This window comes from Pipistrellus hanaki (genome assembly GCF_964339955.1).
Source record: "Pipistrellus hanaki genome assembly, chromosome: 18".
In the NCBI taxonomy this organism is placed as follows: Eukaryota; Metazoa; Chordata; class Mammalia; order Chiroptera; family Vespertilionidae; genus Pipistrellus; species Pipistrellus hanaki.
The window spans coordinates 8,926,554-9,047,854 of NC_140520.1; the positions used below are offsets into that span (position 1 = coordinate 8,926,554).

At 45.8% G+C, this 121,301-nt stretch overlaps 1 protein-coding gene across 5 annotated transcripts; it reads right to left on the reverse strand.

Moving 5' to 3' along the window:
- Nucleotides 1-1,275: 1,275 nt before the first annotated feature.
- TBX15 (T-box transcription factor 15) lies at nucleotides 1,276-103,300 on the reverse strand. 5 transcript variants are annotated; one of them, XM_084866093.1, is made up of 8 exons: nucleotides 103,136-103,300; nucleotides 40,654-40,867; nucleotides 36,239-36,340; nucleotides 34,424-34,595; nucleotides 33,166-33,333; nucleotides 25,061-25,125; nucleotides 12,012-12,109; nucleotides 1,276-3,700 (listed from the first exon to the last, which is right to left on the reverse strand). In XM_084866093.1, the coding sequence occupies exons 2-8, from the start codon at nucleotides 40,752-40,754 to the stop codon at nucleotides 2,916-2,918; spliced, it is 1,491 nt and encodes a 496-aa protein (XP_084722219.1). In that variant the 5' UTR covers nucleotides 40,755-40,867; nucleotides 103,136-103,300; the 3' UTR covers nucleotides 1,276-2,915. The 5 variants fall into 5 exon arrangements, with proteins under 5 accessions (XP_084722219.1, XP_084722220.1, XP_084722218.1 ...); XM_084866094.1 differs by lacking the exon at nucleotides 103,136-103,300 and adding an exon at nucleotides 92,330-92,352; XM_084866092.1 differs by lacking the exon at nucleotides 103,136-103,300 and adding an exon at nucleotides 91,819-91,991.
- Between the last annotated feature and the right edge of the window lie 18,001 nt (nucleotides 103,301-121,301).

Here is a 121,301-nt window from a genome sequence, read left to right on the forward strand (position 1 = left end):
TAAATCAGAAATAACAATAAGCTTCATGGGCAGTTGTTTTAGATTATGAAGCTGAGGATTGACCCAAAGATTTCCAAATAGAAGAGTCTTTTTAATTTTTGAAACATGTCATGCCCAAAGAGCCTACAAACCATGAGGCCCTCAGTCAGCCACTGTACCTGCTGTTCTGGCAGTGGTCTGGTGGCTAATAGAATTAACCAGAATGCCACTCTTTGGAGCTATTTATAAAACCAAAACGATGATTAAGGTTTTTGCTGCCCCAATCCAAGCTTCATCTCTAGTTAATGAGTGTGATGGTCAGCAACCTGCCACCACCCCCCAATCAAGCCCTGGTGAAACCGTCAGTGGGTTCCTAGTGTAACTGTCCACCAGGGAACATTGGGGCAGGAGATTTCACGTCCTGGCTCTGCTGCTTCCCATCCCCATTTACATATAGGCATGTCACAACCTTTATCATCCTGGTCTCCCATTTACAAAACAGTACTTCCTGCCTTTCCACATCTCCTGGCTCTTGCAGAGTTCAAATGAGATATGGGGAAGTGTGGGAGAGCCCTAGGCACATTATTAGCATCTTAGAAGTCATCATTTGGTGCAGGACAACACAAAATCACCCCTCCATGCTGTGGTGGTACATTCAAAGGAGAACATATATATTTACAATTAAACATTCCAAGTAAATCTAGCCACAGGGGCAGTCTTCCTTCAACCCCTTAGGCTCTGTCTCCTTCCTAATTGTTCCTCACAGGACTGCTGAAGCTCCAGGGGAATGACTTAGTGTTAATTGCACAGACCGACCTTACAGTCAAAATTCCACCAGCTCAACCACTTAACCACCTGAGGGCCTTGGTCAAGTCCTTAAACTTTTTAAAGCTTATTTCCAGATATATAAAATGATGCTAAAAATAATAGCTAGCTCGAAGAATTGTGGAAGGGTTCCGTGATAGTTAGGTAATGTCTAGCACATGACGATGATGAGGGAAGCGCTTAGACCCATGAAGGCTTCTAGGGCTAATCTGAAAGTGCACGTCCCACTGAAAGCAGAGCTGGTTTCAGTTCTGCCTCCCTCTCTGACGGACTCTCTGATTTGGTTGGCATAATTTGCTCACTTTCTCTGGAGCTCACCTACTAACATAAAATGAGGACAGTAATATTTTCCTCTTGGGATCTGAATAAAGGAGATGCAAGTAGTGGAGCTGAGAGTGCCGTGTTCATTGTAAAGCACGGGGCATGTGCATAAGCTGCTATTCACATTTTCCATAGAAACAAACACACAGAGAACAATGGCAAAGATTTTATTTAGCGGCTTTCTGTGCTTGGCACTTAGAAACAAGAGTTCCGTGCATAAGGGCAAATTTTTATACACCTTTTCTTCATACATATTTTACATACCATTTTATTGCCCCCTTTTTTAATATTCATAATATTGAATTCCCCACTAGGCACATAAATACACTTATCTACAACACCTCAAAACCAAAAAATCTTAATAATATCTGTATTATTTTACTTGGTATTATTTGCATTTCCACACCATTTAAAAAGTTTAGCTTGCACCAAACTCCACTTGTTTTTCTTATCATTAAAGGATTTGAAGGGGAAGGGAAAGATGAAGGCAAAAACCCAAAACATCAAAATGCAATGAACTATTTGATAAAAATGGAGATCTAAGGGCAGGTGGAAGGATGTAGACGGCCCATCTGCAATTCCCTGGGACACGACAGGATCTCTCCTGCCAGGTGTCTGGATCTGACTTGCCAAGGCCAGGCCTCTTTTGTTGCCTCTGCGCTTGGTTTCATCACTCTTCCATCTTCACACTCCCCCTACGTCCCTTCCCACGCCAGGCTACATGCTCCAGAATCCACACTTCCCACGTGGTGCACCCTCTTCTGGATCACAATGGTCAGAGCTGTGGGATCAAGACTCATTCCTTGCACAGTCCCTCTCACCACTGCCCTTGACCAGGCACAGAGTCCCAGAGACACTCACTCCTCAACACCAGAATTCCTTCTATAACCTGTAGGGGGAATGGGGAAAACAAACCCAAACCAATTCCTTGGTGAATTGAAACTCTCATCACAGCTCACACTTCCTCTGTCAGTCTTGCTCTCAGCCTCTCTCTTGCCCTCTATTCTTTCTCTTTCTCTCTCTCTCTTCATCTTTTCACGGCACCACTGGGAACGTCACACTGAGTGAAGACAACCAAAGTTTAAAAACAATTTTCTTCAAGAAGCCAAGTCCAGCTGTATAGTTCTGATGTCTTCCCACCTTCATTGATGGGAAGGGGTTCCAGGATACACGGTTCATTCCAGAATCAGGGACAGCCACAGGGGAGAAAGGTGAACAGTACTGCCAGCTGGGTCCATCTAGTGTTGTACACAGACAATTCTCGGTGGAAATACCCATGGCAGGCCTCCCTCCACAGAGTTCGCCCAGTTCTGAGTCTGTGTGCATGTACATGTATGTGTGTATGAGTCTGTGTGAACATGTGTGTGTGTGCATTTGTGTGTGTATGTATGTATGGGTCATTCTGTATGTGTGTGTGGCTAACTTCATGGATGCTAAACATCTCCATTAACATTATTATAAAATGGTTATTCAGTTTCTTCAAAGAACACTCTGGAGTAGACGATGCTTTATAAAACTAAGCTTTGGGAAGACAGGAGCATGGCCACTGTGTTGAAGATGATTCCATCACGAGTATACTTCAGTGGCTTCAATGTCTCTTGTCCTTGGGCTTTGCTTTCCTCCTCCAGAAAAAAAAAAAATATATATATATATATATATATATATATATATATATATATATATATATATATGCATATATGCAGTTCCTGTGTTTCAAGGGCCTTGGGCTCCCAAGGAGGAGGAGGTGCCCATGGAGACTCTGGGACCTTGGCTGGTGTTCGGACTGGCCTTTAAACCATGTGTACAGACATCTGGGAGGAGGAGCCTGGGACCGCCCCATACTGCCGGCCATCACAGGGGTTAGCCCCCTGCTGGTTGTTGGGCGAAGGGCTGATCATGTGCATGCTGTGCTCCATCCCCGTGGGCAGGTACTGCCTCTCTCCGAAGGCCCCGTTGGAAGGCGAAGAACAGAGTAAAGTGCTTTGCGAGGCGCTCAGTTTCTCTGGGCTGGCAGCCAGCCTCGGGGAAGCGGGGAAGTTGTATCCGTACAGGTTGTAAGGGTTGTGGAGAGAGAAGGCATTGTAGGAGCTCTGCTGCATGTGGCCACCCCCGAACATGTGTGGCGAGGAGGAGGTGGAGGCTGCATTGCCTGCCTGCATGACATACTGAAACTGGGAAGTGGGGAAGGACCCCAGCTGGCCACCATAGGCTTCCATCTTGCTGTTGCTAGGCAGCGAGGGAGGAGTTGGTATTCCTGAGATCAGGGATGGAGTCCTCTGAGGCATGAAGGTTTCGGAGGGCTGAGTGGCTGCAGCAGCGCCACTCTGCAGCCTGTTGTAGCCACTGTCACTCAGCCCCGGGTAGCTCTGCAAGGCAGCCATGTTGCTTCGGGCACAGGGTGGGTAATCGGAGAGGTTCAGATTGCACAGCTGGCTCTCTCGGCAGCCCACGTTGAAAGTGTTGGGGGCCAGGTGAAAAGTTGGAGGAGAACAGGATGGAGATAAAATATGAGAAGAAGCTGAAGGGGATGGCGTGCCAGTGCTGGAGGTGGTTGGGGAAGTGCCTGTGCTGCCCCCTGAAAAATAAAACATGAATTCCATTAAGATAGAGGCCTTTTAAGTTGAGTCTGTCTAGGCCAGATGCAAGCCATGCAGGAGGTGCCCTCAAACGTCCAAGATGGGCTGATTTTTAGAGAACCACTGTTTTCTCTTAGCTCAGCAAACTTGTGGTAAGTGATTCCACATGTGTGTGTGTCCCCTCCAAAAGAGAGGACACACAGGGTAACAGAAAAGAATACCAAACTCTTGTTTCTCTGTGAAGTAAGTCTTGCTTTTTAGAAAAATAATAACTTCTAATATTCACTTTGCCATTTCTTACCATCAACTTCACTTTCCAGTAAGACCTCTGGTAATCAGCACTGAAATCAACTAGCTCAACTTTTTCCATTCTCAATGGAAATGTATTACATATGTATTTTAATTGGGCACTGTTGCTTGCTTCGCCATATTTAATCTTCCAGCTGAAAATATAGGATAACAAATCTCAGGATCTTAAGCTCAGAGGAAATGGAGTACCTGGCATAAGATGGGCCAAGTCAAGGTTGAGGCCTGGTAGGGCTGAGCTTAGGGGCCCAAATAGTGGGAACTGAGGTATGGGACTGCAGTTCTGTCATATGAAATACACATGAGTATAATTGCAAGAGCTAGATTAAGCATAAAGCAAAAGTCACCAAAATGAAATCTCCTTTTATAAAAGCCTGCCCGGTTTCAGAGCCTGAAACAAATACTGCAAATGCCACCTTTGGGTTTGGGTATTTACCAGGACAAGAGCCAATCAGGTAATAAAGTCTAGAGATCTCTGTTCTACTCCTAGCTTCACAGCTTGGTTACACCCTCTTCCTCTCCCCCCACCCCTCATCTGACCCTAGGCATGTCACTTTCCCCTCTAGGTTTCAATTTCATTCTCTAGAAGATAACTTGAGTTAGGTCAGTGGTTCTCAAGGTAGGAGGAGCTTTAAAAATGTCTTAAGTTCCAGAATCCCACCTCAAACCAACTAAATGAGAATTTCTAAGCATGGGACTTCCATATCCATATGGATAAAAGCTTCCCAATTGATTCTGATGGGCAGCCCCAGTTGAGAACCAATGATACAAACCAAATTTCTTATTTCAAAGTACCCGAATAGTGATTACTAAACTTGAGTATGCTTGAGAATCATGGAGGGCTTGAAACCCAAATCACTGATACACTCACTCCTCCCCCTACTCCCACCCCTCTCAGGGTTCCTGATTCTCTAGGTCTGAGGCTGACCTGAGGATTTGCATTTCCACTAAGTTCTCAGGTGATATTGATGCTGCTGGTCTAGGGAGCACATATTGGGTTAGAAGGCCTCTTGGTCCCTTTCAACTCATAAAGTCCCTGGATCTGGATCTGAAGGGGCCCTTATGACAGATGGATATTAGAACTGGACTGGTGGCAGGTGCACCAACAGGCGAAAGGCTAGTCCAACACAACCTACTTTGGCCTTCAGATAGTTTAAGAAAACCAAAAGGGACCTTCTGGAGCCTCCTCTTTCCCAGGCCAGGAAGCAACAGTGCAGCATCCACTTCCTGTCTCCCCATTGGAAATTCAAAACAGTGGTTTATTTCTGGGGCTGTTGGACCTTAACTTTGAATTCTCTAGAATGAGTGGCTGCTTTGTCTTCCATAGGGAAGCTCCGATGGTGAAGCTCCTCCTTCAAGGCAAGGTTGGGAGTTTACCAGAATGATAGAGAGCTATGCTTCCCCAAGGTCACCCACAACTCATGTCAGGGACTCTTAGAATCTGGGCAGCTATCAAAGGATCAAGGACATTTTAAGTGGAAAGAAGCAAGAATAAGTTTTTTTATCAGTGAGAGAAATGTGAAGAAAACCGGCAAGATTCCAGATATTCAGATGCAAAGAAAGCACCCATAGGGTGCCAGAGAGGAACAGTCCAGATTTGCACATAGAGAGGCAGATACCTCAAAAGAAGCCAAAAGTTCATTTTTAACAGGAAACGAAAAGCCTCAGCCTACATATACAGAAATAGTAGTAGTATTGGGTTTAAAAATACAAATTTAGCTCTTAATAGTTCTTTTCAGTTTCAGATTTTTACAGAGCCCACATAATATCTCTTCCTTGGTCAAAATACTAGTAATTTCCCCAATGAGCTTCTGAGGTAGAATTGGATTCGGTTATAAATAGCTGCTGATATTAAAGTCATTTCAGGAAATTCACCTTCCTAAATTCTTGTTTATGCCTTAAATTCCTTTATGAGATGTCACAAAGACTTTTATTCCATAAATTGAGATAAGGCCAATATTGTAACTACTTCTGGAAGACATCAGCCAGCAGCTGACCATAGTAGGAAGAGCACCAAGTCTGATTCCATCCACCCAGCTCATGACCACGGGCGAGGCGGGCTGCCTGTTCATTCCTCTCACCTGTGAAATGAGGGGCTTGAACTGACTTCAGTTTGTTTTTCTCAAAATTATATTTGTGTCTGGGGATTCACTTGATGGCAAAGTGCAAATAGCCAACAACAAATCCTTTCCAGGAATCCTTTTAATAGAATGAAGGCATTCTGGAAGGGAAGACTGGGCAGATTAGAAAAAATCTCTGGTGCATCTTGTGTTTGTTCCTCTGGATGCCTAGCCTGCAGGGCCTTACAGGAAGCTTGGGAATTCATTTTCTGTAAGCCTAGAGTTCCTCTCGGAGGCATTTTCCTTATCTTTCACCCTAAATGCTGTGAGCTTCCGTGAAACAATCGCTATGGCACAAATGGAGAAACTCGACTCCAGCTGTAAAAAGAGTTGTGTTTTATGGGCTCTGTATCTGGTCTCCTCTCTTTGAAAGCCTGTCCTGGCTCTCCCAGATCTGATGTTTATGCAGTCCCCCCGGAGAGCCCCCTGTGCAGGACACTGCACTGTCCTGGTACAGGTAGGCTTCATCAGGCGCTGGCCCTCACCCTGCAGCAGGAAGTGCAGGATGGAGCAGATGACTTTTTACAACTCTAATGGTTTGTTTTTTTTAAGGTGACCCGAGATGGAACGAATGGTACTGATTTAAGCCCTCAATTGGTTTCATTACAAAAAAAAAAAAAAGACAGGAACTATTAACAAGTTACAGGGATTTCTGCTGAGCAGATGAGAGGCACATGTTAAAAAGTTTGTAGTCAGCTTGCTTTGGCTTTTAAACGACACTCACTGGAAATGAGACTTGGTGGCCTGCTGAGCTTCAGGGGTGGGAACCCCCATATGAACTAGTGTTTGAAGGGGGGAGGGCAAACCTGTCCAAGAGGTCACGATGCTTCCATTGGCTTTGAAGAAATATCCTAACGCACTTAACGTACTTGATACAGATAGTAGCGAGTTTACAAAGTCTAATAAAGAAGACTGTGGTAAGCATTTTGCAGAGAACCAAACCAAGATACTGAGAAGCCTTTACTGTTATGATCTAACAACTTGTCAGCTGTTAAACAAGATTGGGAGTGCCAGCCAAGTGCTAAGTAAGCATAGGGAGGCAGGCCACCCTCCCTGTGCATTTCAACACTTGGCTGCCTAAGGCCTCTCATCACAGAGAAGCTTGGGCAGAGTGGGAGGCCAGGTTACGCTGATACAGAGGGGTCAGAACTGCCTCTCAGAGAAAAGCGTGCCTCCCTTCCTGCACCCTCATCCCCTCTCTACCTGCCAGGTCCAACTGCTCTAGGGTCTTGATTTAAACTTTACTTAATGATGAACATGGTCTATGAAGTCAAACAAACTCAGATGTTTTTCTGGCTTAGCAAGTTAGCCACTCCACATAAATGGAATTACAAATCTCTACCTGGTTAGGATGTTTTACAAAATAGATGGAATAATATATATTACAAAGTACATATAGGCATTAAATATTTGTCTCCTTTCTTATACGAGTGAAGGAAAGAGAAGGGAATCTTGGTGCATTTGGATTCTGTTGAGATGGCTCACAGATGTTGGCCTCTGTCCGTAGAGCTGAGCATCTTGGCCTCTCCACTGGTGAGCACTGTGTCATAGGTAGATGCTCCAGTGTAACAGGCTAGAAGACACAGCACTGGGCACATGACAGCTATGGACTCACCAGGGCCATATTCCCAACTCTGCTTCCTCTCTGAATATTGGCCCCTCCCCAATCTCCTCTGCCTCTGTGGACACTAAATGTCCTATGTCTCCATCTCTTTTCAGATCAAGCAAAGCATAATTGAACACAAATAGATAGAGAGATAGATAGATAGATAGATAGATAGATACTTTCCCCAATGGATGACGACCACTCAGTTAACTCAAAGGACTTAATCTACTTCTAGAGGTGATTCAAATATAATGACCATGACATTTACTTTATAGCTGGAAGTCTGTACCTCTTAATCCCCTTCACCTTTTTAACCCATCCTCCCATCCCTTTCCCCTCTGACAACCATCAGTTTGTTCTCTGTCTCTGTGAGTCTGTTTTGTTTTGTTAGTTCGGTTTCTTAGATTCCACATACAAGTGGATAGGCTTGTACAGCATAGGGAATATAGTCAGTAATGTTGTAATAACTGTATACAGGGACAGATATTGACTAGATTTGTCATGGTGATCACATTGTAAAGCATATAAATGTCGAATCACTATTTTGTACATATGAAACTAATATAATGTTTTTAAAAACATAATGCCCTGAGTAACTAAAAACCCTCTGGCATTCCAAGACCAATCCTCCACCCACTCCGCCTCCCTGCACCCTCGTTTGCTGACCAACGTGAGGAGGTGTTCATTAACATTCAAACTCGCCTCTAATTTGCTCCAATATTCAAGGCGAACAGCCAACATAACAAAAAAAAGAATCCATGTGTAGCAGGATTCCATATGAAGACAATAGCCCAGAATATACTTGTGCACTATATGAAGACAGTTAAATTTGACCGTGAAAATCCCAAATAGCAAACCTGCTGACTTTTGCATCTTTAAATTGATAACTTCCAGACTGTGATAGGGAGGCTTTCACATACAGCTTCTTTTGGGTTCAATTTGTTGTGCTTCCCCACCCCACCCCCCAAAAAAACAAACAAACAAACAAAAACTTTAAAATGGTCAAAGAAAACCCCATCTGAGCTAGTAGAGAATAAATTTCCATGTAATTACTTGGTTCCATGAGCCAGGCACCCCTCTCGTAGAGCTTGATGGCGTCTGCCCCTGAGGAGTGCTGATTCACTGTGTGTCCTTGAGTGGCTTTCAAACAGGTAAGAGGTAAAATGTCAGCACCCTATGGACTGATTCCAGGGAATCAACCCAGGAGCCAAAAAGTTTAATGATCACATCCCTGCTCATCCCAACCGAGGAATTGCCCTTAGTGGAAATCAGTACCTCTCTCCACGTGCAAAGGTGAAACATTGAAGCACTAATGGGAATTGTGTGGTTTCAGTTTAGAAAGACTCCGAGCGCATCCTTCTCTATAACGTTTAAAGATATGCCCAGACCCAAACCTCTTACCCTAAAAGCAGCATTTTATATAGCTGCCCAATTCTCATTCTTCATCTTGGTCCCTCTGATTCTTAGATGGCCTATTTTATGCCTTCACACTCCCTAGGTGGACTGTCCCTATTTTTTTCACCTTCCATAAACTTGTTTGTTTCTCTGCTACTTGATGTACTGCCTTCCTTGCTGCAGTGTACATCCGTTGTTATTGTAATTTAGAACTAATCTGCTGCTCCCCTGGCAACAGTACCTGGTTTCCCACTGAGAAACACCCCTCCTTCCACTCTCACCCATTTGCCTGGCCTCCTGGAAAAGCCTAAGACTCGGAAAAGCACATGACTTGCACCTGGACAATCCAGACATCATGTTCCCCACCCCACCCCACCCCACCCCCACACCTCCCTGCTCAGTAATTGGTTCAGGTGACTCAATTAGAGTCCATGAGACTCGGTGGAATTTTGTCTAGAAACTTTAGGAGAGGCACATGACCTTTCCCAACAGATTCAAACCTTAAAAAATGTAGATCCAGGCACCCTGGGGGGCCTGAGAATAAAGTCAAGTGAGAAAGGATGACCCCTGGGAGTAGGGTAGTAGCAAGGAAATTAAGATGTGGATGGATCTAAGAACTTGGTAATGTTTGGATTCGGTGGGGGATTAATGGATGGAGGTGTCCTTCTTCCAGGAGAGGGCGCCAAATCTGTGAGGTAAATCATAGAATCAGTTTTGGACACGCTGAGATTAAGGGGCTTTTGAAACAAAATAGAAAATGTAACCAATAACTTTATTTTAGTGATAATTAAAATGTTCTCTAATCCCTGTCATGATGCTCCTCATGGGCATCATTCCTTATCTCAGTGATAAATGAGATCTCCTCATGGGCATTGTCCCCTATCTCAGCGATAAGTAAAATCTGCTATTTTTGAATCATTACAGTGATCACGCAGTAGTTCAAAGGCTGCCACCCATTCAGCTGTTCTCCTTTCCCAATCTCTTACTAGTTATAAATTTATGCCGAAACCGGTTTGGCTCAGTGGATAGAGCACTTGCCTGCGGACTGAAAGGTCCCAGGTTCAATTCCGGTCAAGGGCATGTACCTGGGTTGCAGGCACATCCCCAGTAGCAGGTGTGCAAGAGGCAGCTGGTCGATGTTTCTCTCTCATCGAAGTTTCTAGCTCTCTAGCTCTCTCCCTTCCTCTCTATAAAATCAATAAAATATATTTAAAAAAACAAATAAATAAATAAATAAATTTACTCAGTAACTGATTCCTCTCACTGATCAACCTCTAATTAAAATAAATGCCCAAAACCAACAGAGACCTTCATAATCCTAACTTCAACTACCTGACAAACATTCAAACACCCAATGGTGCTGAGATCTCCCTAGTGGTGTCTGCTACCAGTTGAGGAGAGGGAGGGCTTCTGTCAACGGCAGGTCTCCTCACTTCCACAGACGGAGACATATTGCTGCTCTGGTGTCACTGATCCGGGAGGGTGCCTTTTAGCATAACAGTTGTCAGATGTACCTGGAGACCCTTCTCACAAAGGTACTCTCAGTTTGGGCCATACCAATAGCTCCATCATATATGTCATTATAACATCATTAACAGAACAACATCGGAACGTCATCAGTTTGTAAAGCTAGGAAGGAACAGTGAGAAGAGCCTACCCCACACTGTCTGACTGCAGACCCTATATTTTTAATTTCTGTATTCATCATAAAACCTGAGACATTTCAGTGTTTTATGTCACAAACTCTTTTTAGTATATAAGCTGCCAGGAGCTCCGCTGAGAGGGAATGTAATATAATGAACTGTCAAGTCCTGGAATGGCCTCCCATATCGCAGAGCCACCAGTTCAAAGATAGGATTCTGTGAACAGTGGCCTGTTGATGGGACAGAATAGGCTTGATCTGTCACTTTGATAGGTCACTTTTGAGCAAGAAAAGACTGGACAGGGAGACTCATAAGGCATCTGACACGTGGAAAGCTTTCATTCCAGTACCCAGGTGAATGGGTGTTGCTCTGGAGAGTCACTGACTAGATGGAGAAAAGGAGGTGAAATCAGCCCAAGAGCCATCTGTACACATGGCCACAGGTTTATGAACCTGAGCTCTGAGGGAAGGGATATTTGAAACAGGGTGAAAAGCACAAAGCAGTGGTGAAGAGAACTCTACCTACCACATCAACTTGAGAGGCATGTCCCACATAAGCCAAGGAGAGAGCACAAGCTACAAATTTGGGCAACCCTCTCCTCACTTTCAAACCTGGAGTGATTTATTCCCATTGTCCAAAGCTAAGTTTGGGAGGTTTTATAAAATATATTTTTATTGATTTTAGAGAAAGGGAAGAAGAGTGAGAAAGAGATAGAAACATCAATGATGAGAGAGAATTATTGATAGGCTACCTCCTCTTCTGGGGACTGAGCCTACAACCCAGGCATGTGCTCTAACCAGGAATCAAACTGTGACCTCCTGGTTCCTAGTTCAATGCTGAACCACTGAGCTACACCAGCCAAAGCTAAGTGTTTTCTCATCCACAAAACTAGAACAAGAGAACTGATAAGGCTGCCATGAGGAATAAGCGAAGTAATTATGAAGATCTCTTCCAATGCCAAGGGCTTTGTGAATGCTTAGTGATAGAAATTATTTCACCACCATCATCATCATGAATGTATAACTTTGCTTTGGGAAGGAGAGAAAATTTGGGGTGCTAGGTGAAATACTGGAACTGGCCTGTTTGTTCAGGTGTTGCTGCTCTAGTTTTTACAGAGCTACCAAATTATCTTCGTTCAGAGAAAATCGGGCTGGGCTTGGGGCCAGATGTGCTATATTAATTCAGCTCCCACCCCCTCTCTGTCCCTACCTCTGAGCAGAGGCCGTGCCCAGGGCTTTACCTTGCTGTTTTTGCATGGTGGTGAAATCCTCAAAGGTGAGTGTGCGCACAGGGGGTCTCCAAAACGCATAAGTCTCCATGATGGCTTCCAGTCCGGTTCTGCAGAGAGAAAAGTCAGCAAAGGAAGTCGTAAATAATCCCAAGAAACACACTGCCTTTTTACAGGTCCTGGGCGATTTATCTGGCAGGTGGTATATAGAGAAGCTCTGAGAGACAGCAGCACCAGTAAACTAATCAGGAAGAACACAAGGCACAAATGACAGTGGATAGCCAGAAGAAGAAGAAGATAATTTGCAAGCAAGTCATAACTATAATGGAATTTCACACAGACCTACCTTCAAAGGAAGTTTGGTCTGCATGAGAAAAACAAGTTAAGGTCAGGGTCATGAATATCATGACCAGAGTAGCTAATTTTTTAGTTGAGCAGAGAGTAGCTATTTTTTTTAAAATATATTTTATTGATTTTTTTACAGAGAGGAAGGGAAAGGGATAGAGAGTTAGAAACATCGAGAGAGAAACATTGACCAGCTGCCTCCTGCACACCCCCTACTGGGGATGTGCCCACAACCAAGGTACATGCCCTTGACAGGAATCGAACCTGGGACCTTGCAGTCCACAGACCGATGCTCTATCCACTGAGCCAAACCGGTTTCGGCAAGAGTAGCTATTTTACCCTTCAGTAAATTCTATATCATTTATATGAGGTGTTGACGGACATCATTTTAATATAACTATCCAGGTTTTCTCAGACTTTTTTTTTTGCTGATATTATCATCAAAACAGAGTATTAAATGGGGTTTCATTTAAAGCTTTGAACACAGTTTCTGATTATTGACTTTTCTTTAGAATTAATTGCTTCTATCAAGTGGAGGAAGCGAAGTTCAAGGACTGTGGAGGAGGGTAGAGAAATGGCATAAGTCACTGACATATAACATGGTGTTTCTTCCTAAAATAGACAGCTTTTCCCTCTTGAGATGAAACTTATCTCCCCAGGTAATACACATTCTCTTCTGTCTTGCATCTCAAGAGGAAAGTGAGAAGTATTATTTTAAATGAGAACAAACACCCTTTTCTTATGAATCACTATAAAATACCCTGTGGTTCTCAGATGAGCTGCTGATAAACTGATTGGCTTTTTGGATTGGAACTTCCTCTCTGAACACGCCTTACTTGCACAGTTAACTTTCTCAAGTCTTCTCTGGAATCTTGGAGGCTTTAAATACACCAATGTTGGCAAATCAAACTCTGTATTTTTAGAAGAGGTGGGGAGGAGAGGGTGTTGCATGGTGTTTATTAGCTGTTAATCTGCTAAAAGTAGGAATAGAAGACATCTCTACATAGTCACCCTACATTAATACTGAATACAGTACATGCGACTATTTGTGGAGAGAAAGAGTCCAAGCAATTAGGACATTCAGAATACTAAGGGGATAAGCAGGAAAAGCCACATTGAGCCTTGATGAATTTAAGAAACAGGACAGGCTGGGTCTTACTGCCTTGCTTTGCAATGTTGTGGCCCATCATGATATCTTAGGATTCCCTTTGGTGGCATGGGAGGCTTACTGTAAATGGCGAGCTATTTATTGTTTGATCTCCTATTTCATTCTTCATAAGAACATGTATCAATGATGGTAACAAAATATTAGCTCAAGAACAATGAATGGTCCCTTTTCGTTTCACAATAAGTTGATAGAAGACTGTGAAGTACCAATACCACTCTGATGTATTTCCAATATTATTAAAGAAATAGAAAATTAACTAGTATTTTCATAACAGGCAAAAACCTGTGGCAAATTTATTAATATTGTTATTTAAAGCAGTCAACTGTATATAAGATAGTGACCATTTAGCATTTACCCAAATCAAAATCCAACTGAAAGACTGAGTTACACAATCTCAGATTTTAAAATGGGAGGGATGTTGGGTGTCACCATATGATACCATTTGGGTGGTTATCCAGCCTCTGTTGGAGTATTTTCCCCAGTGAAATATTCAATTTTTTATCAGATCTACTAGGATCTATTTATGTACTCAAAGTGTATCTCTTAGAAAAATTAACCATATTTGTTTACAATATGCCACATCTTATTTGTCCTTAAACCCCATTAAGCTTCGTTGGCTAAACCTAATTGTTAGAAAATATAGCTCTATATATCAGGATTTGGTGAAGTGCCAGGGCAAGATAAGTATTAAATAATTCACCCCTCCCACTACTAGCATGTTTACTTGGGGATCCCATGGGTGTTTTTTTTTATATCCCGGTGCTTAGCGCAATGCCTGTTACTTGGCAAGATCTCAATGGTATGAGTCATTATTTCATGAACTTTAACGCACATTCATTTTCAAAGCCTAAAACTGAGGAAAACAACTTGATGTAAAATCAAGACTAAAGACAGAAAGAATCCTCCTAGTACTGGAGACTTGGGAGTCATTTCTACAACTGATTGTGCCTTTCTTGACTAAAGGGTTCCTTTGGTTTCTTCCGTTCTGGTCATGGGATTTCTGACCTTCAACAGAGTCTGAATCCCCTTAGGCCAAGGCCAATAGTTTCCCTCCTCATCTTTTCCTACAAGAGTCCTTGCCAACCACTTATTTACATCTTTAGCCATTTGGATGTCTTTTCAAAGTTTATCCCGTGTAACTCATTGTTTACTTATTCATCATCAGTAAACCCTATTTTTTGCAAAATTTTATCTCAAGGTTCTTAAATGTGAATTCATTGTCTAACAATTTTTTTTAAAGTGGTCTTAGGTAACCACATATTACTAACATGTTCCACATGGCGAGACACACTGAGTTTGTTGCACACCAAAGACTGATGTCATCTCTGAGGTTTCCAATCAGAGATGATCAACTTGGCAAGTGTCTCCCTCTTGCTTACTTTTTCCTGTTTGCTACAGTGACAACAGAGGCCATACCCAAACCCTCTTGGTTTAGTCCTTTGGCTGTAATCGCCTCTTTGATTTCCAGGCCTTGTCTCTTTAGACTTTTCAGTCTGCTCCTTGGCCAAACCAACAGAATGTGCTGAAGAGGAGAGAGAAGAGGAAAGAGAGGAAGCAAGCCAAAGAGCTCTTTTACAAATTGATTATGCCTTGAGATAACTGATTTGGACAAATATCCAGGCTGTAAAGAAATATTCTTCCAACCTTCTCATTTAAAAAAAAAAAATGCTGGGTCCATCCCTTTGGAGTTCAGCAAATATTTGACAGTTATAACAATTACAACTACATTCATGAGCCTATTAGGTAGCACACCGATGCATGGTTTCTGCTTCTTGTCTTGAGATAGCTTTTTATGTTTCTTCTATTTATTTTCTCTGTAGTTCTGCCTTCTGACTCTTCCCCCAACCTATTTGCTGGTAACAAAGGGAACATATGCTAGGAGTTGATAAAATCATTAGTTATTTCAATAGAAGACAGTCAAGAGCTAAGGGAAGTCTATTGATCAGTATCTTGAAGTCATAAACAAGCTATCCAAGCAGGAAACAATTATTCTAAGATTAGAAGATATTAAAGGTAGAAAAGAGACTAGATCTTTCACCCTTTAGATGTTTTCTTTTCAACAAAAAGAGCACACATAAATGACTATTTCTGAACTGTGATAAATGCTATCTACACCAGAATTATATAGATGCCATGGAGCACCGAGCAAGAAGTACTTAATATGCCTGAAAACTCAAGGAAGAATCCATAAAAGGCCAGTTATTTAAGCTTCATGTTAAAGGATACTCAACTGTTTTCTCCCCAAACAAGAGGCAGAAAGAGCTTTCCTAGTAGAGTTAACAGTATATGCAAAGACTTGGGAGTATGAAAGAGAAGGAATCTTCTGGGAATTGAAAATAGTTCAGGATGACTGGGTGCAAGATGGGGGTCAGGGGATGTGGGGACCATAGATATTTATTCCATATTAAGTGCTTGGATTTTATCTAATGGGTAGTACTGTGTCTTTGAGCTCCTTTTTCTTCCTTTTCCAACATTTGAAAATACACAAAACAAGATCATACTATTCTTTCAGATCTCATTACTGAATCTCAACTTTCTAATCTTCCCTTGATCCACCGAGGTGAGGTCAAACCTTCCATACACCCTCAACCTTTGCTGTATCTGGAATCAGCTCTAACACCTAGATAGATTCCTCAGAGTGTTTGTTGTGTGGGGATAGTCTTAATAGACCTCACAACTAGAGGTCTGCAAATTGACAAAACAAAACAGGCCAAAATTCAGAACTAGGCTTTAGATGCTACAAAAAGTATATCTACATGGTGAATTGGTTGTCACTGATGTGCCTTATAATGATTTGGAAAAGCAGGTAGATGTTCAATGGACAAATGCTTGGAGTTGAGTTAAAAGGGTTTCTTACACAGTGATTCCAACTTGGGAACCTTGTCCCCTTTGAGTCTGAATAGGTAGCAATAGCAGTCCATAGGGAGTTTTCATAGCCTCAAGAAGTATAATAAAAAGTAATGAAAACACAAAGCAAGCTAACTAAAATATTAAGTTTCTTTGCATTTGACTGGAATGGTCTAACTTTACTTTGGTAATACCGACCCTGGACTCCAAGATGGTGTCAATCATACAATTGAAGGAGAAGAAACTAATGGATATCAAAATACAGGAACTGCCAAGCTGGATATTGATGCGGGATTCCACCCCTGAAGGCATTGCTGAAGTGTTTCAAAGAGGTTACTACAGGTATTACAACAGCTATGTCAATATGAAGAAAGGGAGCATTGCTGAGCTTTCTATGGCACTGGCAGTTTATGTATTTTTGAACTACTACCATTCTTTTAGGGAACTCAAATTCGAGCACTGAGCAAGTGCCACTGCAGAGGGCCCAGGGTGGACTCCACATTCCTGATCATGCCCTTCGCCCAGCACCTCTGAATCCTTTCATATTGTAATGAACACCTAATAAAAGATGACTGGTTAAAATAAAAATTGGTAATACTAAATCACACGAGGGGCCGATTAGCATCGTGATTAAGAGCACTCACTTTGGAGCCAGACTGCCTGGGTTCAGATTGCAGCCCTGCTGCTTATTAATGCCAATGTGGCCACGTGACATAACCTCTTCATGCCTAAGTCTCCCATCTGTAAAATGGAGGTCATGATATTACTCTCTCCTAATTGCTAACTAATAAATGCAGATTGACATGGACAAAATGTATCAAAAGGAGAGAAAACAATGAAAGCTTGAGCACCATTGGTCTAACTCAAGAAAAAAAAATCACTCCAACTGCTTAGGTTACAACCTGAAACAAGAGAAAACCTTCTTACTTCACTGGAACTCAAAACTGTGTCCGCCCTCTGGCTCTGGACTGAATGTGGAGGGATCTGTGTGTTACTTAATCCCATTTCTTATTCTCTCCTCCAAGAACCAAAAACGTGTCCCTAAAGCCTCTGTAGGCTTCATTATCTTGCAGATATTTCAGACTCCAATATGTTAGCCATTAAAAAGACGTCACTCTGTTAGATGACACCATTGCTGGGCAAGAGCCATAGATAATAAAACAGCTGCCAACCTTCCTTGGCAAACCCACATGGCCAAGAGGACAATGGTGGAAAAGGTTCATGATGGAGGAGGGGGAACAAATAACAAGGCAGAGAAGATTGTTAAATACCGTAAGCCCGGGGACATGATGAAGAGCTCTGGCCCTGGTGACTAGGAGGAGTCTGGCAGGAGGCAGCTGCCAGAGTCCAGTGCTGGGCCAGCTACCTTGAACTGTAGATGCAACCAGGCTGGCCAGAGAGGGAGTCCAGTACTGATTACTCCCATAGCTCAGCTAAATGTTACCCATGCCAGGGATAACAAAAGAGTATGCAAAATCTACGGAGGCTAGAAAGATTGCCAAGAAAGAGCAGGAGGAGATTGGCTGGAAAAAAAAAAATACAGCCAATGGCTCTAGGGACAACAAATGAAAATACAGAAATTGAAAGTGAGACACTTGGAAAGTCATGCTGTCGAAAGTAGGCAAGTGGTTAGCTCATTGGCTCTGTGCTGGCTACGTGAGCCTTCGGGAGCGACAGGGGACTGGAGGTGGACAAGGGCGAAGTTGTCTGCTGACTGGCAAGCAGTGCCTAGCGAGGAGGGTAACATCATTCTCTGGACGCCGTCCCTGCTGGATTTGCAAATTCTAAAAGCTACTGTCTTACTGTACTCAGTTTTACCATCAGTAAAATAGGTAATACTGTACCAATACTGATCAACTCAGGGATAAAAGTAGATGACTTGGACCACAGATACTACATGAAATGATTACTATTCGTTGTATATTTACAATTTGAATGACTATAAATACAGTAGGTCCTCGGGTTATGTCAGATATCCATTCCTATGGTGCGACGTAACATGATTTTTGCTGTAAGTCGGAACCCACCTACTTAAGCACCTACATCACTCACATGGAGCACATACGCAGTAGTAAGGAAGTGAAACAGTAAAAAAAAAAAAATGTAAAAGAAATATAACAATTCCTGACCTTTATTTGTGGTAAATAAATAATAATAAAAAAACATAAAGCACATATGTACATATGTCGAAATGATGGAACTTTTTTTTAATAAATAAATGGGAGTTGGTGAGGTAACCATGAAATGAGTCCAATGTAACCCAAGGGCTGCCTGTAAATGCATGAGATCGAACTGTATAAAATTGCTGATATTTTACCATAGCAAGTTCATATGTTCAGTTTAGTAGGTAAGAGTGTAGACAAGATTTGAGATGCTTGATTATAATAAGAGAACTCTACTAATCAGTTGTAACTCTACTCATCAGGAGATTCACTCTGCACCCTTCCTCCCCTGACTCCCAAAGAAAAGCTGTTTCTTGTGGGATCTAAGCAAAGATGAACCAGCCCAGGACTCATTTCTAGCTGACTTTTTCTCTTCCTGTCTGTGCGCTTCAGCCACTCTGATTCCTCCTGTAACAGATCTCTTTCTAGCTGCACACTCAACCTTGAGTGGGTGTTCCGAAGAGGGGGTAGGCCTTGCCAGGGGTTCCTGTCTGTGCTCAGGGAGATGGTTTCTCCCTCTATGAACATGGCCTTAGGATGCTGAAGAGCAGGGCACGGGGAATTCTTCACTCCCAAATATTTCCCTAACCACCAGTAGAGATTCCTTTCTTTGGCTTAAGTATGAGCCTCCTTAAGCATCCTCGTCCAGCAAACAAATACATCCACCCCTGTAAAGAATTTAATGGCTCCATTTTTAGATCACCATCCCCTGAAACAATATGTGAAGGGACATTAGGCACCCAGATGGACCGCCACCAGCCAGTCACATTCACAGCAAACAACAGTACCGGCCACTAATGAGCTCGGATTCAAATTGCTTCCTATACCTCCTTGTGCAGACCCTGTCACTTTTCAGTGATGGGCAACCTATTAAAACTATTTGCCCATATAAACCAACCTCCCCATCATTCAGGGCCTGCCACCAGCTCCTTTCTGATGTGGAACTTGAGTGTCCTGGTTCAAGCCTCCAAGAGTGGACCCCTTAGAAAAAAAGATACCCTCCTAAAGTATTCCAACTCCCTGAACTGCAGAGGGGCCACTCCACCTGGGACCTCTCATGGTCCCAACAGCAAGCTGGGGCGCCAGGCCAGCTGGGAGCACGTGGAAGAAACCATGTCACATGAGAGAGCCCCCCTCTGCAGTTGTCATAGACGCAGTGAGCCTGGAAGTCAGGGTAAAGCACAAGGTCAGAGGCAGGATGGAGGCTGTTGACAGAGTCGTGGACTTTATGGCACTTTTAAAGCAAGTTCATAGAACCTCTCAGTCCCCAGACAGATCAAAATTTCAATCTCCTCCTTTTTTTATGCATGTGTTTGCTTTGGAGGAAGTCCCTGGGAATTACATGAAATTTCCCAAGCCGACTTGGGCTTTCTGGAAAATCTTGGCAGCCACCCTAACAACAACGAGGCTGTCACATCAGATTTGTGCCGAGAGCCCCAGGAGCCCTCTCTCCTCGGCTCCTCCAGCTGCCCCTTCCCAGCACAAGGTCTGTGGTTGCAATGCTCCCCCTAGCTGAGCGGAGTGCACTGTCCAGGCATGTGAACGGGCGTACCTCCTGCGGCTGCTTCTGGACTGTGACACTCACACAAAGCCTCTTGCTTCTCTACAGCTTTATGACCTTTGTCTTCTCTTTGGAACAGGCTTCCCACTGGGGTGGCAAACCCCCAAGGATGTCATTTTTACCTCTCAGTTTGCTACTGACCTTTCTCAACCAAACCTTACTGTGCTTGGGCTCAGCCCCTGGGATCCCTGCTTCCCTGAGGCTCACAGACTCTGAAACCTACAGGCTGTCCTTCTTTTCCAAGGAGCCAGGCAGCGCACACAGGTTCCCACTGTCCAGAGCCAGTTCAGCTGGCCTGAAGGGCAGGGGCTGGGAAGGGTGGCTAACCCACAATTAGGATGAATCAGTGTCTCACAGCAGTGCTCCATCGCAAATTGGAACCAAAATTGCTTTTACTCTTTCAAAATAAGCCTATTTATAAATTCATTCTCTCTTCCCTTCTTATTTGGTGTTCAAGGCTAGCTCCCCGTCAGCCTTGGTTGGGGTAAGGCTTTCTAGCTCCAGAGTTCCTGGTTTTTCATTTCTCTGCCACTCCCTAGCTCTGTTTACTGTTTTGTACTAAACAAACAAGTATTATTTTACTCTGTATACCTGGCGCTATAGGAAGAAAATCTAAAAATAGAGAGCTGGAAAAGGTAGTCCTATTACAAGGAGCTTACATTCCAGCAGGGGGCAGAGTCCTAGAACCCAGGGCACAAGACAACAGTCATCTCAGGCTGAAGGAATCTACCCCCCAAACCCCAAACAGGAGGTATTACTGTCTCCTCCCAGGAGGAGTTACCTCCCAGAGGGAATGCTGGAAATTGTGTCCTGGGGCTAGGTCTGATTCAAGGTAAACATGTATCGACCCACTCCCCACCCAAAGCCAGATCTAGACCACATTATTTCTGAGAAATCTGGAAGGAGGATCAATAAAAGTAAGTAAAATCTCCCACCCATGGCAAAGACCACGTCTGGAAGTAAAATCAAGTAAAAACGTGAACACACACACATACACACTCACACATGTACTCACATACATGCACCCACACGAACACACACACACACGTCTTTCTGGTGGAGACTTCTCATCAGGGACCTGGTTATGTGCAAATGAAAAAAAGGTGGAGCTTCATAAGTAGAGTTTGAAGGGTGATAACCTTCTCACACCAGAGTGTGAATGATGATTCCTAAAGAAACAGGAGAACCATGACAGGCTCCAATGATGGTGACAGCACAGGGCTGACACTGGACTCACTGAGTCTCTTGTTGGGGTTCTGGAAGGCCCCATGACTATCCCCTCTTATCCTTATTTGAACTCAGAATAATTTCCAAGGAAGACCTAGGAGCCTGATGAAATGGAGATCAAAATACCAGTTTGATGTTGGCAAAGGGGTCTGGAGACTATGGCATAGGCATAAAGGCTGAATGAGTGGGCTAGAACTTCACCGAAATAAGCTACTCCCCCAAACTGTGGGCCTCTTCTGCTGGGCTTACCATCCAGTGGAAAGAGCCCAGAAGGCCAGCTGTCTGCAGGCAAGCAGGTCCTGCAGGGTTCCTCCTCCCAGACTCAGCAATCAGATCAGTTACCTTGGTTCCCCATCGAGGGGAAGGAGGAAGCAATGGGGCGAGAAGCCAGAAGTATTTCTCCATGGATATCTCTTTTCATTGAAAAAGGAAGAATGAGAAATAAGTATCCTCACCCTGGCTACCCTCAGCGGGCACTGCTATCAGCCCAGCCGCAGGACGATGTGCTGCAATGAGAGGCTTACTGGCCTAGAGACTGGCAGGAGGCATCATAAGATATTATCAGGCTGTTGTGTCCTCCTCATCCTTCCTCTGACACTTCTCCCTTCCTGGGCCTCTGCGTTGCACTAGGAAGGATTGAGATCAACAAACCTGAACATGTTTTGGTTTGAGGTTTGGCAAATTCTGGGACTCCAAAGTATTCCACAAATGTTTTGTGTTCTGCAAAACCAAAAAACATTGGCTGAGCGCTTTTCCCCCTAATTTTTAAGCCCATGTGTTTTGAAAGGAAATGTAATCCGTATGTTTAGGGTACATTTATATGCAACTCGTCAAACCATGCTTGTCTGTATGAGCCACTCAATGTCTAAAAGGCCTGGGGAGGATCATGGATTCATAAGAACTCTGTTAGCAAGAGAAAGGCAACAGATGAGGCACAGGCTGGAAGGTGACAAGCTGGGCTCTGATATTGGCACAAATCACCAGAAGATTTACAGATAATCCTCTAGATCCTCGCCCATCAATCCGGCCCATCTGCACAAAGGCATCAATCATTCTCGCCCTCATCAGATCCTGCAGGCAGCTAATGATAATTAAATTGGGATAATCAAATAATTTGAAGCTTTTCAAAGAGAAGATACAAGGGCCACAACAGTTGTATTTTAGTCCAGCTTCCCAGAGTGCTGGGAGACAAAAATGGTTTCTACCTTTAATGACCATCCTGGCCCCATCATGACACAGGTTTGCAGTGTCATTGTATCACAGTTTCACCTGCCAGCAAAGTTCAGCCTGACTTCGTACACCTTGTTTACAGGGGTGCAGGAAGCAGATGACAAAGTCCTTGGGAAATAGACAAAGAAGGGCAGAGTACTAGTATATACAGGTTGTTTTATTTAGAAAGTAGGAGGTCCTTTATCTTTAAATAGGCTTTTTGGGGGAAAATCTATTCTCCATACCTGTTGACATAAAATAAGTTCAGTTTCAATCATTAGCCTCATAGAGCATAGAAAATGCATGGGTTTGGAAGTCAAGCAGACTTGGGTTTTAGCCCCTCTTTAGCTTTACTGTGTGACATTCACCAGCCATAAGAGCAGGCAGAGGCCGGGGCCCCATGATGAGTCAAGGTCCCTTCCAGCCCACTGAAGAAGCAGAGGGACTTCAGGACTTGAACTGAGATGTCATCACAACTTCATAACCAGAGGCAAATGCTTCAAGATGCATGACCTTATTCTTAAGTACATTAAAATGTGGTTCCAACCCCACAGCCCAGCTCTAACGCTGGTCAGTACAGCCTATCTATTCAGATTCTCTGCCCAGGTCACGCCTCTGACAAATGAGGATTCCACTAGGAAAGTGTAGCAAAGAAAAAGAAAAAAAAAGAAAAGAAGAAAAGCTCCAAGAAGAAAATAAACACAACAAATGCCACTGGTGAGACAAAGTAAAAAAAAAAAAAAAAAAAGGAAAGTACTTGAATAACTAAAGACAATAGGGTTGGTTGGGCCCTGGGCAAATACAGTTGCGTCTAGAGCAGAAATTTTTAACTGCTGTTCACAGACCTTTTCGAGAATCTGAAGGAAGCTGTAGACCTCTCCCTGGAAAAATGCATACCTGCTCATCCGCACACGATATTACTTACAATATCTGGAAACACACAAAACCCATGATGTCCATCCCTGGACTCCGAGTTAAAGATCTCCAATACCCTAGGCTTCTTTCTGAAGGGCCAGCTTCTATTTTGAGCTTTAATCACTAACAAGGTCCTCAATATGCCCAGAGAGCCAGCCCAGGAAGAGAGGCAACAGGAAACAGCTCCCGGCACCTTCTGTAACCTGAACGTGGACTAGAAACTCATTGTGAGGAAGAGGACCGTCTCTCTGAACTGAAAGGAATAGGGATTCGTTCTCCATTTTGAAAACAAAGGCTTTTGTCTAATTTTAAACAAAGAGCCCTTGAGCGGGAAGGCATCTGGCCTGGAGTCCATATGCCTGAGTTCTCACATAGCTGTGTCACTAACTAGTTGCCTGACCTAAAACATATTACTCAATTTTGGCATCTGCAAACTGGAAATTTTAAGTGGCTTTTACTTTATTCAATAGATGGGACCTTAAAAAATTCTGAGGTAAATAAAATTATATAGAAATCTAAAAGCTTTTACCTATATGATAAGTATCTCATAAAAAAGAACTTCCATAAATCATTTTGTAAAGGAAATAATCACTGATTTTTAGCATAAATCTGTTTTCTAATATGTGCTAGCTATGTAGTTCATGAATGATTAAATATAAAACTAGTTCATCTGAAAACTCTTGCAGAGAAAATAGCAAAGATAACTCCTAACAATTTATGTCATTCCAATGTAAAGAAATGCCCCCAATTTGGAAAATGTCTTAACACTAAAGTGAATAGTGTCACAAAGCCTACACACTTTATGAGACATGCATGTCACATTTGCTGTTTCAGTGTGGTTTGTGTAAAGTGAAATTTTCTGATCGAATAACCTTAGATCAATCTGGTTTCCCTGGCAATTTTAGTTCTCTCTTAACTCTGTGGATAACAGATTTTCATTTTAGAAAGGAGGTATTTAGAGAGAAGACAGAATTAACTAGAAAAATACCATAGTCTCCAAGGCCATTTACAATAGGAGCAAATAGTTCTATAAACGTCAACAGTTCCTTAGAGTTTCACTATATAACCACCTAGTCAATGGTGATGTTAGCGCACCCAGAGAGGTGCTGCTCTATAAACTCTCTTTATTAAAACAGAAACATCTCATGTTTTCATATTAATCATTTCAGAAAAATGGTTAATTTTTTAACAACGTTTTACCTCTTAAAAGTAATAATTATGTGAAAAATTTTATTTGTCCACAATTCCTTATTTCCTGATAATGAAAAATAGATGAGATATCACTGAAGGTTCTCCAGCCACATATAAATGCTTAACAGAAAACATAATCTTTTGATGATAACAAATCACCATAAAATTTGTTTTAAGTGCCTGGATTACAAAGTATGATCTAGAGGAGGAAACACCATGAGGGACTTGATCTGGTAATTTAATTTAGAGTGTTTTACCAACCAATCTGGATAATTCAGCCTTTAGAGGGCAGCTTTTTCACTCCTGGATCAGCTGTCTATTTGTCTTTGCACAGAGATATGGAAGTGTTTTCCAAAAAAGCAGGAGCCACTGGGTTGTGGTTGGAATAATGTCACATATAAAATAAGTGTCAATGAGACTCTTTCCTAATTCTTACCTGTTTCTTCCAGAATCTCTGAATCCTTTAGCAAAAGGGTTCCGGTCAATTTTTAATCTGGTGATCTGGAAACAGACAAAGAAGCATGAATTATATTTTCATTAATGAACTTCCTTTTTGGCTGCTCCTAGAAAAATAACAAAAGTCATTCTGTTAATAACAGCTAGTGTTTTTATTTCATTTCCTTTTAGTTGGAGCTTTAAATGAAGTTGATATAGAACTAGGGCCTGGCACACAGATGTCTGACCCACCTGACCCTCTTCTCCCTAAAAAACAAGGTTTTCCCAGTATGACTCCATAAACTCTTTTCCATTCACCTTTGTTGCCCCAAAATGGTGATAAAGGTATTGAAATGGAAAACTGGGTCCATGGTACATGATACACAGAAGGCCCCTAAAAAGTGGTTATTGAATGAGTGAGTAAATGAATAAGTGAGCAAGTGAATGAATAATGAATGAATGCATTCAGCCAAGCCAATCAGGAGGAATCACCAAGACAACCTGCCTCATGTGAAGGATCCAAATAATTGGCTGCATTACCCATTTTACTTAAGTTGTGTCTTCCAGCCACTAGGGATTGTTCCTTTGATGACCTGAAATAGTCTCATAAAAGACACAAGAAGTAGCTATTCTTTTGTCAGGCTGCACCCAAAGGAAAATTTAAAAACACGTGACTTCAGGGGGCAGAATACAACATATATTATTCAATCTCCAAGGCTTACAAGAGAATCGGAAGAAATAGATTCATAAGGCTGAGCACACCCAACAAAACAACCATCTGACCCAGCTTGAACATGTCCTTAGGAGCTATCTGGTCAACCTCCACTCAGTGCATAAGCTCCTCTCTATTGTATCCTATCCTAGTTCTATAGGTTTATGTGGTGGTTGTATGTGTTATCCCCATGCCTCTAGACTAGAACAAGCCTGACCAAAAAATCCCATATGTGCTCTAGTGTTTCTGCTTTTAGCCTTGGTCATGGGACGTATTTCGATACCTTCATGTCTGAACTGGATGTGAATGACTCTCTACATTCAAACAATAGAGACTAAGGAGTGAGGGAGGAACTCAGGAAAGGAGGGAAGGCATGCTCAATGGAAAGTCATTCTAGAAATAAGAGAGTCTCATTATTTGATATCAACTTTTTCTGATAATTGCAGAACTTATCACTGGGATGGTTCAAATTCTTTCCAATGTTGCAAATCTATTCAAGACCCCTTCCATCAGAGCAGAATTTCTCAAAGCCACAGTCTTTAAAGGTCTTTAAAATGCAATATGAGACTCTGATGAAAAAAACTTTAAAGTACCTGTTATTTTCCCCCCTCAACGTTCCTTGCCTCTAGAATGACATACTAATAATGTAGCACTAAAAATACAGCAAAGGCAATTTTACATGCATTTTAAAGACCAGAGCAGGAGCCTGGCGCTTCGGCTTTCCAACGTCCACTGTCTGCCCTGTGAATGCTGAATTGAGTTTAAAGACTGTCACTGCATTCTGCTCTTGACTTAAAATCAGTTATTTCTTCCTCCATAATCCACAGCCATAAACCACACACCATATTTTCTTTTCAAGTCAGGGTTATAATATTTTATTTTCTCTTTCAAGTTGGCTTATCCTGTTCGGCCCATTTATGATAGGGGTTTATGATATATGATTGTGCTGCTGTGTTTCGGGGACCTCCACAGACCTTTGTAAATATAACGACATTCTATTTCATGGGCCTGGTAGAAAACCTGTTTCCCAAAATTCACTGGATCTCAGGCCACGGGGCCTGTATAGAAGTTTAATAGACAAACGCCACCAAATGTTAGGGAAAACAACATATCTGTACTTGTTTCAAAGTTTTTAATGAGAACTTCATGGAGAGTGTGGCTGTGCCACTTATTACTGATTTATTACCAAGTGCCTTTTGTGTGCAAAGCACCATGACAGGTAGCACAGGTGGCAGAATGGTGGACAGTCAGTACATGGCTGTTACTGCCTTTCCTTCCAACCGAAGGAGCTTATAATCTAGGAAAGAAGACATGTGCACTAACAATTACAATGTAAAACAGAAAGTGATTAGGTTTGCCGTAAAGCTAGAGTGCTGTGCGTGCTTAGAGAATGTAGGGATTATTCCAAGTTGAAATGCTCTGAGGTCTTAGGAGATAGCATGTGGGAATGCATTTGAGTAGTTCATTTTCAACCCTATTCCATCATAACATGTATCAATTAGACCCTAATATGGTTGTCTGTATCACCCCACCTTAGACCAGATCACCATCATCTATTGACTAAACTGCTCTAACCTTCAGATTGATCTTCCTTCTTTCCCTCTTGTCCCTGTCCAATCTCTTCTCTAAATAGCAAAAAAAAAAAAAAAAAGTGATCGTTGTTAGCATGTCACTGGGTCATGTAATTCTCTTCAGTGACTCCCACTGTACTCCATACCTGGCCCCATCCACACTCCTCTATCCCTGGTTCATGGGCTCGAGCCCACTGAGCTACTCTCAGTGTTGGAATGTGCCAAACATTTCCTGCTCAGACCCCTCACACTCTATCTTCAGACAAAATGTGCTCCTTTCTGTATTCTTCACATAAGCTACTTCCTCCTCCTCCTAAGTCTCACTCTACTGTCATCTCATGAGAGAGGTCTTCCTTGATCACTCCTACAAAATAGCATCCTTCCTCTCTCTTTTTAAAAATATATTTTTATTGATTTTGGAGAGGAAGGGAGAGGGAGAAACATCAATGATGAGAGAGAATCATTGATTGGCTGCCTCTATGCCCCCACTGAGGATTGAGCCCACCATTTGGATATGTGCCCTTGACCAGAATCAATGCTCTACAAGGAGATGCTCTATCCACTGAGCCAAATTGGCTAGGGCCTGCTATTCTCTTTAACTGCACCCTCTTTAATTCAGTCTTTAGTCTTAACCTAGTTGGCAGTTACTAGTATACATTTATTTATTTTTCACATGTTTCTCCCCCTGCTCTATGGGTAAGAACCCTATCTATTTTACATACCATTTTCTTAAGCAGGATCTAATATGACATGCTATTCATGCTCAGTAAAAAATTTGTTCAATGAGTGAATATGAGAGGGAGGAAGTGGGGAGGGAATGAGGGAGGAAGGGGAAGAGTGAGGGAGGGTAGTGATGGTGTGGGAAACAGAGATCACCAGTCCCAAAGCCATAACAAGCCTTAAAAACTACAAAGCAAACAGTTCCCTCAATCCTATTTGCTTTCACTGTAGGCATTACAGACAAAAGTCTTAAATGTTCTTCCAGTGAGAACAAGATCCATTAGTAGCTTCCCAGGCAGCCAAAGCTACTCTATAGGAGTTATATGCAAACTCGGTCCAATGATAATGAGGAGACATGGAAAATACAGAGGTTATGGAAGCATTTTTGTTCACTGATTTTATTTCCATAACCTTACACTGATTGGTGCAGTCTGAGCTATTGAAGGCTGAGGCACATGAGGGAGTGGTTGCTGGCCTGCCACCACTCATTTTAATCATTTTCACTGACTTTTTTTTTTTTTGCCTAGTAACATAGAGGCTAGTAATAAATGAGATATACCTCACAACGCACAGTGCAAACATAAATAACACAACCTACAATGTAAACTAAGTCTTGAGTATGGTTTTTACAGGATTGGGCCTGCCCTTATTAACACTCTCTTAGTTTTGCTTATTTTTATCATACTGCTTGAAGGGTATTCCATTAGGATTTTTTTTAAAAACCTTAGTCTGTAGGAAATAGAAAGTTCTACACTTATTTGATTGGAAAGTTACGGTAAAACTGGTTCACTAGTTTAATATATAATGAGTGACTCAGAAATCCTATTGGATTTGCTTACACAAACCTGGCTGTGGTTGCAGACTTCCTGGTTCCTGTAGCCAATTCTCATCAAGAAATAAGACTGTGTTACCTGAGGAGAATGGGGCTGTATCTTTTTGGAAATCTAGTTTCCTGTTTGGGAAAAATTAAAAAAAAACCCTCAAGATTCAGCAGGCCTTTTCCCCTAGAGAAGACAGATTCTGTAATGGAAATTTCCTGCTAATTTCATGAGGACATGTTGGCATCAGCCTCTTCCAAGAAAACACATAAAGTGTAGAGTCACCTTTATTCCAACCTCTACCACCTTATTCTTCACGATGAGATTCTGGGCATGGGGTACCTTCATCTCTGCCACAGGCTGGCCAAGTTGGCACACTGAGAGCAAATAGCAGTAATAATAACTTTAGTATGCTAGCAGCCCCGGGAGTCTATGGGTCAGTCCGAAGGGGGGTGGGGGGGAGAAATGGGAAAAGGGGAAAGAAAAGCTTAAGATATTTCATGAAATAAACTCTTTCTTCACACTTTACTACTATTTATATCCAAAGGAAAAAAAAAAAAAAAAAAAAAAACAGAAATACAGATATATAAAGAAACTGGTAGTAGAATGGTGTTAACTAAACATTCAGCAATTTTCCAAGGAAATATTCAGAGCTCTGCACTATGGGATAGACACAGATGTCTTATAATTATGGAGATGGAATTGTCCATCTTAATTAGTGGTTTTAGGGCTTTAAAATTCCATAGGCCAATTCTAATTCCCCCTTCCAATATTTGAGATATCAACATTGATAGTCCAATTTTTTATTCTACCAAGTGAAGGGACTTAATGACTACTATCTCTTGCCATCATTATTTAAAAAAAAAAATCAATGACATTCTAGCATCAAAAAAGTTAAAAGGACAAAATAAAAATTGTAGGGTCTATTAAAATGAATGTTTACATGTATGAAAAGTCTCTATAACTGTCTCTTATTTTTCTCACCTTTCAATGGACCATAAAAACCTTCTCCATTGGCTGAGTACATAGAAGCACTGATTCAGACCAAACCACCAATTTGCAAATGAGAATACCGAGGTGGAGGGATTCGTCAAAAGCAGTGCAATCCACAGCTGGGTCTAGTACCATACTCAAGTCTCTTAACTACCAACCTTGTGTTTTCTACCATGTCGCACAGTTTTTTGTAAAACGTTCAACCTTTGTTTTTAAAATGCTTAAAATATTGAGAGGAAGACTGAACAAGCACACCCAGGTTAGCAAGTGAGGTACACTCACTAACAGTTCCATGAGGGAAAGCTCATTTGCAGCTGAAAACGTAAGGAAGGTGATGGGGAATAGTACTGGACCAAACTTGAAGAACAGAAGGACTCTAGACAGATAAAGATGAAGGGGGTGCACATTTCTGCAAAGACAAGATAGGCAAAAGTAAGGAGGCTACAAAGTACAAATAGTAAAATTCTAATTAGATTGCTGAACTCCTGTGGCTGCTTATTGAGGATTAATTAAAAATAAGCTTAGAAATGTAGTTGATAATTGGCCACAGAGGACCTTAATTGAAAGACTTGGACTCCTGGACTTTGTTCACAAGGCACTGAGGAGTCATTGGCAATTTCTGACACAGAAATTATGCAGTGAGAGCTGTGCTTTTGGAGATCCATCCGGCAATGAGACATTGAGCTTGCAGTCCAGGTGACTCTGCCAGATGCTATCACAACACCCCAAGGTTGGAGGGAAAGGGGCAGGTCCAGAACAAGGGCAGAAGCAGTGAGATTAAAAAGAAAATATTGCATCCATAGAAGCATCAGAGTTTAATGGTAGGTTGGATGTGGGAGTCAGGTGTCCAGCCTGGATGACGAGATGGAAGTCGATAGAAAGCATTGTTAACAAATGAATAGTGCAGTTACAGTGTTTTGTTTACCAGGAACAAAACATGTTCCCGTCTCTCAAGGACAGACTTGCTAAAACTACACTGGCCTAGAATATTGTGAGGGTTTAAACAAGTTTACAAACGTGAACATTCATAATTTTTAATACTTGAAAATCACGTCTATTGCTTCTGTCTGATAACGATAAATTGTTCCCAATCCTCATTAAAAGCATACAGGGGAAAAGGAGGGAGAAGTTATAAATTCAGAGCTAACAGAAACCTTAGAAAGCATAGGCCAACCGCTCATTTTCTTGAAGAAGAAATTGAAGCCCAGAAAGACACAGAGCCCAGTGACACAGGTCACTAGCGGGAAATTTAGGACTAAAGACCAGGTCTCAAATGTCCAGCCCATCGTTTTCTGTGGACAAGTATCCTCCCTTGGGAAACTGGGTAACATTTCATTTGAATTCTGTTCTCTCTTCTGCTTTCCTCACTGTGTTACTGCAAACATGCTCCTGAGAACAATGAACCTACCACTGTTTTTTTTTTCTTCTTCTTCTTCTTTACTCTGATAGGCTTCCTAACCATTCCCTTAAAAAAATATATAAGGACTAAACAATTTGGCCATTAAATATTAATTGTTCTCATTCTGGAAGGTTGAGGGCAATAAAAACACAGTAATAGGTACATATAGCTCACAAAAGAGAGCAGGTTATGCTACCCAGCATCTTCAAGACAGGTCTGAAAATTATTGTTCGCTCACAGCTCTGACTTACAGGATGCAGACCTCAAGATTCCTGGGGGAAAGAGCTGAGGTTAGTTTGCTTTATTGTAAGTCGCTGCATTATATTAAATCATATCTATGAAGCCGACGGGAAAGTTAAACAATCGTGCTTGTTGATTTATCCAGGGACTGGAGGCTTGTTAAACAGGCAAAAGCTGTTATCTTGACTTCAAAATAGGCAGAATTGAGTGTGACTCATCTGTTTTGAATGTCAGCACATCATGAATTCACCAACATGACACGAGAACAGAGAGATCAAAGTAGTTACCTATTGATTATAATACCTTCAAGAGCCAAGGCAGCTCTTCCAATTCCCAACAATCCCCTTTCTCCCTAATGATCAATTTATTCCTTTTAAATTCTCATTCGATAATATGTTTTTTATTGATTGTAGAAAGAGAGGAAGAGTAGAGGAGAGAGGGGGGGACCAGAACATGCCCCAAGTGGAAATCAAACCTGAAACCTGAGCATGTACCTTGACCAGGAATTGAGCTGCTGTCTTTCAGTGCATGAGATGATGCCCCAAATTACTGAGCCACACTGGTCAGGGCTGAGCAATTTATTCTTTAAAATGGCCTCTATTTTCCCATGTTCCTTTATGTCTATGGACCCAGTCATTTAGCAATATCTGACTTCCATTAATTGGACACTAGATTTGTGTCAGTGATTTTAGACATGTTACCTCTCTAGTCCAGGTAGCACTGTGACGCTAGAACATCTTCAGACCAGGAAACACAGGTTAAAAGGGGGTAAGAAAGGTGTTCAAGGCCATACAGTTCATCAGTAGAAAAGTCATAAATCAAATCAGATATGTCTGCTGTCAAACCTCATTATCTTAATCATGGTTTCCCACCCCTTCCAAAACACTACAGCCCCTACTCCAGTCCTGATATAAACAAAATATGTATGCAGTGAGAATGTACTCAGACACAGGACAATGCCTATGAGAGAAGTTTGAGGAAGAGAAAGGGATTTCAGGTCCCGTGTTCAATTTCCTTTCATTGTCACAGTGATCTGTCTTTCTAAGTTCAGCCTGAGTTACAATAGTGACCCTCCTGGTCTCCAGAACTGATCTTAATGAGTTCATTCATCAGTGTCCACTAAATATTTACAGAATGAAAGGACATACTACTGACATGAAAACATACAGATCTTGGGGTGTAGCTGTAATCACAGGTAAGTAAATTTCCTCTGAAAGTGTAAGTGAAGCCGTGGGTCTTAAATGGAATTTCAGACACCTGTTGCCTCTAGTGTAGCCAGGTGCTGGGATATGTGGAAAAGTGCAGATAAGAGGAAAGGAATGGATCAAACCTCAGAACTTGCAAATGAGAAACACTTGCCAGGCTGTGGTAGAGATTATGAACATGGGTTACACGCACAGAGAGACATGAAGATGACTTAGGTTTGCTCCTCCTGGGCAAAGATCTGGTCTCTGATCTAAATCGAGACCATGCCAGCTGCTCCTAGGCATTCCTGCCTTGTCATCACGGGTGCCTTATGTGCCCTGCAAGCCTGCTGTCTCTCATTCCATGCTCCTCAGTGCCATGTGGAAGGACGAAGCCTTTCTTACCAAAAGCCTGAATAAGCTCCTTTAAAAGGAGATGCCGCCAGAAACTCTCAAGGCAGCCTCTTACCTGCTGGTTCTGATAGGCTGTGACCGTGGTGAACACGGTCTCAGGAAAGTTGAACGTTTTCACTCCGTCCCCAACAGGAACAGGCTTGGTGGGTGAAAGGTCGCTGCTGAAATCCTTGCGAATCACATGAACTCGAGGCTGGTATTTGTGCATGGAGTGCAGAATGATCTGGAATGAGAAAAAAAAAAAAACATTAAGACAAGGTTGGCTTTAAAGTCCCTACGTCTTTTCAAGCTCTCATCAAGTAAAATCATAAAGTAGAAGCATTTTAGAAAGAGTATATATTGGGAGTGGGATGTATAGGAAACCAGAAATCAGGGGCAGGATGTACAAGAAACCAGAAGTCAGTATACTTGCCCACCACAGGCAGGACTAAGTGATTAGAGAGCATCATATGGAACCATATAGCAAATCATCCCAATCATGGGCGGTGGATGCGATACGTTTGCTTTAACTGGGCAAATGCTGAATGATGTTCTGGTACCAGTAGACATCACTCCACTAAAAGGTCCCAGACCTCTGCCACATGACGGTGGTTCCCTCCTGCTTCAAATTTTCAACATGGGCTCATGCTGTCTTTATATTCTACAAGCTATTATTTGCACTTTGTTGCTGAATTTATAGACCTCTTATGTCATGTGAGAGTGAGTAGTGTGCAAGTACATTCTCCCTTCCTCAGAAAATTGTCACTTCCTGCAAGATGTGAGCCATGGTTTTAGCTTCTCCAATCTTCTCATAGCACCCAATCTGGATCATGGCCTTCAGTGAAAATTCAGTATATGTTTTACTGCAGAAAGTAAATTGATAGCATCAGGTGATCTAATTATACTCGGAAAGCTTTAGTGCCTATTTCTTCCCTTAGAAATTCAGCCAGAATTTATAAATTCTTCCCTCAACAATCAGCCAAAACGATAGTTGTTATGAATGTTGTGATTTTATTTCACCATTTTTTTTTATTTGTCCTGTGTTTCTGTGTCAGAATTCTCCCCTGACTAGACTGTGAGTCCTGGAGCACAAGACTTCTGTCTGATAAACACAACCTGATGCATAGCAGACATTTGCTAAATGTTAGATTTGTAATAAATGAAATGTCACAGGAATAAAATAAAAAAACTTTATGCTTATTTTCTTAAGATTACTTACAGGGGCATGGAGATTCTTATTTAACCTGTTTGTAAAAGCCTGGGGCTGGTTGACTCTAAAGCAAAAAGGGGAACTGCAGGGAGAAGGAAGAGGGAGATGGGGTTCTTTGACTCACATGTCCTTGATCATCCAGTTCATTGTTGGTCAGCTTGAGTTTGTCAAAACTGACCACCTGTCTCATCCAAGTGTCTCCGGAAGCTAGAGAATCAGGGTGTATATAAACTCTTGGTGGCACAGGGGAATCAGCGTTTCCAGCCACCATCCACTTGGAGCTATGATACACGTATCTGAGAGAGCGAGAGAGGAGAATTCAGAGACGTATGCAGAGAGGGAATAGAAGGTTCAGAAAGCAAAGAGATGCCAAGAATGGAGTAGTGCACAAAGGAGAAAAAGAGAAGGAATGATAAGGGGAAAAGGAGAATGAGATGGGGTGGGGTGGGGGAGAGCAAAAAGGTGTTGTGGTTAATGATCAAAGCTGCAGCTCTCACAAGAAAAACATTCTCACAGCCCTTTTTCTTTCTTCTTCCTCTCCTGGCTTTGCACCCCTGTGTGCACACAGGCATCCTGAACCCACGTGCCTAGCTATGGAAAAGGTATTTTACTGCAACCTTTCACCTTCCAAATGCAAACCATATAATCTGTTGGCCACTTGTTCAGGATTTGGTTCCTTATTAAAAACATCTTCCATATCGTCCTATAAAACACAGCCATGTGCAGAGACCCTCCAAGCAGCTCACTTGTTAACCATTTCCTTGCCAGAGATCTCTATTTTGAGGCATTTCTAGGAAAATGGAGGGCCTTTGCCTTAGTGCAACCACCCCCAGAAACAACACCAAGTCTTCCCAGTGTTTTCTTTGATGAACTCCATCTTGAACGTCATCATCTCCCACATTATTTTCCCACAAAGCCACTGGAAACGAGATGCTGTTGGTAGCAAAGGAGGTCAGTTTTCCAGACTTTGCCAATTGCCCTATAGTTCTGAAGGCTGCTCTCCATGGATCTGACACTTCCTGTTTCTTAGTAAAGGAGCTGTGGGCCCTGGGTCCTGGCAAACAGAAGCGCTGAGTCCAAATCTCTACTCCCAAGATCCTCTAAAAAGATCAGAAACCTTTCCCTTCTTAAGCCCTGCACTCAAGACCTCTTCTCTCTGGGCCAGCTCTCTCACCCACCACACTAGTCCTGGTCTTCACCACTCACCTCTCTCCTCCAAATTCATGGATTTAGTGCCAATTTCTCAGTCATTTCAAAAATCAGCCATGATTCACTGATTGGATTGAGATCTCAAGAGATCTATTAAGCCCCAACTTGTTTCAGACAAGAACTCCATGTGAGCCACCCAAGAGCCATGGAGACTATGTTGGCTTTTCATGATTTTGAAGGAAAAATATTTAGCAAACTCATTCACAATCCATATCAATGAATTATAACTCTAAATGTTCTTCTTAAGGTCTCACCTAATTCTCCTATTTTTTTCCTTCACCATCCACAGGGTGACCTATCAAATATATGATTGAATGTACTGTACAGGTCTACTTCTCTTTCTTCTCTTCAAAATCAATCATTTTACCTCAGCATTTCATAAACCAAATCATTCAATATGTTAATTACTTTCAATGTTAACAGGAGTAATTTTAGACTTAATTTCATTGGATTTTTGCTACCCTGGCAGACTATATACAATCCTATTCTCTCCAGAGATGCAGTGGGGATGAATTCCAGACCCAGCCATTACTGAGTCCTGATTTCCTGCCTCTAGTGACTCCTTCCTGCCTGGTGCTCTGCCAAAGGCCATTGGCATATTCTCCATCCTTATTCCCTGTATAGAGCATTATACAGTACACTATTAAAATGCTTCATCAAATGAGTTTAAAGAATAGTTCTGGAATTTTAGTGATACCCAAAATTCCACATTTCAGAGTCATTCATTTACCTGTATCTCTTATTGTCCACAGGCACAATGTCCATTGCTATGTAGTACTGCTGGTGTGGATCCAGACCAGTGATTTTCACTCTCATGGCAGGAAACATCCTCCTATGAAGGGGAATAAAGTAGGAAGCCGAGCAATCAAAGAGGAAGAAGCAGCAGAAGTAAAAGATCAGAAAGTCTCTTCTCATTAAGCACTTTAAGAATGCCAAAATTCAGTGTCCTCTAATTCTCAAAGTTAGCTTATTTTTTTTCACTTTGAGAATTATCACTATAAAATATGCTGAAGACTTATATTGTTGAAATAGTGCCTCTTCTTAACTTACACTGACCTATTTGATGATTCATATACACAAAGGGCGTATACATAATTGTAATTAGATAAATGGATGTTGTGTATGAATCCACACATACGTTTCTTATTAGGGTATAACATTCTGAATATACTTATACTCATATGCTTACCATACTTGAATAATTTATAATCATCTTACTCTCCAAGTAGCTTATCACAACTGTTTGTTGCTGATCATAAAATATTTCTGATTGGTTGAGTCTATTTGAAAGTGACCACTCTAAAAATAATGTCTTAAGAAAACAAAAACAAAAAAGGAAGGTGCTACCATTCCCAAACAAAGGGCCACCAAAGTGTTTTTTTAATGGGTAAAATGTAGAAAATTTTCTGCAAGTTCTCAGGCTGTCAACATGTGTGTCATGAGAAAGACCCTGTGGAATAGGGAGCAAATACCAAATGAATTCTAGTGGCCTCTGGGCAATACCTCGTTTCTACCACAATGGCTTGTTAAACTTGCCAAAGCAAGCGAGGTCAGGATATGGCACTTTACAACTACTCTCATAATTGAAGAGGGAGCAACCCAAAGAGGTATTGTGTTTCAAGGAGTCTAGAATAAAATTCACCATTCTTCCTTAACCATAAGAAAGAAGAAAAACATCAAGCTCTTTTTGTATGTCATTCATTTAGGAGCCAGACATAAAAAGTGCTCGGTTCAAAAAGTTGAATTGCCTGAATGTTCTGTAGGGTACTTGTACACAAAATGCTACATTAAGTTTAACCATCTGGGGCTATTTAGTCGAGCTGGGCAGAGCACAGTGCTAATGAGGTCAAGGTCACAGGTTTGATCCACATACAGCCTAATTGGCTTTGCTTCATTTCACGGCCATAGACCATACTTTGGCCCCAGACAGCCATCTTGCAAATGTGCACTGGTTGATTATATGAGGGGCTTTCTAGTTACACAGTCCAACAAAAGCAACTCAAAAAGTAAATGTCTTCTGTATGAGGTCAGTGACATCATAATCATATTTGGGGAAAGCAGAAGAGAGACCATAGTCTTTATAACAGGGATGACGGCTAATTCTTAAGTATTTTCAAAGAATATGTATATAACTGTTCCTTCTTTCCCACTTGATAATTTTTCAGAAGCTTCTATTGGTATATTTAGATTTTCTCCCTCTGCCCTCACAAGTTTAATTAAGAAGCCCTATGTTTTAGTATTATAGTGCACTAATGAATTTTGATGGTGGGCTACTCATAATGACTAAATGTAACATTTGTTAGGCACCTTGATCCACACTAATTCCAAAAATTTGAGAACCTTGGTTATATAATTAAATATAGATTAGTAATTTCTTTTTTTAATAACAATGACTTAGAACTGTCCTATATATATAAGTGCTGGAGAGCATCTTGCCAGAGATAGAGAGGAAGTCCTCTCACTTGCTAATAACTGTGATAAGAAAATATGGTTTCTTTCAGCCACCTATAGAGATTTGTTACATTGAAAAAGATTACCTTATTTTCTGGTTATTTCAAGAAAAGGGATAAATTGTTTTTAAACTGATTAACTATTTATCAGGAACATTTTATATGACCTAAAGTAGAAAAGCTACCTGTAACTCTAGCTGGTTTGGCTCTGTGGATAGAGCACCTGCCTGCAGACTGAAGGGTACTGGGTTTTATTCCAGTCAAGGGCACATGCCCAGGTTGCAGGTTCAATCCCCAGTAAGGAGCCTGCAGAAGGCAGCCAGTCAATGTTGAATGAGCTGGGTGCCTTTGGATAAATTCTTTAACCCCATACCTTCTTACACAAATGAAAGAAACTATATCATCTCCAAAGTGCCCTCTTGCTTCAAAACTCTATGACTATATTTTAATTATCTTCTTTAAAATGTATCAAAGGTTGCTTTTTCTTTTTGTCAGCATTTTAGCACAGAATACCAAGTGAAGTCATAACACCCTAGAGAAAAAATAATCTTTCAGGTTTACAAAGTAAAAAGTGTTGGTTTGATTTTTAAGACAAAATTTAGGCCAATTCTTTTGTCTTCTAAAGCCATTAATCCCTACACGCACCTCTGTCCATGGTGCTGATTACACAGATTATGTTGCTATATTCAAAGTACGAGAGCTTTGTAGACAACAGTGGTTCTAAATGACAGGATTACAGTTTGGGTATGAGGAGTAGATGGTAACTAAGTCCTCCTGAGCAGGAAAAATAAAAGAGGGTTATACATAACTAACATTAAGTAAGAAAATGGAAATTGAAATGAAAATTGAAAAGGAGGCTACACAGGAAGAAAAAGGAAGTGAAAAGGAAGAAAACAACTGTGGGAATGGGGAGGGAGGGAGGGAACAAAGTTCACGGAAGAGAAAGCCTTCTTTGCAACTCCTGAGGCAGTGTGATACAGAAGCAATGAATGTAATTTCTAACCCTAAATAACGGGGTACGACTAAAGAGCAAGCTGTATGTCTGTCCTGTGGTTATCCACATAGATTCAAGAATCAAAGTCAATCTGTGAAGGTAGAAGAAATCACAAAAGGAGGTCACAGAGGAGTTGTCAATGAGCTCTGCAGATGAACTGAATTCAATGAAGTGCATGGAACAAGGGTATGATATTGAGAACAAAAATAGTCAAAATACACAGACCCAATAGTAGAAAGTGAAAATCTAAGACAAAAACTAGAAAATCGTATAGACAAAAAAAAAAAAAAAGTAATTTCCATCTCTCTCCAAACCAAGCCTCTTGCTCAAAACTAAGAAAAAGAATAAACACTTTTTCCTGGAATTGTTCTATTTTTTTCCACGCCATAACATCTCAAAATGTAGAACTGAAACCCAAGCAACAAAATGGAGATGGTATGGAAAGTAATTCTCCTTCAAAGTTGTGCCTCCTAAGAAGCGTTTTAATAGTTTTATTCACTGCTAAAACTTAAAGAAGGAAAACTTAGTTCTAGAAGAGAAAGAAAATGAACAATATTTCAGGTTTGTTTTAACCTCATGTTTTTGTGGTGTTTTATTATACTTGGAGGTTTCTCTATATTCATTTAAGTTAACTGAACCCAATCAAAGTTCTTTTGCTTTAAATGTCCATGTTGATAAAGACAGCTTTTGGTCTCCAGGATGTGAGATCGTATAGAATGGCTTGGAAAATATGAAAGCAGCAGTGAAGTATCACTATGTACTCAATAAGTGTAGCCCCAATTTATCTTTATTTAAATCATTTTCATTTTTAATCCAAGGGGTAAGAACTACAACCATTTCTTAACAGTGCAGAGTTATAAATAGTTGAGACCATTGTTTTAGAGACAGGCAGAGTTGTGTAGAATTCTGCAGCTGTCCATTATTGCCCATGTGGCTATAGTCAAGTTAATTAATCTCTTTCGGCCTTCACATCCTCATCCATATTTGGAATTATCATATCTGACCTCATAGAATTCCTTTGAATTTTAAATAATGTGGTGTACATTGAGTATCCAGCACAATTTGATAACTAACAAAACAGTGTCCTTCAAGAAAACTGAAAGATACCAATGAAGGAGTAGCTTAGTGTGTTTTTCAAGAGAAGTTGTGTCTTAAAAACTTTTATTATCCTACATAAATATTTGCAAGAGTTTCCACCAGGATGCATGAAAGTTTTGTAATACTTTCAATAAATACAATGGATTGACAGCAGGGTTCAGAAGATAAACCAAACCCAATTCGTACTAAAGCCAAAATTCTTACAAAAACATCTGGCTGCTTTCAAGGACTTAGAAGATGCAAGCTGTTGCTTGCAGAGCAAACTTGTTCTGTTGAGAACGATGGATGGTGAAGAAACACTTGCTTTGGCAATCGGTTTGACTGTTATGTACCATGGGTCTCCAATATTAACTGAAACGTGTAGGCAGAAATGTTTGTGAGGCTAGAGGTGATTTAGGTTTCTGTGGCCCTTGGAGAAAAATGGCAAAGTCACAGAAAACACATGATCACTTCACCAAGATGTCCAGATGCAAAAACATGAGTGCACATGACTTTGGCTTCACTGGTGCTACCTACCACCAATAAGTGAAAAAGAAGGAATGGAATAGCTCCTCCTTTGACCTCATTCTTTAGATGTGGCCATTCAAAGGAACACGTCCTTACCTGCCCGCTTTGGTGATGATCATCTCAGTCCCAATGTCATGGAACCGCTTCCAAAGGTCAGCACACTGCAGCTCTACCTGGATCTCCTCCATGGAGGCCATGGCAGCAGGCACAGGGCCTGCAGCACCCGGGCCCAGGTCAGCGTGCGTGTCAAAGGAGCAGGAAGTCCGCTCAGCCAGCACCTCCGAGTCTGAACCAGTGCTCTGCTCAGAATCTGCAAAACACACCATCAAGCCTGGGGTGAGAAAGGCTGGACACCCTCAACACCCCGACCCTGAAAGATGGAGGCGGGGAGAGCGGCAGAGTGGGGAGGGGGAGAGGTGAACAAAGGGAGACTTGAAGCTGGGAAGCTCCAGAGCACAGCACTCAGGGTATTTTATTATTTTTTTTATGGTTTGTTTTTGTGATTTACAGCCTTCTTTCAGGTTTCATGTTTCCAACATGACATCTGGCATTTTAGTAAGTTTTAGCAACAGCTGAAGAAAATTGGTCCACAACAGGCAATATAAAGAATACTAACGTCACCATGTTGAAGGGCTTGAAGCCAAGCTGGGGCACAGAGTACATAAAGGCCACATTTTAATAATAGTAATAACAACAACAATAACAACAGACTCTAGCTCCAAACCTAGTTTGGTCTCGTGCACTTCAGGGGGGGCGAGGGGGGTGGGGAGTTTCAATGCTAACAGCAACATGTTCTTGAATTCCAACCTACTTGGCATCACTGCCCATCAGTCAATAACCAATAACTTTTAAACACAGCAATTCTCTCCTCCCCACCTTGTATATATCCTGGCCATCAAAAGTAATGAAACGTTGTTGGGGATATTTAGAAGCACTTTGTCCTATATCCAAGTATTATATATGGCCTTTTCTAAGAGTTCAATCAGGCCATTTTGGATGAGAAAGGAAAAAAAAAAAAAATCCGTTGTGAGGCAAGGATGTAAGCATATGGAAAAAGTTACCCAAGAAGGCGGCTGAAACAAAGGGAACAAATGAGCTCAGGAGACACCTTGATTGGTTTCTGAAGTATGGGCAGAGGAGAGTGGTGAGCCAAACAGGAAGGTGGGATTGAGAGCAACCAAATAAAAAACTGGCATGCTGAGCCAGATGGTCCTTTCCTTGTGTGTCTTCCATACCCATGGGGGAGGAGGGGGTGGCAAGTAGACTGATGGAGAAGGCCAGTGTCAGATTTACAAGAGAATTTTCTCTAAATTTTTTTAACTTTTACTTTCGGGGGCCCAGTGCCAAGAACTGTATCTCTTAAGAATTTTTAAGCTCAGATTAGCTAGGACAATTTTCTTAGGCCAAATGATACTTCAAGCCAAATCTAAGAAGCTATTTCTCTAAGCCAACCTTAACATCTGATGGCTTCCCCTGGAAATAGGTACTACATAAAGGTTGGAAACAGCAGTGTGTTACCCTGGCACCTGACTTTGCAATGCTGTCAGAGGTTGTGATCTTTTGAGCATCAGTCCTTGACACCAGCAGGGTGGGGGAAGGATGGCACAGAATGCCAGGCCACCTTCCTGCCATGTTCACTTACCTGTAGCGGGTTCTATGCTTGGGAACAACCCAGCCCATGATACCTTTGATTTCCATTTCCTGTACCCTGGTGTGTTCCTCTCTCAAACCCAGGCAGCATTTCTGGCAGGAATATCCCACAGCTTTGCCAAAGGCCACATGGAACAAAGTGCCTTCTCTCTGCGTCCTCCTCAGTTCCTCACCCTTCATTGCTGAAGGCATTTGGGGGGCTGCAGAACTGAACCAAATTCCTAAATCACACAGAAGTCTCTGCCCATGATCTTTAGTGTATCCACAATCACAAGTCCAGTCACCATCTTTACAAAAAAAAAATTATGACTTAGTTTTACATGGCTAAGCATATAATTTTATTCCCTGGACTTAACAGGAGCTACTAATTTTTGTCTTCTTTAAGCACAGAAAAGTGAAGCTACTTATCTAAGACAAGAGTTGCTGTGGAGTGACAAATCTCTTTCCTAGCCCGGTCCTATATGCCTTCCTATAGCAGAGCCCTTAGGTCATCTCCTACTCGGCCGAGCACAGTCATTCTGATCCTCTGAGACATGGATCCCCAAATCCCATTTTGTTTCTGTAATTTGCCAAGAGTTCCTCACTTATTATACCATGAACATTGTAAGTTTTTTTCAAAAGCTTCTTGGCGAGATTTAATAGAAAAATAGCCTTGTCTTACTTTTGTTATGAAATCTCCTTGCCATAAGGGCTATCATTATGAAAAAGTTGGAAATAGACATCTTAAGTAGGGCCCAGTAGAAATCTTGGACATTTGATTTCTCTAATGTGTGTTTAGGAGAGGGGAGAGGAAGGAACAATATCGCTGCACTAAGTGATAAATATTTAATGGTAGCCAAATTGAGGTTGGGATTGAAACAGGGACTATGGCTGGAGAGTTAGGAAATAAGAGGCTCTACTCTTAACTCACCGTGTCATCTGGAATAAAATGGGTACTCAAATGTGACATTAAATGGATGAGCGGATAATCTTGGACAAGTTACTTAGCCACAACGGACCTATTTCCTCATCATGCCGTTAGAAGGATTGAAGTGAAAACTTTTCTAACCTCTTCTACCTCTGATGACTTTAAGAATTAAGAATCTTCTCTACTGTAACTTTTAGAGGCAATCTCAGATAGAAGCATCAAATTTAAAACTGTTGGGCCAGATAAGTTAAATGAGGAAAAAGACTGGGGGCCCAAGTGTGCATCATCACAGAATTAAAGACTTGAATGGGTATTCTGTTTATAGTTTCAATCAAATCAATCAATAAGCACCTATCAGCATGTGGCCTTATATGAGGTACCATATAGATAATTTGAAACAGAATTCCAGACCTTGAGAAGTTTCCCAGTTAATGTTGATTAACTATGTGTTTATTGAGTGCTTACTATGTGCCCAGGACTGTGCTAGATTCTGGGAAATATCGAAGTATATAATGGGGCTTCTCTTAAAGGTACTTACTGTACAAGTGGAAACTGAGCACGTCCACAAATAATTACAGACAAAGCCAAATGCTATCACACAGTTTTCCACACCATTATATACAGTCTCGTGTGTGATAGGGATCCAGAAAAGAGAGGGGTCTGAGAACAGTCCTGGGGAGCCCATGGTTACTGGAAAGAAATGGAAAGGTCTACGGAGGCATAGGTCATATTTGCCCATGAAGAGGATTTCCAGAGACATTCATTTGTTTCCTGGGAAATATTTGGTGCTCCTAGATTCTCCATCCCCCAAAATAGAACCCAAGTGACTATTATATACAGAATACAGAAACTGGCCCACACTTGCAAGAACATGAAGGCACCATGTAATTTTTCATTTTCAACTGTTTCTTACATGTCATAATTTGTAAATAAAGTTAATGTCATATTTTATATATATACACAGGGTATCCCCCTAAAAAGTATACATACTTTATCAGCCGATAGCTCAATTTTGAAAATAAAATGTATTTTAATAATACATTCCTACTTCCTTTATAATTATTTAATGTGTATATATAGAATTTTTGGGACACTATATATATAAATTTCTAGAGTAGTTAGGGCTATCTGTGATATAAGCTACCTATAATACCCTTAAAATAGTAATCTCAGAGTCAAGATCTACAGCTTAGGTAAAAATAAAACTTACTTCTTTTTAAAATACATTTCTAAATCATAGTTATGTGAAATAAGCTAATCAGATCAATTATTTCAGCTATTAATCAAAATGTATACTCAAGTTACCTAAGTCATGAACATAGGAAATGCACAACAGGTTATTTCAATCAAATCAGGCCTTCCATTCAGAAATATAATCAGTCCCTTGAAGATCAGAAAACACCTCTGTGTTTTCAAGTTCTTTTATTCTTGGCAATTTGTAACTTCCTGCCTTCAAAAAATAACCATTAGAAACTCATTTGAATGACCTGGAAAGACTTCTTGGCTATGAGATGTCTCCTGTGCATAGTACTTTAACAAGGGGAATTTCAGTAAACCAGGAGCATAAATGATAACATCGCACGTAACTAAGGAAGTTAGAGGAGGAAACTTAGGGGACCTGCACTGAGTCAGTTAAAAGTCATTGAAGAACACTCTGTGACTCATAGGGTCAAATGAACATATCTATTCCATAAAAAAAAAATCCTTATAGAGATTCTATCAGTTCATAGTATTACTCACTTTCTATCTCTACCTATCTCGAGTGGATAAAATGGATACCCAATTCCCACAGAAAGTGGAGGTTAGCTTAGAGCAAGTTCAATTCTCAGTTTATGCAAAATACTGGCAATTATGAAATGGTTTCTTAATTTATATATTGTACATTATCTAATATGCCTTTCCATGTGATGAGGTAGCCATGGCATATATTTTTATGTCCATTTGTAAATGAGAACATTGAATCTAAGAAAAATAGAAAACAATATGACTTAGAAGCTAGGTCTCTCCTGAAGGAATGATGTATGATATGATACCCTGGTGTCATTGTTGGAGATGGATGTTGGAAAACTACTATAGTCAGATAAGAGAAGTAAGAGCGCTGGCTGGTTTGGCTCAGTAGATAGAACGTTGGCCTTGGGTCTGAAGGGTCCCAGGTTTGATTCTGGTCAGGGGCACATGCCTGGGTTGTGGGCTCGATTCCCAGTAGGGGGTGTGCAAGAGGCAACCAATCAATAATTCTTTCTCGTCGTTGACGTTTCTATACTTTTCCCTCTCTGAAATCAATAAAAAATATATTTAGAAAAAAAGAGATGTAGATAAGAGATGCATATCTGAGATTAGGTGCAGAGTGCCACTTCCATAATACTGCACCCCACCTGTCATATTTTACCCCGAGGAAGAAAATAGTTAGAAACAAAGGAGAAAGACACCCCCACTCATATGATAAACAATCGTGGTGGTTTTGTTTGGGGTGTTTTCCTGCCAATAACTGGAACACGACTGTATTGAGTGGTAATTCCTATCTGATATTGGTAGGGCAACCATTCCTTGGTCTACTTCCCTAAGCCCCGAAGCTTCTAAAACCAACACTCTCACAGCCATCTCTGGGCTTCCCTTCACACCAGGGCAGACATCAGAAGCTTATACCCTGGGCAGTACTCTCTGTACCAGGCTCAAGTAAACTATTTCCAGAGGACCTCTGCAGTGGAAACTGGTTCTGGGATGTCAGATTTTATCAGGGAGCTTAGAGAAATCTGGTGATGAAAATTTTCAGAGTAATTCTAAATAGGGCAGAAGCAGAGCATTTGGCATTGACCTGAGTACGGGCTGAGCCCAAATTTGATACCCAGTCCAGAGTTTCAAGCGAATGAACTGTAACCCAGGTTGGATTAAAATAAAATTATGATGATAGCAAACACTCAAATGAGCCCATTAGATGATTAGTAATGGAATGAAGCCTCTAAGCAATCCATGTCCTCCGAGTTCTATTTGGGAGAAAGGGGGAGGTAACCTGAAGCCTGCAGTTTTCATGCCAATAAGCCAATTAAGGAGAGTAAGGGCACATATCTCTCCACCCAACAACCAGCACCTCTCTCTGCGGTACACAGAACCAGAGGTGAGGACCCAGTCATCCCTGAGATCTAAGCCTCTTAAAGAGGTTTTGCAAAGAAATGGCAGCAGTAATTTTTATATTGATATCTATTTCTTATTGATCAAAGGTCCAAAGTCCATCAGAGGTTCAGCTTGAAAGGGCTCCAGCATGCTTTGCAGGTGGAAGGAAAAAAGGGTTAGAAGTAGCAGGTATTATACTAGACAGTTATCTCTATCATCTTACACAATTTTTCACAGAAAACCCTAGAAAGTAGGCATGATTGCTGCTATGGAGACATGGAGGCTTGACAAGATGAAGGGGCTTTTCTCACATTACATAACTGGGAGGAGTCAGAGCGGGACCTAAGTTAATCTGACATTAGAGATGATGCTCTGGCCACCAGACACTGTTGCCCATTTTTCAGAACCAGGCATGAAAAACTGTGTGCTTCCCAATATGAATGTGGCAATGCAGACCTCATATTCAGGCTCAGTCAGAAGGTAGCTCTATGGAAACTAAAATATTGTCAGTTCTTTTGGGAGAGGAGACTATTCAAACCAAGGTCATATGGGACTTAGTCTTTCTCAGTAGTATGGTAGTTATCTCATGAATCTTTTAGGTATCATCTCAAACGTAACATTATTTAATAAGTAGGTACATTGGTAAAGGTCCTCTTTGTTGTATTTTATTTCCTGTCCCCGTACCCTCTGGGTAAAGCATCCAAATGTGACAGGCCACTGAAGGTCTCAGTCAATGTTAGTCACTCTTTTGCTTTATCCTAGACCAGTGGTTCTCAACCTTCCTAATGCTGTGACCCTATAATACAGTTCCTCATGTTGTGGTGACCCCCCCAACCATAAAATTATTTTCATTGCTACTTCATAACTATAACTTTGCTCCTGTTATGAATCATAATGTAAATATCTCTGTGTTTTCCAATGGTCTTAGGTGACCCTGCTAGTGGTTCTCAACCTGCCACCTAAGACCAATGGAAAACACTGATATTTATATTATGATTCATAACAGTAGCAAAACTATAGTTACGAAGTAGCAACGAAAATAATTTTATGGTTGGGATGTCACCACAACATGAGGAATTGTATTAAAGGGTCGTGGCATTAGAAAGGTTGAGAACCACTGTCCTAGACCATAAGCAACATAACATTACAAGGTACAAATTAACATTGGAAGACGTCTGGACTTGAAGAAATGTGTAATGACAACATTGAAAGACATAGAAGACAGCTGAAATAGTTCATGTGCAAAATTTGGTTTATTTACGCCGAAACCGGTTTGGCTCAGTGGATAGAGCGTCGGCTTGCGGACTGAAAGGTCCCGGGTTCGATTCCGGTCAAGGGCATGTACCTTGGTTGCGGGCACATCCCCACTAGGGGGTGTGCAAGAGGCAGCTGACCGATGACTTTCTCTCATCGATGTTTCTAGCTCTCTATCCCTCTCTCTGTAAAAAATCAATAAAATAAAAATAAAAATAAATTTGGTTTATTTAGGCTTAACTCAAGTCAGAATTCAGGCCCCAAAGTTGTTTTGGATATGTGTTCTTGAAGAGAATTCATCTGATAATAATGTATCTGTAAGCACTTTATAAATAGTAATATATCAAATTAACATATAAGATTATATGCCAATAACCAAGTTAATCGGGAAGACCAAGAAAAAATAAGGATACTTACATGTACTGGGTTTTCTAGAATGGTCCTAATTCAAATATTATATGTCATTCTCCCGTGAAATTAAAATTCTTCTTTTGTTTGTTTTTTTGTTAATCCTCACCCGAGGATATTTTTCCATTGATTTTTAGGGAGAGTGGAAGTGATAGGGAAAGGCATGGAGAAACATCAAGGTGAGAGAAACACGACGATTGTTTGCCTCCTGCTTGAGCCTTGACCAGGGCCCAGGCCAGGGAGGTGGACCCTGCAACCAAGGTACATGCCCTTGACCAGGATTAAACCCAGGACCTTTTAGTCCACAGGCCGACACTCTATCCACTGAACCAATTCTGCTACAGCTAAAATACTTGAGACCAACTTATGGTTCAGAAAATGTCCCTGATGAAAGCACAGACAATGCACAGATAAAATAATCAATAATTGGTCACAATCCATATGGCAATATCCAGTCTAAATACTTCTTGCATCAGAGGTCCTCCAAAAGTTGATCCTGATTGGGTGGTCTTCAAAATTTACCAGTCAATGTTAGGCCAGAAGCTGTCAACATAGGCCCCTCCTGAGGCTCTTGGCATTTTTTTTCTGGGAAAAGCTCTTGTTTGCTCTTTGCAACCACAACTACTTGCAATCTCCCAACACCGCCACCAACAGACATGTGCCATGTTGGTTGTTCTTTAAATGTCCATGAAGTGAAAGGAAGCCTTCCCCCAAAGGCCACAGAAGAACTTGCCTTATACCTTGTTAGGATATTCTCACTATGCACCGATAGATAAACAAGTTCATGCTAATAACCTGCAAGGGAAGAACTAAGCCGCCAATTTCTAAGCAACAAGTGTAATCTAACAATGACTTCTGGAGACAGTCCCTTTTGGAGGTGGCAATTATAAATATGTAAGTAGAACATTTGAGTATAGCCAGGAATATACAATGCCTTTTAAATTATGCTTGGGAGGCCACCAGCTACTCAAGGTTTAAAATCCACTCAAATCTGACTGAACAAAAAAGAAAGAACTCATGGACACAGAAAACTGTGGTGAGTGCAGAGGGGAAAGGGGGAGATGGAAGAGGATAGATGGAGGATAAATGGTGAGAGGAAATTAATAATAATAGTAAAAAAATTAAGTCCACCCAACCTATCAAGCCAAACCCAGAGAAATCATTCAGGAGACAGGATAGGTCAATAAATAAGCTAATAAAATTAAAAGTCGAAATCCAGCATGCCACATAGCATGTTGAGAACTGAGTTCTAAAGCTCATCTCCTTTTTTTACAACTGTCTAAACCTAACCTTTTTAAGCCTTAGTTTTATCATTTGTAAAAAAAAAAAAAAAATTATTATTTCCACTTGGTGAAATTTTTATGAATTGCTAACATATTGTGTGCATGTAAACATTTATCAATAGTAAAATGAATATATAAATGCTAATTCCCATGTATTTTATTAGCTAAGAGCAATATCAACAAAATGCTATGGGAAAAGCACCTCTTCCAGCCCATGGGTCTTGTCTGGGCCTAATGAGGAGATGTCTGCAAGATGAAAAGGCAGAGCTGGGGAAAGGAGAAGGATCTTCTGAGAAAAGGTAATTTTATGGAAAAGGCATGACAGTAAAGTCTAGCAGATTAGAGAAAAGCAAGCACACTTTGTTATTCCTCTTGTATCCTCAGCACCAGTGACAAGGTCTGGTACCTATTATGCACTCAATAAAATGTTGTTTTAGTTGAATGAATGAATGAATGAATGAATGAGTGAGTGAGTGAATGAATTGCTGAATATGTAACCAAGTAAGAGAAGAGATGTGTCCAGAGAAGGGCTGGGAGGAAGGGTAAGCTGAGCCAGACGTAGAACCTGGAATGCTAGTCTTCTGATCTTCTTTAGGAGGCCAGTATATCCCTAATAACAAGGTGTCTTGATTGAATGCCATGTTCCCAATGAAATCTCAGAAATGCCATCTCTACACACAATCTGAACTATTGGAAACTAGCTTCTCCTTCCACAACTATGAGTTGTGTTAAAACTTTCAGGGGCATCAAATGAGTTCAATGGTATCAAATCTTTCAGGGGCATCAAATGAATTCCGTGAATTTAGTCACTTATATGAGTAGGAGTCAAGGTCAATCACCTAGAAAATTCTCAGTAACTCAGATAGATGTTTATGGTCCTGAGGATAAAATAGGGGAAGAAACGACCTCTTTCCCCAAGTGCTGGAGCTAGTCAAGCTGTTGGGGGTGGCCGGAAGGATGGCGGAGATGTCCGTCCCTTCGAGAACAGAATGACTCTTACACAGACAGCTGCTGCACTCTCTATACCCCTGGTGTTCCTATTGCCTGCAGTGAAGTGGGGTTTCCAGAGAAGCCACCTGGAAGGGGAAAGAGCACAGTCCTCTAGAACCGCACACATCCAGCCATGACCTTGGGCAAGCAATTTAACCTATCTGAGCCAATCTCATCATCAAAATAGTAGAGATGCTTATGGCTCACACATAGTAGAAGTATTTTAAATGTTAGTTCCTTCTATCATTTGGAAAAGGAGATGACCACAAGGGTTAGATCTTTCCTGGTCATTTCTCTGACCATATCTGAGAGGGAAAAAGAAGGTTTGTGTTCTTTCAAATGAAGAAAAGCAAATCCTAATAAAGAAAAATTTTAATGTAGAACAGGAAGCGATCAATCGCTTGGTGAAGGAAAGATTCCAGGGCCTCAAGCAAAAACTATCAAAATTAAATGGTGTTAGAAGGAGAAATTTCAGAAAGGCAGGAGGTAAAGCAAAGAAACAGCAAGCATGCAGCTGAGAGAGCCTGTTTCTGTGTGGGTCTACTTCTCCTGGCCCAAGTTGACTGCTACCCTATTTGAGAAGGAACATGACTAGAATCTGAAAGAAGAGAAAACAGGATGGTCCATTGAAAATTTATATATGTTGGACCTTCAGTAAGGAAATGGGGACTGGAACAGAGAAGCAGAGAGATCAACCTTAGCAGAAGAAGCAGCCCTAGACTCCATGAGAGGTGGGAATCTGGAAAGATAGCTGGGAGACAGCATGGTCCCCTGACTCCAAATTGGCAATCTTGTCAAGAGCACTCACCTTGTGGCTCCGGATGAGAAAAGTACACACTGAGGAGACAGAAAAGGTCTACTGCCCAAGGGAGTCTCCAGAGTAATGAGAGAGAGGCTGACCGAGACCTGGGCATTATAACCTTTTTGACAGGTGAGGTCGTAACGAACGTGCCCAGCAGCACCCACCCAGAAGCATCAGAGAGAAGAACCATGCATGGTCTTACTCCAAGGCTTGAACTCACTCACCACCCCACACTACCTACAGAAACCTTAAAATCAAATGCCTTGACAACAGAAAGGGATTCACTTTGGCAGGGTCAAGCATTGAGAGTGAAACAAATACCCTGGATTGATTATAATTGTAGTAGTGTCTTTATATTTACATCTCACCAACTCCAGCTTGGGGCGCCTGCAAAACTTAGAACCCACCCCCCCTCACATCCCATGTCATAGACACACACACATACACCAGCAAAATCCTGTCTCTCGAGTCTCTCCGGTCTCCTTTTTTCCTCTAAAGCCCTCCCCACAAGAGAATGAGTTGTTAAAGGACGCTAACCCCAGGGTAGATTTTTGGTGATGGCCAGAAAGAAGAGGGTGGAGCAAGGTAAGGAAGTGCCTAATGCTGTCTTCTGTGTACTAAAGACCTATCTGGAAATCCCGAAGTCAACAGACTGTTCCTACCTCTATTCCTGACTCCTTGAGTCATCTTGATCAGCTCACTTCATTGCACTCATTCCTCATCCACCGCCTTGGCCATACAAAGCACGCCTCTTTTTTCCCAGGCCTACCTACCTTGAAGGGTCAGAATGACCATTGAAGAGACAGTGTCCTCCAAGTGTGCCAGCAATTCAGAAACTGACCACTTCTAAAATAGCTGAAGTGTGGCTGGGTGTCCATTGCCTTCTGAAGGAGCAGTGGCGTTGCCGAAGCAGCAGGACCTCCTTGCCAAAGCGGCTCCTGCCTGCCTCCCCATAAGGCTCTGCACTGCCTGTCCCTGTCCCGGCCCAGGAAGACTTGGAGCCCAGGGGCTGTGGCATTTAAGTGCTGTCAGAGTTCCCACTCCAGTCCCTGTAGCGGTGCCAGTTCAGCATCTGTCATGATGACCCAGCCTGAACTGTATTTAGAAGCTTCGGGCATGGCACCATGTCCCAGCCCATCTCAGAGTGACAGGAGATTTCCTGAGCACCTGGGCTTGTGATTCAAATGCTCCTCCTCCCTCCAGGGAATGGGGGTCACAGTGACTTTCCTGATGGTCTGTTTTCTTCTCAGAAAGGTACCTATCTGTCGAAGACCTCTCTCAGAGTGTCATTCTCCATCAGTGCCATTCTATGATACTGAAAAACCCTTGCTTTCTGTAAAGCTTGCAAGACATGGTGGGATCCGTAGGAAATAATGGGGGACGTCAATCAGAAAACGGGTTTAGTCTTCTCTGTTCGTGGACTATTCTTACAAAGATCAGTTTCCCTGAAATTACATCCTCGGCATTCAGAATCTACCAGAATTTGCCGGTAAACAGAGCCTGCCTGTGACTCTTGGCTTCTAGTGGGACAGTGAAAAATAATTGGCTTCATCTTGGCAGCCCCTGTGCCAGCCTTGGAAGTAGCCAACTGGAATCCAAAAAAACACACAAAACTGTAAGTGATTCCTGGTTAGTGGTAAAATAAAATAAAATCTCACTCATTTACATTTTCATGTAACGTCCACCAGGCAGGCAGCCTGACCGATAACTGCATGACAATAAGTGGGCTCCCAGTTTTGAAGGTCACTGCACACACAGTGGTCTAGGTCCCCCACTCTCAGCCCCAGTGCTCCTGATCAGAGTTCCATGGAGATACCCCATAATATAAAAGACATCAGTGTTTGGCCTCACCCCATTTCTGGGCAAGGACCCAACATTCAGAGAATGTGGTTTTAGGATCATGGCATCTAATCCATTCACGGATTATTTTCTCCCCTACTGCTCAGATGCGTGTGTTAATCATCGCCTCCCTTTGTTCTGTAATAAATTCAGCCCTGCTAATTCCAAACCTCTATGCATCACTGAAGTTTAAAGATGGCGTTTTGACAGGTCACATATTTAGAATCAATAGACCACCAACCAGTCAAAAATCTTAAGTAGTTTTAAGAACATGTGGAAGTAATTTTTTCCAAGAATTCACAAGTCTGGAGGATGAGATCTTATTGGTGGCGTGTGGGCTGTGGTATATATTAAAGTATTATTTTATATGCCATACTCTACATGTAATCAAAATGGACTTAACAGTAAAGGCACATTTTCCTTATTATATCAAATATTGCTCATGTTATCAGATACAAATTACAGTGGAGTACACATTATATAACATCTTTAAAAGAACCAGTAAAAGACTAAGAAAAATTGTAAGTGAATGTACAATGACTACATATGTAAAAGTAAATGTTATAGGCTAGGGAATTTCATAGACATTAGAATATTTTATAATATAATAGATATTTTCCATTGCAGTCATCTCACCTGCATGCAATGAACCTTTTTGTAAAGAAAAAAAAATTCTATAAAATTTTCATTTCACATTTTTTAAATGAAGAGCTTATTCACTTAAAGTCAATGGATGGGCTTAGGGAGTTTGTAAGTGACCTAAGTCACGTTTGTAGGAGCTTGCATTTTTCTGGCAAGAGAATGGTATTTATGAGATTCACAGGAATCTAAGACCTGAAAAAGAGGACTGCTGGCAGCCTCAGTCTTCCTCACGCGGGACAAACATCCCCTTGCCAAGCTCTCTTCTGTCATATAAAGCCTTTCCCCTCATCTAGATGTCTCCAATGGGAGAGGTATCCCAAGGACTATGACTTAGAATATAGAGTTGCAGCTTAATAAAAATCTATCCTTTGTCTCTTTTACAAAGACGGAGTGTTTGTGTTTCTCTGTGAGTGTGAAATGGCCCTGTAGGACCGTCCCAACTTTCTCTGTGTGCTTCCAAGTCCCCTTTACCTTTATTTTAACCACATATCCATGTACGTATATATGGGTTTGTTTTTTACTACATGCCATATCAAATCATTTTGGGAAGTAGGGAATTATTAGTAATATTTTAATGGTTATTGATAAGTGTGTTAATATATACAAATTAATAGAAGTTATCTTTATGTGAATGAAAGTGAGACTGCCTTAACTCTCCCAGACTTTCCCCCTCTATCCCCATACCTCTCAGAAAAACTTCTGAACCCAGGACTCCCAGGCTGTTTTTCCCCACATGTGCCACAACCACGCCTGTTTGCTATTGGGGGACATACAGTTCAGGCCCTTCACCTGGGATGTAGTCTCGTCCCTGGTCCCCACACCTCAAAAGAAGTCCTTCTTGCCCCACCCCTGCCCCAGGGCCTCCAGGACAGCTCCTCGGGGAAAGCTTGTACAGTTAGAAGGTGACGCTGCCCCTGCCTGCTGCCCAATGCCTGCGGCGCGACTGCCAAGACTTTCCTCAAGGCCACGGCCGCCAAGCTGCCGGACGAGAACACCTTGGTGAGCTCAGTTTGTTTGCTCCCAAGATCCTCCCTGTCCTCACAACCTATTTTTAGCACTCTGTGATGCCGAAGACTACTGTCAAAATCATTAGAGTAAACTCTCCATTCTCTATCATTCTATGGGGAGAAGAACCCTGGATTCAGAATCAGAAGGTCGGAGAAGTTTGAGCCTTGGTGCTGAACTAGATCTGACCTTGAGGAAGCCTTTTTACCCAGCTGAGTCCCAGTAAATGTGTTTGTGGAAAGCGGTTAAGGAACCCAACTGCTTTACCCAACTCAGTGAGTTTTCAGCAGGGTGAAATTACGGAGATGAAAGCCCTTGGAAAACTGCGAGTGCCTTGGAAATAAATGTACATTATCAGCACTACATTTAATCATCTACCCACAGAGTTCTCCCCGGGGCTGTAAACATCACGCTAAACCCGCACTCCCTTCACAGCATCCCCTGAAGACAGGAAACTGAGACTCAGGAGCAAAGCTGTGAAGTGAGAAGACCTGCTTTCTGGGCCTGATGTCTCTTCTCTCGCTCATCCACACCCCCCTGTGCTGCTCACTTTATCTACTGAGTGTCCCGAAGATGAAGGTTATAATCCCTGGCTCCCGAGAGGCAAAGATCCAGACAAAATAGTCAACCAGCATCTCATTCCATGACCTATGACTCTGCTTGGATGTGACCAAGGTCACGGGTGCAGTGGGAACTAGCACCTGGGTCTGCTGACCAATTAGATGCCACCCTATCATTGCTGCCATGGCCTCAGAACCACAGCACCTACCCAACCTGTGGTACAAAGATCCTGGGTTACCAATGAGAAATCACAGGACAGTGAGGGTCTTGCACATGCTAAGTGCATTTTACTGCATTCTGATTCTCTGATAATCAAATTATGTAGCATCTTTTCGCTGATCAAGCTCAACAGCCCATTCCCTGGTGAATTTATTCTTCAAATGGCCAGATTTCAATCCACTCCAGGAGATTTGCCCCATCACACACCCCTCAACATGGAGGTTACTAAACTGTAGGATAGTGATTGTAGCTAAATCACTTTAATCATTACCAGTGACAGGAGGCTCTGCTCAATTCGATGGCAAAGTGCTGTGTGCATAGCCCCTGGGAGTCTCTGGCCTCTGCTCCCTACATGTGAAATAAAGGCCAGTCCCAGTGAAACCTCCAGTTTTCCAAGTTATTCAGCTTCCCCAGGATCCAAAGTTCCAGTCTCTTCTCTCTCGGCCTCCATGTAGCTCTTCTCTCAAAACCTAGCTTACACCTTACCCCCACAGAGCCGCTGCTATGCAGGATTCAACCATGCTTACAACTTTCTTTAAACTCTGCAAGGACAGGCTAATGAAAGATGTTGCCGCTGATTCTCATTTGTTAAAGGGAACTTCTGAAGCAGGCTGCTGCTTGCCTCAGAGGAAGTGACTTCCCCTGCTTTCCCAGAGACCCTCCCCTGGTTTGGGGCGGGGATTACACATCTGGATTCAGTTCTCACAAAACTGCTGTCCCTGGAGATAGATGTTCTGCTAACTCGGCCTTTAGAAGAAAGAATGTGGCGTGTTTCTTGTCATGCTCCTAAACCAAACTACCTGTGAAGGGCTTCCTTTGTGCCATTATTTACAATTTAATTAGAAGCCAATATGGTCCATGATAAAATACATCCTCTAAGGCAAGAATGGTGAGTGAGTTTTAACATATATGTCAAATCTGGTCATTGGATGGTGGCAGTTGAGAGTACAAAATTAAAAGAGTACGAAGACCCGTCCAAGCTTAGAGAGGAGATTACGGGATTGATTAGTGATGTCTGCCATGGGCACAGGATGAGGGGATAGAACCCCACATGTCATATACTCACTACCTTACTCTTTCCAAGGGTTTGTACTAAAATGCTGCCATACATGAATAGCCACCTGTCCCTCTTACCTGTTTTAAGGTGACAAAAGCTATTGTGTCATTTATATTTTGTGTCATTCTTTTCAGATGGGGCAGGTTTTCCAGAGGCATCAGGCGGGCCACCGATCTCTGTCCTGTAGCAGTAGGTCACTATGTTAGCAAACTTCCTCCGCTCTGACACGTCTGTGGATCTAATGGAGAACTAATGTCTTCATCAGTATCTGTGCTATTTCACACTTCATTTCTTTCCTCCACTCTTGGATGAAAACCATCCGGTCCTGGTGATTTACTTCATGGGAGTTTCTTTCAAGTTAGTTCCTTTCTCCAGCATGCCACGCAAGCATTTCCAGGGCTCCAGGTGGGGAGCACCCAGCCTCAAAACATCAGTGTGCTATCAAGTCATTCAAGAAAGCAAAAGGCCTTGGCAGGGACCTGGTGGGGAGGCCCTCAGCTGAGGCCTTTGAGTCTGAGCACAACAGAAGCAGGTGCTACCTGTTCTGCCTCTCCTTCCTCAAAGTCTAGAAATGTCCAAGTTCCAGCTATCAGAAGGGTAACGAAATGATGGGAAAGAAGTTTAATCTCCCATCAGTAGGAGGCACTGTCCCCAGTTGGTGTGGTATTCTAAATTCTCTGCCAAGTCCTCCATTGAGTTCTGTGCTGTGCCACACACACAGCAAGTGCACAGAATGAGAAGCCGGGACGTGTGTCTGCTGAGGAACACTAGTGAGTGTGATGGTCTGCTTCTCCCCACTGGAGAAAGGCCCTGGAGGGGTTTTCACTCACAATAACATCAGTCATTGGCTCCTAACCCGGGGCAGGAGACGTGTGGAATCCCAAGCCCTGGTCCTCCCTCTGCCTGGCAGGATCTCCAGATTGCTCCTGAACTCTCCTTGGCTGTCATTAAAGTTCACCTGCTACCGCCACGGGGGCCATTTCTGCTTCACCTCTTGTCTTTGGCTGGGGAGCCAGGGGACTTGGGGGGAGGTGAAGGGAACTATTGACCTGCTCCCATCCCTGCCAGTTTGCAACAGTCACTCCGAAGGTCACCAGTCTGATGTCCCCTTCCCTACACCCACGTGCTCCTTCTCCAGACCGATGACCCCTACAAAGTTCCCTCTCTCACCCGTGCCATCCTTGCCACGGGTGTGAGAGGACCCTGTCCCACCCTGGAACTCTAGCAGTGCCTTCAGCTTACAGGAATGTAGCGCTGGAGTGGAAGATGATGTGAGTATACATCGAACAGTGTAATTTTTAAAACAATTTCTGTGCTCAAAGCTAACCATATCTTCAGATTGAGACCAAAACTCTTCATTCTCAATTATTTTCTTTGTGAGTTCTCTCCCTACCCAGGGACCTCACTGAGAGGCCCACTCTTTCTGTAAGGCTTTTTACAACCCTGGAGCCAACCATCGGTCCCAGGTGTTTAATCCCTCCGTCTCCTGGGCAACCTGCCATAGCATAGCCTTAAACACCCACCATTGTCCAGACTGGGCATTCTCATGAAGTATTGCTGAAGTTCCCCAGTGGACTAGCCAAAGGGAGCTCAGCAAAAGAATGAGAGCTACTCTTTGCTCTGGGAAACCTGACAAAGACTTTTTTTTTTTCTGGGCTAAGAACTTGTGCTAGAGCCCATAAAAGACAGAAGTCAAGTACTTCTTTTACTTGAAATTCTGCTGTCTCAGAAGCCAAGCGCAGGAAACCACCAAGAAAAAAGCCCTTTGCACTTGAAGGAATGGTACATCCTATATGTAGATATTAAAGCAGTATAGAAATTGAGAAAGCAGCCACGAAATGAGGCAGGAGGAGAGGGGGGTATTTTTAAAAAATATATTACCCAAATTCTGACATTTTTTCTATATTGCCATGGACTTGTTTCTGGGCTGAAGATGGCTGAGAATATTCTCTAGTAGACTTTACTTTGTGATAAAATTCATTAAGGCCACTGATTCTAATTATAAAATATATTTTAAAATGCACTTTCATTATTTCACAGTTCACATAATACGATTTCAGATGGGAATGGAAAATACACAAGAGGCTGTGTGCCTATAATATGTATAATGTTACATATATGGGAACTGTATCTGAAACCCATGTCCTCCTAACCCAGCACTAATATTTGACACACAGTGTGTTTCAAGTTTCTTTTCTTTCTTTCTTTCTTCCTTTCCTTCTTTCAAGTTTATTGGTCTTGATGCTCAAGAAAGTCAACAATTTTCCTCTTGATTGCATAAAAATATGTAGTGAGTATTTTCTTGCTCTCCCCACACACAAAGGTAGATAATATTTCAGTAGAGTTGATTTCATTCCAAATAAACATTCTAAAATAAACAGGGCCAACGAGTCGTCCTTATTTAGAACGGGAGCAGACTTCACAGAAATACTGTTAGCTGTCTAGAGCGGCCCTTGCCCACCCTTCTAAGCTCTCCTAGCCTGGAAGCCCAAAGAAAGCCCAGTGTCCTACCCCTCAAGAACTGTCACATGACAGCCAGCCAATGACAGAGAAGTACTGATCTTCATGGAGACACATGGAAAAGCCTCAGCCTGATCAGCTACTTTCCAGTATAGAGTCAAAGCCTTCTTTTTCTGCAGCCTGCAATCAAATCAAACCCTAATCTGAAGACTAAATGTCACAAATCGACAGAGTCAGATGAATCTTTGGGGACTAAAGAAAGCTAAGGAGTTCCCCTACTTGGCTTGCCAAGGCAAGGATCAAAGGAATCAAAGGGAGCTTGGAGTGGGTGCAATATCACAGCCCTGGAACAGAGGTCAGGTATGTGGCCTTTTCCCGGCTTCCAATGATATTGAATACAACAGATAAATTAAGATCAAGGCACACGGCAGTTCTAAAAGCACCAGTCTGTCCCCAGCAGATCCCAGGGGAGAGCCGTCATCCACCACGGGACAGATCTTGTCGTCACTTGGAGGAACGCCTGTTAACATGGGGATGGATTACACACAACAGTGTCTAATCCAGAGCCCTACAACTTGCTCACGGAAGGGAACAAACTCATCGAGAGCATTCAGTTGGCCAAAGAAGAGACCCTAATGCAGCACGGGACAAAGTCAACAAAACTCACTGTGCCCCAGCTCCTGATGAAGCATACGTGTGCAGAGAGGTGATTACCCAAAATAGCAAGAAAGCTCATGTGCTTATGGGAAAATCCAACCCCTTAAGGCGAGCTTGGCCTATCAGCAAATCTGAAAGACAGGAAATATTTCTGGGCTTAATAACTCAAGCCAATATTAATTTCAGGTTGGGGGATTTCCCTAATCCAACTGTTGGTTTTTAAAAGTGATGCTCACGAACATCCCAGTTGGGAGCACCACATGATCCAACCAACGGGTCCAGTACAGCCTTCAAGCTCCACCAGCACCTTCTCCTGCCCCTCCCATTAAGAGGACAGAATTCCAGCACCTCCTTGGCTGCAGGTATCATCAGGTCCAAGAAGGCCCAATATAACATCAAGTCTGAAGAATGGGAGCCATCTTTCCAGAAGATGGGCAGCACAGAAGTCGCCAACACGGTGTCATTTTAGTTTTGCCAGGAAAACCTCTCTTGCCCTAAGTTTTCCTACAATTCAACATTGGAGGTCATCTAAACCAGCCGTCGGCAACCAGTGGTCCGTGAGGTCCAGAAGGTTAGCAACCGCTGATCTAGACTATGGCTTCATTTTTATTTAAAAGGGACTTTGCAATATATAGGAGCCCCCTTCTTTTAAAAAAGGCCATCTGCTTTTTAAATAAGGAAAAATGTGGTTTCAAAAAATGTTTAGGAGAAGTGAGGTCTGGATCTGCTATAGTGATTTTGCTTCTACAAGTGAAAGTCTAGAGCCACCTCAGGGCCCTAAGGTTAAGCAAACACCGCAGATGCTTTGTATGTATATGAATTAACAAATCTCATCATCTATCTCCCATCTCACACATCCCAAAGCAGACAGGGTTGTTACAGGGAGCCAATCAATCACTGAGTACATACAGCGGAAGGGTGGGTGCTGATTTGTACAGTACAGGGCCCTGCTTCCAAAGCATTTACAACTTAGTCTGTAGACACCATGGAAATATAAAATTGCGGGGCCAGAAAAAAAAAAAAAAAAAAACCTGGCATGCTTTTCTGCTGGGTGATACTCTTTCTGTGAGGCCTGGGAAACACAGCTCACATAGAAATTTTATAAAAGTAAGAGATCCCTGCTCTAGGCATCAGGGAGTGAAAAAAGACAGGGAATCTCTTAATGTTATGCTCTCCTGTTTCTCCACGACCCTGTTCTAGGCTGCAAGTAATGCTCAGGTATGGAGATTTAGTGAGACCCAAGGCTTGGTTACAGCAGCCCATTCTTCCTGATGTGCTTCCCATTAGCCATAGAGCTCAGGTGTGGAAAGGAGGCCTAGAAAAGAGTTAGTCTTTCCAGGCAAGGTAAATGTGCAGAGTTAGGATGCTAGGTCTGCAAAGACCTCCTGTCCTGACAGTTAGGAGCTGCGGGGTCCTGCTTGTCTTCTCTGTCCCATCTATAACCTCCTCCTTAGAATTGGTAGACTTACTATTGGCACCGTAAAACATGGTGATTTACATACTTTCGTGTGGTATTTGCCATGGCTTGGTGGAGGCTCTTTTTGTCTTCCCTACCAGTATATAAAACTTCATGAGAGCACGGACCATGTTTGTTTGTTGTTGTTTTTAATGTTTTTATTCATTTCGAGAAAAAGGGAGATGGGGGGAGAGAGAGAAACATCAATGATGAGAAAGAATCATTGATCAGCTGCCTCCTGCACACACCGGGATCAGGCCAGCAACCTGGGCATGTGCCCTGACCTGGAATCGAACTGTGACCTCCTGGTTCATAGGTCAAAGCTCAACCACTTAGCCACAGCGTCTGAGTGCAGGGACCATGTTTTATTAACAAAGTCTAAGCTCAGAGCACTAGAAAGAAGCATATTAAGTTAACTAGGGTGCTTATTGCAGTTCTTAACAAAGGTATCCAAATAAATCAATCACCTAAATCAAAATAAGGTATTTCACATGTATGAATCACACCCAGGCTTGAAATGTCAAACCAAAGGAGAACAGGATTCAAAGAAGCGTAACAGATGACCCCTTTGCATTGGAAATGCTGATGACATCACACACAGAATGTGCTGCAAAGTACAGTGAACACAACAAATTACAACCAGTTTGGACTCCACATCCAAACTCAGTCCTCTGCTATAATAACCTCCGCCAGAGGAAAATAATTAATTAAAATGCAATCATAGCCGGGACCGGTTTGGCTCAGTGGATAGAGCGTTGGCCTATGGACTGAAAGGTCCCAGGTTCGATTCCGGTCAAGGCATGTACCTTGGTTGCAGGCACATCCCCAGTAGGGCATGTGCAAGAGGCAGCTGATTAATGATTCTCTCTCATCTATGTTTCTAACTCTCTCAATTCCTCTCTGTGTGAAATCAATTAAATATATTTTAAAAAATAAATAAAATAAAATAAAAAATAAAATGCAATCATACTGTTTTAGCCCTGGGGCAGAAAAAAATGCAAGACCAGCCTGGAACATCTTGTTGCATCAGAAAGTAAGAAAATGCTCAAGTATTGGGAACATGTCAGAAGTTAATCAGAATGATAGGAGTATCAAAATAAATAATTATAAGGACAGATTATAATCCATTAAGTAAACTAGATGTGAGTCCATGAGTCCCTGGGTTCACTTAAATAGATACATAGGAAAATAGATACCTAAATAATTAGTAAACTAATTAAAAAAAAAAGCTCTTAAAGTAGAGGGTCAACTAATAAATATAGAAGGGATAATGAAGATGAAAATACTATCATCAATGGACTTCCAGTGTCTGGTCCAGCATGTAAAGGAGCAGACATCATCACCCCATCTTAGCAACAAGTAAAAACCCAAACAAACTGGAAAATCAACAACTCTTCTCAGATGTGTCAGAGAAATGAGATCACAGAGCAAATAACTTCCTCAAAAATTGAAGAGACAGGGTCCTGAGAATCATGACTTACTGGAGAACAAACCCATGAGCACAGACCTCCACAGGCACCAGAGCCAGGTAGGAAAACCTGACCTGAAACTGATTAATCCTGAGGCTCCACATGGATAAATCTGAGAGTTAAAAACTCTAGGGGGACACACTCATAATGGGGATCCAGACTTCTATGAGGTTTGTTTTTTTTTTTTTAATTCTGACCCAAGGATATGTTTTTATAGATTTCGAGGAAGAGAGGTTATGTCCCAGAATTATCAATACTATTTCATGAGAAGTCTGACTCTGAGAGATGATGCCTTACCAGACAGCAAAGAGTGTAACATCTCCATTATATATGTAGTGGGAAATTAAACGCAGGTTCTGGAAACTTTCCTTGAGGAGAATGTCAGAATAAGGAAGAAAAGGGAGGTGGAATAGAGAAAGGAAGGTCAGTGATTATGTGCCTGCTCTGCACCTCGACCTGTGCTAGGCGCTCCTTCCCACATGACCGCACCGAATTCTCCCACCTTAGCGCTGGTCTATGGGGAGGTACACTCTGCTCCATACCCAAAAGCTTTCAGGCGAATAAGAGTATGGATTTACTGACATCTGCAAGAGAGACCATCCGCTCTCCCTGTTGGAAGGCAGAGAGCTATGGTCTGCCAGGTGTGCCAGGCCTTTTGCATCAGAACACGAAATGTACAAAATGTCTCGGGCTGGTGTCTGAGAGATGACGGGCCTTGATATTGCCGGTGCCTTACCTCTGTCAGCACTGCAGGGACTCCACTCTCTGTAACTGCAAAAAAAAAAAAAAACACACCATCCCTGCCAAGCTGAGCTGAGGCCTCCCTGGAGCTGCCTGCATACAGCACCTATTTCATTCCTATTGCACTTTACCCATTTCCCAAAATCTTAACACTCTGAGCACTAGCCAAATACTGAGCTTTGTTCTCCAGAGCGGTGTCCGCCCTGCTCCAGAATCCCGGTTCACCATTAGTGAAGACTAGAGAATGAACTCAGGTCATTGTGCAAGGAGAGCTACCTGTAGACCACATGAGAAAGAGACGAAATCTGACTTCGAAACCAGAATAAGCACAACTATCTGCAGCAAATTCAACACATCCCAAAACACTCTGATTATAATGTGAGTTGGGAGCCAAGGCCGCCTCCTGTCCAGACACCTGGACTGCATGGCCTTGGGGTGGAGCAGAGAACGCATGCTCCTGTGGCTTCCCAGCGAGAAGAAGCCCTTGGGGAAAAGAGCTCCCCTGTGTCTTCCTGCACCCCGAGAAAAGCTCTAGCAACTCAGAGATTGGCAAGACAACCGCAGAGAGAGAAAGAAAAACAAGGATGAGAAAGAGAGAAGGTGGAATAAGGGAGATGGATGTCTGGCAGGAGCTGATGGGTTAAGGAGAGGCCAACAGGATGTGTGTGTGTGTGTGTGTGTGTGTGTGTGTGTGTGTGTGTGGATGGGGAGGGACCCCTCAGCTATTTCTGCTCCTGCTTTGGGCAGTCTGTCCATCTTGGTGTGTTTAAGGCCCAACGTGACTTTCCACCCAAGTACCCTCGCTGGGCCTGCCCTGGAAAACATGCCACCTTCCATGTCAGGTTCCATGGACTCACCAGGAAGCTCTGCTTTCAGGAGCCCAATGCATTGTTGCCATCAAATGGAAACAACAGTACAAATCAGACCTAGAGAACATCTGTAACTCGTCACTGCACTTGCCACCAGCCCCCCTGTCCAACCTTGGAAGTGACCAGCTTGAGCGACCAGATTCAATGGCTAGGCATTGAATGCCCTTAGCTGCCAGGTTCTCGGGACCCCAGAAGAGGGAGCCAGTCCCAGGAAGCACCCAAGTCTGGGCTTTGGTGATCAGGAGCCATATTAGAGAATGAAGGGAAGGGCTGAGGCAATGCATGTCAGGGCAGGAAGCACAGGGTTGTCATTTATAGGACATGACACAGCCTTGCAAGCAGGCTAGCGTGTGAGCCAGCAGTCTTCCCCTCAGCATCATGCCTTCGTGTTCTGGAGCTAAGCGGGTGTGAGGAAATAGAGACAAGTGGCCACTCTGACTCAGTCAGACAGAATTTCTGCTACTCATTGCTTTGAAGTCAAGAGGAGAGGAAGGAGGGCAGGACCTAGAGTCTGGTCAGTGCAGCAGTGACTTGTGGTGCAATTGATTGAATCATCCTGGGCTTGACCCAACCCATCCTCTTGGTGTAAGGGGGAAAGGAGGGGACAATTTATCACTGCTGTGGTCATGGACACTGGGCAGCTATAGCCAGAGACCCACAGACTGGAGTAGCAGGAGAGGCTGGGAGCAGAAGGGGAGTAGAGGTACTGGGCTGCGGGACAGCAGTGAAGGAGTGACCACACAGGGACTGGACATTCACACCAGGTCTTCCTTCATCCAGGCCCTCCTTCCGGGAAGCCTGGTGGGAATCAGGAGACTAAAAATGACTTCCTGGCTCCTCCTTCACCCAGGCTGGGCCAGGTGTCCTTGCCCTTTGCTCCCCCAGGCTGTGCATACCTTGTTGGGACACTCATGTATTTCCTTTTCCTGTTTGCATATCTGTCTCATTGAGAGCAGGGGTTCTTTATTCACCTCCCTGTCTGCCTAGGTTAATGCTTGTGGAATGAGTGAGTGAACTACTGTCATGATAAAGTGTGAGTCATTCCCTCCACTGAAATGGAGGGTACTGCTGTGTTGGAGAGCAGTCCTGTTTTCACAACACTGGTTGGGATGAGGTGGCCATCTTTGCTGGAGCAAAGGAGCATTACTCGGGGCATGTTTGTCACAGCTGCACAACCTATCCTGACTGAACTGTTATCTCCTGCCCTGGCCAATGTGGCTTAGTTGATTGATGTGTCATCATATGCACCAAAAAGGTGGTGGTTTCAATTCTGGTCAGGGCACATATTCAGATTGCAGGTTTGATTCTTGGTCTGGTACATGCTGGAGACAGCAAATTGATTATATTTTTAAAAATATATGATCTCAGATCTCTCCCCCTTATTCTTCCCGTTCACACTCTGTCATCTCAGTCATTACTGTCACATGGATCTTCCTGAAGCATAGCCCTAATGACCAAACACCCACTAATATTAATGAATCACAAGCCACGGGTGCCTCTTATGCCATTCTTCTAAGAAATTAGGAAACTGAAGTCAAGGGAAGTTAAGCAACCTGCCCCAGTTTTCAGAGCCGATAAGGGGCAAAGTCACAATTCAAACCTAGTCTAAGCCCATGACCACTATGCTTCTCGAAATCTTACGGGGGCTCAAACACCTATCTACTCATTTACTTTTTTGTGCCTAGATTTTAAAAACCTTAGGTAAGAACTCATTCCTTACTCATCTACATACTCTTAAGTGTCCAGTGAGTAGTTACTGGATTTCATTGAACAGACTATTTGTCTTAGGTTTGTTGTAAAATCAACAGAAGAGCTGGTGCATGGCTCCAAAAAAAGCAGGAGCACTGCGATCAAATCAGCAACGTGATCATCACTGCTCTCAGCCATTCTTTGGAGAAAGCTGGGAACAAACTCCTCTGGGTCCCCCTCCAGGCCCTTCCAGCGGTTCCAATTCTTTCCTACCACAGGAAGGGATAAACACCCTTCATATATTTCCTCTCACCCCCAACTGCAAGGAAAACAGTACACTAATTAGTTGTAACAGGGTGTTCATTTCACACAGTTCTCAGCAGGTTGCCCTGCTGTTCTTTGAAATGGTCTGGAAACGGCCTTGATTTTAAACATCTGAAGATAATTGAACCAAAGTTGCGCCCAGAAACCCTGAGTGACATGCCTTTTATTCTCTCCCTCACTAACAAGAAATGTTTGCTGCCATATCTTATTTACTCAGTACCTTGAAAGCCTCGGGCCCTGATGGCTTGCACCCCGGGATCCTAAAAGAATTAAGTTAAAGTAGATTGGTAATAAATGGAGAAGCATGGAAGCCTGAGAGATTAAATAAAACCCTATGCTTGTGTAAAGGGAAGAATTGCCCTGCAGACCTATAAACTTGAGCTCTGGACCTGCAAAGCACAGGGAAGTGGAGGCAGAGCTGAAGAGGACTTATGACAAGACCACATTTGCAAGCATTTTTCAAAGACAAAGATATTAGTTAGCAAAAGTGGAAACATTTTCTATAATATTGATGGCAAGTGCATAGGAAAATAGGGTGTCATACCCTGTGGGTGGAAGTGTAAACTGAATCACCTTTTTTGGGGGGGAGACTTAGAATGTCCATCATAATTTTAAGTGATATAACTTCCCCTACAACTCTACTTCCAGGATTTATTCAATAAAAGTTATCACAAATGTGTCCAAACATAATCATGGAGCTTTATTATTTTTTTAATATATTTTATTGATTTTTTTACAGAGAGGAAGGGAGAGGGACAGAGAGCTAGAAACATCGATGAGAGAGAAACATTGACCAGCTGCCTCCTGCACAGCCCCCACTGGGTTTGTGCCCACAACCAAGGTACATGCCCTTGCCCGGAATCGAACCCAGGACCTTCCAGTCCACAGGCCAAGGCTCTATCCACTGAGTCAAACCGGTTCCGGATGGAGCTTTATTTATAGGAGCAAATGACTAAAAACAACCTACAGGTCTGTTAAAATAGGTTCAATAAAAATTATGACAAATCCACACAGTGGAATATTTGGTACTTTTAAAACAGCAGGAAGGAGGAACCTATAAGTATGTTTATTTAACAATCTCCAGTATAACAGTTTGAAATTGAAGTCATAAATTCCAAAGTACTGTTTACTGGTATCATGCCACAATTTGTGTTTTTAATTTTAATGTTTGTATGCATACATAGTTATTCACATACATCATTCATACAATGACTCAGGGATGATAACCAGGAGACTATGAGCGGGAGACTACTTTTTAATTGATGCTTTGCAGCGATTTCTTGGTGCTGTTTGCACTGTTTAGATGTGTACAAATTATCTGAGTTTTTAAAAAATTGTAAGTAAAAGAGGAGACAACTGTCAGAGCCTATTAGAGGGCAGAATCTTGCACATCAATATGATCATCTGAGACTTAGAGTGGGCCTGGTACTTTAAAGAAAAACAAAGCATAGAGCCAATCTTGCTATTCAGGGAAAATCTGTACATGAACTTGCCAAGCAGCCGTTTAACAGGTGAAGAGGTAACCATGCCCGGAAGGAGGTACCTAAGGAGCACTATCACTCAGCAAGGATTTAGCTAGCAGTGCAGGGCCGTGCTCCTGGGCCTGCTGGGCAGAGCTGGAAGAACACACAGCAGACATTCGGGGGGCCCAGAACCACCGTCTCCTCAAAAAGAGTTAAGGAATGTTTGTATGCATACATAGTTATTGTTTAATGTTTGTATGCATACATAGTTATTCACATACATCATTTTCCTACCACCTGCCTGTGGCCCAGCCCTCTGCTAGATCCTTCAAGAACTAAAGGAAAACCACTGCACATCCAAAGGCCCTCAGAATCTAAAACAGTATTCTGGCCTGGATGGTGTAGCTCAGTGGTTGAGCATCGACCTATGAACTAGGAGGTCACGGTTCAATTCCCAGTCAGGGCACATGTCCAGGTTGTGGGCTTGATTCCCAGTGGGGGGTGTACAGGAGGCGGCAATTATTCATTCTTATCGATGTTTCTCTCTCTTCCTCTCTGAAATCAATAAAAATATATTTTAAAAATAAAGAAAGAATACAGCACTCTGCCTTCCTCCAGCACATCCTCCAAGCTCCCACCACATTGTTTGTCCAGGGTAAGGGAAATGGGATGTACTGAGACATGGGAAGTCCCAAGTGCTCATACCTGACTGTGATCTTGGGCCATTTGTCTTCATTTGTTTTTCCACTTCTAAAATAAGATGACTGTTGGCTTCATTTTGTATGGTGTTGAGAGAAGAATGAGATTTTCAACATGATATTCCATCCTAAGGCACACAGTGCTTTGAAAAAAATAAATGGCTATACAAATGTAAAATATTAACAGTATATACAGGTGAACTTTTCAGCAATTTGACTAAATTGTCCAGTCAGTTGGTTCAGTCAAAACAGTAATACTGAGAGCCCAGCGCAAACCCAAGCATCAGTTGAATCATTCATTACCACACACATTTATTGACCACTTATTAAAAGCAAGGGGTGGTGTGAGGATTGAAAATACAAAGAGAAGACAGACTCTTGTCCTATCGAGAATGCCAAGTCCGGTGTAGGCAAAGGGCACATGAGCATCATTGCTACAGTACTCCATTAGGGCAGGGGTCTTCAAACTACGGCCCGCGGGCCACATGCGGCCCGCAGAGGAGTCTGATCCGGCCCGCCAGGTTTTTTGGGCAGTGAGCGCAGCCGAGGTGTTACAGTAGGAATTAGTAGTTCATATAGTCCGGCCCTCCAGCTCTCTGAGGGACCGTGATCTGGCCCCCACTTTAAAAAGTTTGAGGACCCCTGCATTAGGGGTACCAGCAAAAGGCCAAGGAGAAAAACAATAGGGTTGACCCTGCGATACCTATCATATCAGTACCAATATTCAAATACAGTCTCCCCAAATACCAATCTATACAGACTAATAACAAATGCTTACTAAACTGTACACGTCTTTGTAAGGAAATCTTCAAGTATTAGCAGTAATCTTTTGTAATAGCATATTAGTCAATATATTTGTTTGGTATTGTTTTGATTTAGTCAACCCTTTCATTGAACAATTTCAAATCTAAAGGACCAAAAATGACCTCATTATCGGTGGTCATTTCAAGTTTCACAGTGGTATGAACACTGGTAGTTAAATAAATGGCCTGTCCGTGACAGCAGCATTAGGCAATATTTCAATTAAGATAACTTCAAATATTATGTTCACCGGCATGGAGCTCAGGTTTAATTCCTCCATGTGCCAGACAAACATAAGCTGTGTTCTATCTAAACAGCAGCTCTCCACCAACTTGGTGGATCACAATGACCCATAAAGTGAAAGGAAGGGACAAGTACAGGTAAAATAGACAAAACAGGTTTAAAAAGCAAAAGGAAAGGTCAACCAAATGTTTCACTTTTATAAACTTGTGTTTTGTTCAACTTGGTTGTTTCATTTAGGACTAAATATCATTCTGGGTCGCAAATGTTAGGCAGAGCTCCCCAAGTTAACCTGCATAAAATTAAATTTCATTCTAATTTAATTCACTTCCAGAATGTGATTCTGTTGCGAATGGTAAAACCCTGGAGGAGTTTCATTTTCCGTGACCTCTATAAAATAACAAGTTGTATTTGCTACAACCAGAGAAACATCCTGAGCCTCACTTGCCTAGAGTGCCAGGAATCAGATGTTACTTACTACCCCCACGTTATTTCAGTTGCCACAAGTCATTCCTATTAAAGCAAAAACAAAGTAATTTTCTGGCCTTGCTACAGTAAGGAATTGTTCTTCTCAGTTGTGGCATTTATTTAGGTGCTGGTAGAACCATTATAATTTTTTAAATACAGGCTCCAGAGCACTCTTATCATACGCCAATCATGGACTAACTCGTCCCTTGTCTCCTAGACGGCAATGGAGAATAGTGGTTTCCAAACCTGATTGCCTCTCAAAATAATCTGAGTACTTTTCTAAAGCAAAGACTTCTGCTCCTCCTCCCTGACCAGGCCTCCAGGTTGGGACCCCAGAATCCATCCTGGTGAAGTACTGCTCAGGTACATTGGGCAGCCAACCTAGTATATAAACTCTTGTTTGGTGTGAGGCATCTTTTAAAAAATAAATAAATAAAAATAAAAACTGCCCTGGCCAGTGCAGCTTAGTTAATTTGGCATCATCCCATGCACCAAAAAGTTTCTTGTTCGATTCCTGGTTAGGGCACATGCCCAGGTTGCAGGCTTGATCCCCAGTAGGAGGGTACAGGAGTCAGCCAATTGATGTTTCACGCTCACATTGATCTGTCTCTCTCTCTCTCTCTCTTTCTCTCTCTTTCCCTCTCCCTCTCCTCTCCTCTCCTCCTCTCCTCTCTCCCTCCCTCCTTCTCCCTTTCCCTTCCTCTAAAATTCCATCTTTAAAAAAAAAAAAATGAGCAAATCAAAGAAGAAAGATTTGTGGCATAACAGCTCTGAACAAATCAGGAAATTTGTACAATTGACAAAGATGATATCAAGGAATTAGTATTAATCATGTTATATATAACTAGAGGCCCGGTGCACGAAATTCATGCATAGGGAGGGGAGTAATCCCTCAACACAGCCTGCAGCTTCTCCAATCTGGTATCCTTTGAGGGATGTCCTTTGAGGGATGTTTAGGCCCGATCCCAGACTGCTGGCTCCCAACCGTTCACCTGCCTGCCTGCCTGATTGCCTCTAACCACTTCTGCCTGTTGGCCTGATCACCCTCTAACCACTCCCCTGTCAGCCTGATTAATGCCTAACTGTTCCCCTGCCAGCTCAATTGCTCCTAACTGCTCTCCCCTGCAGGCCTGGTTCCTCCCTTCCCCCCATCTGCCCTCCCCAGCAGGCCTGATCACCCCCAACTGCCCTCACTTGCCAGCCTGGTCCCTCTCAAATGCCCTCCCCTGCTGGCCATCTTGTGGCGGCCATCTTATGTTCACAGGTGGGCAGCCATCTTTGACCACAAGGGAGCGGCCATCTTGTGTGTTGGAGTGAAGGTCAATTTGCATATTACTCTTTTATTAGATAGGACGATGGCATTGTATGTAGGTCAGAAAGTGACCCTAAGTAAATCAGTGGTGAAATGACATAAAGTTTGAGGTTTGCTTTAAAGTGCTCCAGAGAGAGAAAGAGAGATGTCACATGCAGCAAAAATATAGATGGTATTGAAGGAGGAGGGTGGGACTCATCAGGGTCTCTGGTGTTTTCATGTTGAAAAGTTTTCATAATGAAATGTTTTTTAATTGAAAGAGAACAGCAGTAATAACCAGAGCCTGTCTCTGCCATTCAATGCTATTTTGCACTGCCTCTGAAAGATAGCTGGTTGGAAGGCTGTGTTCTCGTCCATTTACATGAGAAACAAGGATGCAGAGAGGGTAGATGATTGCACTGTATTGCCAGTTACCTGATACTTGCAGCCTCTGACATTTTCCCTTGTAGGACTTTCCATTCAGTATTCTACTGCAAATGGAATCAGGGCCCTTTCCTGAGCCATGACTTAAGCAATGTCTTAGAAGTTGACCTCTGTAAAGTATTTTGAATTTTTCTTTAAGAAGTTCCTTGAAACTAGGCACTTTGGTTTTCAATTAGAATTACATTGAATTGGTGAGCTTGGTAATGCAGAAGGTGAAATTCAAGTCAAGTGTACAAAACAAGTCTGCTTTCAAGTCCCAACACAAATACAGAATCTGGTACAGGAAGCTGTAACTTCACCTTAATAAATTTGGTATGTGAAACTCTGGCATTGACAAAGTGATAGGAATTAGTCTTCATTTTATCAACAGTTTTGTTTTGTTTTCTCTTTCATAGCATTTCATGCTGAAACACCCCAAAACAGCAAATATTCTTTGTACTATAAGAAGTTAGTGCCCAAAGAGTCAATGTACATATTTGGTGAAAATCTGTATACTCCAAAAAGTGAAATATAGTCTGGCTGGCATGGCTCGGTGGTTGAGCATCGACCTGTGAACCAGAGGTCACAGTTCACATGCCTGGATTGTGGGCTCAATCCCCAATAGGGAGCATGCAGGAGGCAGCCAATGATTCTCTCTCATCATTGGTGTTTCCATCTCTTTCTCACCCTCCCTTTCTGAAATCAATAAAAAAAATTTTTTTTTTTTTGAAAATTGAGATATAGCAGCACCTACCTAAATGTCAACAGTCCCACCACTGGTTAAAATTAAATATAAATTTATTGACATAAGCTACTCAGATATCGGGGGTGGTGGTAAGAATATTTTGCACTTGTAGGCAAACATGATGGTTTGTTTACCTACTGCCCATTAGGAAGGATAAACCTGAATGTTCTGATCATGGAAATTTGTTTGGGGGCTGGTGGTTAATATTTAACATCTATAGAGAAGCATGTGATGTGGGTGTTGGATTGCAGTCTGCAATGAACACAGGCCTTGAGCCAGGCACAGGGAGCTTCCCTGTTTGATCAGATTAAGACACCAGGCTTCAAATTCAATCTTAGGTGCGTTCAGATTCTTTGAAAAGTATAAATGTGGGTGGGATTAGGAAGTCAGTTCTTTTTCTTTCCCTAAGACAAAATGGCCCATATGTCACACTCACTATAGCAGGGACTGTTAGCAAGATCTGGGTTAAGCTGCCTTGTAAGAAATGAACGCCCACAGGCATGGTGATCAGAACATCTCTTTTCCCAGAGCATCTGCACTGCGTTCCTTAGCATCCTGAGCAAATATGCACTCTCCCTGTACCTAGTGCAGCTCAGTGGAAAGGTCTCTCCCAGAATCCTGCAGCTCAAGTTCATCCCACGTTCAAGTGCATCCTGCAGCTCAAGTTCATCCCAGCTCAAGTTCATCCCATGCTCTGCATCCCAGGCAGGCAGGTGAACGGTTGGGAGCCAGCAGTCCGGGATCGGGCCTAAACAGGTAGTCAGACATCCCTCAAAGGATACCAGCTCACATCTTTGTGAAACAGAAAGGAAGGGAGCTCAATCTCTGTGATTATCACAGGAAGCATGAGATTATTAATTCTGACCTTCTGGAACCTGTGATTGGGTATGTGGCCCTGCTGGGTCTATGGCAACCAGCATTTCCCAGATTTGCTCTAAAGTCAAGGCAGTAGCCTGACAGGACTGGAGGAGGAGTGAGTCAGGTTGTTGAAGTTCTTTCTCCTGCTTGAGAGAAATGCTTATCCAGAGTTGCTCCGGTATCCCTGATATCTGAATTTTTATATTGAATATGGATCAGAACGATTAAATCAGATGACATTCAGCTGCAAAATATTTACAAGCAAATAGCTTAGCCTTCTTGCATTTTGGTATAAAGCTGTGAACTTCATAACTTTGTAAAGCAAGATATAAAGCAAAAACAATAGGAAGCTACTTGTACTAATTGTTTTAAAAAGATGTAGGGAGTCCAAAAACTCATCTTGAAGAAGTGTCCTCATGATTCACGACCAAAGATCATCACCAGAGAAAGAGACTCAGAGTCACCTGGTCATTTACTCACAAAGTACCTACAACTTGAAGCTCAAGACATCAATTCACCCCAGTCTGTCAGCCTCCATATAGGTCTGTCTCCACTTTGCTGTGTTTGCAATTTAACAATGGGTTGGAGGCCACCATCCCTGCAGAATCCATAATGGCACTGGGTGGGTCCCAGCCATCAGCCACCACTGTGGACATGGTAGCTGAGAGCCCACACAAAGACGAGTTTAGAGGGCCTTTTCCTCCAAAGCAAGGTCCAGCCACACAGAGCAGGAGGCAGGCAGGTCAGAAGACAAAGGATGCAAGGAAATAGCAAAGTAAGGCTCTTCTTCTTGACCATCTGAGCCAGACCCAAGACAGTACTAGGGATCTCAAAAGTAATGTGATGGATACCAAAAAGCACCTGGCACTTTGTATATCTGTCCCTCACAAGTCACTGTGACTGTGCTGACTGTGAATGCATTCCCACAGAGGAGCTGTCTCACCCCCTCAGCCCTCCATGTTGCTCAATGATTACCTGTGTTTCAGAGGGCTTTCTCCTGACAACATGTTTTCTCCCCCATCATGGGGCTGAGCCTGGAGTTGGGAAACCCCACCCACGTCAGTTCATGCACATATTTCCCACTGCTCATGGGAAGGCAAGAAGAATTTCTATCATTCTACTTCAGTTTAACCCAACTCTATGCTTTTAGGCAATCTCGGGCAATCTGTCTTTCATTTAGAGATATTTTTACACTTCTGTTTAACTCTGGGGATTTTCAAACTGCCTTTACTCTATTTCTTTTTCTTCCTTGCTGGGCAGGAAACAGAGGCTGCCATGAACATAAGACCTGAAACAAATACGGAAAGATGTGGTACAGTTTTTCTCAGACTCATTGTATTTCTAAATGCTAATACCTTGACATAAGAGAGCTCTGAAATAGATTCCAGGCAGAGAACATTCAGCAATTTCTAGCTACAAAAATGCCTTGTCAGTAGTATAATTTGATATCCTTTCCTTTTTACTAAAACCCACTGGCCTTATCTCCATTAGAGATAGAGACTTGAGAGTATGAAGATATCAATTGACACATCCAAGATCACACCTAGAAGCAACTGGCAGACACCTCCTGCCGGGCCTCCAGGACCATCTTGAAGCCAAATCATCTGTAAAGTGGCTGTAGTGGCTACAGAACCCATCGCTAACTTCTGACAACTACCAGTTGAGTTGAGCTAACAGGGATCCTGAGATGAGTAAGACACAGTGCTCTCCAGGGCTCTCCTACCTCATCAACTCACAAAACAAATGCATCCTCCAAAACTCTTTCATTGTTAAATATAAGAAAGGTACAATGTACTATACTTGCATAGGCTTCTACTTTACCCATTTTTCTGTGTAGAGAAGGTCAATCAAAAGCAATATGTGAGCATGTCTGGGTGTGTTCATGTGCACAAAGAGAGCCACAGAACAGAGTCAGCCAAAGTCACTTTCTCCTTGGCTACAGGCACTCATGTCCAAGAGCCTAAAGGTGAATGCCAATCCAGTAGGACAACTAGAAGAGAACAGGTGTATATCCTTCCACAGAAAGAGAGGACTAACGTGGAATTACTGGACAGCTGGTAATATGAAACCTGTGGGGATTCTATGAAGCTAAGGGCAGGACAGGAGCCTTGCTCAGAAATAGTCTAATCAGGCTACATAGGGAAGACTTCATCTCAAGAGGAGCTTTCTGATGGTGGGCACCATTGGAAGCACTTATATTTTTACCATCTTGGCTACACCTTTAAGCATTACAGATTACCCAACTGAGGCTCCCCTGTGACTATAAAATCACAGAAGCACACTAGCACCATTTTGAAAGGAAACCATAGGTAGACCCCAAAAGAAGATCTCCCTCCAGCAGGCTCCAAGGAAAAATAAAGTTGGTGACAACTGAGGACTTTCTTCCATCGTGGCAATGCCCAAACCTTATGTGAGCTCTGCGTAGACATATGCAGTTTTCGTCTGAAGTCATCACATGTTTGAATCTGTACATCCTGTCAGTTAATATTTATACCAAATCGCCCCTTTTCATCTTGGAATATTTCTGTCATAGTAAGTGCTTAAGATTCCCTTACATATGGAATCTCAAAGAGCTGAAATAGAATTGTGATTGTCATGAGCTGGGAAATTGGGTCTTGAAAATAGGCTTAACTTTCTTCAGGAGGAACTTAAGGGAGGAAAAGGAGAAAGTGCTCCAGACAGAAGAGGTGCAGGAGCAACTGCAGGGAGGATGATAAAAAGTCAGCCTGTGTCCAAAGGAAATGAAAACCGGATCTTGAAAAATGTATCCACACTCCTGGGTTTATTACATATTATTCAAAATAGCCAAGACACAAAAACTACCTAAGTGTTCATCAATGAATACTTGGGGGATGGTGGTTCATACCTCCCATCTAGACACACACACACACACACACACACACACACACACACACTGGAATATTATTCAGCCATGAGAAAGAAGGAAATCCTATCAATTGTGAGAACATGGCTGGACCTCAAAGGTATTGTGCTAAGTGAAATAAGTCAGACAGAAAAAGATGGATACTGTGTGCTATCACTTACATATGGAATCTCAAAGAGCTGAAATAGAAATTGAGTAGAATTGTGATTGTCATGGGCTGGGAGTGGGAAAATGGAAGATGTTGATCCAAAGATACTAACTTGCAGTTAGAAAGAAGCTAAATAAGTTCTGGGTGTCTATCCCATAGCATTGTGATTACAAGTCAACAATACTTTAAAGTTGCCAAGAGACTATATTTTAAATGTCTCACCATAAGATATGGTAATCATATGGAAAAATATAAGTGTACCAGATCAACACGTTAAACTTATACAATGTACATGTCAATTATCAACAGAGACTGTGTGCTATAAATAGGGCATCAGTGACTAAGGTAAGAAGGGTAGTTTGGGACCATCCTATATCTGACACTGATCAGTTTCTCATAAGAACACTGAAGAGTTTCTGAGTTTTCTCACTTTACCAAGTATCTAATTATGAGCAAGGTAGACAGGTGCTAATACTGAGCAGTTTCTATGTGCCTGGCGCCATGCCACGCATTTTGCACTTAATTCTCACCATGGCCTGGAAGCAGGTATCGTTACTCTTATTTCACATGTACACCACTGAGGCACAGAATCAAGTCACTTACTTGCCCAAGGTCACAGCCAGAACTATGTGCTTGGGTCAGGCCTCCCTGACCCAGACCCCAAGCTCTCTGTTGTCTTAGTTTCCCACACCTTCTGCTTCTAGGATACGATGGACCATCTGCTTTCTATAACATGTCATACTCATCCCCTAGCACAGGCCATCCAGTGGGGTAGAGAGTTGGGACTCAGCCGACAAGATGGACAGAAAAGGCCTCAAAGTTCAGGAAAGTGGCTGGGTGAAAACGTCTCAAAAGTCTACCTAAACACATGCCCCCAAACTGGCCCAGCAATAAAGCCAGATCTGTCATTCTCAACATTTGCCAGCAATGAGCCACACAGCTGTGGAGGCCTAACAGTTTGGGCAGGAAAACAGGCAAAGAAAAAGGAGAATGTATTCAAGCCCCAAGCAAAAAAATGTTAACATCCGGAACCAATTCGCCCACGCAGGCTGGGGAACCGTTACACCCAGCCCTTCATAAGATGCCTGAGGCCTCTGCCCCAGCCCTCCTCTCTCTCTCTCTCTTTCTTCCCTCCCTCCCTTCTTCCCTCCCTCCCTTCTTCCCTCCCGCCCTTCCTCTCTCCCTCTCTTTCTCGGGCTTGGTTTACCATTTGCGGGCCCCTACACCAGTTAAGTGGTCCTATGTTCCTATGTCTTCAGGAAGCACGTCCTGCAGTCCCTACCCGGCCATCTGAACATCACAGATATGTGTCACATCTCTGGGTAACCTGCTCTTGCAACAGTTGAGATCCAACCCTCCCAGGATTACTGCCAGTCATGCAACTAGTGCTCTGAACGCTGTAGGGAGAATGAATGGCCCAGGCCTGGCTGCTTTCCTATCTTGCAGAATCTACACTTCTCATAGGACGGACCTCCTGGGTAAGATCCAGTAAATCACCAAAATTGCAGCATTCACCTTATCCTCTGCCACACTCTATATTTCAACCGAGGCTCCACCTGGGTTCTCTGGGAAAGGAAATGGGCCGGAGATTCATATGCTTCTGTTGCTACAAGAGCTTATCAAATCCCATCAATCGTTGCCTGCACAGAGTGGGGTGGGCAATAAGGAGAAAGCAAAGATTTAAAACAGACATGGATCTTACATCTTTCTCTCTCCAGTTATAAAAGCTACTCTCTACCACCGGGCACAACAGACAGGAATACGATAGACCTTACAGCCCAACAGCCAAGAAATGCATTAATGATGAAGTCCGCCCACGAAAAGCGGAGGGTGTAGTTTTCCTCCAAATCCCTGCTGGAGACACCAGACTTCCTAAGAGGATGCTTAGTGGGAGTGGGAGGAAAAGTGATGGGAGAAACGGCGAACAGGTGGACCAAGAAGCCCTGAAAGCCGATGTTAAGTTCCCTAAAACGCAGTGCCTGGCTCACGTTCACTTTTACCACGTCCGAAGTGTTTGACAGCATGGGAGATTTCTGCAAATAACTGGTCCCATACCAAACGAGGCCACCCTAAATAGAGCTGTTCCAAAATAAATGACTCGGAGCAGTCACTCAGAGGTTAAAGTCAAAGCCACAAACTCTGAGAGCGGGTGTACTCGCTGTGGGTCCTCGAGGCGGTTTCTTAATCCTCGGGCATTAAAAAGAAGCCACTGTGGAAATCAGAATCTCTTCCTTTGTAAATTCAATCCATGGCAAAGGGATTTCAGCTGTGATTGCCGGGTTTGAAAAAAAAAAAAATCAACCGTACTTAGAAATGCATGAATTGCTCGTCACTGCAACTGATACATTTCTAAGCTGTTCCATTTTGAATCAATTACCAATCAGATTCTTTCCATCCCGTTGTGAATGGAGAAGGCAATGGGTAAAACAGAGCTCCCTGCACTTCACTGCATGGGGGGATTTAGGATGAGGGGGTTTTAGATCCAATTCAATATGTAGCCACCGCATTTCAGACACTGAGATTTCTGTGCATTTCCGTCAGAGAAAAAGCAAGTCATGTTGGGAAGGCTGTGCCTGTGCCAACCCAAAGCCATGGCTTAGAAACTCAACCCCACTGCACTGTCACAGAAGCGTCTGCTAGCTGGTAGAGGAGAAGGCACCTGAGGACTGGACAGACCATTAACAATCGGAGCCTTGCCCACGTTGTTGAGTGTCAACCTATGAACCAGGAGGTCACGGTTCCATTCCATCAGGGCACAAGCCCAGGTTGCTGGCTCAGTCCCCAGTGTGGGGCGCATAGGAGGCAGCCGATCAATGATTCTCTCATCAGTGACGTTTATTTCTCTCTCTCTCTCTCTCTCTCTCTCTCTCTCTCTCTCTCTCTCTCTCCCTCTCCTTTCTTCTCTGAAATCAATAAAAAAAATTTTTTTTTTAAATAACAGTAGGAAATGAAGATAGAGACCAGAAACTATAACCAGCTTTCTCATGTTTATGGCTTAACAATTTCTGTTTGGAAAGGCAGAATGAACAGCAAGCATCAAGTTCCACCTACAAACGTTCAAAGTTCTCCACAGAGCACTGAAGAGCCATCTGCAGGGGGAGGCAATATAGTCTAGTGGTTAAGGATATTGACTCTGGAGCCATAGAAACCTGGGTTTAAATTCTGGCCAATCCACTTCAACTGGATTGGAGCTGTATCTGTGGGCAAATTAGTCTGTTTGAGCCTCAATTTCCTACTCCGTGAAATGGGGGAACAGTGACCTTCCTTTGAGGACTACTGGAGGGATGCAATAAGAGAATGTGAATAAAAACATCAGTGCAGCGCCTGGTACAGCACGCGCCCTCGATCCAAGAAAGTTCTCTTGGACGGCATTGTGGGCACTCTGTGAGATAAGATGATGCTGGGGAGGTAGAGAAACATCTGTCCTGAAAATAAAGTGGGGGCAGAGAGGCTGTTGTGAGCACTGAGGCCTGGATTCCAGCTCACACGGAGCAGCTCCCTGCTCCTCTGGATGGTCAGGCAGGAACTGAGCACTGCCGACAAGGTGCCCTGGGCTCCCCGAATGGGGGAGGCCTCCCCGGGACCCTTCCTCTGATCCTCTCCCCCTGGGAATGCACCTTTGCCCTCCTCTGCCAGAAATCGATTTAAACAAAATCTAGGGTGTAACTGGTTTTATTTATTTATTTATTTTTCAATAGTAAATGATCAAATCCAGGCTTCTGTTTTCTTGAAGAAAACTGTGGCCAGATGTGAATTCTAACGCAATGGCTGGGGCTTCTGCTGTTTCCCTACAAAGACTTCCCAACCTCTTCTTCCCAGATCTTCGGCTTAACCAGAGGTTTTCCTTACACTTAGGGGAGAAGAACAAAAAACTGAACCAAGCAACACCTACATATAATATCCTCTACTGTAGCCCCAACTCATTGGTACGGCTGGCTCATCTTACCCAGAATCCTAGAGTCCATAGGCCTTATGTAAATGAATCTTCCTTCTTTCCTAAAGCTAACCTTTTGAGGATTTCTGGGCTTCAGATAGAAATATCCTCTTTCACAAAGAAACGTGGGTGTGTTCCTTTACTTCCCCGCATTCAGAAAGGCTCTTCTGCCTTCTGCCAGAACCCCACCTTCTGCCCACCCCCTCTTCCTGCCTGGTATCAGAGGCTGGTCCCCACCCTCAGGAGCCCTCTTTTCCTCCTTCAGGTGCTCCCTCAGGTCCTGACTTTCTGCCTCAGTGAAACCCTGAATAGCAGCAGCTCTCAACTCAGTATTTCACCTGATTGGCACGTGTACTCAGATCCTGTGCTCTGTTTCTAACCATAGGCTGTGCACCAGGTGCGATCCCACGCCCAGTCCAACATCTCCTTGGAAGCAAACGACTGGAGGAATGGGCGGTGCCACTAGACATGAAATCAGCAACAGCTTCATACCCAGGTTCGTCACCAAGGTGAGTCATCACTGTCCATGGGGTAGGAATAACAGGGACGGTGCGCAATCCTTTATTCCCTCACGTACATTATCTCATTCAATCCTCACGACCAGGTTTTGATGAATACGTTTCCTAGGACAATTTCCCAGATGCAGAAATTGGGCTTGGGAGATATTTAGAAACTTGCTCGGGGTCATACAACTAGCACGTGTTGGAGCAGGCAGTCTAACCCCAAGAACCTGAGCCTGAACCGCTATCCTATATCACTCATTCATGCATCATGCCAAATAGAAATGAGTGTTTTGGAATTTTATGTATTATATATAAGTAATGGTATTTGGTATATGTGTGTGTGTGTGTGTGTGTGTGTAGGTGTGTATATGGAATTATATATTATTTGGAATATATAATTGTTGCATATTAGTATTTAGGATATATGTTGTATGTGTAAATACACATTTTGCTAACTATACACAGTACTATATATAATTAGCACTAAATATATATATATATATATATATATATATTTAGTGCTAATTATATATATATATATATATATATATATATATATATATCTCAGTATACTGGCTGGCACATAGTGTTCAATACATGTTACTAGTTATCATTATTTTTGTTGTAATATCCTTATATGTTTATTATTTATTGTTTGCTCTGAAGCAGTCACTTGTGCTAGGTTCTGGAGATTTTTTTTTAAAAGCAATAAGACAAGATCCCTGCCCCACAGCAGTTCGTAGAGCAATAGAGAGATTGGACGACCCGTCATTCCACAAGCTCCGTGCTGACAGAGTCCCGCACAGGGGTGGGGGCTGCGGAGAATGGGGGGCATCCACTGAGGGTGGGGAGCTGTCACCGGAATTGAAGCCCAGCAGTAGAACTTGATGAGGAAACAAAGTCCCACAAGATAAAAACATGAGAAACCGTCCTAAGTGAACGCTGGGCCCAGTGTTTGTGTCTGACCCTGCCTTCAAGTTCAGCAGCTATGAATAGAGGTCTTGAATGCTAAGCTGTCTTCTGATCTATCTTGTTGACAAGCGTTTTGCCTGTTACTAAGTCATCCTTTTAGCATTCTTACTCTCTGCCAGATCAAGATCTCGGCTTAGCAGACTAGACATGGAAAATAGTTACGAGGGCTTTCCATTAGGCTCCGATAGTAACGAGGGGCCACGGATTTTTGGGGGGGAGTGGAATCCCACCAATTCCGTTTACCAATAATGAGGTTGCTTTTCTCAGTCTTCACTTTTCAAATCCACAGAATTTTTCCAGCCTTTTTTGGGAATGGCACAAAAAAAAAACGGTGAGACCATAAAATAACGCACATTTCCTTTACATTCACAAATGCCCCGGATTCTTTTGGCAAGAAGGACCTGGGCATTCACACAGGTTACATGGAACACAAAGGGCTCAGAATCACCGGGCCAGGACTCCTGAACATGTGATATCAATCTCAAAACTTTTCAAGAGCTTTATGAAAGCTCTTAATTCTAGCTGTAAAAATCTTTTTTTCTTTTTCTTTTTTTTTTTTTTTTTTGGCTTTGTATTGCTGCACTGTTACTTTCTACAACTGCAGCAAAGCTTTCCTCATCGCGACAGATTAAAGATGAGCCAAGCGATGGCCAAGGTGCATTAGAAGGAAATGGTGATTAAAAATAAATTAACAGAGTCACAGATTCTTACAGCTGAAGGGGCCTCAGATGCCATTTGAGCCTCTCACCCTCATTTCACAGACCAGGCATTGAGGCCCCATCTTTTAAAAAACTTTTTTCCCCCAACATTTACACGTCTGCCTTTAAAACAAACATCCCTGGTTCCAATATCAGTGGGTAAGCCAGCACCACAATCTAAGCCTAATGTAAGCAGGGCTAGCCCTCTTCCTAGCAGGATACGTGGACATCATCTAGAATGTGAAAGCTTTGTACTATAGCGAAGTCTCCTAGATACACGCGCATGAGCAATTACGGTTTCGGAAATGTTTTTAGAATTCAGCAGTCCTTTGCTAGCTTGCTTATACTATGTGTTTTTTTTTTCTTCTAAATTGAGCATAGATGTATATAGCCCTTCCCCAGCTCGCTGCAAAAAAAAAAAAAAAAAAAAAAAGAAAAGAAATCAAATAATTAGGCTTCTGAGTTGAGAAAGTTTTGTCAAACCCAGAGAAAACTCTGCAGTGTTCACAGTCACTTATTGGCATAAATGCCTGACGCTCCCCACTGTGAAAACCAAGGAGTACTTTTTAGAAGCCCTGAGCCACCCAAGCCACCTAGCCCCAAGGTTACAATACTGATGTGACTGACTTTTTAAAGCAGGGATGGCTGGAGGCTGGACTTCCCTCTCTGCTAATATTTAACCAGCCCCGCCTGCTTCTTCCAGAACCAGCCATTTCTCCCTCTGCTTTGCAAGGTTGAGTGGTTTCTTTCTTTTTCTTTCTTTCTTTTAAAGAAGTGAATTACTTCATTGTTTTTCATCTCCTTAACACGGAGGGCAAATGCTTGCTATCCCTTTGTGTGGGCGGGCAGTGCGGGCCTCCGGGCCGGGGCACCGCTGCCTCTCCGGATGGATCCTCAGCACCGGGAACCGCTGCCACTTTCTTTCCAACGCCGCTAGGATGTAGTCGCTGACCCTGGCATTACCCATTTGGAAATGGTTAGGGATTAAAAGTTCTTCGGGCCCAGGGATCCTTGGTTCCTAATTGCCAATGTTTGAAGTCAGTCTGATTCCTCGAAAATTTGTGCAGCCTGATGAAAGCAAAAACTCAAACTCCCCTCGGGCGCGAGGTGTAGGGCCCGCCGTGGGTTCCGCTTGGTGTTGGGTTGGTTTGAGGGTTTTTCCCCCCTGATCTTTTTTTGGGGGGTGGGGGAATGGGGCTCAGGGCCTTCCCAATGACCGCTGAGTGCCCGCACTTCTCCAGGGCTGAGAGAGGTACGCACCATTCCCTGGTGCGGGGCAGGAGCGCGGGGCCAGCGCGCCCCAAGGCCAGACACAACTCCGCGGCCAGACCCGGGCTCGGGCCGCCGGCCGCCGGGTGCCCTGAGCTGCCCGCCGTCCCCAGCACCGTTTCTCGGGACAAGACATAATCCATATTCCTTCTCCTTGGTGAAATGCCGCTGATGCTTTTTTGTGAGTAGGGGGAAATATATGGGCGTTTTCAATGTGTGCCTAGGAGGTTGGGGGAAGGGAACAGAATGTCGAGGTGAGGGGAAGTAGGTGGGGGACGGAGAAAAAGGGGGGCTAACCTCATTCGGGCAATACACTCCAGGCTGTGGGACGTAAAAAGAAGGCAGCGGGAGTCCAGAATGAGAATTTCGATTGACCCGGTGAACTAGGCGCTCACACTCGAGGCAGGCTGGGAGTATGGTAATGACCTCTAGCCATCCCTTCCGAGGGAGCACTAATGTTATTTCTGGTATGTTGGTTTTTGAAAGGAGACTATATTAGGCTATTACGTGCTCAACCCAGAATTAGGGGATTGTTTTTTTAATCCGCTAAAGTGTGTGACAATTTGGAAACAGCCCATTAGAGCCTCAGCAACTATATTTTTGCATATGTCACCTACGTTCTAAAATTATTTTCCCTGAATCGCAGTGTTTTACTGGTTACTTCTATTAGCCGTTATTATTATTATTATTATTATTATTATTACTATCCGAGCTTCTCTCAGTGAGTTAATTGCTCGGCAGAATGCATCCGAAATGAAGATGGCATTTTTCACAAAATTAAATGCCAGTGAAGGCAGGAAAACTCCCACTCGCCCTTTTCTTTTAAATTGCAACTGTATGAGTCTTGTTTTCTCCCAATAACTAGAATTTTCAAATTTGGGATTCTCTCTAGAAATGACAAAAGTTTTTGGCCTCCAAATTTTATGTGTTCCTATTTTTTAAAACTGGCTCCAAACACACACACACACACACACACACCGCGGTTTCTTTTCTCTGAAATATTGTCTACGTCCCATTCAGAACTTGGTGTTTCCCACATAAATCTGTGCATAAACGGCTACATTTGTGTACAGACGTTTTAATACACTTTATACTCCTATGTTTGATTTCAAGACCTATTTTCACTCTGGTATCAAAAGCTCGCCATCAGTTTGTAGTCAGCAAAATGTGCTGTCTCAAAGCGAGGCCATTAATGGCAATGAATAAATGTTGATTTGTCGTCACCAGTCGCTCGAATTCCCCACCTCTTTTCATTTCACCTCCGGTCCTCCCTACTGAGTCTCATTTTCCACCCTGACACTTGGAGCCAGGGCCTCACTTAAATTAACTAATGATTATCCTTGCCCAAAGCAGTGTAAACAGACCCTAATTTATAAATTTGCTAATTGCCCTTCCCAGTGCAGACCCCTGAGTATCGCAGCCATGCGCATATAAAATTCAAAGCTCACTGGAAACCAGGAAAAGCAAAACAAAAATAAACCACATGGAGGAGAGAAAGAAGGGGGGAAGAGTCCCACATTCCACCAGTTCCCTGTTTTTCTCTGTGGAAAAGTATCCCCAAAAGATCAAAACTCGAAAACCACTTAAAATATTCTCTCCTGCTGAACATCTTTTGGGGCTAAGAAAGCAATAACCAGCTACACCCCAGAATAATCACTGGATGGATGTCTGTATTTCCAGAAAGTGAAATGCCAGTCTGCTCTTTATCCCTGTGGAATATGCACAGTTCAGCCTGGCTTTTAAACTCACACACACACACACACACACACACTCCTACAGTCACCTAGAGAAGGAACTTAAACTTACAGACTTAAGAAGTGCTGCAATCATTTCCCTCCCTAGTACGAGAAATAAATTTTTATCAGGGTCCATAATCAGGATCTCAAAAAGGGTTCTCATCTTCTTAATATGTTTGGCACTAGAGAGAGCGATTGTGACAGACCTGGAATATTTCACTCAATAATGCTAGCAATGCCCTTGGAGAGGCTTGGATGAACAAAATGTTTCAGTCTTTGGAGCCAAAACGTACTTGTCCTTCTCTCCTTGTGGCCTAACGTGAAGGATTAATAATGAGGGACTTGCTTCCATTAAACTCTGGTCCACACACGCAAAGGAAATTATACAAATCAGGAGGTGAGCACAAACCACAGGTCCCCATCTTTAATTTTGGCTCCCAGGTTAGGCATCTCAAACCATTCTTCACTCACTCACGTTTGGGGTGTGCTAATGAAAGAGGCTTTAAACCAATTTCAATAATTAAAAACGTTTATGCCCCCATTTGAAGTAATTGGTATGCGGGGGGGGGGGGGGGGGGCAGGAAAACAGTGGGTCCGCATCAGTATCATTTCAGTCCAAACTCCACTATAAGAAATTGAATTCCCCCTTCGGTCTGCATGAGCATCACCTCGTGAACTTTTCTTTCTGGGAGTTTTACCTATAAAATCAGGAAACCCAAAGTGGCCAACCTGAACCCAAAAAAAAAAAAAGTTTAATGAGAAATAGTGTTGGGTGGGCGGTGGAGTCACGAATCGCTGTGTTCCTAGCCTGCAGGCTGCTCTGTCCGGGACAGCATTTGTCGCCCATTAGGCCTCTGCTCTCCGAGGGGTCTCCCAGGAGCCAGGTGGGTGTCAGTGGGGGGCCAGGGGCTGCCCTGGCCAGGAATCCATAAGACTTCCCCCAACACTGCCTTGTTAACCTCAGACCTTTCACACCCATCACAAGGATTTCTGAACACCGCTGGGGAGAGAGGGGGACACAGGGAGGTGCAAACCACAGCACACTCCACCTTCTTTCCGCTGCAGCCCAGATTCTGGGCACCGGGGTTCTCCCCATTCCCTGTCCTCCCCACCGGCCTCCCAGTTTGCTCCCTCTGGGGGATGAAAGAAGTTAGAATCATCTCCTTATTCCTAGTGACTCTATTGTGCCACCTCGCCAGGGCCACACGGATACACAAGACCGACCGGCTCCCTAACCCTCCCCAGGCCTGCAAGCCACGGGGGTGCCCTCCAGGGCCCCGCACGCACACCCAGAGGGCGTCTGATTTAGCCACCATCCCACGGGCGCACGAAAAAATTATTTGGCCATCATCTCAAGCAAATCACCATCCTCGCCGGCCTAAGAAGAATTCAGATCTTGCCAACCCACCCCACCCCACCCCATTCCCCTTCTCACAAGGTTACTTACCAAAGGGACAGCCACCGAGAAAGGCCGCTTGGACCAAGCAGGAGGAGCCTTGGGCACGTTGGGGGCTCAGGCAGGGCACCCCTGAGGTCTTGGGGGGGGGTGCCCCCTGGGGTGCACACCTCGCACCTCAGGGAACTGTACCCCAGGCAGACCCTTGCGCGGCTCACCTCGCGCCACACTGCACACCCCTGACCGGCCTCAGACTTTTCGCTGGTCACTGTCTCTGCCTCATTTAAATGTCGGTAACGGGTCTGTGTTTCTCTGTTGGGCGTTAGGGGTGGGTAGAGGGGTGGTGTCGGAATTAAAATATTGGAGCTCTACTCTGAGCGAACAAGCCATAAACCGGCATATTCGTTCTCGGAGGCGGTGGATAATTCCAGAGGATAAGATGCGCTGGGGCACTGCGAGGGCTTTTCTCGTCTTGGTTCACTAGGGTTGTGCACACGGGGGTGCGAGCGCGGGCGCCTGGCGTGTGTGCAAACGCACGAAGCGCCCACCCGTCCGCGCGCTACCGGGTGTGCGGTCCGGGACGCCGCCCGCACGCCTCGCCGCCTAAGCCCGCAGGGCGCTGTGGCTTCAACATTCAAGCCTGCGGGCTCTGTAGCGGGAAATGCCCAGTGCCCCGCAGAAGGATTACATTATTTCGCTCCGCGGGAGCCCGGGCCTCGGTGCACAGGGCTGTGTTTGGGCGGGAAAGGCCCAGACGCAGGCAGGGGAGCCGCCGGGGTTGCGGTAAGAGCACCGTTGGCGCCGCCACGTGCCTGGAATATACTTCCCAGGCCCCCCGAGCCGAGCAGCTGTTCCCGGAGAAAGTTTCCTCCGTGGCCGCAGCCGATCGGACGGAGGGAAGTGGGGAGCGAGCGGGCTCAAGAGTCAGGCTCTTCCAGGACGGGTTCGGAGACCCTCCCTCCCCGGTGCGCGGTGGGCCAGGCCCGGCGGCTTCTCCCAAAGACGCTGAGTGCTGGCCCGCCCCGGTGCAATACTGAAAGCGCCTCGCAGGCCCTTCTCCAAGGCCCTGAGGCCTCGGGGAGGTTTCGGGACCACCAGGCTCGGAAGAAAATTGTGAATACATACTGTGTGCCCTCTGGTGTGTGAGCGCCTGCAGCGCGCAAGCTGGGCTGGTCCCTCTGCTGCCCGCGGGCCCGCCGTGCCAACCAAAGCCCGCTCTGTCGGGCGCGGAGAGAAAAACGGGTTGCGAACAGGCAAAGGCCTCCTCTTTGAATAAAAGCGAAACGTTAAATGTGCTCCGCGAGTTACCTGAGCTCCCCGGGTTTGGGAGGCTGGGACAGGGAGAGCAGGAGAGAAGGGGATCCGTCAAACAGCGGGATGGAGAGATTGACAAATACAGATGCGCTAAGCCATCGTCCTGTGTGTGCGCGGCGACCCAGCGTTTATCCTTCCCCAGCCCCGAAGCAATTTTGTTTTTCTTGTAGTTTTTGTTTTTGTTTTCTGTTCCAGACTTTTATCAGGGCAGGCAGGCGAGCCACGCAGCAGGTCCGAACCCCCGCCCCTGGGCCCTCATTAGGAAAAGAGGTAAAACAGAACCGGGAGGCCCAGCGGGGCAGAGGCATGGCCCTGGGCACAATGGAACCACAGGGCCGCATCTCTCACCTCCGCCACCAGACACACACTTTTAAATGAGGCCCTGTGCGGGGCTGTTAGGGCGCTGAGAGACAAAAAAAGAAGAAGAAAAAGGCCGGCAGGGGACCCCAAACCCTGGCCCTGCCTCCAGCTACCATCCCAACGTGCTGGAGCTCACACCGCGCCCTTTTCCTGAGAGATCCGTTCTCCCCCTCTGTCCGGCTGCTACGAAAACCGTGGCCATTGCGGGACTCGAGGCTGGAGATTTCCAAGGGTTTTGAGATCTCCAATTTGGAGTCCCCTCAGCCCACAATGTGCCCAGGACCCGCCGGTAGGCCCGCTCACTCGGCAGAAAGCCCGCGAGTGCTCTCGGTGTGCGGCTTCTTCCTCCTCCTGGACCTTCGCCCCACAGACATAGTTCATTTTTTGTTTTGTTTTTTTCTAACCCAAAGGCCATTTTTTTTTTCTTTTTACAAAGGCGATAAAGGTAATGTGAACGGATCCGCCAAACTCCGTTATGTGAAGTTCAGGGTGAGGTCCTCACCACCTACTCACTTCCAGCTCCAGCGAGGGAACAGCATTCTGGATACGGGGTCCTGGAGCTCAGGGCCCTGGACTGGCATCTCCTGGCCGGAGCCCTCACTCACTGTTTTCTCCCGGCTTATGGCTGAGACCGGAGGAAAGGAAACTTCCTGCTGAGTCTCTGCGTATGACCCTGCATGTTGGTCCTTTTTTAACATGCGAACTGAGGCCGGTTTTGGGGGCCTGCTGTCTGGAGAAAAGTTGGGGGGGCGGGTGGAGGAGGACAGGGCGTCTGCCCCGCGCAGTTAAATAACGTGCGCCTTTGCTACCGTTGGGAACATGAAGTAAATCCACCCTCCTCGTCGCCCGTTGTCATAAGCCCTGAAAGAACTCCCACTAAACTACGTGAAGGCCCAAGCAAAGATTTTAACAACAAATAAATGCAGGGAGGAAACAGTCTGGCCAGAGACGGGAAACACATTAGCCGGGGAGAATTTCTTTCCGGATTGCCCACTCAGTTATCCGAGGGGGCAGGCACCCGCATCCAGATGCAGGGGAAAACTTGAGTGGATGAAATAAATCTCCTTTTAATTTCCTTTTCATCGACTAATAAAAATAATTCCCCAACACTAAACCCAAATACCATAACGGGCCGCAGGAACACGGAGAATTCATAAAACTCCGTCTCCGCAGGTCACCCGCTAATCGCGTTATTATTAGCCCCGGGAGCATGGAAATTGAACTGTCACTCCCGACAGAGAAAATGGTAAGCGACAGCTGTCCCTCCTTGGGTCGGCCAGTTTTCCAGCCCCCAAGTGCCTGGGCCCGAGGCCTCCCCCATCCCTGTGCAGGCCACTGCCTCCTCGGCCACCTCCTCCCCCCGCGCTGGCCTGTGCGCTGACCCAGGTCCACTTCCCAGCCTCAGCTGGTCAGAAGGAGCACCTCCAGAAGAGGTTTAGAAGGCCTGGCTGGAAAGTTTCTGAAGCCGCTAACCCCAGCTGCGAGCCGGGTGTGCCTGTGTGTGTGTGTGTGTGTGTGTGTGTGTACGAGATTCCTCTGATAACAGCTGTTCCCTGGACTGTTTTTGAACAGTTGAAATCTTGGCACTTACTATGAAACGTTAAGTCGTCTCCCTCCCCATCCCACCCCCCATTCTGTTAAAATACCGACATCGACCTCCTCCTCCTCGCGTTGTACGTGATGTGTGCATATGGATCCGAGATACAAATCAATCGCACCCATGACCTCCAATGCACGGAGATATGGACCGAGGGCGTGGGCTAAGGGGTCTAACATGCCTCTTTCGGTAAAAGTCAACGAAGTAGAAATAGGACCGTGCTCCCTTGTCACCAGAGGAGGGGAAATTCGCCAACTTAAGCCCTAGAAAAATTGGTAGGGGAAAGGGGAGGGCTAGGGCCGAGGTGGAACGCACGCTAACGGGGCATTTCCCTAAGAGGGGGCTGTCGGGCCAAGACCCCCCGCGCTCGATCCGATCCCCCGAGTTCTCAGAAGTTGGTCTTAGCCCCTCTCCTTTCCCCAGGCCATCGGCGCCCCTCCTCACCCCAGGGCCCTGCAAGCTCCTCCGCTGCGAGCCCCAGGACCGCTGCGCCCCGCTCCCCAGGAGAAGGGGATGCGAGCCAGGAGGCCTCCCGGCTTGAATTTGGCGACGACATGCAAAGCTCAGGCCAGTTCCCCCAAATTGGTTCCGGCGAATTTGGGGCGGACTGCAGGCATTTGTCTAAGAAACTGCCGCATAGCAGCAGAGCAAGGCGGGGCGGCCGCGGCCGGGGCCTCCCTCCGCGCCGGGCAGGGCGGCCGCGGCCGGGGCCTCCCTCCGCGCCGCCCGCCTCCGCGGCCCGGCACTGCGCACTCACCCGGGTGAGGCTCCAGGCCGTGCGCCGCCGCGTCCTCCGTGTCTCCGAGCGGGCCCGCGGGGCTCAGCGCCTCCATGGACAGGTCCAGCCCCTTCTCCTCCCAGTCTCGCAGTTTCCGTTTTTTATTGGAGCCGATCAGGGCTTCCACGGAGAAGGCATGTGCTCGCGAGCTCAGGGCGACTGCAGATCTCCTCCTTTCACTCATCTTAGCCGCCCGCACCCCGGCCCCCCGCTCGCCCCCGCTGCCGAGGGAGCAGCCCGCGCCCTCACGCTCCGAGCGCCCGCCGGGCCGGGCCCGGGAGAGGCGGCAGCTCCGCGGGCACTGGGCGCCCTCCCTCCCCCTGCGCCTCCCGCCCCCTCCTTCCGCCGCCGCGGGCTGGGCCCGGCGCCCCTGGCTGCCCCGGCGGCTAAGCACGAGCGCCCGGAGCGCCGCCCGCTCGCAGCATGAGCGCTCGCGTCCTGCTTCCCACCCACCCGCCCGGGCAGGCGCTCACAGGCTGTGTACACTGGACTTCATTTTTTTTTTTTTTTTTATCCTCTTTCTCTCCTCCCTCTCCCTCTCTCTCCTCCCTCTCCCTCTTCCTCTCTCGGTCTTTTCCCGTCCTTCCCTCTGATCCAAACTTCTGGGAAACTTTTTTTCTGAATCCCTCCCTTCCCAAGGAGCTGGGGGCAGGCTGTGCGCTCCTGTCCTTGGGGCGAGGGAGAGGAGGGGGGAGGAAGAGAAAGGCTGTGGGGGGGGGGGGAAGCAAGCCCCCGGCCAATGGCGAGGAGGGAACAGGAGAAACCCTGAGCGCGCGGGCCAATGAGCGGAGGGGAGAGACTGAGGCCCCGGCCAGGGCGCAGCGCCCGCGGTCCCCGAGATGCTCCAGGGCCGACTTTTAACTCCTGGCTTCCCAGGGTCCCGTGGGCTCCCCGTGGGGGGAGAAGGGGAACTGAAGGTCGAGGTCAGACTTGTGCCGTTACACACTCCCGCTGGCCTCCAACCCGTACCTTTTCCTCCCAAATCCGCTAGGTTTCAAAGATGCTGCAAGCCCACAGTCATTTTCACTGCAGATCTGAAATTCGGGGGCTCAGACACAATGTCAACCTGACCAAAATGCCAGAAAACGGCTCTAGTCATCTCCCTGCTTGCCCCCCAGATGCTTTTAGATTCGCTGGATCCTAAGGATTTCGACACAAGGTTCTTATTTCCCGATTGGACGACTTCTAAACAACTCCGGTGGACGCAAAACGAAAGAAACAAGCTATAAGCCCCCGTTGCTAGCCAGAACCTTGTTGAAAATCTAAGGACCGCTTCCTCCTTCCATCTCTACCTGTTGGAGAAGGAGAGGTGGGCCCCTCAAAGCCGGAGGCCGGAGGAGGCCGGGTGGGGCGGCCAAAACGCTCTGCCGACCGATGGATCCCGGATCCCGACTGGGCCCGCAAGCAACAAAGGCGCGCCTGGCCTGCGGCGCCGGACGCGGAGCCGAGCTGCGCCCGCTCAGGACGCCTGCTCTGTGGAACCCACGGAGAGGGGCTGGACGAGTGCAGCCGGGGACTTGGACAGAGGAGAAGGAACTTTTTCAAAATTCCCTTCAAATCCGATCATTCGGGAGCATGGCTCTCCCCGCCCCGCTGATCCTCCCACTACCCTTGCAAAAAAAATTTTTTTCAGAGCAGTGCGGTCGCTAGGGATTTCTAAGGAACTTAAAGTCCAATTCTTCTGGCTATTCTGATTTCCCACACCCCTTCCTAGGTTGCTCTACTGGTCCCGGGCCACAGGCAAAGCCGGAGCCCAGGCCAACGCAGAGCGAGTTCAGAGGGGCCAGAAGCTGTTGATCTTACCGAGCTGGAGAAGGGTCTCGGGTTTCCCAAAGGACGACCTCGACACAGCCTGACTTGCCGGAGCCAAAGCCCCGGTGGAGGCACTTCTGTGCCCCCGAGAAGGGGCGGGAAAGAGTCAGCTTCCTGGTGTGAGAATCACGGATCTCCAGGCCCAGCAGACTATTCGTGCCAACAGCCAGGCCTTGAGCAAAGTCCGAACCCGCAGGCCTAGGGCAGAGGGGCCCAGGCGTGTCATAGGCCCCCCCTGGAAGGAGCGCCCATTGATCCTCCCGCCCTGGGGTGAGAAGGGAGGGCTTGTAAGTCCTCTGAAAAGCCACACTCTCCTCCTGACCACGGAGGGGCCGGGAAATCTAGTCCTTGCTATTGTACTTGGAAGTGCTCTGGAGCTGGAGGCAACAACCTAGTGTCCTGAATGTTCTTGGCCTTTTCACAGGAGAGCAAAACAGGCCACTTCTGGAGCCCCCTCGTCCCAGATGAGAATCAGCCAAGAGGGCAGCAAATGCAGGAAGAATAATGGAAAAACCACTGGAGCAGTGTGATTCAGCCAGGCTTGGCCTCCCTAGCCAGTGTCTCTGACTTGCTCTTAAAAACCCTGGAATGTAGAAGCTGGGTGCTGAGCCCCTCAGGGTCTCCCTCCACGCTGCCGCCTCACAAACTCCCCGGGAGCTGGGGTGGCTAGGCACAGTGTCTCCCTCTCAGTCCCCACCTGGCATTGCTTCCAGGAGCCACTGCCTAAAGGGACAGCATTTACCACCCCTAGGCTGCAGCGAGACCACTCAGTCCAAGAGCTCTCAGTTATGTTCCGCTGAGGCTCTGCCCGCTCTTCGGCTTCCAGGTTCTGGTGTCAGCACTGGTGGCTGGAGTTTGCCCAGTGGGACCAGGCCCAGTGGGGTAGCCTGTGTTCTCCCCATCCTCTGTGCCTCACAGCTCCCTCTGGCAGCCTCTTGCCTTAGCCTTCTCACACTGACCCGATTTGGATTAAGAATTGGGTGCACCATAGGCTGTGAAAGCTTCTCAAAAAGAGGAATTTGGGGTTATCCACACACCTCCATTCAGATCTAGAAGGTGTCCACAGACACATGTCCCAGAGACACACCTGGAGAAGTGAGCAAAGCTTTCAAGGGCAGGCATGAACTCCTCGCCCCCAACCCAGACCAGAGCTTTCGCTCACAGAGTTCAGAAAGAGCCCTGCATCCTTCAGGTTACAGAGGTTGTCCCACCCCCTTCTTTGTACACGCATGTCCTTAAGAGCAGGTTAGGCCATGAGAACAAATCAGATGGCAGTGAAGCCAGGCTGGTTCGGAACAATCAGGAAAATGGGAGTGTTCCTCTAGGTAAATATGGAAGGGGCAGGGACATTTTCTTTTTGTGACTACATGGGTCAATCTGAGGTTTCTCCCAGGGGCATACACTCCTTGGCGTGTGACCTGTGCTGATGGGGAAGAGTGTGGGGAAAGATTAAGCAGGATGGTTTAATGTCTGTGACTTGGGTGTTTACATTTATGAGATTGGGGAGAAGGAAAAGAGGGTTAGGGCATTCCATATAAAAATCTGGGAGTGATGGATGCATTTTCCTTCCACGGATTGCATCAAAGGGCTTTCAGATTCTCTGGTTACCCAAGTTTCTTGCTCCTTTAACTCTTAGGAATAAAGGGGGGGGGGGGACATGTATGAGGCTATGTTCCAAGGCAATCCTTGAGTTTCCCAACCACAGGCTCCCATTTAGGGCCCTGGGCAGAGTCTGTAGGTGGCGAATCCAGTTCAGGTCTATTTCAGGTCTGAAGCTCATTGGCAAGGACCAAGCAGGAGGCCCCACCCTACCCCCTGCAGGGGCCCCAAAGAGGATAATTATTCTGAAAAGTCTAGGGGTGATCTGGGAGGGGGAAGGGGGAGATGAGCTCACTGACCACCAGTGGGGTGGTGGGAGGGGCGAGATAGATAGCCAGGGCTAGCCTTATAGGAGGAAAACCAAGAAAGGAAGGACAGCACAGTGCTCACCTAAAACGGGCACTGTCCTATCCTTTGGAATGTTTTCAAAGAAACCAGAAAGAATTCTACGGCTTAGGGACAAGAGTCCGGAGCCTGACCCCCTCCACATGCCTGTCCTTGCTTTGTATTTCTCTCCACACCAAACATCCCCCGAAATCCCACCACTGCTAACGCCTCAAGGTGAGCCACCAGACGCTGTGCCTTGGCAGTTTTGAGTGAGTAATTGAAAACAAAGTTTAAAAGTAGTTGGCCAGCAGGCCATGTTAGGCTGCCCTTAAACACGTGGGCAGGGAGCTTGGGAATTACAATGAATTCACCCTGACTGGGCAGGTATAAAACATTACGAGGACTATGGTGCCGGAGGAAACCATAGACTCCAAGACAAGCAGAGCTTAGCAGCCAGGTCCCAGTCAGCTCTACACTGTGACCTTAGGTAAGTCACTTAATGGCTTGTGCCTCAGTTTCCCTGTCGGCAGGGTGAAGGAGCCCTAAATACTTTACAAGCAAGTAAAGCAGGCACGATAATGGATGGGAGGCTGGGCAGACCCAGGACCTTTATTGCGATTGAATCTTCCAGTGAAAATCTTCCACTTTTCACTTCTCTTCCCAAACTGGCGCCCAGTTATGGGTGGCTTAGCGGTCCTGGAGCCTTCAGGTGGGCGTGAGAAGGAGCCGATTTCTGGAAACATCTGCCCAGTGCCAGCTCCGCAGAGATGGCACCAGCCCACTTTTGTCGATGGCATTTCCAGTCGCGGGGAGCTGCGGGTCCGTGAGCCGTTGACTATTCAGCTACCCCCTCACACTTTTCAAAAATAAAAGTCCGTGGGGGCAAAAAGGGTCATTAATGATGTTTTTTTGTTTTCACGAAATAAAATCTTTTGTTTTTGTTTTAAACCAGCAGCGTGCCCTCCTCTCGGTCCTTCCAGATGTTTGCAATAAAATCGCAGGTTTTGCCTTTGGGACTGGAAATAAAATTTAACGGCCTTCACTCTGTAATTATTCTCTTAGCTCGCCCTTCATAAATTTATCTGCTTTCTATCGACGTTGGGGTAGGGGGCAGCGAAAGGGGAGAAAGCCCCAATTTTATATTTGCGACTATAAAAAAGCGCCACCCGGTTTCCTCGCCTTCGGCGGGCCGCCGTGTAACGGGGAGAGCCTGGCCAGCGGGCAGCAACATTGCGCTATTGTTCGCCCGCTCCGGTCTGCGCAGGAGCTGGGCCCTCCACAAAGGGGGCCTGTGCGGCCGGGAGGCAAGGAAATCCTGTTCCCCAGGCCCCGCGGCGCTCTCCCCGGGGCAAATCTCACCACCGGCAGCCTGATCTTGGCCTTCAGTGTCCGCCTGCCCCGCTGGGAGCCAGCTCCAGCCCTGCCAGTCCCGCCCTCTGCCAGCTTTCGCCGGAAGCGAAACCTCCAGCCTGCTCTGAGCCCACTGAGTGCGAGGGGGGAGCCTGGCTCTGGGCACCCAGATGCTATGCAAAGGTCGCCCTGGGCTCCAGGCAAGGGGCATTCCAGGAAGGCCCTCCCTCCGCCCCTCTCCTCGGCCAGCTCCAGGGCTAGGCTGGAAAGTGACATCCACACCCTCAGGAACTCAGGTTCCCTGGCAGCCCTAGGCAACTCAGCCCAAAGTCAGCGGACTTTGGAAGCCACCAGAGTTCCCACCTCCCAAAATAAATGTGCGTACATCAGTAACTACCATGTACTTGTAGAGTAAGCGTATAAGCACAGGGTTCAACATGTATTTCCCCTGACTGCACAAAGCCATGGTTCTATCCAGCCAGCTGCACACCCGCGCATAAACACACCATGTACAGCTACACTTGTGTACACACACTTGCCTTTCTAGAAACAAGCACGCACAGAGAAACAATACATGCCTGGGTGCACACAGGCATCCGGGGAAGCATCCTGGCCACACACTTAACCTGCCCAGAGTCTGCAGAAGTTTACACGAACGAGTTCTCCCTGACTCCACAGCTCCCTCGGGGTTCGCCCTGGCCCCTGACGCTTAATCCATGTGGCTGTCCCCCAACCTCCTCTCCTTCGTCTGCACTGAGCTTACCTGTGAGGTGACAAAAGTATCTTAGGTGACAAAAGAAGGGAAACATGCTAACCCCCCAGCTTTGAGACCTCACCCCTTGGGAGAGCCATCCAGTGCCTGAGGGAGACCAGGTTGCAGGGACTGGCAGACTGGACAGCGAGAGATCCTGGCACCAAGCAGGAGCAGCAGCGAGCAGGGGTTGTCCTCCTTTTGTTTTTAAGCACATGAGCCCCTTCCGCCCTCCAGCCAGCAGGCTGCCAGCCAGAAAGCCAAACCCCTGGAGCCAGACCTCTCCTAGGCAGAGCACTCTGTTCAGTTCCTTTGACACCCGGAGTACCCTAAACAGCGACTCCACCTCCCCTTTCCCACCGGGTCTGCAGGTGCTTGATTAAGCAAGGTTAAGAGTTCCCTTTGGTTCTGAGAGAAAGGATTATCTAAGGTTTCTGGGGGTCAAGGAGGAGGAAGAGCTAGACCTCAAAGTCTAACACAGCCAGCTGGCACCTGAACAGGGTACCTGACGTTCTGGGGAGGGGGCTGGGAGGCAGATGAGAGGGCACTGCTGGTGGGGATCAGGGAGGGAGGAGCCACGAGGACCACCAGCTAAAGTCAAATGGTTTGAGGCACATGGCCTTGATGGGATGACTTTTTCCTTTCCTTTTTTTTTTCCCCCCCAGAAATGTTTAGATTTCACTTGTCACTAATAAAAATCGGCCACCCAGAAGCAAAATGCCCTTGGCAGAACTGTGCCAGCTGGCGCGGCCCGGTGCCGTTCCCTGCAAACGAGCATGAGTAGGTTTTTACAGCCTCCTTACGGATCAATCGCTCCCTCTCCGCGAGTGGAAACGAATTGTCCGTTATACAAGGAGAGTGGAAACCACGGACCCGCTCCAGGGAGGGCCTTTGGAATAAACCCTCGGTGTGTGGAGGACAGGGGGGCTGGCCACTTGCCTTTGGACTGGGGCGGGAGGAGCTGGTGAGAGGCAGGTGAGCTAGTTCGTGGGAGGTTTTTGGTTAGTTTTGGTCCGTGATTCACAGTCCACCTTCCTGACCCTTAGGCAAAACCAAATCAAAGAAGGGGGCGTGAAAAAGAACCCAGAACTCTTGGGTGAAGTGTGTGGTATAGCCAGTGACACCAAAACTAACGGGGTAGGAAGATTGCTAACGTGGGGAGCCCCGTATGGCTGGACAAATGAGCCCTCGAAATTGATTTTTATATATTAAAAAGCCATTATATAATATATATTATATATCTCAGCTTTATATCTTGATGAGGCTTTTCAGAGCAGAGACATATGCTGCGTTTCTGTGGAGAAGCCCACATCTCCGGAGCTGCAGGGCCCGCTGCTGTGGAAGAGCGGGGGAGGGGGCAGCCCCACACTGGTCTCGCTCAAACAGCTGCAGGAGGCATTGCGCTCTGGCCCACAGCCAGGCACCCCAGAAAGCCTGGGGCGAGGAAAGCTCTCTCTCCCTAATCAGGAAAAATACTCACTTAACTCCACATACTTCCCAAGGACTTCACAGGACCGTCAATAACTCCAGGCAAACGAAGGCGATCCCCGGGCAGAACAATGCGTGAATCCCCATCCTCCTAATTCTCGGCGGTGTCTGCGGCGGCGGCGCACGGCCCTGGGCTGGAACTGCACCTCGGACATATGCCCCCAATATTGCCTTCACTGGAAATGAGAACTTTTGACCATCTCAGAAGACTGCAGAAGGCGGTCCTATCCAGAGGCCGCTGCTTCCAGGAGGATCAGAGAGAGAGAGAGAGAGAAAAGCATTTCTTTTCACAACCTTCCTCTCCTGCCACCAAGGACCATTCTGTGTCTCTGTCGTTTTGGTTGGCACCACTCACGAGAAGTGAATATTGTTAAGCCTATACTCTGTGCCAGGCCCCGTGCCCAGTGCTTTATATAGCCTAATCAGGGGTCTTCAAACTATACAGCCCGTGGGCCACATGCGGCCCGCAGAGGAGTCTGATCCGGCCCGCCAGGTTTTTTGGGCAGTGAGCGCAGCCGAGGTGTTACAGTAGGAATTAGTACTTCATATAGTCCGGCCCTCCAGCTCTCTGAGGGACCGTGATCTGGCCCCCACTTTAAAAAGTTTGAGGACCCCTGGATCTCCCCCCTCCCCCCTGCACGTTCTATGAACCTAGAACCAGTGCTAACCAGCCCCAGTTTACACAGGAAGACACGGAGGTAAAGAGGGGTTGTGTGACTTGGTGTGGATCTCACAGCTCTTATTGCAGCTCATCTAGCTCGAGAGCCAGAATCCTTCATCCCTTCGCCTCCCATCGCTCTAGGCGCAAACCCACTCTCTCTGCCTGCAAGTGCCTGGCAGAGGGGCTGGCGCTGGGGAGAGGGCCCTGACGGAGTTGGCTACTCCAGGGAAAACAGTTTGCCCCATCTAAAACACACACACCTTGGAGGCCTTCCCAGCTGAGGTGCAGCGTCTTTGCAGGGTCCCAAGGTCTTTCCTCAGGGCAGGTGTGGCCTGGCGCTCAGCAGGGAAGGTGGGAAGCTGCCAGCCCCACTGGTTGCTTCTGGGGAGGGAACTGTCAACTAAGATCAAGGCGCAAAACTCCGCTGGGCTCCAGTGGCTCTGACACCGCCGCCAGCCTGGGCCCTCCTTCACGGCTTGGGCTGCTCCTTTGTAAAGCGTGGGTTTTTCCGGGGCTCTGAACCACTATTGATTCAACCCCCAATCTATTCCCCAATGCTTCCTTCTTTCTCTCCACCCCCACCCTCCCCAAGCTGCCAGTCCTCCACACAACACGTGCGGGTTGGCAACTGAGCGATTCCACCCAGGTGGGTTGGCAGCCCCTGTCCTTCTCCAGTGGTTTTTGCCCTCAAGGTCATGGAAGGCAGTGAGGAGCAGGCCATTTCCCCCCTCAGACCTGGAGCTTCTGGGGGGCAGGGTGTGTCCATCAGGCCTAGGGGCCCTCTCCCTGCACCCCCTGATGCCTGCCCCGCCCCCCCAGGGCCCTCCCCTGTCTTGACACTGCGTTCCCCTCTCGCCTCCTTCACCCCCACACACACTCACGCACAAGGCTGGGTTCCCAGGTCCTTCCTCTTGTCATCCCTGGTTCTACAGCTCGGATCCATGTGACATGTCACAAAAAACACCGACTTCTACCCGTGGCTCATTTACTTTTATTCCTCAGAAGAGCTGAGGATTCCAAACTCAGATTTGTTACCAAAGAGGGGAAAACGCTCAGGTCCCGGGGAAGGGAGAACTCGGAGCATCTAAGAAAAACCTCGGCCTGGTGTGTATGTGAGGGGCGAGGGCTTTGGGGCTCAATTTGGTGGGAAGAGGGTGTAAAGCAGAGGCATCCAAGAAGAGCTTCTATCAAAGCCCCAGACCGGCCTGGGAACTGGGGCTGCACAGAGACACAGACTTGTCATCCGTGTGGTGTCCCCATTTCTTAGAGGTGCACCTGGGCAGCGATGCCCAGAGTCCTACGCCACCTTCAGGCTCTGAGAGGCTCAAGCTGAGTTTGCTCCTGTCTCCTGTAGGGTGGCTGCAGCCTCCTCCCTTCGCCCAGGTCACAGGCCTAGCTCAGCCCTCCGCGTGCGCCCCCCCCCCCCCCAGAAGGCTGGCCTGGGAGTTGGGGCTGCAGGGCTAAGAGAGCTGAGAGACCCTGAAAGAGTTGAAATGAAAGATCTTCCTGCCTCCCTCTCCTTCTCGCCATTTTGGTGTCTCAGTGGAATGCTGCCAGCCTGTCTTCTGAGGTTCTTTCTCTCTCCCTGATGGCAAAGCCAGTCTCACTGGCAGACTTGCTGCGCGCAAACACCACAGTAAACTGTGAGCAAGCACTACCTTAACGCCTGCCTGGGTGCTGCCCCAGGCTGGAGAGCCCTGCTGCTCCCCAGTCTTTCTCACATTCTCACCAGCAACCTTCATCCACGCCCCTCCCCCTCGGTGCCACAGATGCATTTTTCCACCCAGCCAGCTGACACGTCTTCTCTCCTACCTGCCCCGGACATCCGCCCGCTGTCTTTCCATCTCCTTTTCCTGACTCACGTGTTACAATGGGAAGCTGAGCTCGCAAGTGTCTTTTGGGGAAGGCTTCGGGGAGAGGTGAGTGAGAGGTGGTGTCAGGCAAAGAAGAGGGAAGGGTGTGCTGGCAAGACACCGAGCCCCTCTCCAGGCTGGAGACAGTAAGGAGGAGGGAAACAAAAGAGGGAAAGGAAGGGAGGAAGAAAAAGACATAGCTTAAGGAAGAAGTAGAGAAGAGAAAGGGAAAATTTAAAAAACAGAAAAGAAAACCAAGAGAAAGAAAAGGAGAAGAAAAGAGGCTAGGGCTGTTCCAATTCCTGAAACCCAGCCCCACTCCTGCCTGGTCTGGGTGTAAAATCGGGGCCCCCCACTCTGAACCATCTTCCCACAGCGGGACTGGGGGGAGTCAGAGCGGAGGTTTAGGGAGGAGGCCTGGAATGGGTCTTCTGAGCACGGCAGAGCCCCTGCCTGCGGCCCACCGCCTAGTCTGCAGCCCTCAGCTAAGGGTTCCTGGCGCAAACCAAACTCCCGCAGAGAGAGACCCGTGGCCTCCACGGACCACCTGCAGACTGCACACCCAAGGGCAGGGATGGGAACTCTGCGCCACTGGCTCCAGCACTGAGGCATTGGGTAGGACCCCGGGTCTGGGGAGGGGAAAGGGAAAAGGTTCCGTTAGAAAACAGAAAAAGAAAAAAAAAAAAAAAAAAAAGAGCATGGTTCTGAGGAGAAAGGGCTGAGGACCTCAGGGAACCAGAGGCTCCGAGCGCTCAGGCCCCGGTGCCTCGGCAGATGAGGGAGGGCCTCTCGGCTGAGTGGGAGGGTGGGAGGAGCTGGTGGAAAGTCTGCAGTTGGGCGCTTTAGGAGGTTAATATTCTCCCAAATTTTAATCCAATTTGAGGTTATTAGTCCAAATACCGGGAAAGGTTACCCGTGCGCTTTATTTCAATAAATCCCCTGGCTGCAAAGACCGATGGGAACGGGTGGGCATAGCCCTCCCCCACCGAGTCCGCAGCTGCCCTCTCCCCGTTCCTGGAGGGGAGTGGGGGATGTGGCGGGTTCTCTTGTAGGAGGGAGGTGGTTTTTCTCTCTGAGCTCCTCCTCTCCTGTCTTCCAACTCAGTTCACTGGACTTGGAGCCTCAGTCTTAGCTTTTCCTCCTGCACCATCCCCACACACACACACCCCTCTCCCAGCCTCTCTCGGTGAGGCACAGTAATGCCCAGCTTCCTCCTGGGGGGAATCACAGGGACGGTCCGCCCGCCCGGGGAGGGAAGCACAAGCCTAGCGAAGAGGAATGCGCCGCCGCAAACCAGGGCGAACAGATGTGCCCGGCGCCCCTCCGGCCCACCCCGGGTCCGGCCCCCGAAAGCTGCTCCTCAGCCCTGTGTCCGCGGAATTACATTATTTTCTCCCCGGCCCCAATCATCGTTTTACAGAAAAAAAAAATTTTTTTTAAGAAATATAAATTGCTGCTTTGTAAGATCAAAGTGCCGCTTTCTGGTGCATCTGGCTGAGCGGGAGATGGGGGGAGGGAGGGGAAGAGTGGTGCAGTCACAGTTCCCCGACTTCAAAGTGTTCTCCAGAGCGGGTTTTAGCCGGTGCATTGTAATTCTCTCTCCCTTCGGCTTCGCAGGGGGCAGGGGGGGGGTCCCCGGTGCGCGCGCGCGGAGAGCCCCGGCCGAGGCCCCCGTGCCCGCGCCCGAGGCCCCGCGGAGACCTGGCTGCGGACGGTCCTGGGGGTGGGGCGGGATGGGGCGTGGTGAGGGTGGCTAATCCAGCACCGTCCAGTCCCCAAATTCCCAAATAACCCGCGGAGACGCCGCCGAGTCGCTGCGCTCTTACTCAAGCGCCTGCCCGAGGCTCCTCGCCGGCCTCCCCGCGCCGCCCGGGCGGCCAGGTCACTGTGCTCCGCCCGCGGCCCGGGCACCGGGCGAGGATGCGGCTTCTTCGGGGGACCCGGGTCAGGCCCAGGCCTCCCGGGCACCGGGCAGCGAGGCTCTGGAGGGCGGGTTTGGGTCTGGGTGGCAGCCCGCCGGCGGCCCCTCGGCCCCCGCGCGCTCCATCGAGCAAAGTGGGGGGCAGAGAGCTCGGAGAGGGGCCGGGGCGCCAGCGCCCGCAGCCGCTGGCTCGTAAGGTTTCGAGGTTTGGCGGCCACAGACGTGAACCCGGGGTGGGCCGAGGCCCGGGGAGGGCGGCCGCCCGGCACCCCGCGGGCCGGCTGTCACGGAGCCCGGCGGCCGCCGCCTCCCGGGGCCGGAGCGCGAGGACCGCCACGGGGAGGGGTGAAGCCAGAAGGCCGGCTGCTCCCAGACCGCGGCGGCATTTCTTTTCCTGGAAAGACCCAGTGCTCACGTTGTCAGGTCGCTTCCATTGCCCTTGGTCTGAGTTGTCCCCAGTGGCCGCTCCTGATGGTTTGAACCTCAGAGTTCCCTGCCCGGGCTGGAAGGGTTAACGGACGGAGCGCGCCTGTTTCCTGCCCCGATCCCGCGTACTCCCAGCCCCCCCCCCCCAGGACGCTCCCCGAGGGGCTGGCACCCCGGATCCCGACAGTGTGATGGCTCTCATTTCTAGAGGAGAAAACGGAGATCCTAAAGCGTCCGCGACTGGCCCCAGGTTCCAGTGCAGCACGGTTAGGGCCCTTTACCCAAGTCACCGGCACATCTGTGTGCTCCCCGCTCCCCTGGGGGTGTCCCGCCCTCCTCGCTCGCCCTCCTCCCGCGACGCCCGGGGTCACGGCCCGGCAGCCTGAGCGGGCGCGGCGCCCTCGAGGCGCGGGCATCTCACCTCGGCCCGGCAGGTGCAGAGGCGGCGGGCGCGGCGGGCGCGGGTCGTCCGGCGGCCGAAGGGCAGGAGCGGGCTGGCCGCCGCTTTCTGCTGCCCGGCCGGCGGCGGAGGGGGCAGAGAAAGGGGGGAGTAGGGTTGGGGAAGCCGCCTTCAGCGGGTCCGGGCCTCGCCTCCCCAACACAACGTCCAGGAAACCTCCGAACTTTCCATTGTTTGAGGAGCTTCCCTAAACAAACCGTCCCGATCCTGGCGGGGCTGCGGGGAAGAGCGGATAACGGGGTGAGGGACGAGAGTGGGCACTCCTGGACCGCCCTCTCCCGAGGAGCCCAGCGACTCCAGGAGCTCAGAGCGCAGCGCCCCGCGCTCTGAGACCTCGGGTCCAGGCCCTGGGAGAGGGCGGTCCAGGCCTGGCATCCTGGGGTCCGGGTGGCACGGGCCGGGAGTCAGGCAGCTGTGGGCTCTTGGGCGAATGTGAGTTTCTTGGAAGACCTGGTGCCAGACTACCCGCTCCAGGCGCCAGGTTTCCTAGTATTTGTCGCGATCCCCACCCTGCAGCGGGGTTGGTGGTAAAGCCTTTCCCTTCCTCCTCTGCACAGAAGTTACACTCTGGCACCCCCAAACACTTGCTTTCCTAGGGCTGCAAATTTCGTGCACCCCACTTTGCCCAGGCCCGCTCCTCCCTCCACGGCCCTTCACCCCACCCCAACCTTAGAAGGGATTCTGGAGGCCTGGGAAGTCTCTGACCCAGAATCTTCTATTCTCACCACATTGGGTAAATGCCGGGAAAGCAACCGGTGCGGCATGGACCCGACTCACTGGGGGAATGAAGTCTGGAGCCATGAGCTAACCTTGCACAGGTCTCTTGATTACCAGGCCGCCATTTCTCATGCAGTGAACTAGGGTGTTTGGGGCAGCCCATAGGAGCCTTATGGTTCCTGGGACAGGTCCTCTGCACCCCTTTGGAGCACATCCTACTCATATGAGCATCTGCACTGGAGTCCCGCCACGTGAGCCCCTGAACACCAGCGCACAGACCCACACCTTCCTGTCCCTCTCGCTACTTCTCCTCCTTGCCCGACTGGTTTCTGCTGGGTGATTAACGACCCCAGATAGTGTAAGGAATTCAGCTTCTCAAGCTCAGCATTTTCAATTCCTTAATTTGTCCCTCGGCGATCGTTAGCAATCACGGCTGTAGATCACAGGGGGGCGGGTTAGGTAGAGTGAACAGCTGATTCAACACTGTGGCCTTGAGGCTTGGTTTCATTTTTTTAAGGCGATTCGGAGAGCAGCCCCCGGAGAACTTAAAGAAGGCGTCAGTCAGCAGGCTGCGGAGGTCCCTGCATTAAACCAGCCTTGGGCTTGTCACCACTATCATTCTTTATAAAGTGTAAAGCGCTAACAAATCACAGAGCTCCCCTGGGCCTGAGTCTCTGAGGTAGGGTGAGAAAACAGAGGGTCCCCGATGGGTGTCCTGTCCCCAGTCCAAGGCCTCACGAGGAGAACGGTGCTTGGGGTCAAGAGCTGCCCCAGAGGAAACCGGTTTGACATTGGCCATTCATGTTAGAAACAAATTAGACTCCCCTCCACCTCAGAGGTGTTTGCTTCCCTACCCGCCCCCCCCACACACACACACCTGACTGGAGTTCTGATCACAATTCATCTCCTTTAAAGAGGGGATATTGGCCCTTTCAGGGCTGAGGGTCTGGAGAGTGGGGTCTGAAACTTCCCAGGTCACCCCAAAGGTTCTTTGGCAGCTTTGGTTTTAATGGAGCTTTTAAAGCGCCTTTCCTGCCCCTGCCCCTGCCCCTGCCCCTCCTTTCTGGTGAGCAAGCAGCTGCCCTGGGGGGTGAAAGCCATAGAGACACCCCTCTTCATGGACCTGTGGACTCCCAGATGGGAGGGGGAGTGTGAGGAGTAGGGATGGGAGATGAAGAAGGGGAGGACAGAGGGCGAGGGACAAGGAAAAGTCCCTGTTCTGGTTTTCCTGGGTTGTTGCCGGGCAGACTCTGTTCGGAGGAATTAGTGGCAGGTGGGCTGCTCCGTCCAGATTGCTGTCCCTCAGAAAGCTCTGGGGAGGCGGGAGGAGCAGGGTGTCAGCGTCCTCTAGGTGGCAGCAGGCTGGCTGGGGCACAGGAGAGGGCCCTCCAAGCCCTTCAAAGGGGTGAGGACTCGGGGACCCACTGGATGGCATGAGTGAGCCCCACTGAGCTCCAAGGTCCTGGCACTGGACTCTCTTCTTGGAGGTTTATCATTCCCGAAGTCAGACTCTGTTGTGATAAAAATACGTTTTGTTTTTTTTTTTTTAAAGAAAACGTCAGCTAGATTGGGAACCGTGGCTTCTGGCCTTCCCGGAATGGGCAGTCCTCTCCAAAATTCAGACCCCAAGCTTTCCTGAGAACCGTAGCCACTCCGTGCAAATGCTGACCAACGCGTGTCCCTTAGCAGGGGCGACCTGCCTGTCTGCAGGTCTGTGGGAGCTACTGGATCCCAAGCAGCGCACCACCTGAGAGAATGTGAAGGAAAGGGGGAGGGCGCAGGGGGAAGCCAGCAGAAGAACCTTTATAGAAACACGAGTGTGGTCTGGGAGGGAAGGAAGGACAGCACCAAAGTAATGCATTTGCTTCTCCTTGCTGGCTGACAGGCTTTGGCAGGGGTTGGATACGTTTGCCAACTACCCTGTTTCCCCGAAAATAAGAGTGTCTTATATTAATTTTTTTCTCCCGAAGTTGCGCTAGGTCTTATTTTCAGGGGATGTCTTATCTTTCCATGCGCTAGGTCTTATTTTCGGAGGATGTCTTATTTTCGGGGAAACACCGTAGTTGCAGAGACCTGCACCTCAGGCAGGGACGTAGGGGAGGAGGCTGCGCAGGAGAGCTTGAAGGCAAAAGGGACAGATACCAAGAAAGTTCCCCTGTACTCTGGGCACACAGTTTTTGTCACATATATCTGACATATGCATGTACCAGCTTATTTAGTGAGAGAGAAAAACTTGCCTTGGACAGAATAAATATACACATGAGTTCATTCATTCTCTCAACAAATAATCACCGAATGTCCACCACATGTAGGGCATTTTACCAAGCTCTCCTTTGTAAAAGAAAACAAACAAACACGTGTGTGTGTGAGAGAGAGAGAGTACAGATTCATCCAGCACACTCTGATTTGGCTTCATGGCAGATTTGTGGGACTTCGGGCTTAGAACAGGCAGAGTGGTGGGGCTTAGACTTCAGGATAGGTACACATTTTGGGTCATGGCCAGAGGTGGTCACGAGTCTGCAGGAGTTCACACTTTTCCTCAGAAGTGGACAGCCTTCCTACTAGGGAAATGCTGAGAAGCAGAGGATGCTAAATCCCTTTTAAACAATACTTTCCATTCCGAAAGCCTGTTCCCCTTCCAGGGGCTTTCTAAGAAACTTGGGAATCACAAACCCCGCAACCAAAGGATTTCCTCTCAGTGCATCTGGCACAGAAGAAAAATTGATTCAGGGCGATTTCCACAGGTGCGCACTTCACTATCATGCTCACACAGACACGTATGCACAGATCCCACGCGTTACTATACAAATTTATTTACAAATGTAAGTGTACCTACAAAAAAGGTAGAATGGGAGGAGGGGGTATTAAGACACTCTATAGGTAGACTCAAAGCATCACTCAGCTTTTTTAAAAAGTGATTTTCAGGTGCCCTTACCTACCCATCTGCTTCATCAGTGCGTACCCAGCCCCGCAGACACTGCCCAGATGTGTGTCATCCCGTGGCCTGTGGCTTCCTGGCATAGCTGGTTAAAATCAGACCTATACCCGCTGCTATCAATGCTCAGACCCTCTGAGACCTACGGGAAGCTCAGCAGCCTTGGTATGGGCATTTGCATGTACAGGAATGTTCCTGGGCAGTGACTTCGAATTCTAAGATCCAGGCCAAGCAGAGCGGTACCAATATAGGGGTTCCGTCTGATAGTGCCTTGGGGGTTATAATTGGAGGAGGGCTGATAAAGCGATGGAGAGGAAGGTAAAATGACCCCAAAGAGAGGAGCTGCAGTGGAAAACAATGCCACTGTCAGGATGGGGCAAAAGCAGGGGTGGGGGCTGACCGCCAGCGGTCTCCGCCAGACTCGGTGGTGGTGGCTGCAGCGGCCGGTGCTCAAGCACACCCCGCCGACGGCCCAGGCGGGTAAATTCTCCCAGCACAGAGGCGCCCAAAACAGAGCCTTTCCTTTATGTTCCTGGCGGTGCAGCTGCACAGGACCCCCCTGAGGCGCTTCCCCCGGCTGCGCCCAGTGAAGTGTGCGGCGGAGGGAAGCATCCCGCTGGCAAGCTGAAACATTTTCACTTTCACCTTGAACAAGGGACGCGAAAGGCTTTTCCTTTTCAGAATTTCGTGCTTAGGTTCCCATCGTTCCCTTGGAACTGTAGCCTCGGCCCGGAACAGTCATTCCCACTGCACCTGCCCAGGTGAGACAGCGCCCGCCGCGCTGAGCCGGAGGGAACTGAGTCCGGCTGCGGGCCGCTCGGGCGCGGGAAGCGGGCGGTGCCCGGCGCCCCCATCGCGGCTCCGCGCGCAGGAGGGTGGCCTCTTCCCCGGGCTCCGGGCTCCGTCCCCAACCAGCGAGCGAGGTTTCCGAGTCCGGACATTCGGGGGCCAGGCCGGCGGCGGCGCCCGCCTTTGTCCCAGGCGGGACACCGCCGCGGAGCTCGAGTGGGGCTGCAAGGAGGGGGTGGGAGCTATTTTTAAAAAGGGCCTCGCGCCCGAGCTGGGGCCCGGACCCGCTAGGAAGGCGGCCCTGCATCCAAAGGCGCCTCCCGGCCCCGCGGACTTCGAATGAGACGTTTCCGCGAATTCGCACGTTTGCGGACACGGAGAGCCTTCCACGTGGGCTTCCCGGCGCCTGGGAGCCTTGGCCAGGTTTACGGGCGAAGTCCACTCCCCAGCGCCCCCCCCCAATTCCCACGTGGGCGCCGCGAGGGCATGGACCGCAGCCCGGAGGGGGCACGGCGCCCCGCGGTCATTTCCAGGGGCTCCGAGCTGACGGGCTGAGGCTGCCACCCGCGCTGAGCCAGGTACTGTCCTCTTCTCCATGGTCTTGGAGAGAGAGAGAGAAAAAAAAATGCCGTTTTGAGCGATCTCTCCCTCTTTTTCAACAAGGGCCTGCCCCAAGGACACAGCTTCCGGAGAAATGGGCCCCCCGCGCGGAATTCCGTGAACTTGGCCTTGCGCTCCAACCGGCCAGTTCGCAAGGACATCCTGGCGCGGGCCCTGGGCGGAGGCCTCCGCACCGGCTGGTGGTGAAAGCTGATGCCGAGCCCTCCAAACGCATATTTGTCCCAAGTCTTGTCCCCACCCCCCACAATGGACGTTCCCCTCCCCCCCGCGGGAAACAGCCACCCCCTAACTTGTGAGGGCGCCCCTTCCTGCTTGGCGGCCCGTGGGGAAGAGGGAAGCCTTGGGGAAGTCACCCCTCCTCAGCCTGAGAGTCCCCGATGCTGTGCGGAGCGAGCGCTCGGTGTTCTTGGGTTTGCTTTCCACTCTGCCGCTCGCACGTCCGGCTGCATGCGCGCTCAGCCTGCTCTCCCGCTGCCCGGCACACGTGCACAAGAGCGGACCCATTGCAACCTAAGGACGTATGCACGCTAAGGACGTATGCTAACTAAGGACGTGTGCACACTTAGGACGTATGCTCACTAAGGACATATGCACGCTAAGAACGTGTGCACACTTAGGACATATGCACACGAAGGACGTGTGCACACGAAGGACGTGTGCACACTAAGGACATGTGCACACTAAGGACGTGTGCACACTAAGGACGTGTGCTCACGAAGGACGTCTGCTCACTAAGGACGTGTGCACCCTAAAGACATATGCACACTAAGGACGTGTGCACACTAAGGACGCATTGCACACTAAGGACGCATTGCACACTAAGGACGTGTGCACACTAAGGATGTATGCATACGAAGGACGTATGCACAGGAAGGACGTATGCACACGAAGGAACGAGACCTTCCAGACCCAGCGCTTCCGCCCACGGATGCTGGGAGGCCGCGATAGCTTCTATTTCACGGACCCGATCCGATCGCACACGAAGGTCTTGGAGTTCCTAGGCTAAGACGTTACTCTCTGAGCGGAGAGAGCAGGAAGGAACGGGCAGCCTCTCGGGCGGGGCTGCGAAGGAAGATGCCCCCAGTGAGCACCCCCCCACCCCCACCTCGCACCCCGAGAGCGAACCAAGGAGCGCGCCAGGGAACCAGAGCCCAGAACTCCTGTGGTCGCAGCGCCTGGCAGGCCTGGGAGCCCCACGGAGCCCGGTCTCCTCGGCTGGAGCCTGGGGGGGGGGGGGGGCCACGTCCCCGTCCTCCCGGCGCTGAAGGCCCCGCGGCCCTGGCGGGGGCAGGGCGTCTAGAAGCTCAGGGAGGCGGGAGGGGTGTGCGGGGGCGGAGGGAAGGGGGCTCCGTCCGTTCTCGGAATGCGGAGAATCCCGGCCTCGCCATCCACGCTGAGGTCCATAGTATCTCAGGACCCCAAGTCTGCGGCCCGCTCCCCGCCGCCTCTCAGCCTCGGAGGCTTCTCCTTCAAAAACTTTGGCGACTCTTTCCAATTCCTGCACATCCATTCCCTCGGCATCCCCTCCGGCTGACCGAGGAGGTGTAAGGCTCGGTTCCTAAGCCGCCTTCCCCCTTAGCGCCTTGTCTCACACCTTACCCTCGGATAAAGAAACTGAGCACATCCAGGGGGGGGGGGGGGGGGGGGGAAAGTAGTAAAATCCGCACCAGAACGAGGCATAGGGGCACTTAACAGTCACAAGACTGCCCCCAGGTGATGGCTTTCGGCAATAACATTTGTGGGCAACTTTCAGTCCCTTTCCCTCTCGCCCTTTTGAGCCAATGTCATCTGTGGTAGAAGTTATTGAATCCAAACGTTTACATCAATCTCGCAAGCAAAGAAGTAATGGTCCCGAGAAACCTCCTTCCCGCAGACGCTGAGAAATTGTTCAATTTGTCTTTCGTAGCCGCACTGCCATTGACGTTTAATAACGGCCCTTTCAAAATCAAACTCTCCCCTCCCCAAGGTGCAGCCCTGCTCCCACCCAAACCCTCTTCCCCTTCTCCCCCCACCCCAGCCCCCTTCGCGTCTCCTCCTCTGAAACAATAGCGCGGGCTGCTGGAGTCAGTCTGATGATATAATCCTTAAGGCATTCACGGGCAGACCAAGGGCCAAGCTATCAAAGGGTTCAGCTTCTTCTTTTTTCTAAGCTGTTTACTATTCAGGAAATTTGGTAATTATTTTTTTTCTACATGTAGTGGTATTACCCTCTTCCTTTTGATATCAGATCCTCTACGGGGCCCCTGGCTTCATGCCGTAGAGACAGGAGAAAGATGAAGGGGCTGAATTCGGCATCAGAATGTAATTTTCCTTTATGTCATCATTGCTGCTAAGGACCAGCTGAGGGCTTCCTAAGGAACTGGAACCCCCAGAGCAAGACGATTCCTCCTATATCCTGGGCAGAAGAGAGTGCCGATGCCTTTTATTTCACAGCACAAACTTGCTTTTTCCTACCTCACGCCACCAAAATACTCTCAGTGCTTTATAGTAGGATGGGAAAGGAGAAGGCACATCAGGAAGGATAAAGGAAAATAATAACCGAATTGGAATAAATCATTTGTTTAGAATGCTTCCAGATGAATCAAGTTTTTTTTTTTCCTTTTACTGGGGAATTACTGATCAGTATTAATACTTTTTGATGCATTAGGTTTAGCAAGGTTTTCCCCGTGCCCAACATAGTACCTTACTCACAACAGACAGCCCTCGGTAAATATTTGTAGAATGAATGGACAAATTATTTGAGAAGGAATACAAAAAGGATTGGCTACTTAACTTCATTTTAGTTAAAAAACAACAACAACAAAAAAACACCTCCATGATCCATTTCTTGAGTGAATGTGTCCTCCAAAGCAAGACTGTTTTTGCTAGATTGTGACCACGTGTTAAAAGGGCTTAAGTTCTGTCTCCCTGACTAAGCTGTAACATTCTGAGATCAGACACCCAGTGTTATTATGTTCGTTATACACAAGGTCTTGCATATAGCTGGCTACACTGATCCCCCGTCTTAGAGTACGGTCAAGGGGAGGACTCGACCTGGAAACGGTGAAGGAACATTTCACGCGCAGACACCACGTTAGGCAGTGCAGGGGAAAGGCAGCAGTGGTCCGGGGCCGGCAAATCTCTGTTCAGATTCCTTCTTCCACTGGGGCATATCTCCTCCTGCCCAACTTCCAGAACCGACATCCTTGTCTCCTCTGCCTCCCCAGGTCAGGCCAGGAAAGCACAGAGAGGGGGATGCGTTCGGCTGAGGATGACTTCTTGTTACCTCCCACCCCACTCCCCCACCCGTAGCTTTTTTAGCTGCTCCCTTGTAAGCTACGGTGGCTGCTTAGCTCAGTGGGTCTTTATGGATACTAATGAGATCATTACAGAATCTCCACCCACTTGGGTGCTAGTCTGTTTGGCCCATTCCAAGCACATCCATGATCGCCTTCCCTATAAATGTATGTTACTATTGGGCCAAAGGGAACTGAGAAAGAGCCACCCTTAATCTCCTCACAAGAGATAATGTGTTTCAAAAAAGGTATGCTCATTGGATTTCACCAGTACAAACTAAGGCATCACTAGGTGTATTTGCCTGTGTTAGACTATGTAGTAAAAAAAGACATAAAACCCACTTTCAAGAAGCTTTCTGTTTTCTGCCTCTTTTTGTACTTTTTTGTTTAAAATTTCCCCAAGGCAAAGATAAAGATAGGCACTCAAGATCAAGTTGTTCCTCATTTCCCTGTGGCTTTCCAGATAGACTTTTCCTGCTTTCTGGAGCCATCTCATTATTTAGACGTAAAGCGCAGTTCACAACATTTAAAATGCTTGCCTTCCTCAAAATGACTAGTTCATCCTCTGATTCCTCATTATGCTTCTGTGTTAGCATGTACGAAAGCCTCAAACATTTGAATTAAATGTTGGCTAAATTAGAAGGCAAACCAAGTTGGGTTTGATCCTAAATCCACCAAATCAGAAGTACTTTCCAGCCCAGCCACACATCCCACGTCTTATCTCATGATGGTGAGTAGCAACTGTCACCACGGCAGGCTCTTTCCTTTGATCAGTTTTTAAACATTTTTGTTAAAGGATTCAGGGATTGAAAGCTGACTAGAAAGTAATGGGGTTGATATGTATTTTTTAAATACCAGAATTGATTTGGATTGAGTTGTCCTTCAAAGAAGTTACCCTGGGGTTCTCTATCTTATTCAAATGATTGCTGAAAACATTTTTGGAATGCCGTGTTTGGAAATGACTTCAGGGATGGTTTCCCAGCCACATGAAAGACCACATCATCACTTACTCCAACACTCTTTTCTTCCTTGCCCGCTACTAGGGAACCAAAGCTGCCCCTCATGCTAAAGAAAGAATTGTAAGCTGGCACATCGGGTGCAGAGCGTCCTCTCTGCCTGGAGAAAGTGTGTCACTTCAGTGATCTCCCTGTGACAGCAAGCAAAGTGGTGACCCAAAGCCACTGTGCCAACATCCGCCAGTGGCTCCAGAACAAAGCAGCACCGGAAGTCAGGGCCGATTCCTCCAGGAGGTGCACCCACCTGGGAGCCCCAGCCTTATTTGAGAGAGAGAACATTTTCCAGGACAGCATCCCTATTGCAAGTTTTTAAGATGTTCTATGAAGGTCTCTGATGAATTGGGATAAATTAGCTGTCAGGCCTCTCACATTTTCAAAACCCCTAACAACAACAACCACAACAAAATGCTTTAGAGATAATAAACTAGTAAGGTCGAACAAGTGGACTCTCAAAATGTGCTGAAGGCTTAATGGATGATGGCGTGCCCTGGCTGTTGTGGCTCAGTTGGTTGAGTGTCGCCCCGTGCATCTACAGGTGGCCAGTTTGACTCTGATCGGGGCACATGCCCGGTTTGTAGGCTCTATCCCCAGTAGGTACTGTTCAGGAGGCAGCTGATTGATGTTACCCTCTCACAGCAGTGTTTTCTCTCTCCCCGTCTCTTCCTGTCACCCTAAAGTCAATAATAAAAACATATTTTTAATTGTTTTTTAAATGATGATGGGACATCTATGGGTTTAGAAGTAACAGTCCAACAAACAATCACAGATTTCTGAATGTCCCCAACATAATCCTCCAAAGAGACTCCATGCTCACTACCTAGCTCAGCCCCGCCACCCAGGATGTGCTGGAGATATGGGGGATCTCATGTTCCAGCTTGTACACCATACTGGTAGCTGAAGGTGGAGGAAGTGTTCCCTTTGCTCCTCATTGTTACTTCCAGATCATTATCCCTCTCTCTCCCTAAAAACCTGTGGTTTGGGACTCATATCATCAGCCGCCAGACTCTCAAGACCACTCTCCTTCATTATACATATATATTATTGATTTCAAAGAGAATAGAGAGGGAGAGAGAGAAACATTGGTGTCAGAGAGAAACATTAGTTAGCTGCCTCTTGCATGCATCCAACCAGAAACTGATTCTGTAACCTGGGCATGTGCCCTGGCCATGAATTGAACCAGGTCCTCCTGGTACATAGGACAAAGCTCAATCAATTGAGCCACACCAGCCAGGCTCCCCTTCATTTTTTGAAAAATTTCTTCCTACTTTACTCTGTCTCCATTGCTTCCCTGGGCAAAGTCTTTGTGGTTGCATACTGAAGTAAATGGCCTTTATAATTCCTTAGTCTTTTTTTTTTTTTTTTTTTTTTTTTTTTTTTTTTTTTTTACCTCATCTCCTAAAGATCATATATTCCACCTATTTCAACAACCATTCCTCAAGCCATACCTCCACTTTTGTCAATACCAAGAGTTGCATGCCTGTTGAATATAAACTCAGACCAGCATTTGTGTTTTCATCTCCTTCATTTTTTTGACACCACTGGGACCTTCAATCAAGTGATTTTCCCATCAGTCCTCTGTCTCCACGCCCCTCACATCCTCATTCCCCCTTGCCCCACTGGGAGGCAGTGGCTCATTATTATACGCATTTAGTTGCTTTGCCCCTTTGCCCTTTTGTTGTAATCACTTAGCAAAACCCAGCTCTAGGCTAATCCAACTTTGCTTACGCTCTGCCTACAGCCACACAGCGGAATGTGGCTGGAACAAAACAATCAACTGGTTGGCTGCTCTCATAAATTCGTGTTTTCTAGCCTCAAGAAAGCCCTTAAATGCTGCCTGGCTGTTCTACTGCATGTCCCTGGTCCCTCCCTCTCCTTTCCCCTAGATGACTATTTCACACCTCTTCCTCCTCCTCACTCCGCAAACCTCTAACACATCTTCCTTCATCCCAATTCTCTGCTGAGGACCTTGAGTCCTATTTCACTAAGAAAATGGAAGCAACAGAGACCTTTTACTTGTTATTCTACCACATGTAAAAATCCATCTGTGCCCGTGTCCATATATTCTTTGTCTTCTCTGGTCTCCCATCTAACTCCAACCTCTTCACATGTGCTCTGGATCCCATTCTTCCTTACTTCCTCAAAGACGTGCATTAGTCATTGTTCTCTCTCACTCCTGTATCATTAAACTTTCCCTCTCTGCTGGATCATTCCCATCAGCATAGAAGTATGCAGTTATTCTCCCAACCTATTATAAAAAGAAACAAAACCCTCTCTTGACTCTGTGCACTACCATACTACCCCATTTCTCTGCTGCTCTTTAGCGCATTACTCCTTGCAAAAGTAGTCAAGGTCACTGTCTTTAATTTCTCTTCTTCCATTTACTCTTAAGTATATTCAGTTAGACTTTTGATCCCATCATCTACCCAAACTGCTTTGAACAAGGTTACCAGTACAGTTATATTCTCAGATACTGGAGGTGGAGGCTTCCATATATGAATTTTGGGGGTGGAAGCACAAGTCAGTCCCTAACACACTCCATCCCCACGTTCTTTTTTTTTTTTTTTTTTTTTTTTTTTTAATAAGTTTTTATTTTTCATATTATTACAAATGTTCCTTTCCCCCCCCCCCACCATTGCTCTCCTCCACCAGGTTCCCACCCCACCCTCTGCCCTTTCCCCTCTCCCCATTGTCCTCATCCATAGGTGCACAGTTTATGTTCAGTCTCTTCCCACGCCCCCCTCTCCCCTTTTCCCCAAGAATCGTCAGTTCACTCCCCTTCCATACCTCTGATTCTATTATATTCAACAGTTAATATTGTTCATCAGATTTTTTTAATTTCCTTGGTTTTTAGATTCACTTGTTGATAATTACGTATTTGTTGTTCATAATTTTTATCTTTGTTTACTTTCTCTTCTGAAAGAACCCCCTTCAGCAATTCATATAATTCTGGTTTGGTGGTGATGAACTCCTTTAGCTTTTTTTTATTAGTGAAGCTCTTTATCTGGCCTTCGATTCTGAGTGATAGCTTTGCTGGGTAGCTTATTTTTGGCTGTAGGTTCTTGCTATTCATCACCTTGAATATTTCTTGCCATTCCCTTCTGGCCTGCATGGTTTCTGTTGAGAAGTCAGCTGACAATCGTATAGGTGCTCCTTTATAAGTTACTACCTTCTTTGCTCTTGCTTCTTTTAATATTCTCTCTTTATCTTTTGCTCTTGGAATTTTAATAATGATGTGTCTCGGTGTGGTCCTCTTTGGATTCCTTTTGTTTGGAGTTCTGTGTGCTTCCTGGACTTGTAAGTCAAATTCTTTCACCAGGTGGGGGAAGTTTTCTGTCACTATTTCTTTCAGTATGTTTTCGATATCTTGCTCTCTCTCATCTTCTGGAACCCCCATAATTCTGATGTTGGTTCGCTTGAAGTTGTCCCAGAGGTTTCTTACATTATCTTCAATTTTCTGGATTCTCTTGCCTTCTAGCTTCTGTGGAGGAGTGTCTTCTGGCTCTTTATGTTCCAAATCTTTGACTTGATTCTTGCGATCTTCCCTTCTGTTTTTAGGACTCTGTAGAATATTTTTTATTTCAGACAATGTATTCTTTATTTCTTGTTGATCCCTTATCATTTCTTGTTGACTCCTTATTAATTCTAGTTGATCTCTTTTCATATCCTCATAGGCCTTATCCATCTTTTCTAGGAAATTCTTGAAAAACCTTATAAGCGTAGATTTGAACTCTATATCCAGACGCTTTTTGTCCTCCATTTCTTTCGTTTGTGATCTATTTTGTTGTCGCATTTCGCAGTTACAGATGGGACGGGGTTTCAGGGTGGAGCCTGCAGCTTTGGCTTCCGTCAGCCCCGCCCTATGCGGGTCCTTCAGTGCTCGCTGCCGGCGCCTCTGAGAGAAAGGTGCCCTCGATTTCCGCCTGCTGCCAAACAGTCTATGCTCTCCCCCAATGAGCCCGGTATTGGGGTTCAGTTCAGTTGGAAGTGGAGTTGGAGGTGGCGTTCACAGCCCCAGTCTCCTTCCCGTCAGGGCAATCCCGCGGCACAGCCGACCGTCCCTTCTCTGGGGACAGTGTGCGCGCCTCCGGGACCTCCTTTCTCCGCTGCCCCGGGGTTCCGACTTACAGCCCAGCTCCCTATGGCTGAGCCTGAGTCCCCGGGGTCTGGCCCAGAACGGGGGTTCAGAGCAGTCGGGGGCCCAGCACAGTCGGAGTTTTATCTCCTTTCCGCTAGGGAACGCCCGCCAGGCACTCGGCCTCCCTCCTCTCCGGCTCCGTCCTCTTCGCGTGCGCCGCGTGTCTCCGTACCTTAGGCTTTTACAGCTTCTCCGTGCTTCCTTCTGGTTTTCTCCTTGCTTCTTGTTGTAGGATTTCCAGTCAGTCGACTTTCCTGTAGTTCTGGGTAATGTCCATTTTATATTTTAGTTGTATTTTATTGAAATTGTTGTGTGCGGCTGCGGCTAGTTGCCTACCCGAGGAGCCATCTTGGATTCTCCTCCATCCCCACGTTCTTTGTATTGGCACGTAGCTTTTATTACCTGGTGACCAACCATTTACTTTCTATGTTGTTTTAATTGTCTCTCTCTCTCTCTCTACTACAATGTTAACTCCAGGCATTTTTGTCTATTTTTTCACCATGGTATCCCCAGTGCCTAGAGCAGCACCCAGCACACAGTAAGCACTGAAATGATATTTATTATTTCATAAAATTACAAAGTTATCTGTCTCGTGAAGCCGTATGAATTTGCAATCCCCAAACTCTCTCTTCTCGGGTGGTTTTCAACCAATAAGCATTTACTTAGCATCTACTCTGCGCCAGTCTTTGCTCCAGACTATGAGTAATGTATAAAACAAAAACAACAATGAAATCCCCAACACGTACCTATATGGTGCAAATTCAAGTTCGATAAACAGATTAGCTGGTGCCAAAGTACTCAGGGAAAACTTATCTGTAAAATGGGGATAAAATTCTTACGCTTCAGACAGGCTTGAGAAGAAGAAATATGGTTAGAATTTATCAAAGACTTTATATGTTAAATCAGGAAAAGATTGGAAAGTTATGAAAAACAAAACTGTTGGGGGCCACGTAAGCTCTCTTGTGGAAGGTTCATGAAGATCAAGAAGGAGTTAACCTGCCTGGCTGCTCCCAGGAGTCTGTTGGGCCTGGTCAGCCAATATAAGCTGATCCTAGTGATGTAATTCTTGTAACACGAGTCCTTGCTGGGGTGCAGCGGCGGGGCATGCTGGGCCTCACAGAGGAACCCCTCTCTCGCCTGCCCACACAGTTCAATTTACTCTCAATAAAAAACCAATAAAAAGCTCACTTTGCCTCCAAACTGTTGAACGTTTTTGACTCCAAATTATTTGGAATAGAAATCCTGACTGACAGTATTTTGGGATAGAAGATGGATGAAGTCTCCTTAAAGGGATAAAGGAGGAAAAGAAGGAAATAAAGTGGTTGTGTTTTACCGAACGGGAAGGCAGTTTAAAGATATTGCAAGATTTAAAACAACAACAACATATAAGCCAGAGCTAAAATCGTTTCTAGCAGCCAATGGCAGACATACAGAATGACTGTGTTTCTAACAGTGGGCGGAGAAATTAAACCCCTTCTTATAGAGGTTCACACAGCTCTGGGGAAGGTGGGCCATACTGAGTGCTATTTCTTCATTATCACCAACACTAGAGTTTCTAAGTCTCAAGTCTGGCTAGTTTGGGATGTGCTAATGCTTTTATATGTTAGCACCATCCAAAGTGTTTAGCTCCGATGCCAAAGACATAATATCAGTTCACTGCGTGCAGTAGTAATAATATTTTATTTAAATTTTGGATGATCTCAATGATCTGGGTTGTCTCTTGTGAATAAGACAAATGGCACACTGGCTTTAATTATAAATCACAATGAATTCTTTAAAGAATGGCATCCATTGCCTCCCTTATTTTCTCTACCTTTATTGCCCATTAAATCAGAAGAGTGTACAGGTTTTTACAAAACACACTAAGTACAAGAGTCTCTATTCTCAGGCAGGCTTCTTTCCAGCCCACCATAGTACCGTGTTTTCCCGAAAATAATACATCCTCTGAAAATAAGACCTACTTACAGGTTTCCTTCTGAGTGAAATATAAGACATCCCCCCCGAAAATAAGGCCCCCTCTCGGCTCTGTCTCAGAAACTTTGTGAAACCTAAACTGCAAGAAGTTGTGACTTAGGTGAAGAATTCATGGGAGAAAATCACTGACAGTTGCATTGCAAATGCACTGCCAGCAGGCTACCTTGACAAGAAGTACTCATTTAAAGACAGTGCTATTGTTAAACATGAGAGATTTGGTCCACTGATTCTGAAAGAAATGGAGTCACAAGAAATTCACCAGGAAATTCAGGAATTGGATTGTTATGATGATGTTCCAGAAGATGATGACATGATTGTCATTGAATAAATGAGTAAATTCTTGATACTGTAGGATTCACAGTTTGTCTGGTTTGTGTTGACAACTACTGTACTACCGTACCTTATACAGGTAATAAATTTCCTTTCATTTAACAATAAATGTGTACCGTATTCTTCTTCATGGAAAAATAAGACATCCCCTGAAAATAAGACTTAGCGCATCTTTGGGAGCAAAAATTAATATAAGACACTGTCTTATTTTCGGGGAAACAGGGTAAAAAGGGGATAGCAATTCTTATGCTTTACACAGACCTGTGAAGAAGAAATAAAGTTAGGATTTACCAAACACTTAATATGTTAAGTTAGGGAGAGATTAGACAGTTTGAAAGATGGAACTGTTGGGGGCCACACTGGTCTCTTCTGGTCTAGCCTAGAGTTCTGAACACGGAAGATTATGAGAATGAGGGTGGTGACAGCAAAGGTGGTAGTTCCTAGATCAAAAACGTCAGCTACTTCCAGACATAATTTGAACGTTCCTAACTTGTGCTTAATGCAATTTTGTGACTGTCTCACTCATAAATTTAATCCAGGCTCAGCTGTTTTTATTTCTAGGTCATATAACCCTTTACAGGGTAATAAGTACTATAATTTTACTACCCACTGTGTAAAAGAACTCCCTCTTCTTATTCATCTCTCTTGGCTCCAGGAGATCCTCGTTAACTCTGGTATTGATGATCAAATCTCTGCTTACTCCATTTACAAATGCAAGTTCAGTCATTTCCCTTTTTAGGATTTCCATAGGCCTAAATGACCTAAAATTTTAAACTGCCTATAAATAATAATCATATATAAACAAAAACAGTCAAAGCTACATTGAGTGAATATGATTTTTTAAAAGGGGGGGAGGGGACAGCAAATAGAAAGACAACAATTATGTTTTTATGACTTGTTCTTGCTTTTCTTCTCTTCCTTTATTCTAAACTCCTTGAGAGAGGCTGGGTTTTATTCTCTTTTTATCCCCCAGTACAGTGGTTCTCAAACACTAATGTGCATCTGATTAGCTGACAGGCTAACGGATTGCTGAGCCACCCCAGAAATTGCCATGCAGTGAGTCTGGTGGGGGGGGGGGGGCGGAGAGGGGGGGGTTGCCTATGGATTTGCATATCTAATAAGTTCCCAGGTGAGGATGATGCTGCACTACCCAAGTCACTAGCCATCAGCCACTGAGGATACTGGGCCCTTGAAATTGCTGCTGCGGGTGTGAATTATTTATTTAGGCACAATTTTTTTTTTTTTTACTGAATTTTAATTATACTATTTGTACTTTCTTTTTTTATATATATATTATATATTTTATTGATTTTATACAGAGAGGAAGGGAGAGAGATAGAGAGTTAGAAACATCGATGAGAGAGAGTCATCGATCAGCTGCCTCTTGCACACCCCCTACTGGGGATATGCCCGCAACCAAGGTACATGCCCTTGACCGGAATCGAACCCGGGACCCTTCAGTCCCCAAGCCGACGCTCTATCCATTGAGCCAAACCGGTCCCGGCTTTAGTCACAATTTGAATTAAAATGGGCACGTACTGTATTGGCAGGGCACCTTAGAGCACACTACACCAAACACACTGGAAGACAGTGCAGCAGCTGCTGTGGCCTAGTGAGCTCTGGATTGGATGACCTGACTCTACGTCTCAGAGGCTGAACTGTCTTAGGCATCCTACTCAACTGCCCAGGCCTCAGTTTCATCCTTAGTAATATATCAGTATGCTTTATTGGGTTAGGAGGAAACGAGAGAATACACATAAATAAAAGGTTTATTTAAAACAGAGATTGCTATGTGTATCCCCGAAGTTTTGAGTTAATAAGTGTGGGGTAGAGCCAGAGAAGGTGCATTCTGAATGAGTTCCCAAGTGGTATTCATGCTCCTGGGACCTTGGAAAAAGGAGTTTAGAATAGAGAGAGAGAAGAAAATCGATAACCAGTCATAAAAACATAATTTATTGTCTTGACTTTCTGGTACTTCCTGTCTCCCCCCAACCCCTTTTTAATCATATTCACTCAGGGTAACTCGGAAAAACAGTCGTAAGATGTTTAGCGTGATGGCTGACACGTAGTGAGAGCTCAGTGGTATCAGTTACTGTTTCACGATGTGCATCTGCATGGTGTGCATCAAGAGGTTTCTGAGAAATCAACCAACCAACCAGCAAATCAACCCCGACATTATCGGGCACGTCTCAGTCATGACAGGCTGGTTTTGGGCAAAGACTAACAACAGCAGAATGCACACAAGCCGACCTCACCTGTGCAGGGTTTTGCTTCTCGAAGTCGTCACACGTCGTCTGGTTTCTCTCATCTGAGAGTCCTTCCAGGGTGCCTGTAG

Excerpts from the sequence above, each read along its gene's own strand:
- TBX15 (XM_084866090.1), bottom strand. The coding sequence starts at position 90,710 with ATGAGTGAAAGGAGGAGATCTGCAGTCGCCCTGAGCTCGCGAGCACAT. Across the intron at positions 36,341-40,653 it reads ATCATCACCAAAGCGGGCAG|GAGGATGTTTCCTGCCATGA; the intron begins GTAAGGACGTGT and ends TCCCCTTCATAG. Across the intron at positions 12,110-25,060 it reads AGAGATTCTGGAAGAAACAG|AACCGGACTGGAAGCCATCA; the intron begins GTAAGAATTAGG and ends TTCTCTCTGCAG.